Below are 125,201 nucleotides of genomic sequence, written 5' to 3'. Positions count from 1 at the left end.
GGCTGTGCCAGTGCGCACACACATGCAACACCGGGACAGTGTCCAAGATCAAAGTTCCCCTTTAAGGTGGCGAGGGAGCTCTGTGTACAAGTTACCGTTAAAAACTCCGATTTAGTTTCACATATCAGCTGCTTCGAACTAGGATTTGTCTTGCTTCACTACAAACGTCAGGCAGGTCGAGTCTTTAACCCCTGCCATGTGGTTGATTTCTTTAGGGACCACTAGTAATGCATGATTTGACAGCTTTCTCATACTCTACAGCAGAAATGTGGCCCTAGGGTGTTTGCATATGATGTAAAAAAGCCCAGTTTCAGTGCACAAAAACACAAGGACTTGACTTCTAAGGGAGGTCAACAGCTATCCGCTGACAGTCACTGATTTTATTCAGAATATGTAAAAATACACCTTTGAGTTATTTTAGTTCTTGCTTATTCTAGATGGAGCAGTGATATACAGTAATTCCTGCTGAATTTGTTTTCTATACTGCGTGCTTTCAACATTTTTCCCACAAGTTTCTTTTTATCCTACAGACGGCAAGTTCAGCAGTGCATAGTCGCAGCGTTTTGCCAAAAACAACCATGTATTTAAGTGTGTACAGTAGCTCCATTTGTACGTGTTCCCCTCCTCTTGTTACTGACAGCAGTTTCAGAAATCCCCTTCGCAAGGTGTGGTCTGGACCTGCGGCTCGCTCAGGAAACGCCTGACGGACCCTCTTCTGACCTGGACAGTGGGACAAAGGGAGGAGGGAAGAAGGGATGCGAAGAGGAAAGGAGGTGTGGACACAGGGAAACATGGAGGAGAAGGACAGTCAGGAGGTGGCAAATAAAATATTGAAGGAGGGGTGGAAGGAGGTAGATGGAAGAGGGGTGAAGGGCATGAAAGTGAGAGAGTAAAAACAAAAAAGAAGCAGGAGTTACAAGGGGAAAAAAAGGGAAAAGTGAGATCCAGAATGACTTGAAAGCAGACAGACGGACAGACAGAGTGGGGTCTCCAAGGTTGTTCAGTGGCTGGCGGTGAGGCCCCGGGGCTCGTGGCAGGCCCGTCTCCATGCGACTTGCAGGAAGCAGGGGGTCATCGTTTGACACGGCACCGCCACAGGAAACGGGCTCTGGCACAGGAAAGAAATACAATACAGGGCTTTGACAAAGCTACAGCCCGCCTGGGAGACGGGCGCGCTAAAATACTCAAACAACCTGGCTTGTTCATAACACATGACTGTCAATATTCCCATTGTTCACTGTCAGCTTCGACATAATAAAGTGAATGTTTGATGTGGAGATGAGCGGCAGCAGTCATAGCTGGAAGATGTTTATTTATTTTTTTCTTCTTTTCCATCATTTCAGCTGTGTTTGAGAGGGAAGGTGTTCAATGAGACATTTACATGAAATTAAATGAACATATTCTGGCATACTAACCAGTGTTTTACTGTTGTATCAGTAACACTGAAGTGCACTTCTTTCCATGAGACGTCTGCTGCTCCCATGCCATCAAGAGCCCCGGACATGTGGGTGCACTTGATTTGACAAACTCTTAAAAACGTAGGTGTGTTTGATTTGTTTATGTTGGTGCGTCTTCCTTGACATTTCACTCTGTGATCTTAAGACTGTACATGTCGCTGAGTGCTGCTTTCATGTCTCCTCTCATCCCCTCGTACTGCACAGGGCGGCTTTGAACTGCCATGCAGGTTGCTCTATGTATAAAACACACACCCACAGGCCACAGGTACCATTACTACATCCACGACCACCACTCATGGAGATTAATAATCTGAGAGCCTCAAAAATACACTCATACACATGCTCATAGGCTCACTTACACAGCAGACGTTGTTGTTTTTAATCTTTGTTTTTTTCTGAGAGGAGAAATGCGGGCGCATTTACACGAGACAGAACATCTCAGCAGAGGAAGAGTTCATGTAGACCTGTTGGGTTTACTTCCACAACCTTCAAGTCTATGTAGTCGAGATTACAAAATATAAGTGACTCAATCAACCCAGATTATAATTGAAATAATGTGTAATTAGATTGTAGTTTCATTGTCGAGGATTTCTTCATTTTATTTTTGATTTTGTCCATAAAATTTTTTTTTTTTTAAAACACCATCCCACATGTTGAAGAACACACTCACTACACCTGTACATTGTGCCAGCTGTGCCAGATTTGACCAAATATCAATGCAGAATATGTGGTGAACAATTAGATACGAAAGAAACACTTTATAACGAGGGTACAAATCATATACTTAAGTAATAATTAATTATGCATGAGTCATGATGATTTAATGCACAAATTAATGCAGATTCATTCCCGTTGCTCACCATTAACAGGTGATGAAGTTGCTCTGACTTCATGTGATTGGTTCAAACTTCATACATAAGAAGTTGAGAAATGTTATTCACAGTAAATTGATGTGTGACGAAACTAGCAGGATTCCAGTTACATTGAAAGTGCCTCTCTGAAAGCAGAACAGTACCTGCTCTCATAGAAATATGTATGTCAGATGCAAACTTTAACATATGACACAAAAACACACACAAATGCAGTGACATGAATAAACTTTTATGGAACTGAAATCCAGCTAACTTGATGTTAATGTACAAAGTAACTGAATAAACATTACCTAATCATTTGTTGATGGTAAGCAACATGAATTATTGATAGATCCTGCATTTTAGAGCTGTTTGCTGCATTGCTGATGATCTTTTTACTCAAACTGGAGTTGAGCTGTTTTGATAATGATGATGCAAAATAGACTTGGTAGGAGAGGGTCAAGGCTGTGCACCAATTTTGAGTTAGTTAAAGTAAAGGGGGAATATTTCTGGAATATTTCAATTTTTTTTTATCTCTTGCCACTTGGAGACAGTGTGACAGAAGTCCTGTTTAAATCCATCCAAAAAGTGTTTTCCTTTTGGCTCAGTTTTCAGTCTCCACCAGCTTCAGACGGATATATCTGACTCGTTTGCTGCTAAATGCTCCACTATGTTTTCTAGCACACTGCTAACTTTATCTGTCTGTCGTTTAGGGCTGGTCATTTAGAGTAAAGTCTTCTTTTGGAGCTTTTTCTCTGCAAACAGCTGCCTGCTGCGGCTGGAAACAATGTCAATGAGAGCGCTGAGAGTGAACCAAAACAGTAAAGTTGCACACACATGCACACGCACACACACACACACAAACGTTAGGTCCTCAAAGCCTAAATCTGCACGGTGACAGAGTGATGACCATGACTTGTGTTTTGCATTCCAGCCAGCCACGCTTCACAGCCACTCTTTCATGCTGCAGTTTTGCCAAACGCCTCTGAATGCCGCGCTTAAGAAAACATTTAGCAAATTTTTAAGGTTTCACTCGAGGTGTTAGTTGGTCAAAGACAAGACAGAGCAGGAGAGCTCTCGCTTCACAGCACGATAATGAAGCTCAGTCACACTCTCACGGTCAAACGATGACACACACTGACACATGTGCATGCAAACACGCACACTGACACATTTTTGTCTGTGAGAATTTGCAATAACTACAAAGTAAAAGTGTTTTCTCATTGTGGTATTTTAAATGACTCCACAGGAGGGATTTTCAGAGGGCTCGGCTAACTCTTGATTCTGTTTATTCCACATGTTTAACATTGAAACTGCGGCCAACTCCACTCGTTTCACTGTGTGTTTATTCTGTGGTATCTGAGCAAATGGACTAATGTGAAGTATGTGATGAAATGAGATGTCTAAATGACAGCTCAGGCTGTTGTCACACAGCTTAACACTCAAGAAGTTGTGGTCTGGGAGCCATACAGTACACTGTTTATTTGTCTGCAGGTGTGTGTGTGCAGGAGTCTGTGTGTCTGTTTGGTGTGGGTGCATGATGAATATAAAGCGCCTGCAGCCTTAAGTGTTTGTATGTTTGTGCGTTTGTACATGTATGTATGGGTAAAGTTCATACGCGTGTGTAAATGTGTGTATGTGTGTGTGTGTGTGTGTGTGTGTGTGTCTGTGTGTGTGTATGTGTGTGTGCGTGGTGCTGCAGCTCCTTCTGGGCTGACTTGTGTTTATCTTGGCCTGATCCCAGACCTTCATCACTTCTCTGCTGATAGCTCCATTCCTCCATCCCTCTGTCCCTCCGGCTATTTACAAGTCTACCGCAGACGGCCTTTCCCTGCGTGCCAACATCCAATCCTTTTTCCTCTCCTCTCCTCTCTTCTCCTCTCCTCTTCTCTCCTCTCCTCTCCTCTCCTCTCCTCTCCTCTCCTCTTTCACACTGTCGTCATTTGCTTTATCTCAGCTAAAAGAAAAACCTGTGTCACTCTTCTTTCTCTCAGCCAAACAGACCGAACCTCGCCAAGTTGGAACATAAACGCACATCCACCCTTTACTCATTCTCTCCTTTGACTTGTTTATGCAGAACAGTGTGTGCATTTGACCTGCTGTGCTCACCAAGAGACAAAATGTATGTAACTGAACGAATATCATTCTTCTGTGTGAACAATGAGGTATATGCAACAACACAGACACGACCCAGAAGGGTTTAAAAAAAGACATTTTAAGTTGTTTTGCTGTACTAAAAGAGTGTCAGCTCAAAGTGTGGGTGTAAGCCTTTTTCACAGCAGTGAAAGTTTGTCTTGTCATAGCAGGAAAAGTTCAGGTGTTTCTAATGACATTAACAATGACTCTTCAGCAAATAAGACAGTAAGACATTGTTAATTTCCTTTTTTTTTTTTTTTTTTTACACCTTTTCCTAGTGATACATGTCAAAATGCCCTCCATGAAAAAGACCTGTTGGAAGAGTGATGTTATTTGGTGTTTTTGTGTTTGTATAATAAAAATAGATGACATAAAGTACATATTGTGTTATCCGCAAACTTTAATTATGGTGAAAAATAAACTGTAATTGCAGTAGTTGTAGGGCCCCTCATGTATTTTGACCTCCCAGGCAAGTTCAAATCCAGTCTCTACAAGCAAAATACAATATGCTATGTTCGTCGATGTTCATATTAAAATATGCACAAAATGTTCCAATATGTTCTACTGTTCCTGGTATTATGGTGTTCTGCGTACGGTTTGTCCAAGCGCTGTTGCTGTAACACAACAGAAGTTGTTGCTCGATTACTGTCAATTTCAGTGTCTCCGTTTTATAAAGTCCCTGTCTACTTCAGCTGTTTAGGAGAATGCTGCAACTCTGTTTTGCTGTGAGGCTTGAAAACTTCACCTGACTTTCCATCGGCATGGGGGTGAGTAGATGATAACTGAATTTTAAGTTTTTGGTGAAGTGTTCCTTTAATATCCTGTCATGACCACTAACATGACCCAAACCACCTCAAATTCACTTTACCCTTCAACTCTTATCTTTCTGACAGCATCACAGCATCAAAGGGACTTTTACTGTAGTATATTTCCATACACACTGTCTACACACTCAGTACACAGAGCAGTTGACATGCATTCACACACACACACACACACACACACACACACACACTGAACTGCAGCCCAGCAGTTACAACCCTGCCAGTAGCCAGAGTTGACTTATTCCCATACGCTGGGAAGCTGATGTCGCTCTAATGCTGTTGTGCTTGTGGTTTCTGCAAGGTATACTGAAGCATTCCTCCGCCGTGCGCTCATCTAAACAAAGCTAGTTAAAACGGACGCACGGGGGCTCGGGCTACACAGTTGTGGCGAGGCTCCTCTGGGTGGCTCCTATCTGACAGAGGGCTCGGAGAGTTTTGGGTTTCCTACGCATGTCAAGGTAGGTTAGCTGTTCCCAGCGTCGGTCCGCTCGGAGGCCCTGGTGGGCTATCACTCACAGCCGGGCCCTCCCCTGGAAGCCTCGCTCCCTCGCTCCACGCCCCCCTCCCACCCACCGCCTCGCCCACACTGACGTCTTCTGGCTGTCGTCCCCGGTTTACTTGTCAGGTTTTGCCCTTTTTCCATGTCTGTGTCTCTCAGACCTTACATCCCCTCTGTCTTGCTCTTTTCTTTCCAATCAGATCATGGTGTGTCAGAGTACGGTCCTCACTTGTCAGCTTTAATTTTTCTCCCAACCCTATCATGCGTTTCAGCAAACTCTTGCCGTTCTCGAATTGTCTGCAGTAAGCCACAGGGAGAGCTAGATTTCATTGCCGTAGGTGTTGAGGCCATATTGAATCGTGTTTTGTTTTTTCCTGGAAACATGTTGCTGCTGTCATTTCAGACAATTAAAGGGCACTACGTAGTTTTGGAGAAGAAATTCAAACTCAGAATTTTAATATTTACAATATTAATGAGGTACTAATGTAAACGCAGAGATGTTTATTTTTTCCATAACAAGCTGTTCTCAGAGGAAAATAAGAACAGAACACTGTTTGAAGCTAGAAAGGTGGCAGGGTCCGCCACATATAAACAAAGTATAACAGTGTGAAATTGTTTGTTTGTTTAGGAATAAAAAAATCAGTCAGTTTCTCTTCTGATTAAAATTTCTTCCCCACATCTACACCATGCACCTTTAATCACAATGTATTTTATATATATGTGTGTTGTTCTACATTTTTAGTTGTTTGCCATGCTGAGGCAGAAAAAGCAGCTAAATTTAAACAAAACACTCTTTTTTCCAACCTCTCCATCCTCTCTGCAGTGTTGTGTTGTCCATGCGGTGAGAAAGAGACAGTCCAGTCCTCCCATCTCACACGTCCCCTCCTCGACACATAAATAATCACACCGCTTCCAGGTTTACCGAGCGCGTTAGCGTCCGGCGCTAACACAAGCCGCGTTACAACCCTGTTGCTTAATTGTGAATGCAGGCAGTTTGTGAGTCAAAACTAAAATAACTTTTTGCAGAAGAAAAATAAACTGACAGGGATTTTTCCTGAGAGGAAACCTTTAGTTTACTATATGACATGTTTCTTAATAGTGCTAAAGTGTTCAGTGTTCTTTAAATAAACAATGTGGAGTTTTGCATAGCGGGGCATGAAAGAATGCAGGAGTCTCGCTGCCCCTCTCACACATGTCAGCAATTTGGCTGCCTTGTGTATTTTGGATGTTGAAAAAAAGGAACATTTCAAAGTAAACGAAAGAAGGAAAGTCTTATCCGCCTGGCAGCTGTGCTCCGGACCAAATTGCTTTCAGCTGATGCGCTGCAGCTCAAACTTGCTTGGGTAATGTCAAGTGATGCATTGCAATACTGAGAAAACAACACAGACAAAAAATAAATAAGAAGGAACAGAAATGCTGGAAAGTTCCAGTGCTTATTCAGGCAAAGCCCACAAACCCCCCAACAAGCACACAAGCTCATGAACATTTTCTTTAAATTTTTGCAGTTCTAATTTAATCTTCATTTAGTTGTGTCGGGATATGCTGCATCCATGTAAACAGAACATTTTTGTTTGACCTTTTAAGCATCTAAGTGACTTGCAGAGTGATATATAATTGCGAGGATGAATGGGATACATTTCAATATTTGGATCGCCAACAAACAGTTGAGCAAGAGTGAGCAACATCTTTCTTTTTCAATAAAGCAAAATCTGTTTGTGTAGAGGACGTTTTTAATGATAAGGGCAAATTTAGGAACAGGATGCAGATGTGAAACACATTCAAAATAAATACATAAAAGCCACTACAATGCCCCCAAAAGTATGCTGTTTAAACAAAGCTGAGAAAATGCTTCATCAACCTCACACACACACACGTTATTGTCCTGAATGTGATGATGATGATAATTTAATTCATTTCATACATCACATTGTGTAACTACATGCTGGCATCATCCAGCTACTTGACAAACATAAACGTAATGCCAGTGCAAACAAAGTTGAGGGCAAACAAATGAAGGCGCAAATCAAGCTTTATGCAAGATAAGTTTCTCTTTCAGCGTGCAGGCCCGCTCGCGTAAATACACAGAAATATTAAATCTTCCAGTGCATCAATAAAACCCACAAATCACAAATACGCTGAAGATACACAGACATTTAGATATTTTCCACACAAACACATGGAATGAATTAAAGTATATTTAACAGGCTGGTTTTTTTTGGGTTTTTTTAAAAAGATAATTGAATGTTCCATGTTGAGGACAGTCTTTAATGTGTGTTACATGTGTTAGTTGAGATTTTACACACTCAGGATTTTATATTTACACCCTGAGGTCATGACTTTTCCTCCTGTCATCAAACTCATTTTTACATTTCATTTTAATTCTTTTTACACATACACATTTTTCACACTTGATAAAATGCTATACACATTTATTTTTCTGCCTTATAATGGTTTCTCTGTTAGGTCGAGGTGTTTCTCTACATTTCCCTCGCCAACAGTCCAGAGGTCCATCATACTATTACATAAGTAGTTCGGCGCACCCTTCAAGAGCTGTGGGGAGCAATCATTTATAATAACTTTAATATGCTCTGACAGGCAATTTGGATATTGGAGGCTATACACCAGAAATCAACACCTCAGTGTTGTTTCCTATGATCCTAGCATATATTCAGCATGTAGAGTGCATGTTAGGATCATACAATATATTGTGTGTTTATACAGACTGTGTGTTCTGTTTTATTTTACCTGTACAGCACCTTGTAACCATGATGATTAATCAGAGCATTCAAATTCGACCACTATATCCTTTGGGCACCTGTAAGTGGCTTTATGAATGACAATATAGAAAATAATAATAACATTATCTTTGCTTTAAGAATATAATTTGGAATGTGTCTGGATTAAAATGTCTAAAACCAATAAGACCTTTGTTGTATATTTTTTTGAGTTGTGTACTTTTCCTTGATGTTTTCAACAATGTCTATATAGAGAAATGTGTCATTTTAATCAAGGTAATGGTGGGTTTCACGTGGCCGCTTGTCACAATGTCTTCCAGGAAAAACAACTCAGAGTGAGGAAGGAAGAATCAACGTGTCTAAACATAACGTGAATAAAACTTTAAAACATTACCTTGTCCGTAAACATTTATGTGTAATATAGATAGGTTTCCAATGGCAAAAGTTGTTTGACAATGAAGACAACAACTCCCATGATGCCACACTGCTTATGACTTTTGATTTGTTTTGATTGTGAGCAGAAGGAATCATAGAGGCTGCAATTGCTGACAATAACTGCTAATTAAAGGGGCAATATGTAAGAATTTTAGTTGGAGACGTTCAAAAATAAACTAAAATTATCAATGAATGTGAATGAGTGCGAGGTTTGACAGCATGTCTATGTATTATGTTGCAGCGGTATCTAATGAAGTCAGTATGCTAACGAGCTAGCGCCAGCCCATCCTGGTCCAAAGCATTACCACTAGCTTCACGGCTAACTGAGCTAACTAGCCATGGGTAGCTACGATTAGCAGCAGTTGGCGGTCGATCTGGTGATATGCTGCCCCCTAATTGTTTTGAGTATGAATTTGACAGATGGCCAATTCTTCCATATTGCACCTTTAATTAACACTTGTAAATATATTAAATGTAGTAAATATATTGCTTAGAAATGCTAAATAGGGAGAGTGGAATCGAAATTAAAATCTTACACAGATGCATTATCTCAGAAACAGATGCCTGGCCACAGCTGCCACAAAGATTATCTTTACCGCTCAGTTTATATGAAGTGGAAAAGTTGATTTGTGTGTGGTTTCACAGAGGTAGTGGGGAACCTTATTAGATGGACATGTAGTAGAGAGCAGGCAGGGAATGAGGGGAGAGAGATTGGATTTGACATTGAAATTACATGGTCAGCATCTTCTACACCAGACTAAGCAGCTTTTATATAATACAGAGAAAAATACAACGTTGTCTTTCTCACTGTTGTTAATTTTGGACATGAAGAAACAACTCTGCTTACATCTGGTTCATCTCAGTGTTCTAGCTCTGACAAAATATTTCCCCATCAAGAGCCACCACCTGCACACCCCTGACATTTTGAGCAGAAACCACACGCTACTTTTAACTTGGTCCCGGCCAACCAAACCAACCAGACCTGCTCCGAGCACAACAGGTTCACTCTCTCGCCCTCTGTCTCCCAGTCCCTGGCTCTGTTTACATTCTGCTGGCAGGGCGATCTGGAAGTGTTTGGCTCGGCTCTGCGCTCACTGGGAACTATCAGACGATTCACATTTTAAACTATTTTGATATCAGCTCTGTGGAGAGTTGCTGTTTCCCTGAGAACATGACTTGCCTCTGGGCTCTGGGGCCTGTTGCACCGCCAGAAGAATAAACAGAGGGAGGGGGAGAGAGGCGGGGAGAGACAAGAGTGGGTGATGGGAAGAGAGAGAGAGAGAGTGTTCCTCAACTTCTGCAGTAACACAAATAAGTTGAAAAAGTTTAATTATGCTCTGCTGCTGTGAAAAATCTCACGAGTCAGAGAATAAACCCAGTGTAACCCCCCCAAAAAATGCATATATATGTAAATAAGGGTTAAACACGAGTAATTAAATTCCATTTTCTGGACTGACAAAAACATATACTATAAATAGAAAAGTACAAATTGCATATTTGAGCGCATGAAAATGGCCGTACTGTATTTGTTGCATTGAGCCCTGAGGTCGCAGCATTTCTGGCAAGCACCCAGTTCTTATGTTGAGGTTAAAGGTGCTGGAATTAGATGGGGAGACCTTCAGCCTGTGTTAATTAGGGGAGTAGTTAAGTTTCACCCTGCTCACGCACTGCCTGAAGCTGTGTGTGTGAGTGTGTGTACACACAGGGTGGTAAAACAATAACAGCCCAAATATAGTCAAACAACACTGATCCAGCTTAAGGTCGTGATGTTTAGCTTTTGTTGATAAATTATAATTAATCTCACTAAAAACTCAAATGTTATAACAAACATATATTAGTACACAAGTATATAAACGTGTGTTTACATATGTGGAGATTTCATGACTCAGGTGCTGGATTGAATTGAGATATGTATGTAAGCAGTTCAACAAAGTATGGTTTTACTCGAATATTTCCTTTTGTGCTAGTACAGTAAATATTTCCTTTAACAGCAACTTGTGACATTAACTACCAGTGGTAACTAGTTACTTTTTAGATTAAGATATACTGTATATTAAACCACATACTGTATAAATATATAAAGCAATCATGGCTCTACCTCAACATTTCTTCACTTTTACTTAAACTTTCAATGTTTTTTATTTATTTATTTTTTCAGTATTTGATAACAAATGCACTTGAGTTTCAAAAGTACAAGTAAAAGTAAATTATACAGATATATATTCAGCATCTTTTTGCAGCGTTTTTTTTTTATTTTTTTATTTAAATTCTTTTTTCAACTGCAAATAAAATAAATGAACTGAAAATTTTAAAAAGTTTTAAATAAATGTAGTAGTTTTACCTCCAAAATGTAGTGGAGTGGAAATACAAAGTAGCAGAAAATGAAAATACTTAAATAGAAATAAATAAATACACTTAGTTACATTCATCACTGGTCTTACTTTTAGCACCTTGCATTTGCAACATTTTTTATACTTTTACTTGTATTGCTACTTTTACTTAAACAAAAGGTATGAACACTTCTTCTACCACTGGTGTATGTGTGTTTGTTTTTAATGTAGTATGTGTTCTCTATGATGCATGTATGCAATTTTGATGTTCGCGGTCTCGCGTTGCTCTGAAAGCTCCGTCAAAGCTGACACACACACACACTACGAATTGCAAGTCAGCTGCATGGCTCGCTCGTGTAACTTGTTTCCTTCTAAACTGTGATTTACAGAAGTCGCTATAACCAGCCGTGACAGTCTTGACAAAAACAAACACCGTCAGCTGTTGTATTATAACGTTTTTGTGTTGTTTCGTCCACTCCTGCTCATGCCTTCATGAACACATTGCTAACGCTAACATGCAACAACCCTCTGGCCAATCAACAGGCCAACCTTCTCCACTTCAGGTTCGAATGACCTATTAGCCAAATGTGTTTATTCAGTGTTTAGTCACTATTACCCTCAGTATGATCCCTGCACTAAAGGGCTAATGGCTGAAAATTCCCCCCCCAGCCCGACTTCACCGTAAAATAATTGCTCGCATGTGAGAGCAACTGGCACGCGTTTCCTCTTGTTTTCCTAAAGAGGTGATATCATGCGGTCACGCCGCTTGTTCGTCACCGAGATAGCGTGATTGCTTCCGGTACTGAAGGAAGAATAAGAAAGAAAACGAGAAGGAGAGATGGATCAGAGGGCGACGTGGTTCTCAGTGAGGCACTGCGGCATTAAATCACACATCAGATCAGGTAGTGTTATCGCTCACAGCCCCCAACCAAGGAAAGAACAGATTTGTTTTACAAGCTGTTTCAAGCGCTCTGTCATTACATCGGCAGGAAATTGTCGGTTATCAAAAAATAAACTAAGCAGCTTAAGTTTTACCTCTCTAACATATCTTATGGAAATAAAATCTCAGCTGCAGGAACGTATTTCTTTCTTTCCTGAAACACATGAATTGGATGAAGGGTAAGCTTTTATGTTCTAACACTAACTTTTTTAAATGGTCAGCTCAAATAAATATGTCATTTCTAACTGTTGTTATGTCTTTAAAATCTGGTCTGGAGCACTGGTTCCTCTAGTGGACAATGTTATTTACCTTAAATGGCAAAGAAAGATACAGTAGTTGATCAAAGATAGTTAAAGGGTCATTATGTAGTTTTGGAGAAGAAATTCAAACTCAGAATTTTTATATTAACAAGATTAATGAGGTAATAATACAAACTCAGAAATATGTGTTTATTCCATAACTGAGTAAACAAGCTGTTCTCAGAGGAAAATAAGGTCCCCAGAACACTGTTTGAAGCTAGAAAGGCGGCAGGGTCCGCCACATATAAACAAAGTAAAACAGTATAAAACAGTGTTGTCCTTTAAGGTCGGTTTGTTTATTCAGTTTATTCAGTCATGAAAAAAAAATCAGTCAATAAAGATCTTTCTCTTCTGATTACAATTTCGACAGAATGCACCTTTAGGTCTCATCCCCAGATCATCAAACACTGATGCATCAATATTTAAGAGATGAGACTCAACAATCAATTATCTTTTTCCAGAAAGTTGCATTTTATTACTTTAAACACAAATCATCAATAGATCAGTTCAGCATCGCTCAGCTCTCTCAGTTTTGGACACACTTGATATGAAAAAGTTTTGTGTACGTGTAACATTTCTCTCTCTTTTTGATGCTGTGTGTGTTTTTGTAATCGTTCATTGTGTGCATCCCATGTAATACTACCCTAAGCTGTGTGTGTGTCCAGTACCTGAAGGGTCATGTGTGTGAGTGTGTGTGTGTGTGTGTGTGTGTGTGTGTGTATGTGTGTGTGTGTGTGTGCATGTGTGTGTGTGTCTGCATGGAAGTTTGAGTGTATATGTGTGTCCCCTATATGTTACATTTACCTAAACTGCCGCTCTCTCTTTTTCCTGCTTCATTTTGACAAATTTGCGTTTCCAGGAAGCCTCTGAGGTCAGCGCAGCATCTGTTGCTACTTAGGGCCAAGATGCAGTCATGAGCACACACACACACACACACACACACACACACACACACACACACACACACACACACTCACATGCATGGTGCAGGAGCTGCTTTGTATAAGTTACTGAAGAACCGAGACCCAATCAGACATGAAGGCGTGTTTAAAGTTCCCAAAGTGACTTTAAAGAGGAGTCCAGGTCTAGACCTGCAGATTTAACAGGGGAGGTTAAGAGGGTGTGTGTGAAGGAAATGGGTCATTATTTTAAGGGGTCAAAATAAGAGTTATAAAATAATTTCATCATTATAGCCTTAAGAAACAATGAACCAGTTTAATACAATAAAATAACACCATAAGAATTTTGAGACGTTCAGACTTTCAGATGTTTCCTGAAGCAGATGTCTCCATGACTTCATGCTGTCTTCTTCTTCTTGCTCTTCTTTGCGTGTGTGTATCTTCAGATTACTGACAGTTAATTTCTCAGAGCTGCTTCCAAAGTGAACAGTACACCTGGATAGCTACGTCTGGCCAAAGCCGTCCACTGCATCTGCCCTGCACCCTCAAGTGTTTTACTCTGTCAGATTTCATTCCCCTTCATTCACGTCTCTTCGCCCAAAACCACATTCATGACCAAACATGGCCTGATCCCATCAAAGTGATGCCTGGGAATACCTCAGTGAAACCCTCAGCGATACCACAGCGATGGAGGCAGAGAAGAAGAAGAAGAAGCCCACTTTGCTCTCATGGTCTCTGAAACAACATCGAGGAGACACAGAGCGATGAGAGAAGCCAGACATCGTGAAAGATCTGCGAGGAAAGGAGTTTCTGTTCTTGGTTTGGTCTGAAGCCACAGGAACTGGGCTTCACAGCCAAGTCCCTGAGCAGAACCGACGTAACCTCAGCGGGTTAAATAGAACCCAGAACCGCAGATCGCAGACCTCTGTCTCGGTATGCAGAGGGGTCTGGATTCCAGTTAAACCTCATGTTTGTTTTTGCAGCTTTATTCCTTGAAATGAAGCAAAGATTATAACGTATGTACTGAAATTAAGTGATTTTACGTGATAATTCAAACGTAGTACAGAATGCACAATTTATCACCTGTGGATAAAGAAACAAAATTTCTTAGTCTTTATCAATAAAGCAGTGTTGTGTTATCTTGTTTATAGTTTAATTTCTCATCTAACAGTCTGGAAAAGGGAAATTAAAGCACTGTCATCAATAAATGTCTATGAAAACAACAAAAGCAACAAAAAATTGAGTCTTCTAACTAATAGAAACCTGACCGAGCTTGTTTCAGAGCTGAGTTTGTTATCTCAAAGCCTCAACGTTGCACTGGGTGACATGTCTGCAGTTCATTCTGGGTCAAACCCACATTCGCTGCTGTAAATACTCACAGCACACTGATGCCACGGCTTTAAAAAGTCACCTATAAATGCACTATTTACTCCTGTTTGAGTACCAGAGGTTTTATCTGGCGCTTGCCTGTATTTTATGTGGCAACATGCAAAACAAAAAATAAATTCAGACTTCTGTGTTTACGAGTTGTGTTAATTTAATGTTGAACATTAATATATTCATCCTTTGTGGCATGACTTAAATCTCTGAACAATAAAAAAGAAAAAAAATGGCTGTATTATGGTGTTAAATACATGGTGGGTGATTATAGTTTGCCTTTAGTGGTGATGGTTTGTGATGGGCTTCAACAAATATTTGTGATGGTTCTTGTTGGGCTCTGGAAGCTCAGCTGAAGGGGAGCCAGTGGGGGTCCTTGTGGGCCGGCAGTTGCATAACGTCACCGCAACATCACTGGTTTGCTTCCAGTGTGGACTGTCTACGTTATTTTCACATTTTGCTCTCCTCTTTATATCACTCATGTCTCCTGACAGGATCTACTGTTAATTATCTAATAAAAGTGGAGGGCCAGGACACTCTGGTTAGCTTATTTGGTTCTCCTGTACCATCTATTACCTAATACATCAACAGTAGATGTACGTGAGCGCACTCTTTGGTTAATTGGGAGCGCTGCTGTTAGAATACAGGCCTACCGTTCAGTTAAACAGAGCACCACACTCTCAGAGCAGCAGATCACCGAGGACGGTTAGTGTTACATGAGCAGCTGAAATGGAAGTCCTAGCTAAGTGTAGCATCTGTGGACCGATGGACCGATGGGTGAATTACCAAAAGTAATTCACCACATGCTTGGATATGAATCAAAGAGGTATGTTTGTTTCCCTGAAATTAGCTGGGAGGTATAGGTCTTTGTTGACGTGTTTAAATTGAATGTTATTTAGCTATTTTACATCAGACAAGCAGACATGTTTAGCTAACATGCTTGTGTCGAGTTGTAGGTTAACGTTACCGATCAGGCAGTACAATTTTGTTAACGTTGTTGATGTTAGCTGGTAAACACTGACTTACACAGCAAAGTGGGACACAAGCAATGGCTAACATTACCAATAAAAATAGCTGGATGACATAGCTGCTTACACTTAAGCCCATTTCCTGTGTGTTTTCTTCTCATTGTCATTTGATGTCTGTTTATTCGTATTGGAAAAAAGCATGCTCTACTTGAAGAGCCACAATTCCAATGAAGAGCATCATATCTTTTTTATTGGTTTTGTGGAGGATTATGAGTCAGACTATTTTAAGAACGGGCTCAAATTGTTGCTTTTACACAACAGTTTTTGTTCAGATTGAACAAATAAGATGACTTTTCAGATGCTGGTTGTTTTTTTAATCTTCTGTTGAGCCAGGCCAGTTGTTGGCTGCTGGGGGTAGTCATATATTTAGTCAGACATGAGAGTGGTATTGATCTTTTCATCTAACTGAAAAGAGTGAAAGAGTGCATTTCCCAAAATGTCAAACTATTTCTTTCAATCATGATCTTTGTTTTCTTAATGTTTAACAGAAAAGGCAACACAATGTCTTTTCTGTCCACCAGCCGCCATGTTCTGATTGAACCTTCTGGCCGTCTGCTCGGCTGCACTGAGCTTTGCAGTGTGGCTGAACTGTGCAGAGAGGAGATGTTAAGATGTTAAGATGCTGCGCCGCAGGGTGACGGCCTGCCGTGTTAACAGGACCGACCTGTTAGTGGAGCGAAGACCACCCCATCGCAGCTTCCCTCAACAAAACTCAACCAGATGTGTAATGAAGGCCGGTGTATGGGTGAGGATGGTGTGCGTATGTGTGAGTGTAATCACTCTCACCTGTGCTGCTGTGTGCTGATACAACCTCCCGTGTGGAGGCGAACAGTTGCAACCCAGTGATACCCTGTTTGACCAAGCAGTTTCTCCCCTTTTCTCTCTCCCCCTTTCCTCTCCGTCGCAATTGTGCAGATGTTACATCACCTCGCCCTCCGCTTTTCTTTTAGTCGTGTCCAACATTTTCTTCTTCTACGTGCGGTGTTTAAGGTTCTCTTCCCCCCTCGGGGCTTTCATGCGGAATTCATTTTCATATTCCCTTTCCATAATTCCCTTTCTCCCAAAAACCTTCCTCAACTGACAGCCCCCCCGCTTTCCCCCTTCACCTCCCGTACCTCCCCTCCACCTCCTCCCCCACTTCATCCCCTCATCCCTACCTTACAGCTGTTGTTTTGGATTAGTCAAATAGCTCCTGTCAGATCCAGTGATCCCTCTCCTTTGCCACCCACAGAGCTGCACCGCACACTCCACTCGCTCCCTTTCTGTCTCCCCCCTCGGTTTCTCTCTCGAGCACGTGCACACAAACCGTACTGACGTCTCTGACAGGTGCGTGTCAAGGTGCCTCCTTGGGCAGGGCCGCGAGGTTGGCGGTTTCTTTCTTTTCAGGTCCAGGAAGGCGCGACGGCGGTGGCGTACCGCTCACACCTCTCACAGATGAAAAAAAGGGTTTGTTGATCTAAACCGGACAAGGAGAGAACCCAAATTCCCAGCGTTTTACTACCCTGGAATTCACCTTACCTTTCAACTGCCCCCCTCGTCTTCTTGTGTCTCGAGGAGTCTTTATTATTTGTCTTTCTTGTGGAATTTTGACAGCTGCAGGTCTGGTCATCCACGCTGGGCGAGACGGACTGACACTGAAAAGGGTTTTGACACGATGATGGCAAGAGTAATAGTGTTATTTCAGTCATTTGGAGGAAGGGAGTTTCTGTGTGCGTGTGTGCGATAGAAAGAGAGAGAGAGTCCAGTTGCAATAGCACGGCAAAGATATGCATCGTCGCGGAATATGGAGAGGACGTGCTACATAATAATTTGACAGAGACGCGTCAAATCAATGCTGTTGTTTCAGTGATTACAGTTTGAGTTTCGGTGATACAGAATAGGGGCGCGGTGCAAAAATAACAAAGGAGTATCTGTTACTGTTGTGAATGAGTGGAAAAAGTCTTATGAAGATATGTACAGGTTTGGGTTGAGATCAAGCATGCCGTAGCAATCAAAAATTCAATTTGAAATCCGACTTGGGTCATTTCACAGTCACAGGTTGCCAGGTGTTAAACAGGCACATACAGGGCTTGAATAGGCGTATATAAAAAAAAAAGATCTCATTCATTTACAGGAAAATGAGCTCAAACAAAGACTGCAAATGTGTCATAAACGAATGTGAGTCAAGCTTTGGTGATATTTAAAAGAGAATAATAAAAGTGCTTCAAAATGAAAACTTGTAATGTGTCAGTTACCGTCCTCCACAGTGTGTTGGACTGTGTGACAGAAGCTGGTTTAATGGTCCAGACAAGGTAATGGTTAGGGATTAAGTACAAAAATGTCAAATATAAATCCAACAGCTCTGCTTTCTGTTGTTATGCTAAGCTAATATATTTAATGGACAGACATGAGAGTGGTACCTAACTGTCGGCAAGGAAGCAAATAAGTACATTTCCTAAAACGTCAAACTTTTAACCGTGATCTTTGTTTTCTTTATTTTTGAGGGGGGAAAAGACAAAGCAGCATTTTACCACTAGCCGCCATGTTTGTAGTCCAACCCTGTGTAGCCTACACAAACAGGTTTAATGGTCCAGACAAGGTAATGGTGAGTGGTTGAGTACAATTATATAAATGTTATATAATGTTATATAAATGGTTTAAAAGCATTCTAGCAGCTTCATGGAACACACATGCTAACATGCTAATTACATGACTTAACCTGGAACTTTATTACATTTCACATGAGTACCTGTATGTATAGTTTTATTTAGTTTTTATTTTATTCTGCTCTAGTTTAAATTTTTGTATATATGTTCCATACATGTGTATCAACAACTCTGTGCTTTACCACATTCATCATCTTAGGTTAGCGTGTTAGCATGGTGTTATTTGCTAATTGTCAATAAATAAAGTACAGCTGAGGCTGATAGGAAAATTCGATTTGCAGGTATGATGGCGCTACATGAGAGGGATCATCAACATCCGTACAATAAACCTCGGAGGAAATGAGATTGCATTAAAAACTTCAACAACAAAAAAAATCTGATATTCTTTTAATTAGACTACTGTCTGCTTTTGTAGCTGGTAGCTGTCAGCTCTTTCAGACCATGTAAATGATGCATCATTCACACACACACTTAAGATTGATGTGGTGGCTTTAATCATTTAACCGCATCGTGCCAGTGAAAAGTATTTCTGTCCAGTTAGCAGACACTATTATAAAGCCATCAGAGTCTTACACGCTCGGTGAGTCAGTGTGTGTCTGTGTGTGGTAGAGAGACTCTACTGAGCTATGTTAAGTATAGATTGACAGAGAAGGTTTGATTTAAATTATTTCCTTCCTAATGAACTTGAAATACATTTTAGACACTATTTTATGGCTTGATATGTTCTTAAAATTAACAGTGAAATATTTATTTTTTAACGTCAGTCGTCATGGGATCCTCTCCTTGTTCAAACTCCCTGTCAGAAACAATCTGAATTTTTAGAAATGACATCTCGCCGCCTCCTCTCTTTTCCTCTTCCTATTCCTCCTTCGCCTACTCTCGGCCGTGTCTTTTCCATCCTGCTGTTTTCTCTCCATCGACCCCCTCTGCCCTGCACTCTCCTTCAGCTGAGGACAAGATCCGACCTCCTCCTCCTCCACTCGTGGGTTTCCTCTGTAAGACAATGGCAGGGCAAAGGAGCTGTGTGTGCAGAGGTGTGTGTGCCTGTTTATTTGCAACTGTGTGTCGGCATTAGTTAGCATCCGTATATATATCATTCCTTTATTTTTATATCTGTGCATGATTGTTGGTTTTGTGGATAATTAAGTGGTTTTTTTTTATAAATGACATGAATTACTCTGTACTGATGCATGCAGATTTATGATGCAGGAAACAGTGACCATGTCTCTGTAAAACAATAGAAGATTCACAGCACTACTGCAAACACACACACATACGTATACACACAAACACACACACACACGTGCACTCTTTTGGCACTCACTTCTTCTGAGACCCCTCAACTTCTACCACAAGGAACTCCCTTCCTGCTGTAGTGCCGACACACACACACACACACACACACACACACACACACACACACACACACACACACACTGAGTGACACATCCCCTGGGTTCACAAGTCATCAGGATAAAGCTTCCAACAGTCGTGCATCCTCTTTTTAAAAGTTAAAAAAAATAAGACATAAAGCACACAGCTAAGGCAGGATACAGAAAATAAAAGTGAGAAGTCTTGTGTGTCAACGTATTTATTTATAAGATTATAGAAAAGTGTCGTGTGTGTGTGTGTCGCCTGATTAACTGTGTCACATGCAGCCATACGCTGGCACCAGCCTGGAAATCACTGCATTATTGTTGCACAGAAAATGATAGATTCCCAGCGTTAGCCTATAGCCTGCCCACTGTGTGTAATCTTCATGGGACAATAGCCTTGAGTGCCAGTTTTCACTTATAGAGGTATAATAAGCTTTCTTTCATGTAACCCTTCCCCCCTCTGTTTCGATGGAAGCGCTGAAGGCCCACTTCAGACGGGCAAAGACGTCGTAGTGCTCTCCCCCTGTGAATGCAGACAGTCACCCCGAGATAAAGGTGATATAAAATACATGAGATTATGGTCCTTCCATTGAGCTTTTCCCCCAATTCTCTTTCACAATGCAGTAACAGTCAATCACCTGCATAACACAGCCTAAATATAGGGTTTGAGACTTGTTACACCACTACCCACAGGCTTGTAATTGAAACTTTTCCATTCTGTTTTTTCCAAATGCTTTGGCTGCCGAGGGGAGATTGGCAGCTTTGAGTGGCCAGCAGATGAAGCGGCTGGTGCGCTAATGAATAGAACGCTGATTGCAGGATCCCCGAGATGCAAATTACCGTGCCTGCCACCCCTGACGACCGGCAATTACCGGGCCGCCGCGGCGGACGCCTCGTGCATATTCATCGCACCCGCTGGGCATATTGATCAACAACTTACTTCAAGCAAGAAGCTCTGAAATGTATCATGTCTCTCAGTCAGTGGTATAAAAATATACTCTTTTTATCACAGTAACATGCAGTAGGGCGAGGTGCAGGTATAAGCTCATTGCTAATGTGTTACATTCAAGATGAAGAAAACATGAGATTCATTAGAAAATAGTTCAAATAGGAATTTCTGTTTGTATTTTACCCAAATAATTGCACTTAAAGGGGCACTATGTAGTTTTGGAGAAGAAGTTCAAACTCAGAATTTGAATATTTACAATATTAATGAGGTAATAATACAAACTCAGAAATATTTTTTTCATAACTGAATAAACAAGCTGTCCTCAGGGGAAAATAAGGTCCCCAGAACACTGTTTGAAGCTAGAAAGGTGTAAGTAAAGTAAAACAGTATGACATTGTGTTGTCCTTTAAGATCCGTTTGTTTATTTAATTTCTTCACTAAACTACACAGTGCACCTTTAAAGTCCACTGCCCCCAATAATGACCTGTAGCTTTAAGTTTTTGTCTTAACGTATCTGTATAAATACTCTTAACTGATTTACTCTCTTAAAAATGAGGAATATTAGCATTTTTTCCTAATTTAAATAACCACATATGCTTGTTTAAGATCGGTTTCGTTTCATTTAGTTTAGACATGAATCACCAGTCTTTCTAAGTCAGAATTATGTCATTATACTAATAGCTATCCATTAGGGACCGTGTTAAAATGACAAGCATTTTTCCTGTTTTCATGCTGCTAATAAGCACCTACACTCACCCGATCTGTATTTAACCCTCAGCGCCGACAACTGAAGTTTTTCCTCTTTTAGTTCATGTTTTGTGCATTTAACTCATATTTTGGAGGGCACACTTTTTATGGAATCATTCCTGAAAACACACACACACACACACACGCACACACCTATACACACAAGCGCACACACACGCAGTGCAGACTTCAGAACATGGAATATGAATATGAAAGGGCTTCTTTCAACTACAACGGAAAAACAAGAGTGCTGCCAGCGGTTAATGGGACCAAATGAAGGAAAGCTGAGCAACATCAGATTTTTGAGCTCTCTCCCTCAAAACAAACATCCAATGATCACATTAGCGATGGATCACAGAGCTGTGTCATTACTGTCTTGTGTGTCTTGTCTGGTTTAGAGCCTCAGCCTCTATTATTTTCACATTGGGATTTTAAATGACAGAAACTTACTTTCTGGAGAGTCAAATTTTCAAAATGATTTTCATTTTTTATCCCATCCCCAGCTTTTAGTCTACTGGGTAGAACATAGTGATCCAAAAGGGCATGAACGCCCACGATATACATGTATATATGATACTTAGCATTCTTTACACTGAAAATCCATCCATTTTGTTGTTTTGTTTTTCATTCTTGTACACAAATTTCACATGCCAAACACACAGTGAGCAGCTGTGGCCTCAGTTACAGTGCACACTGCAGACTATGAACGGCAGCTTCCTTATATGACCACAGACCTAGAGACCACAGCAGCTTAGCTAAATGCTAAGTCTGGTACACTTAATGCCAGTTATATTAAAAAATCTATAATGTGAAGATAACATAAACCATAATAATAAAAGTCTTAGAGCCCCCGAAACCGTTGTGCCTCTATAGCATTACATTTTTCTGATTAAGTAGTTAACACATACAGTTAACACCTGGGGGAAAACACCCTAATTATCACAAGTGTAATGGTCAAAAACTCATCGTGAATGTGTGGGGATGAAAAACTACGGATATGATGAAACTTTACATTACTTAATGTTGCAACTTTATGTTTCTTTATGTCCAATTTTAAATATATGTTGTAACAACGCTGTGCTTAAAATCAGTTGGTTAGGGTAAGGAAAAAGTCACGGCTTGAAATTGTCCGGTCATCTCATTATCTGGTTTTGATTCCACTTACACACGACTGGAAAATGTCCCCACGTCACGTTAAAAATATCCAGTGGGTTTGCACCCTCCATCTCGAACAGTGGTCTCTTGCTTGACAGCCATCTTCCCTTGCTGTCACGGACCCACCATTCCCTTGTCAAAGTCAGCTCATATACATGGCACGTTTTATTGCTATGATCCGTATGAAACCTACAAATTTAGTATCGTTGGTCACTGAGACCTGCAGTGCCAACATTTTACTATGGCACCTGGGCTGGTGCAGTAGCCAGGTGAAGTAAGTAAGTTTGACACTGAGCCCTCTGCAGTTTAAACCCAGTGAGGAGGCTGTGAGAAACTGACCTCTACAAACACTACCAATGTACCACTGGGCAAGGCACCAAACTCAACATAACTGTTACAGTGGCTCAGTTGTCAACAGTAGGCTGTAGTTGCACCGCTGAGCAGCTCCCAGGGGTACTGCCCTCCGTCCTGCTGCTGCTACTTCCCCGTGAACAGGATAAGAGCGTGTTCTCCTTAGCAAAGTTTCCCCTTTAAACAGGGTTGAACACACACACACACACACACACACACACACACACACACAGACCTCTTTCCCTTTCAACTTTTCATACACTCACCAGCTATGCATATAGATGCATATCTTAAATATTACCAACCCTTCTGCCCCTCTGATACTGATCTCCACACATACTGAGCGGTCTGACGTGTTTCCGACACACAAAAGCAACCTGCACTCAGGCGGGTGGTGGTGGGTGGGGGGAGGAAAACCCAAATGGAGAAGGGAAAAAACCTGATAGTTGAAGCAAAAGAAAAGAAAGAGCGAGTGCAGGTGCTGACCTCCAGAGTTGCTCACATATGTTGTTATCTGTGTGTAATTACTCCGCTGCAGATTCTTATCTTCTTATCAGAGAGTGGCTGGTGCACCGAAGTCCGCCCATCAAACAAGGGCTCGGGGCCCAAATTGCACCAATCAGGGTCTGGAGTGGAGCGGTGCTTTGAGTTCCTCAAATTGGTTGAATAACAAATTTACTTCCATCCTTTACCTTAGATTTCAACTTTTGATTGTAAACTGTGAGAATCGAAGCCGAAGCGGTAGAAAAACAGCAGAAATACCGAAAAGAAAAACAACCTGCAGCTGAGAAAAATGGCTTGTGTGCATTTGCAACTTGTCGCTACCTCAAAGAATTTAAGATTTTCTCAATAATATACAGTAAGTGAACGTAAACAACAGTTTGCTTTATGCATAATTCGATCCGCCTCGTAAGTCAAATTGATCTCTATCACAGAAATGTCTGACCTCCCTCTTATTCAGCATCATTCAAAGGCTCAAACCGATCTGAAAGGATCATATTAAAGAACAAAGTCGGACTCCTAGGTCAGCCAATAGACCAGTTTTATGATATGATATCATAATTCTATGATCTGCTACGTTCTGAATCAGATTTTCTTAATAAAATGTAAATGATTGCATACATGCATCTATTAGAGTGGAGTAGATAGAAGGTTTAATGTACCTGAGTGCCAATTTCACTTACAGACAGCGGTCAGTAAGTAAGATAATACAGAATAGAGAAAGGCATAGCAATGACTAAAAACAGTGCTTTTCCTTCAGTGACCTGTCAAAATGTCACTCTGCTCTAATGTAGTGAATAATTCTGTTAAAGCAACAGAAAAGATGTAGATCAAATCTTCTATCTGTGGATGATTTGGACTTTTATACAATTGATTTCTACAATAATGTGTTGCTTTATCAACACAGCCAATAGTGCCAACATCAATTGTTATCCATCGTCACCATCCAGTGAAAACCACGTGTATCGAAAATCTGTGGTTTTGATATTTTTTCCCTTTTGTAATAGCGATTTAACAGCAAAAACTACACAAGCCATTTACAAATGTACATAAACCCAGAAAACCGGGGACATAAGAAAATGGCTGCAGTACACTTCCTACAATGAATGCTTACCCATTAACGTGCATGTACATATATTTACATACAGTTTATACACATACACATATCCAGACATTTGATATCTAAACAAAAAATAACATTCACCTTCCCCTCTGCAGTTCTCTAGACAGAGTTGCTTGCAATCCCTTCATGTTTCTGAGTAAACAACATCTCACCGTAGAAGTTACAAATGTCTTTGAGAAAACACGAGAGGGCTCTTCCAGCAAACAGGACGCATTTCTTTGGTGCACCTGTTATTGTAACCATCATGAACACTGGAAAACAAGGAAAATCCTTACCTTGATGATATTACAATCTAATCTATGATATTCTCTGTGAAGTATATTAATTGGACCAACTGATGATTTGCATTTCTCAAAGAAGAAAACGTTTGTGTATTAAAAGCTACAATATCCTTATATCCAAACCTTTCTAAGTGTTGATTGTTGTGATTTTGATATGTGAAGTGAAGTTTTCCTTTGGTTTCAGAAAACTCACGTTCTTCTTAATTAACTAAAACACCATTTGATTATCGTTCACAGGACAGCGACACTTCGTTTTTACTGTGTCACATCATTAAGATCGGCTCTTAATCTTCTTAATCTGTGCTTGAACTCTGTGTATTAAAGCTTTTTTTGTCTGTATTTTTGACCAACTCTGAACCAAACTAGTTGTTTCTGGTTAGGGCTCTGCAGAGCTCACAATAACACATTTTTCATCCAGAACCTTCATGACCAGGATAGTTATGCTGCTGCTGCTGATGGTGAAGACTAAACACACAGGTTGTGGTGTCATCCTTGGCTCAGTCTCTGTCTGCCTGTCTGTCTGTCTGTCTGTCTGTCAGACAGCCACCATGAATGCAGGTAAGTACAGCCAGCAGCAGAACTGCAACAGGAAGTAATCACTTCAGGATCAAAATGACTACTACTACTGAGATGTCAGTCATGGTCTTGGCCAGAGTAGCGAGGACGTTGCACAGCTTGATGCTGGCATCATTTGAAGTTCTCCAAAAACTCCTTTTTTTAGGACTTCACTTCATCCAACTAACAAACCCTTTTATAATTACAGTTTCCACTGCAGTTTTGGTGTTGTGTCATCAAAATACACAGCAGTTTTCATCTCCGAACTGACTGCTTACTTATAAAATGAGAATCTCAAATGGATTTTGTGGTCGTGTCCTCAACTGTCATACTGATTTATTATCAACACTCGCTTTTCATCATCAAAATAAACCCATAAAATGTTATGTCTGTGTGGTTTCATATCCTCCAGTATTGTGAAAGTGATGACCTGCCCCTGGATGCCGTCAGTACCTCAGTGTTTATGCTCTTCTGTGCCGGTGTGGTCACATGATCACTTGTGACAGGGGTCATGATGGGTCAAGTGGGGTCATGAGTAGTATCCTGACATCCTGCCAGTCTAATCACCTGTTTATTTTTTTAACAAGCAAACTCGGACAGAGAAAGAGAGAGAGAAGAAAAGTGAGAGTGAGAAAGTGAAAGTAAGAGGAGAGGTTGATTAAAGTTCAGATTGATGAGCTCTGTGGGGGTACATCTCATATTCAGTTGTATTTTTGCTACAAAGTGCTAACACACCTTGAGACTACATGTCATTTACAACTTGTGCCGAGCAGCCAGATTTACAGAACTGTCTTTAAAAGTCTGGTCCAGATCCAGAGGTTTCCAAATATACCAAACGTGTCAGGAACTGAATACGGATTAGGGATTTTGCAGACATTCAGAAACATGGAGTCATGAATATTTCACTGTGTGTAAACATAATTTAGCTTCAGCGAAGAGCTGGAACAAGCAGATACGTAAATACTACATGTGTTATACTGTCAGAAAATGTAGATTCAAGATCAATTTCCAACCTTAAATCAACTTAAAGTAAAAAGTTAAAGACAATGCTATATATTACAGGGTTAAAAGAATCATTTGATTTTCTTTATCCCATTAATTTCCTTTGCAAAACTCAAACCCATTTGAAATCACATTTGAATTTAATTTAAACAATCCATAAAAGTCCATTAAGACAGTCTGTTTGAGATGACAAGACATTAGTACAGCTTGTTGCTGCCCTCTTTTGGGAAGTGCCGGTATCTACTTTGTTGTGCACTTCACTTGTATTTACCAGCCTTCACCACACAGTGGAGGTAGATTACAGCTGTTAAACTGGTGAATGATGCCAGGTCTGATGGGAGAATGCATCTGTGGCACTGGCAACATTTTAACCAGTGAATTTGCATTAATGAAACACAGATCTTTGTTTATGTTTGATCTGCCTCTCTCCCATGTTGTCATGTAACCCACTTATACTACTTCATAAGATCATATCGTCCTTTAAATAATTACTTTTTAAGTTACCTGGAGCAGGGGTGCACAAACTTTTTCCGTTGGAGGGCAAAAACTGAAACTGTTTTGCATTCTACGGAAGCCTTGAGAGGCAAATGAGAGAGGGCCTCAGTATTACTGAGATTCCAAGTTCCCTTAATTGGCTGCTATATTGGCTATAATCTTACATATTTATGAGACGTGCTCTACAAATTGATGATCATTCTTTATTATAAAAAAGTAAGAGATTCACTGTTTAAGTCACAACAATATATCTGTTAGGACATCAGCAGTCCAAACATATACACTATAGTCTCATCTTACTATTTCTTTGTGGCACACAAGTCTACATTAGAGCACCAAAGTAGTGGTTTCATTATTTTGATGATATTTTAGCTGATTTGTTAGAAATGCTGCAGCCAGCAGCAGGTTCACAAGTGATTCTGGAGTATATAAGACACATAAATGTCATAAACTAATATCATAATGACACAGATATTCACTTTTTGCTAAAATACAACTCACAGGAACTGCAGGAATGCAAATAGAGACATTTGCAATGCTGGAAGACACAAAGGAATATTTTAATCTCATATGAATTTGAATATGATAATACCGTATGTGGGAAACACATGCTTCACCCACACAGTCCCTCTATGTTTCTATGAGACTTTGCATGGACAAAGTTCACAAGAAATGAAGTCAGGGGAGAAATGAGAGGAACTACAGTATTAGTCCTATTGTGTATGTCCTGTGTTTGCATGTAGAAGTAAATATCGACCACAGCAATGTCTTTTAGTTACACTTCCTGTAGCTCAAATACAGCAACACCATCCCACAGTCACAATTTTATTTTCAGAGTGCTTCGGGTTGCACAATTTAAGCTTAAGTGTAGTGTTTCAGCATATAAACTGTCATGGGTAAAATACAGTCAGTAGCGATATCCAGCCTGACCTGTTTGAATCGAGCCTTTACACCCCACACCGTTTGTTTCACAGCTGGTTTTCTTCCTCTGAGGGACTAAATATTTTATCTTCAGCAGGTAGAAGGAGGGTCAGGTTACAGCAGGATGACTGACTGCAGGACAGGAGGAATCCAGGGGACTGCAGCGGGGCTCCACCCACACAAACAGTAAAGGGATGATAATGATAATGAGATATTTAATAGCACGGACACATGAGAGAACATGCTTTATTGAAGCTGAGTGCTGTCAGCATCACTGACAGACTGTCTGGTGAGAGATTGTCATAAAGAATGATAATGATGCTCAGCTGGATGTGTAAATAGGAAGATCTTTGCCAACATGTTCACCACATTAACTCTGTCGACAGCTTGTTGCTCTGCCCTCATTGTTTAAAGTCCGCTCAAAAACATGTTTTGCTTATTGTGACTTTGCTTGCTTGTTTGACCTTCACGGTATAGAGAGATGCATATGCAATGTGGAAACTTAAAGGGACAGTTCAGCCCAAAATCAAAGATACATATTTTCCCTCTTGTCTGCAGGGCTATGTATTCATCTACTTTGTCTCGCTGATTTGCTGAGTGTTGGATACATAGGTATCTGCTCCCTTCTTCTCTTGAATGTAATGAAACTAGATGGCACCCAGCTTGTGGTGCTCAAAGCAAAAAAAATAAAAATAAATAAATACATTTTTAAAACTCAACAACCATGTCTGTTTCCATAACTCATGACCCTGTCACTCAAGATTATCCACAGATATCGTTGTGAGCAGTTTCATGTGGGAACTATTTCCTTCTACTGAACTACACACACCAACCATATCACTGTACAGAAGGAAGCGGGTGTTTACTCACTGACGAGAGGCTATCTAAGCTAGGGAAAGTTACAGCTAAGCTGAGGATGACAGCATTAATGTGTACACCCCATGCTGTCATGAACTGCCCCTTTAAAACAAATCACTATTCTGAGCAGAGTATTTTATGTTTTTAAAAAAAGAAAGATAGAAAGAAGTTCAAGCCAGATGAATAAATGAATGCTCTGTTGTTTCTGTTGTCTTAAAAATGAATCTCATCCTAAATGACTGGCCAGGAGTCAAGACTGTACACAGCACAGGTTACATGAGTTTCTGCTTACTAATCAATCATTTTTAATGCTTTAGTTATACCCATGAAAACTAGATCACAAAGAAGAGAGTGAAAGGCTCTTCTGACCTATCTGACATGAACAACAGAATCACATCAGAACCAGTTACCCAAAACCAGAACATCTTAAGAAATGAACATATCCAAAGGTTTGGTGATCTTTCAAATCCACATCTACAGTACTTTTCTCAAGCACTACTGTACAGGTGCAGTTAACACTCCTCGTGTTCAGAGCGACAGTAGCTCCTCCCTCTTCCTGCACACCTGCATATAAGCTCACCTGTAGCATCAGCAGCACAGAGCCTGCTGCACTCCTCTGGATCCCACTGTGCTCCTATCTGAAGAAAAAAAGCCTGGTGAGTAGGATGGGTTTGTTTTTTTCAAAGAAATTGTTATTTTTCTGCAATTACATTGATTAAAATTGATGATATGAATAATTTCCAACTGTTCTACTTTATTTTTTTATTAAGTGTAATAGTTGAAATGATGAAAAGAATACATACTTATCTAAATTATGATTATAAATGGAAGAAAAGGCTTCTACCACCTGCCTCAAGCTAATTAATCTCATTTTCTTGTTCACTCTCATTCAAAGTTGTCATCGCGAGTATTTGTCAGTTAATGGCAAGATGATTACCAAAGAGAAAAAAAGGAAATGAAAGTTGATTTCCTGCTGAACAAAGTGTCTCCTTGTGTCACTGGAATTCGCTCTGAATATTTTGCCGATCATTTTCCCAAGCTCTATCTTTCATCTGAACAAGGAGCGCCTGTTTCCTGCTGGCTCCTTTGTAGTGTTGTGGGAACGGTGTTGCAAGGATCAAGTGACAGGGAGACAGAGAGGTTCCCTTGGCCGCTAATCTACAGGCGCACACAAAAGCAAGCTTGCGCGAAAAACCTCAAACACATGAACACACACACACACGACACACAGACAAAGATACACTGTCCTGTGCGTGTGACATCCATACACCAACTTGAGTCTAGGTGAGCACCTGTTAAACCTAATATCAAAAAGGTTTAAAATGTAGGAAAGAAAGAAAAAAGTTCATTTGAGAAACATAGCTTTAACAATTATTTGATAACACTGAACCACATCTTAAGCAGTCCAAACCTTTAGGAAGGCTTCTATTTTTTTAAACCACTTCTCAGTTTTGTCCTCTACTTGAATATAAAATGCATCTTATTATCATAGTAATAGACTACATGAGAGAGTCTTCAGTCCTGGTGAGAGGCTCTTCTGTGACCCTGAGTTGAGCTATTCTCATTTACATATTGATTTTACACTGACTTATGTTGAAGTTGTATTTGGATGGGGCCGAGATGGACGGACTGAAGTGGCTCAGACCATAAAGTCAGTCATCTCTTGGATGCAGAAAGCCGCCATCCAGCTGTGCTACACTCATTTAAAGGCTATTTTAAACATTCTCAGTGGGTGTCCAGTGATCTTGAATATAAGCTCCTACTTGTGCATAAGTCTTGCCAAATGCTGGAATAAAACACATTTGCTCGAGGGCCACAAAAGAGCCAGATCTCATGTAACACTTGCTTTAAATGACTGAAACAGGTCGCACAGTCTGGCATTTGAAGTAGTGTATTGCCTTATGACAATTTGAACATCAATCCGCTCTCTCTTCAGTGGAATGAACCCTTAGGAGGTGAGATAGAAGTAGCATGTGTGATTGTTCTGTTTGTCTCTTCACATCTTGCCTCCATTTTATCTTTACAGAATTTGCAAAAACAGTAGCCGGTAATTGGAATATACAATATTAATGAATAATAGGTAATGATTAGTTCATAAATATCTGTGAATCTAAATCCAGAAAATTTTCTGAGTTGTTCCTTATTAACTATTAACGCACCAACTACTGAGGCACAAACTAGTAACAACTCATTAATTACTGATTACTTACTAATCATTAGTTACTACTTTTGGGTACCTTTAAGTAAAGTGAAACATAACATTGAGTAGTTACCAAGTAGACTCATTAAATACTAATTACTTAATCATACTAATGACTCAACCATTAGTTACTCGGCATAGTTACTTGGTAACTACTCTGTAATGTGTTTCACTTTACTTAAATGTACAAGATTTATTAATAAAGTATATCCCAGTCTGTTGGTTAGTTACTCATAATCTACTATAAAGTCCCCGAATCACAGTTATTCAAGAATTACTTATTAACGATTCATTAACGATTAACGATTCATTAACGATTAACGATTCATTAACGATTAATGATTCATTAACGATCGAGTTGTTCCTGATTCATTCCTTACTTGCTCCTTAGTACCTACTCACATTTCTATATGCTTTATTGTAAAGTGCTGCTCAATTGTCTAATTTCCAGTTTTGTGTCTCTTACAGCCACCCTTCATCATGGCCTCCAGCATATCGGTGAGGAGTTTCTCCATGAACCGCCAGCCCTCCTTTTCCAGTCGTTCTCTGATGGACACGGGCCGCGCTCGCTCCCGCGCTTCGGTGTCTTTTGCCGCCGCCATCCCGCTCAGTCGCTCAGCCTCTATCAGCCAGGATCTCAACGGGCCAATAAGCCTGCAACTTAATGGAGTGCACGGCAACAGCACCAACGACAAGGAAGCCATGCAGAATCTCAATAACCGTCTGGCCAACTACCTGGACAAGGTACATAAAACAGTAACAGCACTGTTGAGCTGTTGGTCAGCAGCCAAATGGGTAATGGTGTATCTCCATTTGGCTCCATGCAGACAAGTAAATGATACTATTAGTAGCAAACTGAAGCACTTTGAAAATTAAACTCTTTTTTTCTACCTCCAGGTGCGTACGCTGGAACGCTCCAACGCTGACCTGGAGATGAAGATTAAGCAGGTGATGATCGACCGAATTCCTAAAGGTCACGACCTCGACTCCATGATGGCTCAAGCTCATGCTGTTGAGCAAGAGGTAGGCGTGACGACACATACATTATTCAGACAGTTCTAGATTAACAGCCAGACTGCATGTGGGGAGTTTTGTACTGTATGTGTCAATCAACAGAGCTCAAGGTTATGAGGACTCTGGTTATTTTACATAGACAAAACATTCATGCAAATGTCGACATGTCGTGTCTTGTAGCAGGCGCTGCATCAGTAGATTCATCAGAGGCAGAATTTGACTCATGTTTCATCTTTGAGTTAACTTGTACCAAACCGAGCCTGAGTGAAGTTAATGATTATTTTGACTATCGTAACTAAAGAGGAAAAGTTACAGTTTAATGAGGTCGGTATGTGTTTCCTTATTGCGCAAGGATTCAAGTTGTTCATGTGTCTTTTGTAACCATTAATAATTCCACTGTAAAGTAAAAAATACTACATAGAAGAATGTGTTAGACTACAGGGTGAAGACTGACTTTAATGAAGGACCTGATGTCTTTTTCAATATTGTTACCTCTTGTTCATATTTGTCAGGTGAGGAAGAGGACCTTGGAAAATGCTCGTCTCATGCTCGAGATTGATAATGCTAAACTGGCTGCTGATGACTTCAGAATCAAGTGAGTGGTAAATGATTACAGTGAAAATTTTAAAAATGAAATGGGTGTCTGTTGTCTATCTTTTTTTTATTTGAATCATCATTTTAGATTTTAATTCACGTCCTTGATTAAAGTTTTACCACATCAGCTAAATGGCAGTACATTGTGGCAGAATTAATTTAATAATTACATTAGATTTACATTTAAATTTTGTCACATTTTAGTGCAATATTGGATCAAGTGAGTCCTAACTGTTGAGATCAAGACAAACTATTTCTTATTTCATATATAAAGGTTTGCTTTCGATCTGCAGACATATCTGGTCTTGTAAATTTATGATGCACCTTCTAATGTAATTAAAAAACAAGTAAATAAACATCAAGTATTCTGTTTTTCTGCTTTTCTCTACCATTTTATTCTTTGGACTTTACCAGGTGGGAGACAGAGCTGGTGATGTGTCAGTCTGTGGAGCGTGACTGTGTCGCTCTGAAAAAGGCCAAAACCGACCACGAGCAGATCATTGCCTCTCTGAGGGGAGATCTGGACAGCCTGAAGGAAGAGCTTTACTTCCTCAAGAAAAACCATGAGGAGGTCTGTTTGCACTTCTTTTCTCCTAGTGTTGGTATGCAGGCCTTTTAACACTCCGTCTTTATCACATTTACTTTGCCTTCTCCATTACTTGACATTTGCATGGTCTCGCTTTCATTCTGGCCCCTCCAGTTATTCTCCAACCTGCCCTCACAAACAGCAAGTTGTTTGATATCGTGCTGACCCAGTTTGGTCGACTCAAGAGGTCTAAGCCGTATAGGGAGGGGGGGAGGTAGGTAGAGGTGGTCCTCTGGTTACTACACACAAAAGGAGTAGGTAGATCTGGTTTCCCAAACCTGCTCTTTCTGTCCAATCAGCTGATACGAGGCGTCCGGACCTCTGTCCTCTGGGGCGGATGAGAAATAAGATAAACTCCAAACTCACCAAAGGAAGGATTGATCTCTTATACTTACAAAATGTGAATTAGGCTGCACAGATCCAATTCATGAACGATATTTGAGGCCACTGACAGAACTCAACAATGATGTGGTGCAAAGAACTGACCTTGCATGCATAACACCCATGTAAACTTATTCTTATTTTTCTTATGATTTGCTTATTTGGAAGATTTTCCTTGGAAAGTGGTGTGATGGTGGTTTGCTCTTTTAAACTGACTCACTAAACACTGTAAAGACTTCTCTGTCTGCTCTCATCTACAGTATGTAATCTATGTCAGTCCTTTATGTTGAAAACGGGGACTTTCCCCCGTTACAATGGAAAAGTAGCACCTGTCAGGGTCAGCTGGGAAACTAGTTCACACTGTTTTCTCTCCTTTTTTCCACCTCATGATCAAGATTACAACCAGTGGGCGTAAAATAAAGAATATAATTGAACTTTTTTGTCCAACAAAGGCTGGGAAATTGTGTTAATATATATCAAGATCAGAAAATTACGTTAAAGCGCACTGCAGAGAAATGAGAGTGAAAGAGATCCAGCGAGCTCGTATGAATCGAGAGCAGAAGCGTAACGTGTGTGTGTGTCTGTGTGTGTGTAACGTGAGCTCGGCCCCATCAACTATTGATGGAGAACATTTAAATTATAAAGATGCCCTCACATCCTCTCTGCCACCCTGGGGTGTAGGATGTCTCTTGTACACACAAGTATATTCTCACAAATGGAATGACTTAAAGCTACTACAGGGAACTTTCATTTTTGCGGTTGCTTCTGGCAAAAGACGACAGTGGTGAAACAAAGTAAACTTGGTTTTGCTGCCGCACCACCAGACTACAGAGCAGCTTCTGACATCAGGCTGTGCGACTCTTCAGTTCATCCTCAGCACTCTGCCACGATAATAATATTTATCTCTTCCGCTCTGTAGGAACTGGAGCAGATGAAGTCTCGTATTGCCAGAGATGAGGTGAACGTGGAGGTGGACTCTGGTGTGAGCGGGCCGGAGCTGGGCACCATTCTGTCGGACCTACGTTCCCAGTATGAGGGGATTGTCAAGAAGAACAAGGACCAGGCCGAACAGTGGTACCGCAAGAAGGTGTGGGAAGGAACTACAGTGCTTTTCTAATGACCAGAGAATTTATCTTAATCTACCAATTCATTGAAATAAGACTGCCACTGATAATATTTTCATTAGCGATTAATCTGCTGATTATTTTTTCAATTAACTGTTAAGTTGTTTAGTGTTTGATATATCCAAAAATATATGCTCATCCTGACTTTTAAAAAGGCCAAAATCTTGAAATGTCCAAAACCCAAAGGTATTCAGGAAATATTGCAAATCCTCACACAGGAGAAGCTTTAACCGGAGAATGTTTTGCAATTTTTTTTCATGTTTTTTGCTTGAAAACTGACTGAAATTATTAATATATTATCTAAATGTATGGTGACAGTCTAATCCTACTGAATCAAAGTTGAGGGGTGAGGGGAAACACACTGTCAGTACATGTTCGTGCATTTATTTAATTTAATAATTAATGTCTTTTCCTCCAGCTGGAGACTGTGCAAAACGAGGTGAAGGAGAGCAACGAGGCTCTGAGGGGATCTCAGAATGAGCTGATGGAGAGGCAGCGCTTCCTGCAGACCCTGGAGGTGGAGCTGGAGAGTCTGCACAAACAGGTGAGCAACTTCACCTGAGGAGCAAAATAATAACACGGACACACCAAGAAACAGAAGAGCATACATCATCATCAGTGTGACAAGTGTTTACTTGTCAGCATACAATGAAAATGGTGCCAGAGGGGACTTGCTTAATTGCATGTCTAAGCTAAAAATAACCGTGCAAGTGGTATTTCTGCATTTAGATCTGTGCAAACAAGATCTAATGCACATAGAGGCGTGCAAACACTACAAGAATGATTTTAAAATATTGTTATGGGTATTACCTTTTGACAAAGCCGAGATGAGTTACGGTTTTGTGCCAAAGAAAGGGCAGTTTTATGAGGGATTTGTCAAGTAACAACACAGAAAATCCTCACAGAGGTTCGGATTCAGTCTCAGTTTGATCAGTTTTTTAATTTGTGCATATGCATGTAACTGTATCATCTGTCTGGGGAAAATCTGGGAAAGGTCTATTTGTTTTTCTCTCTTACAATCCTGTGATGACAGTCAACATGTTTTCATGTTAAGTCAGGCAAGGACATTCTGGATTCAGTTGCAAAATTGAATGGGGGTGAGTTTCGGTGGTTAGGTGGCGGTGGCTAATCCTGTTTGAGCCGCCAGTATTTGTTTTGGATGTCAAAGCCTTGTCAGTTCACAGGTATTCGCTGATAATGATTTAGGAAGTAATTCAGGAGAAGCTGAGGTTTGATTTCTGCTGCCAAACACCTTGTGAGGTAATGTGAGGAGGTTGAAAAGCCAGAACCTTTGATACAGGCCAACCTGAAGCATCACATTACTGTACACAGACAGTACAGACACTGAGATGATGGGTAAATGTTTGGAATTACAGAATTATGAATAATTTAGGGACATTTCTTGAATTGGACAAAGATTATTCAAGTGTTCCAGGTCAGCAATCCTTCAGCTGATAAAGTGATAGGATTACATGCAACATTAAAGGCACACAATGGTAATATCAGATCCAGGTATGTGGCATAGGCAGATCACCTCTCATAATTTTTATCTTTTCTCTCCTCAGATAGCCGGGCTGGAAGGTAACCTGGGTGAGACGGGTCAGAAATACTCTAGTGAGATGGAGCGGCTGCAGGCCAAGCTGAGCCAGCTGGAGGATGACCTCTCCCAGCTCAGGCTGGACATGCAGCGCACCAAGACCGACTACGAGCAGCTGCTCCGCATCAAGCAGAACCTGGAGATGGAGATCGCCACCTACAGGCGCCTGCTGGAGGGAGAGGAAACGTGAGTTTTCACTGGTCTGAGGAAGAAATTAGATGATTAAAAAGGGATTAATGCAGAGGTTAAAGGAACATTCTAGTTAGTAACAATATGAGTCTTATTTTCATAGTTTTGACCATTATTCCGATCAGTAATAATAACATTGTTACATTTGCTAAATGTTAAAATATGTACAGACCAACACCCTGGTTCAACTTTGAGCCACCACAGTTATCAAAGTTGTGCACACCCAGTTTTCCTGTGAAATAAGGCATTAATACAAACAGGTGCACTCTCAACTGTTGGTTTGTTTTAAACCTGTCTGACTGCCCATGAGTCGTAAGGTGTATTGACATTATCGGGGGGAAAACAGCCTCAGCAGCACTGACCTTTGTTGACCACTGCTTCAACCAAAAGATGGACAAGAAACAAATTACTTGTTTTTCTGAATTTCCAGAACTGTATAATAACAGACTGGAAATGTAGCGATCTACAGTTAGCAACATTAGCATTGTAGCTAAGGAGGTACCAGCGAGTGTGGTAAATACTGTCAACCAATGTCTCAGCTAAAGGCCCTTGTTTTTCTGCTTACATGTGAATACACCATTACCACATTAAACTTTGTTGTAGGCTTTTCATTGTGTTCCCGAATGTCAGCTATTATTTTTGTGAGAATGTTAAAATCTTAACAAACGGGGGTGACACTTCATAAAGATGTCATAAACCATAACTTTCCCTCCGGTTTAAAACTTGTAAAGCATCAATCAAGACACCTTTCATCATCTAAACTGGACTCAGATGAGAGTTAGATGAGAAAATCAGTAACTAGCAACTAGCAACTATCAGGTCAATGCAGCTGATTGTAACATGTTTCCATTCTGCTCCTCAGAGTCAAGGAAGTTCCTCCTCCACCAAAAAGTGAGTGCCTGGCTTTTCATTTTCAACTGATAAAAGAAAGCAAAGTCACTACTGCACATTGAAGCACGGTATTATGTAACAGTGCATTAGTAAGGAGTGAAGCACTGCTCGCTCATTCGTGTTAAATGCATCTTATCACAATCCCGAAGGACACATCAGGGAGGTAAAGAGTGACTAAAGCTGTAATGATGAAGGAGATAAGTTGAGCAAACTGTTCACTAATGTTTACTCAACATCCGCCGCATAATAGCCAGACCTTATATGGATTCAGATGTGGATTAAGGACTGCATCGTAGTGAGGCTGACAGACATATGTTCTTTCACAAACACACCCATGAGGCCCAAGACTAACGATTGTTTTATGAACGTCAAAACAATGCAAACAGGGCTAACAGCTCCTATAGCAACAAAGTTGGGTGTGAAAACATTTATCCCGATGTTGTAACTGTGTGTTAATCCCACTGAGTCACGCTGCAGGATTAGCACACTGCACTGTGTTTTGAAAATGTACATTGAGGTCCTGCGTGAGACAGGAAAGTTAAGCAGTTGCAGCTGTTTGTACAAACCACTGACTGTAGAAATCTGGACGGGGCTTCTGGGTCTGAGAAGAGGAGGGCCTCACTATACTGGCTCCAAAGAGAAGTCCACTCGCATGACAGTTTATGAGAAAACGACCTTACTTATGACTTGATTCATCACCTCAATAAATGGTTTCCTAATGAGTTTATGGTCTTAATCACTAGTTTCAAGTCTTATTCAATATGATATGATGTTCATTTTGTTAATTATGACCCCGTTTTAGGGTAAAAAGTCGCTACCACTGTGTATGCTGGAGCTCTCAGTCAGATCCATTTAGAATATCCTCCTTAGCTCCACCTCACAAATGACACAAATGTCAATAAATAGATATTAGATTGAAAATACTAATTTTATCTCACTGATTCTAATATTTTCCCTCATCCCTCTCCTCTCAAATCATCTCTTCCACACCATCGCATCTCATCTCTTATAAAAACCATTTTAATTTTTTCCCATCTTTCCTTTCTCTTCCATCTCATCTTCCATCATCTGTTTTCCATCGCAGCTTACTATCTCACCAGTGTAAATCTCAAATTATCCAAATCAAACTCATCTCATCTCCTCTAAACTCATATTACTGTTTCTCTGATCTCATCCCAAATAATTTCAATTTTCCTCTCTCCTCATCCCTTCTCATCCCATTTCATTTCATCTCTCTCCGTGCAGAGGAGCCTGACGTTCGCACCCGGAAGATTGTGAAGGTGGTGACTCAGACGATGGTCAACGGCAAAGTGGTGGACGAATCCAGCGAGGTGGAGCAGATCGAGGAGACCAAGAAATAAAAAGGGGACTGGGGAGGGGGAAGATAGATGGTAGGATGAAAGACGTGAGGATGTGCAGAGAGAGAGGGAGAGGAAATTAAAAGATTGGTGTCAGAATATTACACGAGGTGTGGTGCATCATTTATTCTTACAACTGAGAAAATATTACTTTGAATTGGACATTTTGGGGATTTTGCTCAACTATGAATGTTTTGTGATTTCAGAGAAACGTTGACCTGTCAGTGACACTTTAATTCATTTCTGGAGAAAATGCCACAAACAGCTGTAGCTACGCATGCTTATACCAGTAATGAATAAAGAAATGTCTGTGTTTGTGTGAGAGCAACCGATTAACCACCTTATATTGTTATACTTATGCTGTTTTACTTATAACATTCTGTGTAGTTTAACAAGATATTTATTTCTTAGTGTGGAAAACTTTACTTCAGTAAATGTAATACGTACTTTTACAACGATATCATTTAATCGTATTTGCTGTTTTTGTGTTTGTATTCTGTCGAAAATAAAGTTTCTTTACTCCATCTTACTACCTCTACGTCTCAAATCTCTCGGATAAATCATTTTACGGCTTTAATACTGAAATCAGCAAATGTAAATGTACAGTTTCCTCAGTGTTGGGATGAAAACAAACCTGATAGTGTCAAAATTGGGGGTTTGTACCATAGGTCAGGGGATCACCAATGTCAGTAGGATTCATCATCAGGGGATCATGAATATCTTTCCATTATATTTGAGATATTTTGGTTTGGACGGTCTGACAGACTAACGTTGCCACCCCTAGAGATGCACTGTAACTGTGGCAAAAATTCACAGGAATAACATCACTACCAAGAGCCTTAAAACAATAAAAACATGAAAAGTTTGGCCTCATTAAGATCGATTTTGCGATCAGTTTATTGCAGCGATTAGCGCATGGGTCGGCAATGGTGCTGAAGGACGCAACTGGGGGAATATCATTGTTTAATCTGTTATCTCTGCCGGCATAGCGCCAGGTTTCTTGCTCCCAGCTTGGGATCAACAACTCTTTCAGACATGTTTTCTCCATCTGCGACAAGTATGCAGAACGCTTCTCCTCTGCTGCTGGGGCAGTCGCCTGGCAGCACGATGTTGTTTGAGGCACCAAGCAACATAAAAGAAACAGACCTCTCAACGTCTGTGCATGTGTCTTTTTATGGCCTACATGACAGTATGTGTAACTGTAAACCCTGACACCAAAGAGTCATGTCAACCAGCCATAAGAACACATAATATTGAATCTCCCGTAATGAACCATGTAAACTTTGAATAGTTTGAAGTTGAGTTTTTATAAACTTTGGCTGCAGTGGCTACAGTCACTTTTTTATACAAATAATCTGTGTCCATTAAATTGTTTGTCAGGAAGATAAAAGTATCTACTGTGGGTGAACCATTTGCTTTATAGTCAGTGCTGGTAATAACACATGAAGCCTCCCCACAGTTATTACGAGTGAGCGCACATCTGTTGTCATTGAAGTTATAGGTATGAGGTAATGTCTCTTATCAGACAGGAGATTCGCTGCATGTCTTTCATCACGGACGCTTCAGACGACAACTCTTGTAGTTACATGTAATGAGACTGGGTTGTAAAATAAAATCGTTCAGAGGCACACAATATGTGTGTAAGTGTTGGGACATGCAACGGAGATTTGTGAGACAAATGATGAAGGATGACTGCCATGCTGTTGTCAATATGTTTGTTTTGTATACAAGGGCTTATCTGTGAGTTCTAAAGCTAGAAGACACACAAATAAAGTGACGTAACTCCATTGTGAGTAATTTTAGGGGAGGGAGTTTCCCCCTTGTTACACTTCAGAGGAAAAAATGTGACTGTATTGTATCACCTGATCCCTTAATAACCAAGTCCTGCCTGAGCACATATAACAACCCCACTGTGACTTCCATCAACCCTATAATTTAAGGTCATGACCTTTTGACCTTACTGTGTGATGCTGACTCCACCGTATCTGTGGCTAACTCCACATTTTACAATCGTGCCAACATTTTCAGGTGGTTTACAATTTCCAAAATTGTTGTTTTCAGAACGAACACGATGAGCGGAGTGGACGAGCAGAACACACAACAATAAATCAAACTCCAGCCTCAGGTTGTCCTCATGAGCCTCTTGTTGTCCTGACCCTGAAATTGTAACGGCACATCCTGTTTACAGAGCATGCAGACAGATTTGTCAAGGCCCCTCCGGCAGATTCCCAGTCGGACGACTCAAAGAGTCATAAAACCTGAGAAAGAAAATCAGGTGTGTCAGAAGGAGCAAAAACAGAGAGACAGCAGGTCAACACATACAGTGAGCATGTCAACAGGTAGACATTTGGCAAAACAGATAACAGAAAGTCTGATAAATGTCTCACACTGTTCCTGTGATCATAATAACAGTAATTCACCCCGTTCACCCCCCATCAACAGCATTTAATTATTTCATTATTTTAATGCCTCGCACATTAACCCCTCTAACCAGCTGACTGCTGATAAGTAATGGGAAGGTGTCTGTTTTAGACAAAGAAAATGCCCTCTGTAACCCCACGAGGACACAATTCCCCTCAAGTGGAAAGTATTTCTATAACGTAAGTGAATGAGAGTGAACCCATGATATAAAATGTGTCTTTGTTCTGTAGGATTAACAGCATTCAAGACCTTTTAAAACCTGGGCCAGTTTTTAGACAGCTACTGTAGCAGCACTGCAAAAACACATTTTAACTCCTAAAACTTCATTCAAACATTTGAAAAAACAACAAGTTTTTCTTTTCCATCTCAACTTGTTTCAGGAATTTTTCATTGTGATTTTCTTGATATTCGCACATCAATCCACTATTATAGCAAGAGATGCACACACCCTTTTCCTGAAACAAGGAAAACTGCACTAGGAGCAATTCTCTTGGTATTAGAAATATGTCTTGAAGGCTGATACTTCATATAAGATCACTCATTTGTACATACACACCTATTAAATTTAGATGCCTTGTTACACATTGAAACAGCAATAACAAACGTTGCTGGCAATTATGAGCCACAATCGTTTGGTCCAACATGTATTACTGTTGACATTTTAAAGGTACTACAAAAATCCCACAAAATGTATACTCACGCACAACCGATCATGACAAATACAAATAATAAATGGAAAAATAGGATCTGCACACTAGATAATGCTCCCAAGAACATTTATAACCATCATGTGACATTTCAGGTCCTTTAGACATGAAACTAAAAACACACCTTACAAGAACCTGAACCGTAGAAATCACCTGGCAGGTCATTTGACCTTAAACCACAAAGAAAAAGAAATACACAAAGAAGAAGACCTTGTAAGTACAATGCATTTGTCCATTGTATTCTAAACCACCCAAATACAGCACAACAGGATCATCAGGCAAGAAAACTGTCACAGGCTATACGACAAAAATCCCTTCAGTCAGATCAAATCTCATCCCCACCCTGAGCCCACAATTACACACACAATAGCACCAGTTATCTTTCAGTGCCACAGAAGTCAAGCTTCTATTATGACTGACTGGACACTTGATGAATCAGTCCCTTTGTTTGGCTGCCGTGGTGTCAATTTAGCAACTTTTCCAAACCTGTCGCCCAGAAATAAGGTTCATTTACTTATTAATTTGTAATCTAAATTTCTTGGAGATAAAGTTCAGCTAAATAACAGAAACTGGAAGCATTTTTGACATCTTGCCTTACGCTCTGTGAAGACATCCACCTTTTATATGTATCGTTTATTGTTAGTGATGTGATCACTCTGTCTCTGGTGGATTGAATCTCAGACTGCTGAAGAAGAAGCAAAGCAAGTATTGATACGGTGTTATTGCCCTCTAGTGGACAGATCTTGTAAGTCATATCCAATGTACAATTTTTATATAAGATAGATAGTTTTGAACAGTAAAGTCCATTCTGCCACAGAGCTGGTTATTTCTGGCTGGATGCAGCGACATGATGCAGTGAGTTCAAACTGCTGATCCAATCAGAGCTTAGCTAGTTTACGGGCAGCGTGACTGAAGCTTTGGCCTCCTGCACTGTCCCGCCAACCAGTGTCATCATCGCAGAGATTACCCACAATCCCCTGTCTGGCATTCCCAATTTACGACTGGGATCCAAATAAAACTGAGCAAAGGAGAGCAAAGTTATTTTTATATTTTTTATTTTAAGACTTTTAACCATGGTGCTGAACATAGAATAAGAAGGGAGTTTTATAACGTACTTACTAACTAACTCCGTCCTTAGTAAACTATGAATAGTGAGATGTTTAAAAATAAAAGAAAATAACAGAACGTGGTGTGACACTGCTGATTTTTAGGGCAAATCAATCAATCTAGCACGCTTCTGTGTTATAAAACACTGGCACTGGAGACTCTTGCATTGTACTATTCCAGTATGGGTTTAAAAGTTTTTCATCATTTTACATCTTGAAAAATAAGTCTACTAGAATGGCACTGACTAGCACGTATACCTCCACCAAGGCCCAACAGTCCCCTTTAATTCAATCAAGTCTAATCCAATGTCAGATCAAACATAATTAAATTGCTGGATGCAAATATTTGCATATCAAATTGTACTCACTCATAGATACCAGCCACCTAAATACACCTGTTTTCCCATAAAGATCCATGTGTTATTCCCTGAGGAATCAACAAAAATGTTGAGAAAAAAAAGCATTTCTGGATCCTTCTTTTTTATCTGTATCCACACCAAAAGTTAATGGGGCCTATTCTGGGCTGAGACCCATCCTCCATCCAAGTTTCATGGAAATCTGTTTTGTAGTTTTTGTGTAATCCTGCTCACAAACCAACCAACCAACAAATGACACAAGCAAACACATAACCTCCGTGACGGAGGTGATAAACACTGCAAAGAGTAACTTGATTCAATGCGTTTCCAATGCTTCCGTATTGTTTTTGTACTGTATAATAATGTACCCAGACAGAACAAAGCTTCTAAAAGCAGCATTCAAATAATCTGAGTTTAGGAAAATTGTAGAAAAAGTTGATTTCTTGAGTCACAATGAAGTGTAATGATCGAAGTTCAACGGTCACATTGAAAAGGAAAAAGAAAAGTATATGAGACAATAAATTGCTTATTGGAAATGTGGATTTCTAGATTGATTAAAAAAAGAGAGAGAGAATTTAAAAATAGGCTGGATTGCTGACTGTCCTCCATGAAGTAATCCAGGACATCAGGTGTTTTGTATTGATTAAGTGTGTTGTGCCACCATTATTGGCTTTAGCACCATTATCTTCCAGCTTGTTGCATAACATGAGCAGGATTACACCCCAGCAATAGAAACAAACAGCCTCCATCTGTCCTTCTGCCTCTCTGTCAGTCAGCATTTCCTTGAAGTTGACTGCATTTTACCTATTTAGGGATGTAACATAAAAAAATGAAACACAACCAGGACCACTTGGGCATCAGAGTGGTTTTTTTTCTAACCTCGCCAGTCAACTTTGAAATCCAAGCAACGCGTGGCTTCAGGGAGCTCCTGATGTGATCCTTGACCCCTGGAGCTTGCTAATTGAGTTAGTATAATAGGACTACAGTCTCTGAACATCAGACCACCAGTAAGCCCATTACTGCTCAGTGCGTATTGTGTTGGGTTTGGCTGCATTCTCCTGAGCTCAGCGGGGATCACAGCGACTTACATGGCCAAAGTGCAACATGTTTTCAAGCCTGAGCTGCTTGAGTTTTTGTGTTTTCATGCTTCAAACAGCTTTATCCTTCATTTTCTGACTACTAAGTGATTTGTGTAAATGAGCAAATACACGTGGCACAAAAGGGACAACATTCCAGTGATATTTGTTTAGAAAAATATGTTTTATTTTTATTTTTCATTCACTTAAAACACCACAGGAACAGGGACATTTTCATTGGACAAACAATGGATGGACACAGAGTGATAAATGGAGGAAAGGTTTCACTGTCATCTAATGTTTTTCCTCTTCTCAATCTTTTTTTTTTACTCTTTGTATCTGTCCATTTACTGCACATTATCACTCTCACATGCACACCTTCTGTCTTCTCACTCTTCTGCACCCCTCAGACTCTCTCAGCTCTCTTTACTCCCTCTTTCTCTTTAGCAGGCTCCAGACTGCAGGACGGGCTGAAACTCTCCGGCCATGCAGATGTCCTCCTGCTTCTGACGGACGACGCGCTGGATGGCTGGGGGCAGGCCACGGGGGTTCCTGGAGAAGATGAGAGCGTAGCCGTCCTCGCAGCTGCCATCTTCCTTCAGGGTGCGGCAGGCGTAGGTGATGGCGTAGTTGTCATAGTCGGTGTCGATCACCCAGTAGTTGTCGCCTGGTTAGAGAGAAATGAAGATGTTAGTCTGTGTGAGGAGGAAGGAGGTGATATGTGTGAGGTGGGTACAGTATGTGTGCACAACTGACCTCCACTGGACAGGTAGCTGGCCAGTCCCTGGTAGTTCATGAACATCTTGCCGGGGGTGGTGGGGTCAGGGACGGAGTACTGGGCGGCCATGTCAGCACACACAACCCAGAAGCTGCAACAACATGTGAGCATCAAAGTGAAAAATGAGAAACAAATCGTGAATCTCTTGGTTAATATTGTTGTCCATTTCTCGCAATTGCAGGAACTTTTAATATGTTTGTAAAAGTGCATTCAAGCCCACATTCCTGGGTTAAAAAACACCTCTTCCTAATCCTCCATAATCCAGGGAAAACCCGGCTTGTAGCTAATGCTGTTCAGAATGTGCTTACACCTGTTTCTGTCTTAAATCTGCAGGTGGACCACGAGCAGAGCCTGAGCAGCTTTTTCAACTGCCGACCCTGAATAACAGAATATTTGAGCTGCCCTCGGGAGTGAGGAAGGTCTTTGTGACCAAACTGACCCTTTGAAAATCAAGTCTATCATCCCAGAGAGTACAAAAAGTCCCTTGTTGGCCTTCTGATTTACCCGAACAGAGTGACACGACCCTTGGAGGAGGCGGTCATGGAGCCGTCATCATCGATGGTGTACTCAGCTGAGATGTTGTCCTGCAGGAACAGGCCCTCTGGGTCTTTCTTCTGCAGTGCGTACCACTTTCCTGAATACTGCAATAAAAGCATAAAGTCGGAAGTTATTTTACTTTCTTTTTTTTCTTACTTTTTCACAACATGCTTGTTTGTGTGTTTCAATTCACTCACCCTCTTGGGGTCAAAGTCCTCTTTGACTGTGAAGCTGTCGACGACACAGGAGGCGGACAGACAACGTTCTACACAGGCCACAAAGACCAGCAGCAGGGCCAGCTTACAGGATCCCATTCTGAAATGAACATACATATAAGTTATATTAGGGCTAGAACATTTAAATATAATAGTATCATTACTTGACACAGCACAAAATAATCCAACAACTCCTGATCTCTTGTATATGCTATCAACACTATATAATACCTGTGCTGGAGCAACACAGCGCAGTCTAAAAAATCTATTTGTGTGTCAAAATATCTATAAAAAGTACATCTTTAAACTGTAACATCACATTATACAGTTACATGATTCGCAAGTCCTTATTTCAGCAGTTACAGCCGACAGAGCAGACAACTGACAAGTTTCCATCCTTCACAGAACATAATCTCAAAAGATTTTGCTGATTGTTTCAGCATTAATTCAAAGTATTCTCCAAACATGAATCTAGATTGTAAATTATCTTAAAATCAGTCAAATTTCAGCCTCTCTTACCTGTTTTGGTTCACAGAAGCAACAGTGATTAAGATTCTACAACCGTCTGTGGTGATCGACCAGATTGGCTTCTGAGTGTGAGGCGGCCTTTATATACACACTCAGCAGACGAGCTTATGGCTAATTTTCATTGCTTGGAACTAAATAAGGTGCTTAAATCTAGAGGTAATCCTGTTGGGTAGAAATCCTTACCGTAATCTGGCTTCAATGTTCAAACCTGCCCAAGAGTTACTAACAAACAATAAGACCTTTATGTAACTGACTGGAAGCACAATAATACAGGCTCATGGATATGTGAGCGGACGCAGGTGCAAACACATAAACAGACCAAACAGGAAATGATTTTGAGTTTACTCAACTGGCTTTTTTAAGTACTAATAATTGAAAAAACATGGCCAAAACACATGGCCATTAGTAAGTCTCATGCCACCAGTGTTGCTAAGTGAATCTTTAGTGACTTAGAGGAAAATGCCGTCTGAGACAACAGAGAATTAATCTGCAAAGACAGCAAAACATTTCTCAAAAGGAAAAAAAAAAAGATTGCTTATGTTCTTTCAGCTGACAGCCCCTATTAGCACAAAGAATAATAATGAGAGCCCAACAAAACCCTTGGCAACGCTTTATATAAAGGTCCTACTAATTAGCGTTAGTTAATTGGTAATAAGGTCTTTAGAGTAAAAGCTCACCTGCTAGTCAGCATTTCACATGTACCAAAGCTAAATCCTTGTGGCACAGGTTTGATTCCAGGCTGGAGCACGTGCTGCATTTCTTGTAATATTTAAAAAAAATTAATAAAATGTAATAAGTGCATAATGAAGAATTTATTAAGCTTAATAAGTAATTGTTGTTGCATTAGACCCAGAAGCTGCTAAAAGCATATAGTTAACTACTTATAAATGCATAATAAAGTATGTATTAATCTTAATAAAGCATCAAAAGGGGTTTAACATAAAAGGTAAGTTGGCTTTTATTCACGCTCTTTGGCATCTAAACTATTAATAAGTGCTAACTAACATCTCTTTAATCTTACAATAAACATGGCTATTATGCTATCATTAACATTTCACAATTAACACTTCTTATCCATGTTAATATGCATTCTATAAGGGCCTAATTAATTTTTACCTAACACTTATAACAAGGACCCTAATATAAATCATTACCTTACTATGCCATAGGACACATGTTCTATCAATGGCCTATAGGGTGAACACAGCCACTTTTGATCTTTGTGCTCTGATGTCTGGCTGATGAACAAAAGCATTTTGTATGCCCTAAAAAGCAACTTGTAAACACAAAGTTTCCGTTTCACAAATATTATACATGAAAAAAAGCTCTGTTCAGAAAGAGTTTTTGATTAAAGTCACTGCCCGTTAGAATTTTAAGGAAAAGATGCAACTTGTCCATTTAACTTCTTTAATTGGAAAAGCTTTGATGAAAAAATAAACAAATAAATGTAAAAAAATAAAATAAAATAAAATAAGTATTCCCATTGATCTTTGATCTTTAAATGTAGTACTCACTTTGGATTTGCACTACAGTTTATACTAAGTTATATAATGACCTATACATACACTGAGCGAGATATTAATCCCCTCAGATCCTTGCATACTTCGGAGAGTTCCCCAATACAAGGACTGGGAGTAGTGCAGTACACAGACAATTATTTGAATTATTTCATAAGCAGGCAGAATTACAGTTCCAGTTGGCATCACATGCACAAGACATTGAAACGTTTCTATAACATGGTCTACAACATCTATAACATCTATTACAGATGTCATCTTACATACAGCTGTTAGTTCACTACATCTACAAGAGCCACAATGAATAAATAAATACTACCTTACATGACTAGTTAAAACCTTGTTTTATTATTGTAAATGCAAATGTATTAAATTATATGTACACACACATATGTACAAAAACACACATGCTAAAGTTGATAGATTGAAGAGAACTGGACTCCCTCGAGGTTATGTCTTCTTTTGATTGAGCAATCAGTGTGTAATCCTTTAAGAAGTAGCCTGTAATCATGTCCAAAATGTCCAAATAACGGGATGATCCACTTATAATAACATCAACACTGATAATACGGTTAGATAAGGGCTTATATACACTCCTAATTCAGTTTGAGAAGGCTTTTGCCGAACAAAAGATCGAATCGGCAACTTATTGTAATGTGAAAGGGAGAAATGAGAAGTATATGAACTTTGCATGCATGAGTGTTGTTATGTACCTGCACACAAACACTCTCTCACATGGTCTGCAGTGAACTAATGAACTTTCATTTCCTGGATTAACCCCGGTCACCTGAGATTACTGCTAGCATAATATATCATGTAATAACATCAAAGTCCTCTTTGCTCTTCTATTATGCATTTATCTTTGCTCAATTTCAGTTGCTCAACTTATTTTATTTGTTGCTTTGATGTACAAAATAAAAGATGATGATTGCAGACTCATCCCACACTGACAATAATAGTAAACTGTCTTCTCTGTGACGATACAGACGGATCAGCCAACTAAGCCAGACAGATCTATTCTTTCCACTGACTGTGCTGCTCAGTACTATAATCCTGCTTGTATGTCCTGAAATAGATCATCGACAAAAATAGACTTACTATACACCTTTTTATATCTAGAGTTCTTAATGTAATTATATTCATTTAAATGTGGAGGTTAATATGGGAACATACAAAACTGCCGATATGTGACTTGGTGAGTCGTTCTTTTTATGGTGATGTATGAAAAGTTTTTATTTTATTTTATTTTGCATTTATTTGAACATATCTATAACCTTGTGTGCTATATTTTAAATATTTACATAGATTCTTAACATTATACATCTATCATGTCAAAATGTTTCTTTGACAGGGGGCCCTGGTGATTTAAGACACCAACAATGCGCCATTGTTGCAGTGCAGTTCTTTATTCAGTCAAAATAAAAGCCAAACATAATAAACTACCAGATCATGTATTCTGTGAACACCAACACAGTCCTGAGAATCGATCAATCAATCTAATCAAGCATAATATTACAGAACACCTGCATTGGTGGAGCAGCAGTGTGAGTGCCTCAACGAGGGCTGGTGCCAAAATAAGGGTCTGCTGCCATCTTGTGTTGAATGTCAGCACTGCAAGTAGAAACAGTTACTGGTCAGTGTACTTATTTCTACAATGGCCCTGATTAAATCCCTGAATGTTATTCCATTGTAAGTAAAGCGTTGACAAAAATCAAGGTTTAGCCAATGGTGAATGGAGTTTCAGCAGTTAGTGTTAGTGAGCTATTTAAGTGGATTTTAAACATTTGCAAACATAACGGGGAGATTATGGTATACAAATATTGGATAAGAAAAAAAATTTTGGACTGTGATACAGTTAATAATAAAAATAATGGAGGTTAATATGCCTACTTAAGTTCAAATATTTTTCATCTAGAATCTGTCAACCTTTATTTCAAAATAGTCAGCGCAAGTGTCCAAAGTAGTGTCTAAAGGAAATGAGGCTCGTGGAGGCAAAGCTGAGATAAATCTTCCTCTGTCACTGTTGTGTTTGTGTGTCTGGCTCCTGGATCCCTTCTGATGAGGCACAACAGCTCAGCTCATAAGCTTGGCAGTATATTAACCTCAGTATACGCCCACTTGTGGCCAGATCATTGTGGTAGTCATAGTTTCAGGACATCCTAGTTTTTGCTTTAGTGATTTAATCCTTTGTGTCAGGATCAGCACCCATCTGCCAGTCTCCCTGCTCACCCGTCTGTCTGTCCACAACTTTCCAGCCTTCACACTTTCTCCTCATTCCCTCTGCCAATGCAGTTCCCTGCCTCTCCATTTCCATTTCCAGTTTCCCTTAAATAATCTTCCTTAACTCATCTGACGCCGGTGTCTGTGTCCTGTGCTTGGGTCCATCCTAGTGACGGTGTGATAAATATCTGTAGATAGTTTTCAGAATGTTTTTTTCAGATTATGGCACTTGTTTGCAATTGCAAAATATGCACAGTAAATGATTGAATAACATTAATAAGTTGGTCCTTTTCAAGTATGGCAATGTCTTCTCTGTCTGTCGTCCAGTCTTAACAACTTTTTAACATGGATTGCCATGAAATTTGGTACAGACATTCATGGTTCCCAGAGTGTAATTCCCTCTGACTTTGGTCACATTTGACTTTTCATCTCCTGCCATCAGCTGTTTAATGTTTTTTTTATCTGCCTAGTGAAATATCTCAACATCTACTGGATGATTGAACACAAACTTTTGTAGACATTTATGATTCACAGAGGATGAATCCCAATGACTTTGGTGACCACTTGGCTTTTCCTCCAACTTTTTGAGTTTGATCTGCTTTTAGGGTAATTGTCTTAACACTATTGGATGGGAAGCCACACAATAATTTCCACCCCAGGATGAATTCTAATAACGTTGGTGATCCTCCGTCTCTTCTTCTGGTGCCATGACCAGGTGAAATGTTCATTTGTCCAATACTTTGTGTTATGAACAAATACCTAAATGACCTCAGCTGTGCATAGTGCTAGCAAATGTTAGCATGCTAACACGGTAAAATAAGATGGTAATACTTGTAAACATTGCCTAGTATTAGCCTGTTAGCATTGTGATTGTGAGCATGTTAGCACACTACTGTGTGTAAGGCCTCACTGAGCCTGGCTGACATTTTATATTGATATATGAAACTGTTGAAGATTTAAACCTCTGAGTTAAGCTATGGTAAAAATAACAATTGCAAAAATAGATCAACTTTAGCCTGCTGTGTCTAAACCTGAACTAATCCTAATGATTTAAAAGAACACAACAGGCCCATACGTAAATGTAATATATGACATATAACCCCTATATCAAATGGTAAATTATATATATATATATATATATATATATATATATATTGTTATCCTGAAGAGTGATGCTGTCATAAATGCTTCCTATAATGCAATATATGATTGTTACATACATAAATCCTTGGATATATGGAGATATAGGTGTATAACATATATGACATGCCAAGAGTAAGTATGTTTGTACATATACCAAAAAACATCTATATGTTAAATATTTATATGGTATTATATGTTGTGGCTATACATGTTAACAGTATATATATATATATATGTAAAGCATGTACGTGAAGATAATAGGATAAGATAGTAAAAATGTTCTTTTACATCAAAAGAATACATATCATGATTCTTCATATATGCACGTAATATTCTACACACACTGTATGTATAGTTTGTGTTAAACATTTATACAAATACTTTTTTGTTAAATATATCAAACATTATATACTATATTTCTATATGTATGCCTGTGCTAATCTAATCAAACTGTCCAACCACAATCACCACTACACTCTTTGTTGTACACACACACACACACACTTTGGACCTGCTGTAATCTATCATAGTAGAAGCAGATTATCTATTTGACCTTTTGTTTAAGGTGTTTATGAAACCTTATTATAGACAGGTCCTCTCTGTTCTGAATGACAGGATTAACTTTCTGTCTCTTTTTCCACTTTGCATCTGTGTGTGCTTGTTGCTCACAGTCTCATGAATGTTAAATTAGTGTCTGTGCTGTAGCTGGCTTTACTCAATCAGCGCTCTCAGTCTTTTAAATATGATAATGACAGCGGTTGCTGTGGAAAACTCAAAAAGGAGCTGCGGGGAGACTGTGTTAAAGGTTGCATGAGGAGAAAGACGGAGAGTTGGGGTGCTGAGATAATCAGCTAGTGTCCTAACTAAATAGGGCTTATGCCAGAGGAGGCCTTGTTTAATAAGGACTTAAAGAGCTTGTACAGGTAGACCTGCACAGAAACAGTGTTCTGTAGACAACACATACCAACCTTACAGATAACATGAAAGAGAAATGTTGACCTAAAAAATACAGGGCATATCATATCTCATAAATGTCTGTATTTTTTTTTATATATCTAACAGGAAATGTATCAAAATACAAGGAGTTTACTACATGTTGATGTTTTACACAAAACCTCCTATTTTTATTACACATCTAACAAGTGTAATAATTAGATTCTTGATTGTTGTAAGTGTTTCAGTTGCTAGTAACCGAGCCAAGATTGTTTAGATTTATCATATTGTTTTTATTTTGTGATTGATATTTGAAGAATAGATTTATTTATTAACAATTTTTAGTTTTGAGGGGCTCTGCATGCTTTTTATTTAAGACTAAGAAACGTGTATAAGTATAAAATTACTTAATTCTAAGGAAGCATATCAAATATATGTAGAAGAAACCATACGCGCTGTTCTACAGGTGTTGCAGCCTGGATCATTTGGCCCACATATCAGTAACTAGATGATCAGCTGACAAGTTTAGCATAGGCAGATCCCTGCTAACCTTCAGCACTATCTGCTGATGACAGAAGGATTGTTTGGATTCAGCCCTCTGCCTTCTCCTCAGGGCTTTCCCTCACTCAGTCCACTCATCCCAGGAGGGATTATTTTTTCACCTACATTTGAATGTGTCCACTTCTGTTTACCCACTTTGTGTGTAACACCTGGGTAAGATTTTCTTTTTTCTTCAGGGGATAAACTGGGAAATTGGCCGCTGTTTTTTGCCGATTCTTTTTCTTTTTCTATTTTGACAAGTTGGGGGCAGCTCGTTATAGAGAGCAGTGTTGGACTGAGTGGGAGCTCCATCACTGAGCTGAAGAGGGAGACGACAGGAGCATTTGGGAGCACAGGAGGAAGAAGGAACCATGGGTGTGCAAAAGGAAGACGTGGAAAAGTTCCTCAAAGGGAACCCTGCATTTGCTAAACAGTACTTTGCCAAGAAGATGAACCCAGCCTCCATATCGAAGGTGTCAGGACTCCCAGAGAAACAGCTCGACATCAGCCAGTTCCAGGAGCTCAGTCAGGTAAATGTTATTATTTCACTACCTCTTATTTAGAAAAAAAAGAGCATCTATGTACACTATAACCTTTGGCAAATTTCTGCATTTGTAATGAAGGTCCTCATCTTCTTTACTGAAACCAAACTATCTCTCTTTTTCAAGTTTGAAGAAAGCCAAATCATGTATGAACTAATCAAAGACATGCAGGAGAACATCAACATGGAAAAGGTGGTCTTCAAGATCCTGAAGAGGATCAGTGCGCTCATCCACGCCGACCGTTGCAGCTTGTTCATGTACCGGCAGCGGAACGGCATCGGAGAGCTCGCCACAAGGCTCTTCAATGTCAACACAGAGGCAGAGCTGGACGACTGTGTGGTGCCACCAGACTCTGAGATCGTCTACCCACTGGATTTGGGAATCGTCGGCAATGTGGCCCTGACCAAGAAGCATGTTAATGTGAAAGATGTCACACAGGTAAGCAAGGAGAAACATACACTAAGAGTAATCCCAGGCTTAGAATGATGAAGCTCTATAGCTGGATGCAGATGTTGAGCACATCTGTACGGCTGCCTGTCACAGTGTTGATTAGGATACCACCACCAGATGGTGCTGCAGTCCCTCACATGGTGGTTTTAATGAATAACTCAATGTTTATCTTTTTTACAATTAAATGTTAATCTCATAGAAAGCAAGCCTGTTTCTGAACATCTTTGTAGCTGGTAAGAGTGACGTAAGATTTTCACTCAACCCATTAATTAAATATGACTCAGCCGATGTCAATCCCCTTAAAAACAGTATATCTGGTTCCAACAGACAATTTGGGGCAATTTTGAAATTGGGCAAAAGGGATTTTAACGCCAACTTAAAGACAAATGACAATCAAAAAGATAACTGGCTTCTCCCCTAAAGTAATCCCAGTGAAACAGATGTATGTCAAGGCTGAAAGTAGCATGTTGACAAGTGTTGACAGTTCACATTTGACAAATGCAATAAGGCTAACTGAATTGTTCATTTAATGATTTATTTTTCATAAAATAGAAAGCCAAAAAAGGTTTGACTTTGGACTGAATGTAGTTGAATACAGTAATGCAAACTGAGGAAATGCATCAGACGACCGCCATGATAGAATATTAAACAATAAGTCAGAATACAATTGATGCAATCCAGAAATTAAGTTAAATGCTTCTCTCAAAAAACAGTTTGCAGAGAATAGTGACTTTAAGTGTTTTTAATTCCATGTAAATTCTCCATCTAATTCTATTACAAGTTCAATATAAAGTGTCACATTTAATGCAAAGTCTTTGTATCATGTTGAGTCAATGTGTATAAACTGATTTATTACAGCAGACAGAATAACCTCTTTTTTTGTAAATGGTTTTTCCATATTCTAATTAAAGCAGTGCAGATTGTAAAGCCCACTGAGGCAATGGGATTTGTGATTTTGACACATAAGGTTTATTACAGTCTGCATTCATTTAATTAAATCAAACAGAGTCATTTTATTTAATTTTTTATACATTGACTCAACTTGATAGAAAAAACTTTGCATTAAATGCGACACTTTACATTCAATTCAGAGAAATACATGTAATTAAAGTACTTAAAGGCAACATTTCAAGAAAATTCATATTTTTTTAATGTAAGCAGCTTTAATATATGAGGTGGCTATCATTAACACACCAGTGTCAAAGCACTGTATTGGACAGCCAAGGTTTGAAACATAGTTTGTGTCACTGACTCCTGTTTATGGAGTTAAAAACTATACAATATTTTGCCTTATTTTTATATCCATCTCAACAGCGAACAAGTCTGGAAGATACTTGATGTATTAACTGAACCTGTATGTTTTAAAAAATTACATAATGCCTAAACGCTGCGGTGGTTGTAGACAAGTGAAAGAAGAGTTGATAGCACATATCTATACGTGACCAAGTGAGGGTGTAAAGCTCCTTGTCAGACATAATCCATTTATTTCCAGATCCCATCAGCCTCTGCTCGAGCTGTGGATTAGACGCCCCTGGCATTTAGTCAGCAGTCAGCAGGAATCTAAAACAGATCAAAACTAGTTTACTTCACACACCTCTATACAATGTGTTCAGAGGAGTTCAAGTTTTCAAGTTAAGTTTTTCAACTAAATATATATTGTGCCCATTTTAGTGCAAGTTCTGTAGTTTCATGATGAAAACGCAAATAATCAAGCAGTGGAAAACAGCTGGCTGATCCAGTGATTAACAAACATTTTGCTTTTGTAAATCATGTAAAAAACTAAATTCCTCCGTGTGTCTGATTCTTTTTCCTTGCAAAATTGGGTATAGTGATAACAAGTATTTTTCTAAAGACAATTGTTGTCAGAAGCCCACAACCACGAGGCGATATTTCATGAAAACATCAAGATTAGGAACACCACTGACCTCTTGTAAATAAATTAAATCATTACTGTTCTACTAAAATGAAAAATGTCTTCAAATGTACTCAGTTATAGTATATAGATTGCTGATCTGTGTGCAAGGGTGTGTTCGCAAGTACTATTTTCTGTCTTTTAGAGCCAGCACTTCAGCCCCTTCGTCGATGAACTCACAGACTTCCAGACCCGAAATGTTCTGGCGGCGCCCATCCTCAACGGCAAAGACATGGTGGCTGTGATCATGGCTCTGAACAAGACCACAGGACCACATTTCACTGCTGAGGATGAAGATGTGAGTCCACACAGGCACTGATGCACAAAGCAAACACAATCATCATTCATCGTTTCTTTAACTACTGAACAGAATCTTTGTCAGTTTTTGACTTTTTTGATTTTGGCTCTTTATGGATCAAATTGTGATGATATCTCTAAGATACATCTGACATAAGTCTTTCACTATAGTTGTGGGGTATTCCCTTTGAGTTGAGTGGTAGATTATTACGGTCCATACGAGTGGGACCAGTGTGTGTGTTCACTATACGTCAGCTCATTAATCCGTCTCGTATAAGGACGTGATCCCACTTAGGAATAAACTAAGCTTCAAATGGAAATAAGCTTGAGGTGGTCGGGTCAGCTGTGGACTTCATCCACAGCAGGTTAATGACTTAATTAACAGCACGTAACTATCAGACAATGTATGTCACTGTCATAAGTACAGTAAGCCATTCCCTATACTATACCCTATAGTATATAAACAGTTATTTAGGTAATAAACATTACCTTTAGATTAACCCAATAAAAACATTCAACAGGGCTAGAATGATAGCCTTTTATCAGACATGAAAAAGTGAACTCTGGTTTTAAACAGTCTAATTCATCTAAGATCACTCTTGCTTAATTTTTAAAAGCCCAGCCATGAAAAGAATCTAATACAAACAGATAACAGTAGAAACCAAGGGGAAGAGAAAAGAGAAAGTGGAGTGGAGACAGAAGAATTTAGAAAAAGGTTTAATGTATGAGGAAGGTCTGTTCTGAAGTTAAGTTTTGAGTCATGTAGCTGATTTGCACACTTTTGAGAGTGCTTTGCCTTGATTTACTTCGTATAGTTGGTCGATTAGTCTGTTAACACAGATTGTTTTGACTTTACTCCCAACATGCACATTATTCTTCACTATCATATCATGTTTTTATATTGCTTTCTCCTCTCTTGTTTGTCCATTTAGCTTTTTTTAAAGTATCTGAAAATTGCCACTCTGAACTTGAAGATCTTCCACCTGAGTTACCTGCACAACTGTGAGACTCGCAAAGGACAGGTGAGGGACATTAACCTGCACGTTTTGACAGACCTTTGGCTTTTCATTGTACATATTTGATCAAACAACTGAATGCTTGACATGACTGCTGTATGTGTGTTTCGTCTCCCAGCTGCTGCTGTGGTCTGCCAACAAGGTATTTGAAGAGCTGACAGACATTGAGCGACAGTTTCACAAAGCCTTGTACACAGTCCGAGCCTACCTTAACTGTGACCGCTACTCCGTGGGTTTACTAGACATGACAAAGGAGAAGGTACTGTGTCTTTCTGTGTCTTCGCCTGCAGTATCACCATCTCTTGTTTGAATGCATTTATCTCCATGTGCTGACATGTTTGTGTCTCTCTTCTTCAAGGAGTTCTTTGATATCTGGCCGGTGTTGATGGGAGAGCAGGCACCTTACTCTGGCCCTGTCACTCCTGATGGCAGGGTACGCCACCTTATTTCACTGATCTAATGTGATTGTCAACAATCTGCTTGGTAGTAGATATATACATATTTGATGTTGCCCTTGCTCATCTTTCTAAAAATGTTTTAAATCCAATCTCTCTCCAGGAGGTAATTTTCTACAAAGTGATTGATTATATATTGCACGGAAAAGAAGACATCAAAGTAATACCGTGAGTAAATGTTTTTCATTTGACGGCTTGCCTCAGTCTGAATTTTTATTCAAAATGTGGTCATGTGGTCAAAAATAAGACCTATTTCAAGTAATTTACAGAGCAGGGAAGTAAGATTGGAATATTCATGTGCTATGTTACTTTAAAGGGTTGCAGTGGTATTATCATATCATATAATTTATTAAATTTGTGTTATCAAAAACATTGAATTGTATGTATAGATGTAATTAAAAATAGGACTTTCTATCACATTAGTTATTATTAGTTATTTCTACCATATTCGTATTATAAGCGATACTAAAAAATTAGGGACTAGGGAATATTTTGTGAAAATATAATATTTTGTTCAACCAATAAAAAACCCTTTTGTCATCATCCCTTTAAGGGTCCATGTAACTGATGATAATAATGATAATAATAATAATAATAATAATAATAATAATAATAATAATAATAATAATAATATTTTCTGAGACAGTTGTCGTTCCGTGAAAAATCTCATTCTGTTGCAACCCTAATTGTGAGTGTAATATGTTATGAGTGATGATAAAGGTCAATTTAAAAACATGAATAACACTTCAGAGAGCAGAGGGTCAGTAGCCCAATACCAGTTTGGACACAATCTGTGCTCATGTCTTTAACTTTTCTGTCACACAGCAATCCAACTCCAGATCATTGGGCCTTGAGTAGCGGCCTGCCTACTTATGTTGCAGAGACCGGTTTAGTATGTTTCTTTTCACTATATTCACTCTACAAACTGTTGAATCAGTTAGGACCAGATTATTGGACTTGCACGTTTTCCACCCTAATGATTCTGTTTTTATTTCTGCTCCTCAGATTTGTAACATTATGAATGCAGCTGCTGATGAGACGTTTCAGTTTCAGGTGAGAAAGTGAAACTCAGCTGAAAGGAAAAACCAGCCCAGGGATATCCGCAAGAGAGATGTTCATACAGTATCACATGTTTCTACTTGTTTGTTCTGATGCTGCAGACTGAGCCGCTCGACAACAGTGGGTGGACCATTAAAAATATTCTGTCGCTGCCAATCGTCAACAAAAAAGAAGAGATAGTCGGTGTGGCCACTTTTTACAACAGAAAAGATGGAAAGCCTTTTGATGATCAGGACGAGCAGCTCATGGAGGTATAGTATGTTCTACAATATAGACTATATGCTCAATGACACCCACAGCTTTTGAAATCAGAAGCTATGATGCAATTCATGTTGGTATGACGTGGTTAAGAGAAGTCTACCAAGCATTTCACTTCTCATCCTGATTCCTGTTTCTCAGGCTTTGACTCAGTTCCTGGGCTGGTCAGTTTTGAACACGGACACTTACGACAAGATGAACAAGCTGGAGAATCGGAAAGACATTGCTCAAGACATGGTGCTCTACCACGTCAAGTGTCGTGATGATGAGATTCAGAATGTCCTGGTCAGTACTGTGTCCTCGTTGTTTGAAATAAAGATTTTTCCAACTCAAACTAGGCTATCCATCGGCCCACCACAGGGCAACGGAAATGGCACAGAATCCATGTTTCACACTTTGTTTTCAAATGTATGAAGTTTCACTATGTGGGAGGTTTATCTACCTATAACTACCTCAGTACTTGTACATGTAATTTGGTGAATTCATACTTTTTTTTCTTTCTGGTTTTCTCATCTTTCCCAGAACACCAGAGAGGTCTATGGCTGTGAACCAAGAGAGTGTGAAGAAGAGGAGCTCCTAGAAATTCTGGTAATTTAGTGTCCACACATTAAAATGGCCCCTTTAGTTGCATCTAATCTTTAAATAAGAAAATATCAAGTAATTCCAATATTTGGGAGTATAGAAATTTTAGCTACGAGACAAACAATTTGTCAGATTTTCTTAGATCCAAGCAGAGCTGTCCGTCTGCCAGCTCCAAGAATACGTGCTCCATGAATACGCATTTTGTTTAATCTTATTTTGCTTTTGTTCTGTTCATTGCCCTCCTAGAAAAAAGACCTACCTCCGCTGATTAAGAAGTTTGAGATCTACGAGTTTCGCTTCTCAGACTTTAACTGCACAGAGATGGAACTGGTGAGGTGCGGGATCCAGATGTACTACGAGGTCGGGGTGGTAAAGAAGTTCCAGGTCCCTCAAGAGGTGATCTAGACACCCAAAACAAACACAACAGTATTCTACATTATTGTCTCCGTGTATATCTATTAATCAGTTCTCTGCTGTCAGGTGCTGGTTCGGTTCATGTACTCGGTCAGTAAAGGCTACAGAAGAATCACCTATCACAACTGGCGCCACGGCTTCAACGTGGGACAGACCATGTTTACACTCTTAACGGTATTTCGCTCTTATAGTGTTGTGTATGCTTTTTGCAACAGAAGCTATTCAAATTTCCGGTGGCACTATTATGTTACCCTTCTTTTGCCTTGTTTTGACCACTTTGTGCGCGTCTCTGTGTGCTCAGACGGGAATGCTGAAGCGATACTACACTGATTTGGAGGTCATGGCCATGATAACTGCTGGCTTCCTCCATGATATTGATCACAGAGGGACCAACAACTTGTATCAAGTCAAGTAAGTGATAAAAAACATCTTGAAAGTTAGAAAAGGTCAAAGTCAGCACCAACAGAAGCTCCTCTCTCCCACAGAAAACACTGCTCCTGAAATGCCTTGTCAGTTGTCCAGCCTTTAATTCCATGACTTCATGACATCACACTGTGTCACCATGTCACACATTTGCATAATTAATGCAAAGCAGCACGTTCGGCACATGCTCTGTTGTTGTTAGTAGTGCTGGCTCAGGTCTGTGCAAGCTGACCAATCAGAGCAGACTGGGTATTCAGAAGGGGGCACCTTAAAGAGACAGGAGCTAAAACAGAGCGTTTCAGACAGAGGGGGGGAATACAGTGCTGCAGTACTGGATGGTATGAGAAAACTGATGTGTTTTTGAGCATTAAAGCATGTAAAGATATTCTAGTAGTAACCCAAAATAAAATTGTGAACCTGAAAATGAGCATAATATGTCTACTTTAATGTTGCAGTGGGATGTAGTGCATTGTACTCGCCTCATAAGTGTTTTCTATCTCTGAGTTTTATATATCTGAGTTTGGTTTTCATACCCAACAAGGTACTATTGGCTTCCATTGATTTTTTTAACGCAACAGGATGAGATTTCTTTGACAGTGCACGTCAGTGAATGTCTGCTTTTATTTTACGCAGCGTTACATTTTTTCCTCATGAAATTTCTTTTTTATATGAATGTAAGTCAAACTAAATGTGAACGCTTTTCAAAAGATCTACTTGTTCACTGTGGTGAATTAGCGATTTCACGCAAGTTTCAAGTTCCTTTTATTCTGCGGATACCTGTAAGAAAACAGGTTACCAATCTTGAAAGCCATATGAAAGAGTTTTGAATGTGAGGGACAATATGTAGTAAATTGGTCGGAACATGCTAACACTTTCGTATCATAGTCATACTCTTGTCAATGCTGAAGCCTTATACTTGAAAATAATGGTTGTTCTTACCTCCTGGTTAATTCTGCTCACATCTGAGGAATTTTATTTACGCCCAACAGGTCTGGCAACCCTCTGGCCAAGCTACATGGCTCCTCCATCTTGGAACGACACCATCTGGAGTTTGGAAAGTTCCTCTTGGCTGACGAGGTGAGAAAGAGGAGGTGAAATGGAGAAATGACTGAAATCTCGTATTAATCCTCAAGTTACTAACTCTGACTGACGCCCGTCTCTCTCCTCTCATCTCACCCGTAGTCACTGAACATCTACCAGAACCTTCACAGGCGACAGGTCGACCATGTGATTCATCTCATGGACATCGCCATCATCGCCACTGACCTGGCTCTTTATTTCAAGTCAGCACAGTCTCTTGTTGACTCACTCTACTTGTTTATGCTCTTTCTCTGCAGTGTAACAAGACAGAATGAAAAACAGTCAAATTATTATTCTTGTTGTGCCTTGTTAGGAAGAGAACCATGTTCCAGAAGATCGTGGACCTTTCACACACCTATGAGGATGAGAAGAAGTGGGTCGACTTCATGTCTCTAGAAACAACCAGAAAAGAAATCCTCATGTGAGTACAACAAGCACGTATGTAGTTCTTTGTTCTGTTGCACTTCTCTGATCCTCTAAATCTTTTTGACTTCAGGGCTATGATGATGACCGCATGTGACTTGTCAGCTATCACCAAGCCTTGGGAGGTGCAGAGCAAGGTGAGAAGCAAATCTCTCAATTGTAATAAATTAGTGACTAACTGAGTGTTGACTGCTTTTCTACAAGTGACCGTGTGTGTTTGTGTGTTTGTGTGTTTGTGTGTGCATCTTTCAGGTTGCTTTGTCCGTAGCAGCAGAGTTTTGGGAGCAGGGTGACCTGGAGAGGACAGTACTGGAGCAGCAGCCTATTGTGAGTGCACAAATTGCTGTAGTTAATACTTCTTAAAAAGAAGGAAGGGTCTTTACCTCACTGAATCTTGTTTTGGAGCTAGGCTGTTTTGTTTTCTGTATTGAAGTCAATTTGAGATGCATGGAGAAACAAACTAAAACCCAACATACCTACGTCATATGAGCTCCATCTTGTACTTTGCTGCCTTTTGCTGGTCGATTACTGTGTTTTTTGGCATGTTACTGCCACCTGTGGAAGAGCGTGAAACAATTGTCGGGAATGTTCTGCATTCACTGAAACGATAGATCAGTTATTAGCATTGTCAATATATACAGCAACAAAGGGCGTAGACACTGATAAAACAATCAGCCGTTAAATTTGACTTGCTTTGACCGACCTGCAGCTACTGGTTGAACTGTCATTACAGGTGTTGTCCTCAGTCATTGGGCTCTCTTCGAGTAACAGAAACATGATTGTGCAGATGACTTCAGAGTCAGTGTGTCAGTGCCCAGTCTCTACTGGAAACCCTGTTTGTTCTATGCAAGTGTGAAAATGCGGCCCTACGATGCAAGTGGTCTATGCACATGTGTAGAACAAATCGGATTTCCATTACAGCTGATTTCCTGGATGTTTATATGATGTTTTTGAGTGGCTAAAATACTTCTTGTCCCTCCCCCCAGCCCATGATGGACAGGAAAAAGGCAGCAGATCTTCCAAAGCTACAGTGTGGTTTCATCGACTTTGTCTGCACGTTTGTCTACAAGGTAATGTTTAATTTAATATTGCATTGTGACTGATGAACTCAGTTCTTGACAGTTTACATACATCAACCTTTGTACATAAAGTACATCCACTCAATTATTTTCTTTGGAGCACCAACAAATCTGAACAAACCCCCGAACCTAAACTGCTGTTTTCATCTTTGCAATCTTTTTCTTAAACGTAATTTGTCTTTGACTCTTTTCTTCCCAGGAGTTTTCTCGCTTCCACCCACAAATCACACCCATGCTGGATGGCATCCTAAATAACAGGAAGGAGTGGAATGCTAAAAAAGAAGAGTACGAGGCTACACTGAAAGTCCTCGAGGAAGAGAAGGCTGCTAAAGAGGCAGCCACAGCTGCAAAAGGTACAGTGATTCTTATCACACAAGAGCTGTAATGATGTTTGCTAGGTTTTAGAGCCATTTGTGCCATTGCATGCCATTTTGTGACTCCCAAGAAAGAATCATCAACCACATGATCTACAAGTATGTTGACTCATTTCTTTGATGTGTCTTTGTCCTTCAGCTACTACAAACAACACAGGCGGTGGAGGCTCAGGCTCCAAGACCTGCTCTGTGTGCTAATAGGTCAAAAAGCTGTGCACATGATGGGAGTGCGCATGTACGGCTCATGACAGACTGAATTCAGAGTTACCTGAGCTCCACAGACAGACAGTCAGTATCACCGCCAAGATAAAAAAAAACATTGCAATAAGGTCAGGAGGACAGATACATGAGTGAATGCACAGACCTGTAGTATTCCTTCAGAAAAACTGGTTCAGATCAGAAAACACCTGAACAAGAAGAGAATCCTTTCTAAGAAGAGCTTTGATTTATGATTTTTGAATCTCAGGTTTTTACTCAACCTCATACAGGACTAGTTTCCTAATATTTTGAGGATAAATAGTAGTTCAGATGGAAATATGGTGTGTGTGTCTTTGTTGTGGGACAAACTTTTTTATTTCTTTTTGTCAGTTCAGTTTCTTTGAGAAGATAAAACTTACATACATACTGTAGTCACTGTAGTCTGTATATCTTGTTTGGAGCTGTTTTGAAACATGCTGTATATTATGCATTAATATAACATTCATTTAAGGTTTCAAAATGTAAATACAGACAATCGGTATTAAACTAGTGTACATATATTGCAATATTTTAAAAACAATTTCATGTTTACTCCTTCCAGTCACTTACCATTTACAACTGAGAGTCTGTTTACCTTGATTGCAGAGAGCCTAGGGTAGATGACTGCTATAGCTCAAGGCTGCTGTTATAAAAGATGCATATTATAAAGTCATAAGTTAATTTAAATAGATATAAAGGCGATTGCATAGAAATTTCACTTTGCTGTCTGCAGACAAGCCTGTAGTTGCTTCCTCATGATGCCTTCACACTGTACATACGTCTGAGAGAGTAGCTGAGAAAGTTCTCATATTTTATGAATATACAATTACAACTCGTACTACCTTGGAAAATTAGTTGGTTCCAGATAACATTAACTTTATTATGAACTGAATGACTGGATCTCAATGGTAATGTCAATATTTTTGAAGCACGGAAGCAGGAGTAACCACCTCTCTTCAACTGCTGCAAAAAGCAATCAGTCATTAATCTCTGATGGGGAATTTATCCTCTGATATCATGTGTAACCATCCTATATAAGAGCAGGGGTGAGCCCTAGTGCACCACCCGAGAACTGACCCTAGTTCTGAGGCCAGTGAAAACAGTGGTTTGATGTGAAATAAAACACACATACTAACACAAATTTGAATGTGGAAACAGGAAAACTCCATAAACCAGAACTGTTGTTACAGTTTATGGACTACTAGTCTGCAATAACAACTTGTGCAGACACACAATGAAGCTGTTTGAGACAGCGCGAAAGAACAACTCCTTGTAATGACTTGTACATATTTACTTCCTATCTGTAAATATAAAAAAAATATTTTTATAGTTGAAATATAGATGCTTATTTTTTAAAGTAGTGAAATTAGTGATTTGTAAGCACTTGCAAATGAGTCGTCAAGTTATTTCTTATGCCCTTAAATAATTGAGAAATGGTTTATCATGCTTGCCTCAATGTAATGATGTACAAGTACTTCACACATGGGAATGAGTGGGTTAATCAGCGATGACCATGTAACATTAAGCAATACATGTACTTAAATATGCTCTGGATGTACCATTAACATTTTCAAATAGACTTTTTATTTTAATTTATGTTCAGTTTGTTAAAGCTTGCCTCTTCATGTGTACAATGACAACCCAAATAAAGCAAATGTATTTTTATGAGGTAACTGAGTGAATTACTGAAACTTCCTTACAACGTAAAATGTCTAACTTCATACCACTTGGGTATATTTACTATTAAAGACATATCACTATTAAATTATTAAAATTAAAGACACATTTTGTGTGAGTGAGTCACATGTTGCAACATGAAATGTATTAAAATTTCCTGCAGTCACTTACCAATCACAATTATAATGCAATAGCATGTACCACATAATGCTATAATGGAGAGTTTCATAATCAAGGTGATAATATTATACAACACAAGAGTATTGAGGTAACACTTCTGTCCACACTGCACTTTCTACTACTGGTCCCTGACCCCAATCCTGGGATTGCAGCTAAACTAGGCCAGGATTACAACCATGCTCTTCCCCCAGGCTCATCTCCTACTGAAGGACAGATACACAACACACACCTGTTCTCACAAAATATGTGTCTCTGCAGTTATCGCTTGCGTTGTTCTTAAGACATTCTTGATTAGATATTAATCGGTTTGATGTTCTTTAAGATTGTAGGATTAAGTTTAAACACAAATAAAAAAAATTTAAAAAACACAAATGACACAAGAACACTGATTACATGAAAAATATTTTCCTGTTTATTAAGTTTGGAACATAATGACTCAGATCCGGAGATGCTTCATTTGAGGATGGTGTCAGAATTTGCTGTAGAGAGGACAGAGAACAAGAAGGAACAACATGTAAGTAAGTAACTTGGATATAATTCTGAAATGTGTGGTGCCTCATGAGAATAAACAGCAACAAAAGCAGTGTTTGTGTGACAAGCAGCTAGAGAGACAGGGACAAAGAGTTACCTTCTGACAGCTGTTTGTAGATGCGCTCCTGCTCCTCTCTGGCTGCCTTCTCTGCTTCCTCAACCTTCCTCTCCTCCTCAGCAATGGGCTTTAGGTAATCTAGACAAGAATAACAACCAGTCAATATTTCAGAACAAATACTAAACATTGCAAAAGTATCTTGCACCCACCTTACAGATAGAAATAATAAGATTTATAGTAGACTTATATACATTGATGTACAGTTTATTGATCAGACCGGTCCTCTAAACGGTTTAATCGAGTTGCAAATCATTTGTCTGAATTGGGCTTATGTTTATTGGACTTGAAAACCTATATGAGGCTTTTCAAGCATGTGGCAGAGTAGCAGAACAGAGGTCAAATATATATAAATAAGCCTCCATCTATAGATGCGCAAATAAAAACTGGTGTCATTCTATCTATCCATTCATGCCAGCAAGAGTGGGACCAGGAAGTTGCTTGTTTCCCGTCAGTCACATTCAGCGCATTTCCTTACCGTTCAACATGCAAATAAACTTAATCTTGATAAATACCATATTACATGCTAAATGTATTGACCCTGAACAAAGGTGACCCCAACATCCCCTGTATTTCACTCACTGGTTTTAAGGTCAAGGTGAACTTGTTTTGAGAGGTAACCTTAATATTTAATTTACTAAACTAACGCTGAAATAATAAGAAAAGGATTTTGTATCAACCGCTTATCCTCTGTAGGTTTTAAAAAGATGGTTCCCTACTTGTCACATAGCTTAAATTGGTAAAATAACATATCTGTAATATAAAAGAAGGGTCTCACTGTAGTGTGAGTTGAATTACAGCACTGCAACTTCATAATAGCCTTTGTCATGACTCATTGGAGACATTTTGACTTGCTTTTGAAGGAAAAGCACAGGTGTTACTTACAACATTAACAATGGTTAGTAAGTCAGAAAAGTAGGAATGAAACAGAAGCAGCTAAATGGCATCAAGCCTTCATCAATCTAATAATTCACTGCCTGCTGTACTATAAAGTAACTTGACTAGGGTGGGTACATCTAAAAGCCCTTGAAAGGTGGATACTGACAGACACACTCTGTGGCGCATGCGTAGACTTACCAAACCTCTGTTTGCCATAGAAGACGCCGAGCAGGAGGGCAGACCACCTGGCCGTCTGAAATAAAAGTGATTTAAGTGTGTTAACTATTGAAACAACTCAACAACACATGTCAGCAAGGTCCCACTTCATTGATGTGTCTGTCACTTTTAAAACACTAGCCTGCTCACTTTAGCTAACAGACAACCACCATTTTGACCTTTATGATTTTTGTGTACGGTTCTGTCTGTATCAAACCCAGAGTGAAGTCACTGTTTAACAAAATTAACGCTGGACACGAGCACACTCACTTACGTTAGCCACATTAGCCGTGACAGGGACAGGGGCGAAGTTCACGTTTCCTCTGACCCTTAACGCTAACTAACCTATTTAGCTGTTGACTAAAATGACATACTGGAGTCATTGCAGCTCCCCATCTACTAATGTTGAACACCGACTTTGAATGAGGTATGTAAGGAAGATGCTTCAGATTTTACAGCAGTCTTTCAGAGTAAGGTTCACCTGTGCAGCCTTTCAATGTCACTGCAGTGCTAGCAAACATTAGCTAGCTAACATGCTAACGTAACTAGAACGACTGCCAGACGGCATTTTCGCCAAGAGAAAGGCTGGCATTTTATAATTGATTGCTTTCATTCAATTTAATTAAGTCATTACCAAGATTTATATTTAGAGACAATAAATATGTGTTATTACCTTGATGAGCGGCGATACTGCGACTGGAGGAACCATCGTGAAGCGAGGAAGTGACTTCCGGTCCAGAGCGGAAGTCGTTTTTTGTATTTTTTTTTTATTGATATGAGAAGAAAGTTAGTCTGGTTAAAGAAACGTTAGCAACATTTTACAGTCAGACAAACGCAGTTTCCTGAATCATTTCTTTGTCATTTTTATTCCTTTATGTCGTGTTCACTGTTAACAATGGACTAAAGCAACAGACATGACAGAATTTAAGGACTCACCAGCCTCACAAGGTAATGAAGCCTGAACATAGTTAGCAAATAAATGTACAGTTAGCCAAACGAATACGTAAAATGTATATGTACGTATATATGTATAAATTGTTGGTAACTGTTGATACGTATACAATAACTGAGTGTAGCCAGATAAAATAATTGGTATTGATATATATATATCAATATCCAGTATCATATTACTCAAATATGGGTAATATTGCTATATATTTAAGCAAGAGGGTCAATAATACTCCATCCAAAATTCATGTTCATACTTGGCATTAAAATGCATCCAATTCCTCATCACACACTTTTTTATAGAGTTATATCAAAACTGTGCAGGTGCACTGCTAGACAGTTTGACTGGCCTTTAAACTGCTCAAACACAATAAATAAGTATAATCATAGCATTTTTCAGGGCCCCTTATGCATTTACCATTTTCCTCACTCAATGGCACTCCTGAATTCATTCATGTAATGTTTATTTGGTAATAATTTCCCACCTTCAACCTGCACTGTGGCACCGCCTCAAGTGGATACAAGCAGAGCTGCATCTAACGACAGTAAAGAGGAAGAAAATGTCCATCGCAGTGTCCCAACTCAAGTTATTTTGTCCATCTGGCAATCCAAAACCAAAAAGATATTCACATGGAAAAGCCACAGAAAACACAATATACTTGCATTAAAGAAACTGGTATTTGGAAAATGTTTTTAATTTTCAAAAGATTATTGATTATCAAAATAGTTTCTGATAAATGTAGTGCTGACCAACCAATCGAATAGTACAAGTAGATGTTACATTTGGTAACAGTTGGGTGGATGTAAGGTTTTATTCCAATCTCTATAGTAGCCTATTGTATCAATAACCTGACAATGACATAGCCTCATCTAACTGACAGCAAAAACGGAACTTGAAATCCAAATCCAGTGGTGAAAGGTTGCAGTTTCTGATGGCTGCCACTAGATGTTACTGTTGATGTTACTGCTTCCCTTCTTGCTCTTACTGTATAGTGCACTGAGAAGCTCATGATTTTGCTGCTGATTCCTTCACTTGAAAAGCCAATTGAAATTAAAGAGGTTAATGATTAATTGATTAATTACCTTTAAGAGTTTAAACGATTAAAAATATATTAACCAACAGTCAAGTGGTAATCAATGATGAAGTCAGTAACTTGGTGTTTACTATATCTGTTCTTTTAACTCTTGATGTAACCGTCTCTGATTTTATATCAAACACAGACCATGTCAGTGGTTCAAACTGTTTTCTAATGGAAAAGGGTCCAATTTAATTCATATATCATTGATGATTAACAGATAATTGATTGATAAGGCAGTCGATTATCAATGAGGAAAACTGCTTAACATTTGCATCCCTAGTTGATTTTGATCTCACCTGCACTCGTTGTCATTCAAGTTTACAAGCAAAACCCAACAAAGTATTGTGCATGTTATTGTGAGATATACTCTTGAAACCGGGGCACTCACACAACAGAACAAAAGATCAAACACATCCTTTTACTCCAAAATTGTATGAATTTATGTCATAAATGTATGTACAGTATTTTAGCGGCACCAGAGTTAGCTCAGGAGGAATTTAGCACATAGCAATGGAGTATACATTATGTATGGTATCATATCATGGACATTAATTAAAAACAGAATAGCCGGTAATGTTTACAACTTTCAATCAAACTTAAGTTTGTCGAGCTAGTCTTATAAAATTGCAAAACATAGTAGAAGCTTACATGTAAATAGAGTGCTTTGAAGTTTCTAAAGGCAGTCAGAAAGAGGCAAACAATGAAGAAAAAACAAAAAAACATAAATATGCAAATACTGTTGTTTAAACAAATGTTTCCCACTTCGAGATATTGCAAGTAAGAGAAGAATCAAAATTTAATAAGATGACATTGTTCAATGGAATTTAAACTAGCCTGATGAAATCATCGCCCACATGTCCAATTTATTTAGCAATTCTAATTTTGATTGATAAATAATGAAGTGAAAATGAAATGAGAATTGAGTCTAAATATTAGGTCAACCATAAGAAACTCCCAATGTACGGTGTATCATCAGTAAACAAAATAAATAACATGAACAATATCAGTGTAAAAATTTACTCAGTGCAGGATGTTTCTCAATCGTTGTCATAGATGCAATCTGAAAGAAAATATAACATTAATTAAAAAGATCATTTCTATTATGAATCGTGATTTAGGTCCAACATGTCGATATTTACAAATGATATATTTACATTACGAAAGATTACGAAAGATTAACTGGAATAACATACCATCGCCAATATCATCGTAGATATCACCATCACTGTGAACAAGAACAAAATGATCAGTACTGACAGCATATTGTTAAATCTCTCTTTATAGTCTGTGTGAGTGTGCATATAAATGTGTAAATGCTTGTGGAACTTACTCCGTAGCAATGTGGCTGGTCGAAACATAACCAACTGTAAAATACGGACAGATGTTAGATGGATGGACGGTCCAATGTTGTGGTGCAATGAATACAAAAACGTGTTGATTAATTGTCTTAATATCAAGCAGCAGATACTCACACTTGCCCTCCTCGTTTCGACAGACCAGTTTGTTATCCACGGCTTTAACAATGACGTCAAGGGTTTCTCCTGCTTTGACTGGAAGCTCTTTCCCACTCCACTTCTTATTAGTAAGTGTCGGGATGATGGTCACCTGATACAACGCCTGTATCTCCCCGTCATACTGAGAGAGAGTGAAAATTACATCATGTGAATATGGAAAAATAGTGATTTCACTTTCCTGACTGCACAAAAAAAGTCATTTTAAGAAAGTGTAGCTTTATACATAATATTTTAATGAATTTCGAAAAAAAAATATTATTGATATTGTTTCATTTAAATAAGGGAGCAACAGGGTTTTAGCACTATAGAGCTGTTAAACATGCTAAAAGACATAATGGAGAGACAAACTTTAAACTTTTTCCTGAATTCCTTCTCCTCTTTCTCAAGCTTCTTCTGCTTTTTTGGGTCCATCTCCTCTGTCTTGTTTTTGCCTTTGAAAGTTGGAAGGCTGGAGAGCAAAATACAACAACAAAAAGCAAAAACATAACCAACACAAACTGAAACAAAAACTGTGTGACATATTTAATGGTTCTTTAGTTACTGCAAATTGTGGATCTGAATGGTGGAGAATTATTGTCAGGTTATCATGTTTTAAGGTTGATGTAATTGTACCTGCTGAGGGGAGGAAGAGGAGGCACATTTTGGGAATCAACATCATCGTAGATTTCCTCATCAATTGCTGGATGATCTGGGGTAGTACATGGGAGAAGTCAGTGATGTGAAATTGAAACTTTGACACCTGACATAAACATGCATTCACAAAAATAGACTTCAACATTCATTTATAAAAGAGTATGTTTTCCAATAGTTAGTATGGATATTCAAAGCAAGGAAGGACAAATATTCAGAATAAAGTATCTTTTTTCATTAACATCCATTCAAAACATGGTCGTATTATCACAGTAAGTGGTACCTGAATTCCCGTCTGCATTAAACTGGCTGGGTGGAGGCACTCTGGCACAACAGAAGAAAAATTATTTTAAAATGTAACATAACTTATATTATCAATCAAAAGAATACTATTCAAGCCAATGATTCAGCCCAATTAATAATCACATTCATGAATTACAACACAATATTTTAATTAGTATACTTGTTAAAACTTGCTTTTGACAGTGTTAGCAGCGGATGCCTTGATTTTCTGATTAAGTCAACAGCCATACAGTTACAGACATGCAAATGACTGGATTAGATTAAAGATTAGAGATTAAAAAACACAGTTAATCAGCCGCACTGATTGCAACCACAGGAAACAACACTTAGATTTCAAATTGCGAATTAACATCCCTCAGTGTGATTCAGTAAGACGTGACGTGGTTGATTTGATGTGAGGCAAGGACGGCTAAAGGTTAGGGATTAAAAACAGTGGACAGTAGATCTGTGGTCAGTCTTACTACTGAGTGTATTTTACACTTTAGTGCTGGCAGAACGTCTGGTCCGGTCAAACATCCGCATGAAGCCACGAGGCTTCGTAGGAGAAGGGTCCAAGGGACTAAAGAGCCAACCAAGGATGAAAATATCTGCATTTCTTTTGTGTTTCATTTTGGAATATTTCCTTTGTATTTGACTTTCAAATTTGTTTTTTTTTAAAAGAGTTCAAGCATGTTGTACTGAAACTTTTAATTCCCCATCTACCCATGTTGTAAATAAATGAATCACTTCCCACCTGACTTCAAGGTTTGGATCAACAACATCATCATATATTTCTCCTCCCTCTCCTGGTAGCGGAGGTAATACAACTGCAGGACAAAAGCAAATGCTTTATGTAATTGGTCACATTTTATCGCAGTAAAACTATCTTGACATTGACTGAATCCAAGATTGTAACTGAATATAATGAAATTAATTATAATTTTTAAAAACTTTTAAGCATACCTCCTTGTCCTTTGATCCCACTGTAGAGAGAGAAGAGTTGGATATGGACATTAAAACATTTAGTAAACTTTAATTTGTCATAGACTGGAGAAGTGTGACATGAGTTAAACAGTGCTTTTTCACCACATATAGAAGATATAACCTGTAAATTATTGAGCATCAGGGCTGCTTTTTTTCCCTACCTTTTGACAGAGGAAAGCTAGCTGTTTCCCTTTGTTTCCATTCCTTGTGCTAAGCTAAGCTAACCAGCATCTGACTGTAGGTTTTTATTGAACAAATGGGTATCAATCTGTTTATCCAACTATTGCCAAGAAAGGTAATGAACAGATTGTATAATTAGAGATTTTTGGTACCTGTTATCGGAGGAGGCCACATCGATGTCATCGTATACCTCAGGGTCGTACGCCTGCTGAGCTTTACGATTCTTCAGTGTGTTGAAGTCAATTTCCACTGAAGTTGTCTTCACATAACCAACTGTTAGAAACAAACATCAAAGAAAAATAAAATCTAATAAATGAAACAAAAAATGAGGTTGAAAGGTGTAATTTAAGTCTTATCATGCATTTACAGATGTAAGCAAGGTGAAGGAGGACAAGTAAAAGCCAATCAAATGGGGGCTAAAGATGTGAGCTTACTGGATCCATCCTGCGTCCGTCCCAGCCATTTCCCCTCTGGGTTGCCTTGGACACGGATGATGTCCAGGCTGTCTCCCTGCTTCAGAGCAAGGTCAGTCTTACTGCCGCGGCAATCCACACGAGCCTTCCCTTGGTGGATGGTCTCCAGGGGGCCAACCAACTAACACAGACATGAAAACACACACATACAAAAAATAATATTTATGACATAATTTTAACAGAACAAGATATTTGTCACTTTTTTCTAGAGCTACAAAAATATGTAGATGTAGATTAAGTCTATTCATATGTGCAAATGCGCTGTATATAACGATGTATTGGATGTAAGAGGCTTCTGACAATACTGTTATACATGTAGTTGTCAAAAAGTCTGGGATATTCACCTGTTCCTGAGTCATTTATTAAGCATTACTCATGTGCCAGGAGATGTTTAGCTTAGTTTAGCTTAGCTAAGCTTAGCATTAAGACTGGAAAAACACACTTCCGGGACACCAAAATCTTAAAAAAGATTAAACAAATAGGCTATAACATGCTAATTAATGAGCTTTACATATTTATTTTTACATTTACACAAAGCTAAAAAACAAAGAGTGGTATTGATTGTCTCATCTTCGTGTTCCCAAATTTCAATCTACTCCTTCGAGGTGTCGTAGCTGGTTAAGCTGAGAGTTTCAGTCTTCTTCACTCACTTTGAATTTCTTTCTGGCATCTTGTTCCTTCTTCTCACGTTCCTTCTGCTCCTTCTTCTCAGCCTCCAGTCGCTTTTTCTCCTCCTTGTCGTCTTTAATTTTGTCCTTTTGTTCAGCCGCTTCCCTTTTGAAAGCGAGACAGAGAGAGAGCACCAGAAATTTTGAATTATGAGAGTATAAATTGTAAGTTGTGAGAGGTAGCAGTATACCAGACACTTTTTACTATTTGACTATTAGGCAATAAGAGTATTTATTTATTTTGATTTTTAATAATGGTAAATATCACAGTATCTTAGCCTAAACCAATTTGCAGCACATCACGATACAGGACTTCTAAAAAAAAAAAGTGATCTCAGTTGTTCTTCTGCTTCTCTATTTTTATCAATTGAAAGTACATCCAAGTGAGAATGACCTCTTGTAGTGTTGCAAAACAACCAGCAGAGAGTAGTATTGGTATTGTAAACAGAGAATTGAGATTCAAACAAATACTAGAGTCTTACTTTAGTCTCTGTGCAGATATATATGTATTAATTGTATATTAAATCAAATAATCCATTAAAAAATTAAATTGTATTTTGAAATTATTGAAGAATACACTGTAAAGACACAACATTAAACATAGATATAAATACATATAGAGCAAAACACTCGTCACACTAGTCCATACATACACAAACATACACAAACGTACACAAACAATTTGGTATCTAAATCAGACTTGAAGACAGGGCAGAATCAGTGAATAGTGGGATAAACATGTAAAAGTTTAACAAAGAGCAATCTCTCACCATCGTTCATCAAGATCCTCGTACGTCTCTCCGTCATCATCGTCACTTTCCTCCTGGGCCAAAGGAGACATGAATGAAAGGAGTGTACTGAACACCTCTAGTGTCTCGATGAGCACACATGTACTTATCTGAGTGTGTGCCTGCATGTGCACATGTAAATCTGTATTAATGTAAGCGATTCAGCATGTCTCACCTTTGCCCTCTGACTCGGGTGACCTAAGGAGAAAAACAATAAATCAACATTACAAGAGAATTTTGTCCTTTTGGAAAAGCTATGATCGTGATCTGACTCACACTTCAGATTGGACTATTTGTAGTGTTTTACTAACATCGCAGAGAGCTCAAAAGTGTTATCTCTTGGTTTTTTTTTGGATTATGTAGAACAACATGTACATGTATCAAACTAGACTGTCTATAGACAGCTATCGATATACTTAGCAAACAACAAACAGACCATACACTGCCAAGATATACAGAGTCATTTTAAGATATACAGAGTTATTTGTGTTGTCTTATTTGTAAATATGGTACAAAGTTCAGCATCACACGGTCCTCTTCTCTCTTCCTGTGGTGCTAAAACTCTTGCAACATGCAGTCATGACTCATCACGTTTAATCAAAAAGTGACCGTTAGTAAACCTGCGGATGGTGGTAGAGGTGGAGGAGCACTGCTGAATTCGTCAACATCATCGTAGAAGTCTTCTTGCGGGATCCTGAAAAGCAAATTGAGGATTTTACGTTATCCATAAAACATACGGTATAAATCATTTGTACAGCGAGTGTGTTTGTGACTCACATGGTTCCAGGGTGTCTCGGGGGCAGACTAGGAAGAGCAGGCTGAGGGGGTTGACTCGGGGGCATGTGGTTGCTATGGTTACTGGGGTGAGAGGCCAGAGGAGTTGGGACGATGGGTTTCTTAAAGGTGCTAGGACCTGAAACAAAAACACATGGTGTTAAAGAGTGAAAAGTTTTACCTATAAAGTCTTAGAAAAATGTCGACATTCTGACATTAAAGATGCAATATGTAAGAATTGGCCACCTGTCAAATACAATTAGCGTTAGTGTTTACACCACTACTACAGTAGCTTTGGACCAGACAGGCCTGGGCTAGCTGGTTAGCATGCTAACTTGAGTAGATATCTCTTCAACACAACACACAGATGTCATAACATCATAAATATTATTTATTCACACAAAAAATCTTACAAATTGCACCTTTGATGTCAGAATTCAAATACATTTTTCATATGTGGCCCTAATCGGCTTCTATAGGATAGTTACCAGTGGAGAAAAAAGTAGAATATGTGCCTCAGAAATAATGTAGAGTAGAGGTATAAAGTAGCCAAAATGGAAATACCCTAGTACAAGTACGTGAGTAAATGTACTTACATTCCACCACTGCTCAGGAGCCCAACTAACCATAACAATTTACCCCTCTAAAAGACCAATCACAAGTGATTCACTGAGAAAACAAAACCTAATCATGTATTAAAGGAAATCCTAAATCCTTAAATGAAGCATGGTGCATAATAATGAGAAAAAATATGCAGTATATTCAAGGCTTGAATAGGTAACAGTAAGGCTCCTGAGAAAGCCACAGGCTGTGGTAGAAGTTTGCAGAAACCAAAGAAGTATCAGCAACATCAGAGCTGTTATTTTCAGTCTTCTGTCTTCCAGTGTTTGCTCATATAGCCAACAGTCAGTCTTCACTCCTGACTGGAAATCAATTCAGGTATGTGTCCAAAGGCTTCTCACTCGAAACTATCCCTGTTTGCTGGAACTTACTTCCCCATGTGGTGAAACAAACTCAGCTGTCAGAGCGGAGAGCGAAGGGGGAGGGAAAGAGGGAAACTGGACAGGGAACTTGGCAGGGGTAAATAGAGGAACTAAATGTGTTTCTGTGACTTTGGTCTCTTATCGTAAGCTCTGAGCGACTATACAGTTCTGTTTAACTCGCACTAAATTTGTACAGAATGTAACAAATGCAAATAAATCTGCAGCATAAACGCATCTTAAAATAATTGGAATGAACAAAAGCTGTTTGCGCTGGTCAGATAACCAAAGTAAACTGGATGGCACACATTGCTGCCTTCACACTGAAACTACACCAACTTGTGGAGCAAGTCTTTTCACACCTCTGAGCGGCTTTCACAAAGTCTGTCCAAAGTACGCAGCTAGTGATAGAGAGGAAATGCGCTTTATAAAACAGAATAAGAGGAACCCCTTCTTTATCAGACTGCCAACTGTTTGCTGCCCTCTGTCATTTAATCATCTTGACAGCAAGGGCCTGGTTTAGCTTAAAGATAGTGTGATTATCTCCAAATGTTGCTGCTTGTTTACTTGGAAGGACATATTTTGCAGTGCTCAATTTGCTTTGTTTGTTGCATACTTATTGGGCACTGTTGCTTATTGAAAACAAATGACGTACATGCAGCCAAATATAGCTGAAGTATTGTGGTCTGTGGGGCCACGTGTGTCCCAGAAGTACCCTAAACCCCCCTTCTCTGTCTCACCCACCATTTCCCATCTGTTCACAGCAATTAAAGTCATTTGTTTGACTTGTTGGTTACTAAAACAGCAATAAAATGTATGCTTTTTTTAAATAAACATTTACCTGAGTTTCCCCCACTGTATTTAATTAGTTACGTTGGTTAAGTCAATATCCCTTTTGCACTAGAGACAATGATTCAACAATGATTCAAAAGATCACAGATTAGTCCGTAACCCACACCGTAGCCATGAATTTAAACTAACTTAGAGTTAGACAGAAAAGACTAAGATTTTCTGAATATTTTATTAAAACTGTACCTGACTCTGCCGCAAAGTTTATAATCTGAATTAGCCTTTTTAGGTTGTTAAAACCCCCAAATTCCCTTAAACAAAAAGGCGGACATGGAGGACATGTCTTTAATGTAGTCATCACAAATTACATAGACACCATCACTGGAAGAGGATTTAGTGTCTCTAACGTCAAATGTGTTGCAGTTGTACTGTAACTTCTGAAGTTCAGTTAATTAATCAATTTAATTTTTTTTAGATTCAAGTCATTTCAATTTCAAGGCCCAAACTTCATTGTTCATGAAGCAACGTGTTCCTCCCTCTGTGACTGTTCACAAGATTCAATCCAGCAATATTAATATAGGAACCTCCAAAAAAACACAACACAACGCGGACAAAAAAGCTTTAACAGAGCTCTTTACAGCCTGCACATGTAAAATTGGGAAGTTGCTGTCACATGTAAATGAAGAAGGCTTGCTTGAGTTTATTTAGGACCCTACAAGCGTGATCACACATCTTTGAGAGTGTTACAGTAAACTGTTATTACTTTGGTGGTGCAAAGCAACTCTATAATGCATCGCTCCATACTGACAACGGATTTCATCTGTGTAAATACTGATGTATATTCACTCACTGGATTGTTGGTTGCATCTTCCCACAATCACTAGTGTTTGTTAGTTTATTGTGTCAGTATAAAGCAAACCTGGTAATCCAGGTCCAACTTACCATCAGAGCCCTCAGCACCTCTTTTAAAGTTCTCCAGGATGACTTTAGGGGGTCTGTTGGGCTTGGCAGGAGCAGGGCCCAAAGCTAAAATGTTGGGGAGGGGGTTACGTTTGGGGCCCGAAGTGGCATCACCGTTCACGCTGCTGGCCTGAGGAGAAGGCTTCAGCGGCTTCTTCAAGCTAGGCTTTTTACTGGCTAGTGGTTTGGGAGGAGGGACGGAGTTTGTCGCAGTGAGGGGCGGTCTGTTGGCTTCGTCTGCTTTCACGCCACTATCTGACTGCTCAGACTTGTCCTTCTCCATGTTGAACATATTGTGAGCATTCTTGAAGTTGGGGGTGGGCTTAAAAGCTGAGCTCACCGGAACTGAAGGTTTGTTAGCTGTGTCCATGTTGGCTCCTGGCATATCTTCATTTTGTAGACGTAACTTCAAAATGCTGCTGCTCGGTTTTTGTTGTAAAGGAGGTAATTTGGGTGGTGTGGAGCCAGTTGGACCCCCGCTGCTGTCTTCTTTCACCCAGCTGGGTTTGGAGGTGACAGCTGGAGAGGGTTTAGGAAAGGTGGGTTTGGAGTCTGACAGGGTGGAGCTAAGGGAGGGTTTGTTGAAAGGGGGCTTTTGTCCAGGGCCAGGAGCATGTGAAAACGGTGGCTTTTGTGCAGGGCTAGGAGCATGTGAAAACGGTGGCTTTTGTCCAGGGCTAGGAGCATGTGAAATCGGTGGCTTTTGTCCAGGGCTAGGAGCATGTGAAATCGGTGGCTTCAAGGGTGTTTGAAGTTTATTACCAATGAATGGTTTGCTGTTGGTGTTTGTGTCCTCCTGGGTGTTTGCAAACCTGTTGGCCATAGCCTTGGTTTTGTTCGGTTCATGGGCCTCTGTGTCACTTTTAGCCGATACTGTATTTTTCAGGAAATTTGGTTTAGGAGGAACATTTATTGCACTGCCTGATAGGCTCTCCAAAACAGGTTTCTTTGACTGTATGGCCGGGCCAGAGGAGAGGGTAGGGTGCAAGGTTTGTTTGATGCGTCCAACCGACGGTGTGGAAGAAGACTCGTCAGTGCTAGCCCCACCCGCCTGGAAGCGAGCCAGCATGGCCCTCACGTCAGCTTTGTTGTCCTGGAAAGAACAGAAGACAACCGGAAGGAGAGTTAATCACCAGAATTCAAAAACGCAATTGAAAATAAAATAAGGATGTGCATGCAGGATTATAAAATGATTTCTAGTCCTAAAACAGAAACAGAAACTACTGGATAAAAGAAAAAAGAGGAATTAAAGGAAAAAAGATGCAACCCTCACTAGACAGACTTAAAAGTTCACGAAGGAACAGAAAGTTGCCAGTTCTGTGTGTGTTTGTTATTTACAGCAAAATGTTTGAACCTCAATTAGCCGCGATCATAAAATAACAAAATACATCAATTTTCTTTTGTGTTTGTCTTTGGTTTTGACAGGAGGTAAATACTCTCATCACCCACAAGACTGCACAAAACAGGACCCTCCCATAATACTAATATATGACAGAAATGATTTCATCACTTAAAGTTCCTGTGTGGAGGATTTAGTGGCATCTAGCATTGATGTTGCAAATTGCAACCAACTAGGTACCACTCCCCTCATCCTCCTTTACAGTGGCTGCGAAAAAAAAAATGCAGGGAAGAAAACATAAATGACCCCCACCAGATGACACAATAAAGTGGTGTGCCCCCTCAGAGTTGCAGTGACTACAGTGGTATGCTATTTCCTGCATTAGGGTAACTCGAAGGGGAGTCACTGTCTCAGATTCAGAAACACAAGAGTTTTTAAAGCACCATAAGCAAGCAAAAGTCCTGTATTCTGGCTAACAGAGTTCCCTTCATTTATCGAATGAAAAGCTCTTTTCTATTATATTGAAACTATGGCAGTTATTTGGGTAATGTTGCCTCCGGAGATGAGAACTGGGAACCAAATTCATGAGTACAGGAGTGAGAACATTTACTACTGAGCAATCAGCTAACAGTCATTGCAGATAGCGAGTATGTGAAGAGCTCAGACCACATTTGTATTGACTTTGTATTAGCTTATCTTTTTTTATAGACACACAGGTTAATTATAAACTGTATGCATATTCACCAGTGTAGGTAAACAAAAGGTACTTTTGTGAAGTGTTTTTTGTTGAAGAACTGAGTTTACAGTAGGCCTGTTTTGAGGTTGAATTATTACACTGACAACAAGTCTATAGAAATAACTCTGCAGTGATGCTTCTGCCATGAATGAATAACCCATTCAAACATCTGGATTCTGAAAGTCTGTCCTATGAGCACCAAATGTTGGGAGAGCTGCATCAGTTTCTCCAAGTTACATCCATAATGTGTCCAAAATAGCCGATAGGATCCAGTATCATGCAGCTGTGTCACAATGGAGTGGCCAAGTAGCAGCCACACCTATTTTAATGAGGCTGTTTTAACTGGAGTCAGTGGCACTATACTGTACCAGGAAGTGGAGATAAGAACAGGTAAGGGAAACCTGTACAACGAAAAGTACAAATGTATAAAGCTAAATGGGAAGTACAGTGAATATCAGATCTAATTTGTATTTCGCACAGTAACACCCAGTTAATTATTGTATAAACACCAAGCCATGCAGTCGCCAGTACAGAAAAGATGTGACTGCGTGTGACTAGAATGATCTCAGTATGATGTTTGTGATAGTGAAAAAGCCGAGTCAAGCGTATTTGTATAGCCTGATATCACACGTAGTATGGTCTCTCAGTGAGCTTTTGAATCTGTACAAATAAGTTGAATAGAGATTCCAGATTCTTGTCTTCTTTTGACACCTGTCTCTTAAAAAAAAGTATGTTTATACACTGCTAATTGTTTATGGTCTATAATGTAGTATTTAAGATGAAAGTTCTGGGGTACTGCAAGGAAGTTGTGGGAAAGATTATGGTTTTGGTTAGATATTGAAAAAGATGATCAAACAATGATCTTTTGAAGCCTTAAAGGGGCTCTGAGGAACTTCTGTGTTGTGCTGCAAGCCAGCTGTTTATGTTAGCAGACTCCGTACTGTTGCTCTCTGTCAGCGGAGCGGGGAGCAGCACTTAGACAAAGCACTCCAGAGTGTGCATAAAGTCACATCCTTTAGACTGTCGACCTTCACAAAAAAATCCACAGCAAGATTAAACAACTCAATCTAATCATCCACAGACTTTTCCAGTCATCTCCCAATACATCCATCATCCAATATATGTCTAAAACTGCTTTAGTTTGAGCTTCTGAGATTTATAGGGGCATTAATGTAACCCAGAGGCAACTTATTCAGTCATAGTTTAGCTAAATAGCATACTTAGAAATGAATAATGTTGGCGGATTGGGTTTGTAAGTTTTTATACTTTTTAACCCACTGCGTCACCAGTTGAATCATCAAACATCATGTGTTGAGTAAATACTCTAGCCCAGTTTGTCAAGTTAGCAGCAGTTAAGTCAGCTGCTCTCTTTATCGAAAAAAGAAACTGGCAACTTTTACTTTTTACCAACTACCTCTCAAGCCATCTGAGGTTCCGTATTTGATGTTCAAAAGTAGTGTTTTGGGCGGAGTGTCACTTTATTCGTGCGAGTAACATCTTGCAGTGGGGGCATAACGAAGCGTGTTAACACGAAGCGTCTGAATATGAAATCAGGGGTAAAGAAACTGAGGAAAGTTCCCCCATCACGCTTCTGTTTCTCAACCGCAGCAAACTAAAAATTACCCAATATGTTCTGCACCAGACAGTTGCAAGTACTACTTCTGTAAATGTTTTTGCAATTTTGTAAAAACCTACAAATTCTGTCGAATCCTGAAAACTGCTCTCAGAATAACACGACACAGCTGAACAGGACCAACTAAGGCCATTCAGACAGCCAAAATGACAATAAAGTTCACTTAACACAGTTTCAAACATTATAACCTTCATGAAGGTAGGATTTATTGCAGGGTTGTTGTATAAGCTGCATGTGTTTCAGCCAGTTGTACCCAATAAACTCGCCACTGCCACATTCTGGGTAGACTTAGATGAGTTTAGTGTTGTTTTAGTACAGTGTCACTTTTAATGTGGAAATTCATGGGGAGAAGTCAGAACCACAGCATTGCTATGTGGACCACAAACACATCAACTGCTGGAGGTTTGGTTTTACCTAGCTAGTTTCCCTGTTGCTGCATATAAATAAAAAAGCTGATGTCTAGAGTTAAATGACCTGAAAGAAAGAGATCTGCTGGTAAAGAGGAACCATGATTTCTATTTCCAGTGTGATGAAAAGTGGACGGCAACGTTGTTGCACAATCTAGTTGACATAAAACCTAAAAAAAAGTGGTGACTTTTTTGACACAATTTATGTGAAGAAATGTGACACAGAATGGCTCAAAAATGCATTCATTATCCGCGGGGACGGGCGGTGTGGTTTACCCAGGACGGGTCACCAGGTCATCACATGGCACAGATACAAACACAATTTACACTCACATTCACCCCTACTGATATTTAAGAGTCACAAGTTAACCTGGAAGGAAGCAGGAGCACCCAAAGGAAACCCACACTGACAAAGGGAGAACATGCAAATGTTTAAAAAAGAAAGAAAGGAAACTGGAGAAGGAGCAAAGAGCAGAATGACACGGAGTGTGAGGCACAGTTTCTTTTTTCTTCTCTAAAATATATTTTGTATTATTTTAAGTCCCTGCCACCTGGCAGGTTCAAACCCAGAACCTTCTTGCTGTGAGCAACAGTGGTTACAACACCTGTTTTTACGTAATTCATGTGAAGAAATGTTGCATAAAATGCCTTGAATATCAATCATAGAATTAAATAATAACAATCTCATGGGTCTAAAACATTATAAATAATAACTAGAGCCCATTAATCACAAATGTCACTTTGTAGTCCACTTTCTGTTCAATGCAAGGGTTCATTCAAAGTTTTACAGCTTTTCCTCTCTATTCATGCATGCAGTTACTTGCTCAAACCATGTCAAATTCGTGTGTACAAGAATGAATCTTCACAGAAATTATGTAAAAACAATCATGTGTACTTGATGGTGTTGTTACAAAGAACTACTCACAATATCCATTCAAAGCCTTATGCTCATAAGTATAAAACGGCAATAACAAAGATTTACAATAGCAGCATTCTTTCATTCCTCCTGCGTAATTTTTTTTTATCAGTTTTAGTTGCCAGTTAAGTAATACTCACCATATTGAAGACAACACCCCCGGCTGCTTCTGCTATGTCCGAGCGGTTGTTGTATAAAGTGGCGTTTGTTCAGTGTATCTGCGTGAGTTCCTGTTGTCGCCGGAGAGAGAAAGGTCCCGAGAGATAGTGAAAGAGTGTGACAAAGCATTGGGTGCGTGAGTCTGTGTTTTTAAGTGGGGGGATGTATTCTCCAGTTCAGTCTGTGACATAAGCAGACTACTTCCTCTCTTAGTAGTATGGGTGTTTTGTGTGAGTGTGAGTCTCACAGCCTCTGTTATCTGTGTGTTTTCATCTCATGGATTTGCCTATCCCTGGCAAACTCCCTGCACTTTCCTGTGCGCAACAATTGATGCTCACTCACATGGATCGACAGAGGAACTATGTTGAGACTTTGCACCCTTAGCAACCATAATAACTACTGCAAATATGAGAAGGTGATTGAAAAGAAGGCGAAGAAAAAAAGTGTGACATGGCTGAAAGTAACAGCAATATCAAGAAGGAACCACAACAGACACTTCAGTGAAGAATCAGCTTATGTGTACTGCAGAACAGTCTACAGTCTACAGCCATGCTAGCAGCTCTGTGAGGCTCTGCTTTAGCATAGCGGTTCTATAAGATGCTAATGCTAATACAGGCATAGCAGCATGTTCACAATGACAGCGTGCATATATTAAGCAGGTGAAATGTTTACAACGTTCATCATCTTAGTTTTGAGTGTTAGCATGCTAACACTTGCTAATTAGTGCTGACCCGAAGTGCAGCTGTGGCTCTTTGGGGAATATTGGGTCATAAGGTGTTTAACAAATTAAAATCGAGGATGATGTCATTTAACAGAGAGTCAGAGGTCACCAAAGTCATTAAGATCCTTCCTGATGGGTACATTAATGTCTGTCACAAATTTCATGGCAGTCAGTACATTCATTGAGATGTTTTGCAGAGAGACAAAAGTGTCAACCGTTTGGCAGTGCAAGGAATAAGCAAGGTCAGCAGCATTCATCCTGTGGTTTGCCTGATTTGGCAAGCTTTGCTTCAGTGTCAGCATCCAGAATTGGAAAAGAAAGAATTCGTAAAAGGTCATTAATAGAAGTTAAATGTGACATTTACGTTACGTTCACTAGCTACAGACTTTTGCATCTGGTTTTGTGTTATCGTTGCTGGCTAGCTAACAAGCTAGGGATGTTTAGTGGGGAAGTTTAATGACAAATGGCTGGAGGAAATTATGTTTCTGTGGTGGTTGCCGCTGGCGGGAAATAAACCAAGGTAAAATGTATGATGAAAGAGTGTCACATTTGGGGCCGTTGGGGGGAAATGCATTGAATCCCACCTGAAATCTTTTTCAGTTCATTTTGCTAGAACTGCCTATCTTTTCTATCATGTAAATTGTTTCAACATTCTTGTGGTCTTAAATCATATATGTTGAGGTCTGAAATAAAGCACTGAATTTGACTAGAAACTGTGCAGGACCTCAGTTGTTCCGTCCTCATTATAAAATTAGATTTTCGTGGCATTTCCATGTGTTCTAATGGCAACTGTAGAAAACCAAGCCTTTCCTGGTTGTGAGATTAAAGTGACTACAGAAGATCTAGTACAGTTGTTTGGTACACAGATGTTATGTGTTCTTTTTTTCAACAACTATAAAAAGCCTTTGCAGATGCAATTTCCTGAGGTATGCAACAAGTCCAGCATCATTCGACTATCTGTTTTACTGACCCTGAGGTGTCTGGAGACTGTAGCTCATTGACATTTGATCCCCCAATTCAATTTCCGCATCACAACATTTCCGTTTGCGTACTTGACACACTGAATGTGTTTGAAAAGGACTCGACAGAAGTGTTGCCAAAAAGTGCAATCTGCTCAGCCTTGGGTGGTCTCTCTTCCTCTTTCACCGAAATTGTAATCAGCAAATAATAACGGAGCACGGACTTTTCTGAAAAGCAAACAATTGAATGGTGCACATTTGCTCTGATTTAGACTTTTATTATTACTTGCAAACATAAAATATTCAGCTTATTATCGTGGTGTCCAACAGATGTAACATCTTTTTAGATTTTATAAATTGAATCCTGTGAGTCCTGAAGAGTTTATGAGGTCTTTGTTAAGTCGTAATAATCCATGTGTTCATGTATCTGCTGTGTCATCTCGAGGATTTTCCTTCTTCCTCCTTCTTTCTCATCATTCCTCCGATCGGTGATACAAGTACGTCTCCTCGGCCCCCCCATCATCATAGCCTCCATAATGCCCCCCCTCGCCGCCTCCTCTCCCCCTGTCCTCAGGGCAGTGGATCCCCAGTCTCTTCTGCAGCTTCTCCTCCTGGAAGCGGAGCTCCATGGAGTCCACCAGGTCGTAGATGCTATCCAGGGACCACATGGGTGACGGGAACCACGCCTTCACGTCACCGTCTTTCCCCACAACAAGCATGCTGAAATAGTCCTTACTGATCTTCAGCTGTTCTCTCAGGTTGTTGACCATCTCGCGTGATAACGGCTCGACCTCACTCTGACTACGACCTGGAAGAAGAATAGCAGGAAAACTAAGTGCAGAAAACAGAATAGGATTTAAAAAGACAAGTTGGACTCCTGACAAACACAGTTAAAACTAGGGTTCTAAAGTTTTGGACATGTTTCCATATATTTATAATGATATGCACAAATTGTAAAAAAAAAAGAAAAAAAAAAAAAAGAAAAAAACCCAAGTTCCTGTATCTACAACCGTCCCATGCACCTACACTGCCTGACATGAGTGTGACTCACCATTTAGTGGAAATAGCTCAACAGTTCCTGATGCTTTGTGTCCAACTCCAATCAGCTTCAACATGGCAAAGTGGCGAATACCTGAGGAGAAACCCAAAAAATGCTTACAGGCTAAATGTGAGTAACAAAGACCTGTATCGGATGTGAATATAATCATATGAATACAAATATATTATAGTACAAATCAGTCAGTGACAGTGTTGGCTTGGAGCTTTCCTAAGCCTGAAGGTCAGGATGGAAACCTGCCCGTTATATTTCCATATTGTATCAAAGAGAGCAGACAGATGTGGTATTGTTCAGTAGACGAGCGTGTAGTGTGTTACTGACCCAGGTGACACTCCTGTCCATTGAGAGCAGAGAGCTGCTGTTGGAAGGAGTAGTCATCCTCAGAGGGAGCAGAGATGAGCAGCAGTCTCCTCTTAGACATGAATCTGAACAGCAATAAAAACAGTGAAGTAAGTTTGAAGGTATGAGTGGTATGAGTCAGTCAAGCTCATGCCTTTTATTCAGACCTAATGTGTTAAGGCACATGTTGTGTAATATCTATGAAGAAATAAAACACAAAGTTACTGTTACAACTATTATCAGTCAAGACAGAGAGCATTAACTCCAGAAGACTGGGCAAACTGTACCAGTCATAAGATTCCCAGTGAGAAAAAGAAAATAATGTATATTTCTAAAGAGGCTCCTGATGCTGCTTGTCTTTATGTAGTATAAGTAAACTAGGTGAGCACTGGATTATAATAGCCGACTCTACCTGAGCAGTGAATTCTCAGCTTCAGGCTGTTGATTGTTTTTGGAGCAGACTGGAGGACTCTTCCTTTCTTTTTCTTTTTCTGAGCGCCTTGAGGGAAAGTTGTCAATGTACTCGAACAGAGCAGGACTTGATGGAGGAGCTTCAAAGACTCTCTGGGAGAAAGATAAAAGCTAATTAGGCAATAAAATGCACAGGGTAACAAGTCGAGTCATATCAAAGGTATTTCTGTTCCTATATTACATGGCATTACATTTAAATGGTCTTTAAATTATAAGCCCACATCAGCAACAGTTCCTTACAAAGCTTGTGAAAACAAAAAACACATGTAAATCTCTTATAAAATAATGTAAAATTCTTTAAGACAAATAAGTGAGCTTATCATAAAAGTCTGACAGAAATATCGGTTATTTGACTCCTTCACTGGCTTAAAATCTGGGGTAAACATGGTTCCCATCACTCTTAGCAGCTGTTAACTGGAGTGTTTCCAGGTGTGAACGTGAGTAAGAGCAAAAACAAGTGTCTTACATTGGGCTTGATGTCGTAGTCCGTGACGGTCATGGAAAAGAGGTCAGAGGACGACAGGCTGAGCTCTGATCTCAAGAGAGAGATCAGGCCTGAGTCTGAGAGATGTTCTGATTGGTCTCTGAGAGGAGGCTCTGACTCTGAAACACACATGATATAAAGCCAAGTCACCTCTGAACAATTTTTAAACCTGTAAGGACATTATTTTTGAGTTCATGACTTGACCGTACCATCAGCTACAGCAGTAGTTTGCGTGTTTGCTGCTAATTAACAAATGTGCTCACGTGCTCAAATGACCACTGTGGTTTTAGTTAAATACAGCCTCCGGCATGGCTGTAGTCTCTTAGTGTTTTATTCCCATTAAAACAGCTGCTGTTCAGCTGCTGCCTGAGGACAGAAGTATCTACAGCATGTACACTCAACACAACACAGTTACAGACTGTTGTATGTTACAGTGCAGCAAATGTTTGCTGATGCTACAAAGATGGAAGCAGCACATTTGCCTTTTGTCACGCTTCGGTAAAAAAATACAACGTGTTACTCTTGTAGCTTCGGAATATTCCGACAGCGTATCTATAAATAAATCAATAATACCTGCAAGAGATTATCCAGTTACTGTGTTCCACCCTTGGAGGGAACCTAACCAAATGTTTAAGATGCAAATATTCAAACATACAACATCATACACACAAACAAAAATGTACAAACACTTCCTACCAAGCTGGTGGTGTTGCAACATGAGCACAGCGTCACGTCCCGCACCCACAATGGTCGCAACGGTGATCTTCCTGATAGCAAGGTCACAGTGTTGCTTCTTGTTCTCCTCTGTCTGCTGCATGTACAGGGTTGCATCTTTGCTGGGCGTCGAAATCAACTAGTACAACACAAACAGATACACCACTCCTAATAGATGATAGGATACTGATAAGGTGCAGAGTTTTCTTAGAAGTCCAGTGTTTTTGCATTAGTAATGTGGATGCCACTGTGAAAGAAAGACAAAGACAAAAGAGAAACTTCTCACCATTAACCTTCTTGAGCCCTTGAAACTGTCCAGAAACGCCTTCAGGGCTGTTTTATCCTTCTCGCTGGCCTCTCTGTTGGACTTCTTCCCTCTTCCTTTCCCTTTCTTCCCTTTCTTCCCTTTCCCCTTTCTCTTAGAGCTCTGTTTTTCTTGTGTATCCTCCTTTACATTCATCCCTTTTCCAACTTCCCTGTTTTTCCCTCCGTGTCTTTTCTTTCCTTCTTCCACAGTGGAGTCAGCCCTGCAGCAGAACAGAAAAAAATGACTTTGATCTTGGTCCAGCACTAAAAAAAGTGCATCTTCCTCTGGTGTAAGGGGATGAGGAGGCATGATATGCCAGATGGGAACACAGAATCTAAGCAAGCTTTCAGTGAAATCAATCAAACATCAACGTTCCACACATCTACGTAATTTACAATAATATGAAGACTGCACCTGTCTTTCTTTACTTCTTCGTTGTTCTTTGACACAGATGGAGCTGTGTGCACCTTTTCACGTCTGTTTGAAGTGGCCCGACCACCACTGTTCGACTCCCTTCCCCTTGTGGACCCAACTGCAGGCTCCTTACGGATAACAAACCTCGACCGTCCACTCAAGATATCCTGGATCTTACTCTTGAGGGCAGCTTTTTTGTCCGCGGGAGGTTTTCTTTGCAAGGCCACAACAGAAGTCACATTCCCTCGTCTCTGAGGGCTCAGCACCATCTTCTTCTTCATCTTTTTCCTTGTCACCACAACCTTCTTTTTAGTAGTTTTACACCTGGATACAGAACATCAAACAGCATTAAATATTACTTGATTTCCTGGTTTTGCACAACTCATGGGTGCAAGAGCAAGCTTTTCTAGAAGACTACAATGAAATGTGATGCCAGAGCAAGACTGGAGCCCATAATCTCTGATACTGGACCATATTTTCCAAATTAGATTTGGATTACGAAGCCCTTTGTGGCAATTTTAACCACGCTAGCTGCCCTGTGAGGCTGCAACAGCGATGCTATGAGCTAAATGCTACAACACTTACAATGACAATGCTAACATGCTGGTGCTAAGAAGGTGTATTTCAGTCTGGATCAGAGTGGTGGACTGACAGACCCACGGACCAACAATTGATTGATTGCTGGGTCGAGCTTTTTGATTGTAAGGATTTGCTGCTTTTCTTTGTCATTTATGACAGTAAATGAAGAGTCTTTGGGTTTTGGACTGTTGGTTGAACTAAAGAAGGAATATGAGATTAGACAGCTAGAGATTGAGAAGATTATTTTAGATTAAATAAGTAAAATAATGGGCAGGTTAAATTGCAGCCCTAGCTGCTAGCATGGCTAAAAATAGCTTGCCTTGACATGTAATTTTATACCTGTATTATACCTGATAATGCACACATAGCAATGCAGAATACAGCTAATTGTTTATAGTTTTATTTTCATATTCTTTGATATTTTGATCGGTCTTCCTATGAAAAACACCACTTTGAATTGAAAGTGGACTGAATGAACTTGGTGGTACAATATAACCTCAGCTGAGATCCTTTTCTGGTCATCTTCTCCAGCTTCCTCATGGGGAACTGATCAATGACCTCCAAAATCGCCTCAACACGGACCGGAAACGGGAAGCGCTCACTGACGCGAAGGTTCTTCTTCATGACCAGCGTGGTGAAACCTTGCTCCTGAAACAACAGGTGCAGTAAGACAACTACAAGTGAAGCAGAGGTACCCGCAGAGGAAAAACTGACATTTCTAGAAAAATTTAAATTGAGAGTAATAAAAATAGGCTAACTTGTTTATATCTTCCCGGGATATTACCTACCTGGCTGGTAAGCTCCAGATAGTGCAGCAGTTTGGTAACTGTGTCAGGGTCAAGGCTCTCTACTATAGCATCTCCTTGAAAAGTTGTTTTCTGGATTCGACCTTCCATCATGGCGTTCTGGATGATGGTGATGATGAATGTGTCTCTTTCTGCTAGACGGCAGTTCAGTCCTTTCTGAGAGAGACACCAGAAAAGATGGAAAGAGAGTGAAATTAAATAAAACAAATCTGATAAAATCTCCTTCTTAATCAATATGGTGTATATATCTGTATACACAGTACCTGCTCCATGTCTTCCAGCTGTTTCTCCATCATACGCAGGTAGTGGTCATTGTGTGATGGCGCTGTTATCACCCACAGTCGCTTTTTACCTGTAAAGGAGAAGGGTTGTTTACTGTCAGTAAGCAGACAGACAAATAGACACATCAGCTGATCAGCTCATTTGTCTTGCCTGCAAAGTCTGCCAGGAAATCCAGCTCCGGAGCCAGGCTTGATGAGGGCTCTTCGACTCCTCTGTTGCCTCCATGTTCTCCGTCTACGTCCAACCCCAACCCTTGCTCAATTCCTGGAGGGAGGTCTGAATAGTCTCCCCAGTCCCTCACGTTAGGGTCCAGCTGATCTTTGGGCTTGCTATAGCCGATGCCCGGCCAGGCGGTGAGCAAACTCGGGTAGCTGAGGCTCCACAGGGCGGCGAACAACAGCAGAGGCCAGCGTGAGTTACAGATGTGAAACATCCTCACTGACACGGTGGAGTGGTTGGTTTGTTGATCAGTGGAAAGTTAGAAGCTCACAGATCCTCCTCTGCATTTGTGTTCATCACTCTTAGGCAGCCCTGTTGCATCCGAAGCAGACAAGATGGATTCAGCAGCTGTTCAAAAGTGATTCAAGAGTTTAAAAGCTCTCAAAAAACTCCCAGCTGAGAAACATCCATACTTTTAATCCACATTCAAAACCCCATTTAAGGCTGATGGGTTCTGTATCCTTAAGAACAGGTGGACCAAATCTGACATGAATCTTTAAAGGACAGCAAAGCCTGCAGTGATGTTAACCTCTCTTGCCAGCAGAGAGAGACTGACTGGAGAGACCTCCCTCTCCCTGTACACACACACTCCACACACACTCCTGGTTCACATTATAGCCCAGGCTCGTTAACAGGAAACTCCTGGAATTTTCTGTGACTTCAAAGCATTTTCTGGCTGAAAAATCTCTTTGTTTCTCTCTCTCTCTCTCTCTCTCTCTCTCTCTCTCTCTCTCTCTGACACACACACACTCTCTCTCTCTCTATCTGTCTCTCTCTTTGTGTACGTGTGTGTTGCTGCTTTGTCTCACAGCTGACTGTTTTGATGTCCTCTCCTAATACAGAGTTTTATATGCACATGGAGGCCAATGCACCCGCGTGCATGAATTCACGGACGCATGCAAAAACACACTCATTGTTTCATTACATAACATTATCAGGTCAGTAGGGTGGTGTCCTATTGTGCTTTTGGTCGAGAGACTAAATCCCTACCTGCTGATGCTGACCTCTGATGTCCTTTAGAGCTGTGCAAGTGAAGAGACAATATCCCTATCCAGGATCAGTAAAATGTCAAATTACTTACAGATTGCATTTGACAGTTTTGATTTTAACATCTGTCACCATCCATCGTTAAGACATTGATCACAAACTATTGCAGGCTGCTTCACACATGCAGAAAAAAACCCCAAACAAGGCCGTTAAAAAAAAATTCAGCGTTGACTGAATGACAGATTGGAAGTGGTAGGATAGTGGTACAGCATTTCAACTAAAAGCCATTTGTTCAACGGGAGTTCAAGCTTTTGATTGAAGGCAAATGGCAGCAGCCATAAATAACGCAGACAGGCTAACAGACGCTGCAAGCTAGAAAAGTTCACACTGGTTCAAAGTTGTGAATCTGAGACAAATGTGCCCACAGGCGAGTTGACCCTAAACATGTTCTTCCAAGGAAAAAGTATTTAATCCCCCCATAAATGCTCCACAAGTTAAAACACAACCACACTTCTTTGATGAACAGTTCCCATCAGGAATCCAAAGACCACAAGCCTTCAAAAACAAGGCCAAATATAACTATAAATCTGACCACAGCCTCATCCATCCAGATTTACAAAGGTTAATAATAGCAGTAATGGAAATCATTCCAGTTGAACATTTAAATGTCCAAAGCTCTGGGTTCTAGCACAGCAAAAGATGATATTATTATTGACTTTTAAGGGATATTACAATCAGAAATGTATGTCCACCTGTTTCTGACCTGACCTAGAAATAACACGTGTTGGTTTTAATATCACTGAGGAAGAAGACATGAAGACAGAATATATAAGAAAGATGTACAAACAAAGCCAATTAGATGAGCTATTTTTATGGTGAAACGCTGAAATGAGATCCAGGCGTAGCAACAATGCATTCCTCTCTCTGAGCCTGATAAAGAGAACCAGATGATCAGTATATGGGACAAGGAGAAAGCGCAGTATATACACTATATGCAATGTAAATGTAGGTCAATGAGGCACTGGTCCTGAGAGAATAAATGACAGACAAAGACGCTATTGCTCCAACACAGGCTGTAACTTACTGCTAGTTTTTCATTAACAAAGATTTACAAGGAAGCCGAACCAGCACTGTTAGCACATTAACACTGGAGGAACAAGACAAATACATGTGCTGTTGTAGAGAGATCAACAACCATATCCTAGCGTAACAGTGTTGGAGAGAAGAGAATAAGCTCCATGACAGTGACCTAATACTTTACTAGTATTTTGACTCATAAACCTGAATGATAATTCTGCTGTGATGATAATTTACTGAGTTCATCAGACCAGATTAGCAGTTTCTCATTTTCAGGAGCAATGAAAGTAAAATGAAAGGAAATTGGATGAAAGTGAAGTCATGACACAATGTGAAATAGTGAGTCATGCATCACATGTTTGAACAGCTGTCATTGCTAGAAGGTTGCTAGATGACAATTACCTTCAGGGTACCTACAGCAACAAAACAGATCATGGGTACATTATAGTAGAATAATCTAACAAGAAGGAAATAAATTAAATAGTGCACTCGAACGCAACAAATTCTATAATGCTTTGGTCCACAATGAATAGAGTACTGCTGTTATTACAAAATGGAGAGATTGTGTGTACCATTATGAGGCTAAAACAATGCTGAAAAGTGAATAGAATAAATAAATATAGCAAAAATATATATTATATTTTATATAGGGTCAATCATGCTCTTTAGATACTTTTATATTAAAAATGTAATGTTTACTACAGTTATTATTGGTCTCTGGTATATCGCCAAGAAATAATGTAGCTAGTTGTTATGTTATGTAGCTATGTTATAGCCTTGTATTTATCTTTTAACAAAACATCTATTGCGATGACCCCTCCCACTCTGTTCGTGATTACTTGTGTTTTTACCGGTTACTGAGTGGCGGGGTGTCGGGAGAGTGAGCCGCACCTGAAGTAACTTCCTCTTATTGCTGCACCTGCTATGAGAGGGCTGGATATCTCCCTCTTGTGCTCTCTGTCTCCTGTGCTCCAGCAGTGTTTTAGTTTTGTTGTGTTCATTTAGATTTGCTTTAGATTTGGTTGAATTCGATTAAACAAAATATTATTTAACATGTCTGCCTTTCTGTGGTCTCTCATTTCTAACGCCCTTTTAACCTGTTCAGGGCCTTTGCTATAGAACTGGTATAGACTCCAGTTCCCTGTAACTACTACAGATAATAGATGGATGGATGGATGCTGCATATTTTGACATCAACTTGTGTAAAAACTTGGGCCCTGGTAGTATCTCACATTGAGGGAGGAATCACAGGATTAATAGGGGCCCACCAACCAATTTTTGCCACATGCTGCCAGAACAGGACTGTATTCAGCCATACATGACATATAATCCATGTATAAAACAGTTTTTGTTTTTGTTTTGGTTTTTTTCTGCAATGAATCCTGAATAAACAGATAAAAGATACACATTTTAAACCCCCAGTGCAGTGCTAACTATAAAATGGTGAAAGAGCGCCCCTCAGTGGCAGCTTACAGAGCTGCAAGTTAAGTTTTGGGACGCCATTTGTGAAATTGTAGATGACACGTAAATGTGCTCATTTATTCATATCTTTATAACTATATATATATGTATTTGTGTTTTGTCTGTCAAGAAGTGAAGCATGCGTATGCTTCCAACAAAACGTTTTTAACAAAACCTGTCCCTAAATTAAGCTGCTAAAACCAGATCATAATACAAAACATGGACATTAACGTTACTGTCATTTATGAAAAAACGTTGAGGTAACTGTTGCTGAGACAGAAACGTGTGCACTTTTTATGGTTTCGTCCTGCCTCTTCAGTGACAACACACCAAAAGTCATAAGTCGGATATGATGCGTCTCATATGATCCAATAATATTCCTGCCGGCCGCTGTTCCGGACATCTTCCGGGTTATCAGAGTTCGCCTGTGCAGCACAGAGCCCGGACTATTTACAAAGGTCAGTCGAGTTATGTTCCGCTAACTTTTCCACTCTCACTTTTCAGCATGCATGTGTTTCGGTTTGCATTTCTGTGCGTGTGTGTGTGTGGTGTTTTTGAGTCATACGTCGCCTTCATGCACGAAACAGATGTGCGTTAGCCGCCTGCTAGCGCGCTAGCTTTAGCTCACGTTAGCATTGAGCCCCCGCAATGTTTTTGCAGGGAGCGGAGACAAAAAGAGAGAAGAGCTGCCCGCCTGGATTAACACTGTCGAGGTCTGACTCATAGTGAAAGTGCACTGAGCGGTGGCCTCACAAAAACACATTTAGCTTTAGCTTCTTGTGGATGACACACAGTTGTGAGACAGTTCACGCCATTGATTTAAACGCTGTTTTTATTGGTGACTTATTGGGTCATAAACGATGCCGTTAGCTCTGAGGTTTACGAGAGCCGTCCTGACCCGGGTTTAACCTGGGACATCCAGGACAAAGCAACACACGTCCGCAGTTTAACGTCTTGTTCATCCATAACGTGTTTTTTATGAGCTAACGTTAAGTTTTAATATCAGAACAAATGTTAACAGAGTGTGTGTGTGATTCAACAGTTTTTTTTTTGGTGACGTGGTAGTTTGAGTTTTTTGATATGAAAGAAGAGTCCCTGAACACAACACGCTGTCTGTCTACAGACAGCTTGTTAAGTGAAAATAGGTCATCAATAGTCTGTCAAATAGTGCCGAAAGTCATATAATGGTTGATTAGTTTCCAGTTTCTCAGATGTAAAGATTTGATTTGTTTCCATGTTTTCTTTGATGGTAAACTGGACTTAGGGAAATTTAAATGGAAGTGTTGTATTATTTGATATCTATCTGATAAATGATTAATTGACCAATTAAAAAAATCAGACATTACTGATAACCTTCCTTCAAACACACTGCTTACAGACTTAACCTAATGTATGTTTTGATATGCTTGCATTTGTTAATGCTTTGTGCTTTGTTTGTGTGAAATTGATTAGATTTATTGATTCTTTGTCTGAACTATGTTAAAGTCTCCCTAATGGGTCAGTTGTCCTTTAGTGATGTAACAGGGACACGGTTATTTTCATATTATATAGTTAAGTTTATCGTTTTTACCTTTTATTTATTACCCTGATATGTCTTTTTTATTTGGGCTTTTGGGCACAGGTGTATAGTGGGAAATCCCCTCCAATTATTTTCTGTCTGTAAAAGGAAGTCCATTAATTGTTAAATCTACGGTCCAAAACCCAAGAATAGTCCATTTACAATGATATAAATACATTTTCTGGTGATTAACAAATTAATGCATTTTTTAATTAAAATTTTAATTCCAGTTTGACTTTCAAAACAAAATGTGGTTTTGATCTTGACTAAAACAGTGTCCTTACTGTGCACACAGTGTGGCAGATAGGAGTTAAATGCCAGTCAATTCTAGTTTAAACCCTACTACACCAGCCCAGCTGTCCCAGTCTATCCCAGTTCATTATCTCCCTTTTAAAGTAAACATGCTGCCCCTCTTTCTGTTTACTGCCTCAGAGTCACTCAGAGGGCTGCAATTTAAAGACATGTCCATGCTTTTATTAACAGAGATTTTTAAATGACATTTTTCTTTCTCTCCGAAATTATCCTTGCAGAAAATGAAAAAAAAAGTTTGTATATCAACAAAGATCAAGGACAGATTCGTAATGGGGCTCGGACAGTCATAATATGTGTTGGTACATATAGGAAAGTGTTGTCTCAATGACTGTGACCTGTTGTATAAGCGTCAACAAGGTCACAAGTGTGTGTTTGATCTACAAAAGAGCAGGGTAGGACATACTTCTGTGGAACTTGTGGGCACGACTTCAAATGTGTGTATATTTCCCTCTCACTCACTTTCACCTGTTATCCTTCTTTACCCATAATCCCCCTCCCGTCTCTTCCCAGGAGGGGTGCTGTCTGTCCTACTGAGCTCCTCCTGGTGTGTGAGTGTTGGGTGTGTGTGCACCATGGCGAGCCTCCTTCGTGTTGTGGCGGCCAGCTGCTCAGCCCCTGTGTTCAGCGGGGTTTCCTGTATGAAGCTGCAGAGCAGCCATGCTCTCAAATCGACATGCATTCGCTTTTTCAGGACCAATCAAGCTCTTGGACGATGTGCCAGTCCAGGTAAGACACAATACACATAATGTGATATCTTGGGTAAACTTAATAGAACGATATACAGAAAACAATGAATGCAACAGTTGGTGCAAATGATCATTTAATATTCTGTTTACAAATGGTCAGGATATTAATGTCATTACAATTTAGACAATGCATGATAACTGAGATTTTCTCGTTTCTGGAAACAGGGTTCCCATGGTTTCCTGAAAGTGCTCAAAATATTCTAATTGTTGTAACAGTAATGAATCTTGACCCGTGTCTGAAACTATACTGTGTTAAGGTCCTTGATTTTAAGGGAATAGGGCCTGTGAAGTCATTGTAAGGTCCACAAATTTGGTGTTAAAGGAAATGTGGGAACCTGGCTGCAAAGACCAGACTTTCAGAAGAAGCAACACACTGTTGTTGCAATGAAGTTTGACCAAGAGGTTTCAGTAGTAATGAAGGATGTCCACTGTGACAAAAGGCTGTGATGGTAGCACTCCTCTCAGCGACGTGTCTCAGCGACTTTGAAATCTTGTTCAGCCATCTTTCTGCAAATAAAGTTGCTCCGAACATAAATATTTTGATAGTGTGTCAGGTTTTGGACATTGGATCTTTTGACAGTGTGCCCGCATTGGTTGGCAAGCTATTGGCTAATGAAATTAGCAACTGCTACTACCTTGTACAGCTACCATTTGTAGGGATGATTTGTTGTTCTTTTTAAATTGCCCATCTTGCTGACAGTTACCACTTAGGAACAACTACTATTGAGACTGCACATTAGACAACTCATTCACTTTTAGGATGTCACTGTATGTTCAACCATGCAAACAGAGCTGCAAATGGACCTTTTACTACTGATAGCAACATGAAAGCAATGCCACCTGTAGCTTCTGTGTGCATTCTCATGTACTTGTGCGTCAGGTATAGTATGGCAGGTGCAAAGTTACTCATAAACAACACTGATGGAGGTTATGCTTTCAGCAAAGTCTTACTAACCAGCATTAGAATGTACAGACAAGTATGCTATTTATACCCTTGTCCTTCAGAGCGCAACCCATTCATTCATTCTTGGGTTTTTTTTGCATGCCTATTCCTTTTTAAAAGTCATTGGTATTTTTATGAAGAAGATAATCCCTTATTTTGGCAAAACAGAGATACATCAAATCAAACGGAGGATATCCTTTAACCCCTTGCTGTAGCTTTTCCTTTAACTCTTCTTAAAGGTGTATTCTAGAGGTCAGTGCAGCTACCTGCAGTTGCTTTCAGTCCCAAGGTCACATGTAGGATGTATTCTCCATTTTCATGCCTGGTCTCTGTATCAGTAACCAGAAGGTGTGTGTACTGTGAAAGCCGGTACCAGCTGGTTGGAGGTGCTTCATGTCCGACCGTGCAGGATTCATGGTTCATGATTGGGGGTGCTTTTGACCTGGTTCACGGTGACATCCGTGCAGTTCAGCTAGCTCCAGCAACAGCTGGCTGAGTCTATTCTGGAGACACAAGTGTCAGATGACAGGGTCGCAGACAAGTAGAGGAGCACATCACACATAGTTCATATAGATGTGGTCATGCTCGATATAGATGTACAGTATAGGCCAAGGCAGTATGTTCATATAAGACTGGATTCATGACTGACATGGACAGAATGACTCTGTGCTTTATGAAGAGACTGTTATTGGGATTCTCACAGTTAGTACCAACTTGGATGTACTGGACATGTCATGTTGTATGTTTGCATACAGAGAAATTATACCAACAGTTATAGGAAATAAGGTTGAAAACAGAAAATACAGTACAGTATAAAAAAAAGTTACTGCACAATAAATTAGTTAAAGACAATACAGTGTCATTTGAGCACAGAAGTGTCCTCTATCTGTCTGTTCTCACACTGTGTCAAAAAGGGCTGACACAGCACCATCACTGGGTATTTGAACTGAAAATAGGGAACCATGAGTGTGTTGCTGGGGGTGTGTTTCTTCAGGCGTTGGTGAGACAAAAATACAATCCAGGAAGGCAGAGCTGAGTCACACATCCAGGAGTCTGAAAGGTTATCAGACTCAAAAACACTGCACTCTGGTTTATAATACTGTTAGGAAAGATTTTACAACTCTGTAAAGCTACCACGGTGAGAATGCTTTGTACCACTCTGTTTCAACACAGTACAGTACCCTCATTGAAATGAATTACGTGGAGACGTGTGTTATCTCAAATAATAGTGTTCAAAGCTGAACTTTAAAGATATTTTAATTCCTGCATTGTTTGCAACTATTGCTTGTGATTTTGGGCTATATAAGTACAACTGACTCAACTTAACATATGGATCTTAAACTGTTATGTAAACTGAAGCTCACACTCTTTAATCTTTTTAATCTTTAATCTAAGTATTGAGGTTTATAGGTTATCATGCTATAATCTCTCCTGTGAGATTCTAGACTCAAAACACAAGATATAATGCTTGTTTGCTGCTGCTGCATTTAATACTATTTTTAGTGATATGGTGGATCTATCCGCTGGTGTCTGCCCAATCTGAACTTAATCTAAACCTTTTTTGCCCAGTAACATGATCGCCGTGGGATAGACTGCCCAGCTGTCTGACTCTAATCTCTTTATTGGTACCTGACTGCTAAATGTGTTGGCAGAATGGGACCTACAGCACATACAGTGGCATGTGGTGCCTCTTGCTTTATTAAAATTCAATTTAATCAAATAGCTGGCAGCCAGTATATTGGCTGTGGAGCTTTTGGTAAAACAAAAGTTGTTGGAGGACAGCACAGCACAGCAGGGTGAGAGGAAAGTTAGCCCTTGTGATCTTGTGTTTATGTATAGAGAGAGAAAGAGCTGCAGTGGAATTTTCCATAGGAGCAACATGTGACCTGCCTGTTGCTTGGACACTTAAGAGCAACAGAAAGACACACAATAATAAGTCAGTGTCTTTGTCTTTGTCTTTGCAAAGCAACAATCATGGACAACAAAGCAAAGCTTACTGCTTTTAGATTGGAGTCAATGTTTTGTCTGTATCTTACTATCTAACTTTAAATAAAGACGAGATTGGCAATGAATTGGAGTATTTTCTTGCTGCCTGTCGGTTAGTTAAACTTTGGTCAAGACTGTAATATCTTGATAATTATAGGGTGGATTGCCATTAAACTTTGGACAGAATTTTATGGTCCTCAAATGATAAATCCCTAATGACTTTTGTGAACTCATTAAGTTTCTTCTTGTGCCAAGGGCAGTATCAAAGTATTAAAGTTTAAAATTATCCAGTGATATCTATTCATATCTACCTTGTGAGTTGTCACAAGGTGTCGTGAAATGTCCCTTTTGGCTATTACTTTGGTTGAGGACAAAATAGCTGGAAAACGAAAGACATTCCCATCAGCCTCAGCTGTTTTTTGTTTCTAGTACAGCCTCATAGAGCCAATAGCATGACTATAGACTCATAGTGTTGTTACAAGATACTGTCCTTAACCTTCTCCCGAAAAGGCTATTGCATAACATACAGTACAGTATTTATGGTAAACACAGTGTTATTTCTCCTTGAAGCTGCAGAGAAAAGATCTGCGTGCCATAGTATAGTGTTGGGTTTTGTGCTATTGTGGTCTTTTATAATGAACCATTTCCTCAAATTATCTCCTGTGTCCTTAATCATGAAAAAGTCAAAAGCTGCAATAGTTGCAATGTTCCACTCGATCAGCAAAATAACTGTTAAGTATCCTTTCTATTGTTTTGGCCCTCCTAATGTGAAACATTAAACATAAAGACTTAATCTTACAGTTGTCACTCATCTCCCGTGTTGTTTCTCTTAGCCTCTGCAGGTATTCCATACAAACAGCTCACAGTCGGTGTACCCAAAGAAATTTTCCAGAATGAACGTCGTGTGGCGCTTTCTCCCGCTGGTGTCCAGGCGCTCATCAAGCAGGGCTTCAATGTCATCGTGGAGTCAGGAGCCGGAGAGCCTTCCAAGTTCCCAGATGAGCAGTACGCCCAGGCTGGAGCAACAATCAAAGATGTTAAAGATGTCTTGGCATCTGATGTGGTGGTCAAGGTAAGATTTAAGTAGAGTGTGGAAGGGGGAATGAGAAGTGGATTGTTTAATAGTTCATCAAGGCCAGACAGTGGGAGGTGGAGGTAAATAAAGTGGTTGAATGAATCAAAAAAACTAATGTCTTCTTTTCTGAAAGGCTGGTTAAGGTACAAGAAGTAATGACAAATGGATGGCAGAGAGAAAACAAAGACATTTACATGATGTGCCATCAGTGTTTTTGAAGACATAAGCAGCTTTTGTCACTTGATCTGTGTTTTGCATTGTTAAATGCAAGAAAAAGAGGGAGAATTATTGTAGCTTTGAAAATGTGGGAAAGAACTTGCGTTCCCTGACCAAATGACAATTAACTGTCAAATATGTCTCCATTTAGGACATGGTCTTAAAGATGACAAATGAAGAGGAATGAGAATTGAGTAAAATGAAAAGCAGGATGAATAAAACAACCTTTACACGTGCAGCTTTTAGTTGCATATTTTGATTTCCCCCCTGTCCTTACCGTTTTCAAAACAATTTCTCTGCTTCCAGGTCCGCGCTCCCGTTTTCAACCCTGATTTGGGCGTCCACGAGGTGGACTTAATGAAGGACGCAGCCACTTTAATCAGCTTCATCTACCCAGCTCAGAATCCAGAGCTGATGGACTTGCTGTCCCAGAAGAAGGCAACCGTCCTGGCAATGGATCAGGTGCCCCGAGTCACCATCGCCCAGGGTTTTGATGCATTGAGCTCCATGGCAAACATTGCAGGGTATGTACAAGGGTGTTTGTAAAATGCCTTTTGCAATGTAGAAAACACAACAATGCAGCTGTAGTTGGGTGAACTTTTTATCTTAAAATATGTCCAACTGTAGCTAGTTAGCAAGCCTGGAAACTTGGTTGCTAGCTTTTGCTTTTGTTCTCACACAGTAATATCAGCTGTTATTTTTAGAAAAAGATGTTTCTCAGGTTTGTTCGTCAACATGACTATGTCTTCAAGTCAACGTAGCATTGGCAATGTAAATACAACTTGTATTTGCTGTGAATGCTGGAAGCTAGGGCTGTACTCTTTTATTTTCCAACTCCAACATACTCCTTTTTTTCTTCATACAAATTCAAGCGAGCAGGGCAATTTAGCTCCCAGCCATTATCAAAGCAATGTAGTCTAGCTCTCAGACATTCATCCCTTCCTTTGTCCCTTTTCCATATTTTTCCAGCTGTTCATGATCTTTTCAACTACAATCTACACATTCATATTTTAAGCCAGGAACTCCATTCACATAATGGTTCTGAATCTTCTACATCATTCATCAGTATTATATCAAAATTGACTGACTGTTCAGTTTCTATATCATTTCTTGTGTTATTTTCCTCTCCACCATTCCAGGTACAAGGCAGTTGTGCTGGCAGCGAACAGCTTTGGTCGGTTTTTCACTGGACAGATCACAGCAGCTGGGAAAGTGCCACCTGCAAAGGTGTGTAGTATGAGTGTGTGTGATTCTGTGGTTAGCGCTTCTTTTTTGTAAAAGTATATATGTATAATCACAAGTGTTAATGCCAGTTTTAACATGCTTAATCTCTGTTTCATGTGTATGTGAATAGGTTTTGATCATTGGAGGTGGTGTGGCTGGATTGGCAGCAGCTGGTTCTGCCAGGGCCATGGGAGCCATTGTCAGAGGATTCGATACCAGGTTTGTTTTTGATATTATACTGTGCATCTGAATTGTGAATGAAATGAATCCTGGCTTTGAAAGATTGTATTTGAGCAGAAGTTCAGAAAAAAGGACTTGTTTTGTTGCTGATGCTTTAAATATGAAGAAGCAGCAGCTGTAGGAAATGTTCATTTCTGTTTGCATTAGCGGTAACTCAATATGGTGTGAAGAGAGTGCCCAGTAAACATGGAGACTAATGAAGCATTAAAAAGTTCTCATGTTCTGTCAGAGATATTTTCCCTCTGCCTGACTGAGAAATCACCTCTCCCTCCTCTCCCAGAGCTGCAGCTTTGGAGCAGTTTAAATCTTTGGGCGCAGAGCCTCTGGAGGTGAACCTTAAGGAGTCAGGAGAGGGCCAGGGTGGCTACGCCAAGGAAATGTCAAAGGAGTTCATAGAGGAGGAGATGAAGCTGTTTGCCAAACAGTGTCAGGACGTGGACATTGTCATCAGCACTGCTCTTATCCCTGGTATGCACAGAAACACAGACCTGTGCACCATGTACACACAGACTGTATATGTGGAATATCACAACTTGAGACAAGCTTTCTGGGCATGTAGACAGCAAACTTAGAAATGAAAAGGACACGTTACGTAATATTGAACATTAAAAATAACTTTACCAGAACATGTTTTACAACAGCTTCAGATTTTATCCATTGCTCTGTTAGTTTCTTAGCTTTTGTACATTGTATGTCCATGCACAGCAGCTGTCATGTTTATGTTTTAGTTTAAAGGTCTGTCACTGTCACTGTCACATTGTAGGCAGGCGGGCACCCATCCTGATCACCAAGCCAATGATAGAGAGCATGAAAGACGGGTCAGTGGTTGTGGACTTGGCTGCAGAGGCTGGAGGAAACATTGAGACCACAGTACCTGGAGAGCTGTCAGTATACAGGGTCAGTGCACATACTGTTCATACACACCATACCCAAAAGTTACTTCCTTTCCAAATTATTGTAATATCACAAAACTTATCTGCCTTTTCTTCTTTAGGGAGTGACCCACATTGGCTTCACAGACCTTCCCAGCCGTTTGCCGACACAGTCCAGCACTCTGTACTCAAACAACATCACTAAGTTGGTGCGGGCCATCAGCCCTGACAAGGAGAACTTTTACCTCGACGTTAAGGACGCGTTTGACTACGGAACCATGGACCATGTTGTGAGAGGATCTGTTGTGATGCAGGTATGAGGTCTCAGGTGGCCAGCAGCCAATAAACATGCATATACTGTACAGTATGTGTACAGCTGAGGATCCAGGCAGTCATGTAGAATGACATTCAAAGTGGCTGCAGGTCCCTTTCACAGTCACTAGATGTCACCCTAAGGACACACTATCTTCTTACTCTGTCTATTTAGAGCATCTGTACTGTAGGCCAATGGAGTGACACCCCTGCAATAAACAAAAACCTCTAACGCTACCCCAAAATAAAAATGTCATGTATTTTTGGGACGCACAATATAAACTCGGACAGATAAATTACTGGCCTTGATATTGTGCAAATCATATTATCTTGTATTTATTGGTAACATTCTAGCTACTAAATAGAACAATGATACGAGGCCAATTTGCTTTACTGTCCTTAACACAATATTTACAAAAATTCAGATAAAGTAGCTGATAGCAGATAAACTCATTTTTGAAAAAGAAAAATGTGAAATTATCGTTATCAGCTAAAAAGAAATCCGTATCATACAACCAAAGTATTTGTGTTATAGAATTTATATATGTATATAGAATTTAGGTTAACCCCTCAAGTGTCACTAATTTAATCATCTGGGACTTTAATTTAACAGATATAAATATCTATCTGTGGTTTTCCTCATTCTCTTCTAATATCACAGTCTAAAATGTGCATATTTATGATTATTGAATATGAGCCTGTTGAAAATATTGGCCTGCCAATATTATTGGATACTTTTAGGTTGTCACAAATTAACTGGTATTGATGTATGTTGGCTGATATCTGATAAGAAAGCATTTGATGCTGCCTGAGAAAGAAAGACGAGCTTGAAACGCATAGAAATCCTAAACAATCAATTTCTTTTTTGTGTTCTTGTTCCTTGAGCTGTGATCACATTTTCTGCATTGAGATTTCTTTACTTGTGCATTAATTTAAATACATTGCAGAAGTTGATTTTTCAACTGTCAAATATTCTGCTCAGATCAGATTTTGGTCACAGTAATGCAAGAACAAAATTTAAAGGGATTCTCATCAAAAAACTGAATATGGATATTAGTTCTGTAGTATTGGTCAGACTTTGTTGTCAATTATAGAAGCAAAGCATCATTAGTGAGTGTGCAAGGAAGTAATGGGAGTTATTAATATCTAGGAGAAGATCAGTATCCTTGTTTTTATTCAATAAGGTGTAGCTACACCATGAAGTCATGAGTAATAGATCCCTGTCATGTTCTGGGGTGATTACTTTTACAGTAATCAGTCTCAGTCAAGCTGTGTTCATTTGTTGAAGTAAACAAATAGTAATTGGACTGATATCTGATCGCAGGAATGGTCAGACATCTCATAAATGACGCTGAAATGAGAGATCTTACTTACTATACCTTCTGATCATTAGTTTACTTACTTTGATCTTGACAGCATGGTCTAATGTTTCACAGCAGAGGTCACTGTACACCGTCAGGCAATGAGATCAGGGAATAAAGTCAGAGATCAAATCAGCTCCTAATAAGTGTCATTTGATATTCTTGATCTAACTGACAATTACTCTCATTTCCACCACTTTTTGCAGCCGTTCCTCTCTTCTCTGTGAGGTGTAGATAACCACAAGCTCAGCAGTTCAAATGATGGTTAGGAAAGATTGATTTAAAGAGTTTGTTCTTTTTTTTCCATCCTTCTCCCCTTTCACATCATACCATTCTCTGTCCCCTCCAGAATGGAAAGAACCTTTTCCCTGCTCCTCAGCCCAACAATGTGCCCGTTGCAGCTCCTCCTAAACCAAAGTCTGTCCAGGAACTGGCGAAGGAGAAGGCTTCCCAGATCTCCCCCTTCAAGGCTACACTCACCACTGCTAGCTTGTACACCGGAGGTTAGTTGTTGAAGTTAAAACTAAAAGTGCCATTTCAAATTTGAAATCAGATTTACTGGTTATGTAGAGAAACCAGGAAGCTGCTTTATATGAGAAATGTGCCCTTTATTGGCATTCATTTTCCACATTAGGTATGAAGGGTGGTTGAGGTCTGCCATAAGGTGAAGGACAGGTTAATAATCAGCTTTTCGGGTCACAGGAATGTGCGCAGGAGGCGAGAAGTGACACACACACAGACACCCTGTTAGTGTCAGGAAGTGTGCATTGTAAAGACAGAGTCACGCTGAGTTGGGTGTTTGAAGTAGTGCTGGAGCGAGTGGTTCCCATGGTGCGACACAGCGCTGTGTGTGAGTGCACCACACGCAGTTAATGTGGTTCACACATTGTTTAGGTGCTCCAGTAGTTTCCTACTTAACACTACCACACAGCGAGATGTTGCTTTGACCTGGTTACATGCTTATTAGCGTGGCATGTAATGTAGTTTTTTAAATAATTTTAGATGGACTGTTATTGAAATAGATAACTTTTTTGCGCTGGCAGTTTGTCTGGAAAAGAAAGTTTGATACATGCCACCAGTCTTGCAAATGTAACCAGACAAATTGCTCTTTGACTGCTAACTATGCCTACAACAGGAAATAAGGACAACATGGGTGGCCGAGTGCCTACCACATCTTGCAGTCAACCAAGTGAACGGAGACTTGGGGAAATCTACTATATCCAAACTCATTTTTACTAAAGAAAACAGGGTAGAAAAGAGAAGAAAACAAATTTCGTAGGCTTTGTTTCTTTAAAGCTGACTTTTCTCAGTGAAATATTTAGTTTAATGTCTGCTCTTCAGCTTAAATGCTCACAATTCATTGGCATGTTCAAACTGGGCCAAGAGGTTACAAGCAGATGTTCCCTTCTGTGTTATGAGGTCATAAGCTAAAAAGGTTGGAGACCTATGTATTGAAATAACAAATACTGGTACTAAATGTACTCTACTCTAATTATTGATTATCTCAAATACAGATTATTTAAACAGTATTGCTAAAGCTCTCTCTAGTTGTAGCAGTAGCTCGGTTTATTTCTGTAACTGTATTTCTCTCTCTGTTTCAGGCGCTGCCACCCTGCTGGGTCTGGGCCTTAGCGCTCCTAACGCCGCCTTCACCCAGATCGTCACCACCTTTGGTCTGGCTGGCATCGTTGGATACCACACAGTGTGGGGAGTCACTCCTGCTCTGCACTCTCCACTCATGTCTGTCACCAACGCCATCTCAGGTTAGTTGTGTTGAGTGCGTCTTCTGTGGTGAGCAAGTTCATAATTTTTCTCAACGATTGCACATGAATGCATCATTCTGAGGAGGGGGCACAATTTTACAGACACCTTTCAGTATAATGCAATGCCCTTTTTTTTATATAGAGCCCTACCATTGCACTATTTTTGGGGCCAATACCAAAATGAAGGAGTAAAAAACTGCGATATTGATATTTGAGGGATCATAACTCTTGTGACAAAGATATGTAATGAAGGCAGGATATTTTATACTTAACAATAAACTTTGTTGTCCAAAATGTCACTGAAACGGTATACATCATGGGGAATCTAATAATCATAAATTACACCGCACATCTTTTCTGCATTATGTTCTGCCATATATGTCGGTCGGGATCAAATTAGACCATCATATCACATCATCACGTCAAGGACACAACACAATATTATAACAAAACAGCATTAAATTCATAGTTCATTCATAGAGCATCTAAATAAAATATGAAAGTGAGACGTAAAATAAAGACCTAGCTAAAGGATCAAACACATCACACATCAGTCCTGCAGGTCTGAGTCCAAATAAAAACTTTGAAGATTGTGTCCTTATTGTCGACTGCAGCTTAACACAGAGGGGTTAAGAGGTTAGAGAGGTAAGTGCATGTGTGTGTTCTGACTGCTTTGATCCCTCTGGGGTAGGAAGTAACACACCGTCGGTGATCTTTGAGGGTCAGGGAAGTCCGTTGCTCATTTACCCTTGCACACAGCGGAGCCCAGCAGTGTAACAACTGAGAGAGTTTTTACTTCCTTTAAAAACTTTATTACTAACACCTAGGCCCTATTTTCACATTCCCATCTTCACACCATCTTTGTTGGTCCGCTCGCTCTGTGCCTCTCAATTTTCTGCCTTCTTTTCTGTCTTCTTGAATTTCACTGTCTGCAAACTCAAATTATACAAATTCCATTAATAAATCCAATTTAAAAAAAGTTTTTCATATTTATTTAACAGGATCAGTCTAAAAGGCACAAGTTCAGGAAATCGCATCGAGATCAGTAGAATTTGAGACCACAAATTAAAAAGAAAGAAAATTAATACACGTTTAAGTTCACTTGAAGGTTTTCCTTTCTTCTCTCCATCAGTCGCCCTCTCCTTTGCTGTTCCTGTCCAGGTATTTTCCCTTCATATTTGGCCTTTATTAGCTTTTTTTTTTTATTTCTGCCACTGACTGCGGTTATGGAAACAGTGAGACCGACAGAATTCTGTTGTTGTTGTGCCAGGCGTCGTAAAGTCACACAATCACTCAGACATTAGGGAATCATATTGGAATTTAGGGTTTGAGTGAGGGACACAGATTATAATGTTACAAGCAGTGGTGACTCTGACTGGTGGGTCATCCAGTGGCTTTATACCTGCTGTCTGATAGAAATGCTTTAATCTACTTGAGAGCACTGATTCACTGTCACAGTCCGCCTGTAGCCTGGTGGCTGATATTTGTTACAGAGACACACCAACAGGACATTGGCCCACCTAGTAAATATGTATGTGTCATAGTCTGTGTGTGCGTGTGTCCACTGATGCCTGCTGGCTTTCTTTCTGGCTAATCTCTCAGCTGTGGTGGCCTGGCTTTGCCTTTGATCATCTTAATGGTGTAACTATACCTTCTTTGGATCGAGTGGCTCGTAAAAAATTAAGTGTGCCATATTAAGGAGGATACACCAATTATTTAAAAGTGTCAGATCCATACTAATTTAATTAATGTTTAGGTAAATGTAAGTGTCAGACTTGGTATGGGAGACATCCAAAAATAAAGGACTCTTTAATTGAAGAATTTGCATTTTTTTTTTTGTCCTTTCCAGTAAATTTAAACTATTTATTACTTCGCAAAAAGAAAGATTTGTTTGAAAGTGTATGCAGATAAATATACACTGAAACGCTTGATATTTATTTCTTAAGCCAGCTCCATATTGACGCACACAGAGGCCAAATACAAAAGGAACATGAAAGTCTTTTACAAAAAAGGCATTTACAAACAGGTTGTTGGTTACTAAATAAAGAAAACGAAAATTGGGGGTGAGACAATAAACAATGAATTTATTTGAAAGCGTCAACTTGGTAATAAGAGCAAAGCATGCTTCATAGTCAGTGGAAGAAAATAGCTGATAAGTGCCATCCTGACACAATTTCAGGTGTTTTCATGCTACAAACTAAACTACAAATGTTTGGAAAGCTTGATATCCCAGTGAATTCCTTCCTTTGTATATGCTCATGAGAATAATTACCCGTGATTCCTGCTGGTTTTGCCTTATTAGTCACAGTGGAAATTTTAAATTAGCTTCTATTTACATAGTCGAAGTTGTGAAATGATTTTTGGCAGCGTTCTGAAACTTGCTTTGTTTATGAGCTGTCCTGGAGCTGTTATACACACATGACTATAAAGCTGACTTTGTTGGGGGGGAAGGGATTAGTGAGAGAAGGTCAAACTTGTTTACCTCATTTGAAAATTCAGTGCAACACTATTGATTTTAAGCATTAAATGCATTCACGCTTTTCTACCTGGTAGTATTGTGTGACTGCAGGCTCCCAGGGTGTTGTGTATTGCATGTTAGAAGGAATTCAGACCTGGTATTAACATCTGTCCTGAGTGATACGATTACAAGTCTGTCAGTTCACACTTTTCAAAATGTGTTTATCGTAAATCAGATACATAAATATAATGTAAATTATGAAATCAGTTCAAACAACTGTTAAATTTTGGGAGGTTAGACGTCCTTTGGACTCAGAAGCAGAGAGGCTGGTACCGTGCTGTTACGACAAACTGATACATTATACAAGGAAAGAAATAACTTGATGATTTGCATTTAATGCAGAATTTACAAGAAGCCATGAGTAATTTTGAATTTGTTGTAGCTGTTTCGAAAAGGTTATGAAGTTTCCACATCACTCAGCAACTCTTAAAATCAGGCGATTTGTTAAGGGAGTCTGGGGATATTGCAGTTACTAGTTTGATGGTTAGTTGAAACAGACGGTGTGTTGTGAACATTGGCAGAGAGGTGATCGGATCTCAAATGCATCCTCTATGTATCTTGGGGACGTCCCCAACTGTATTTAGAGCAGTCCACTTATTCAGGACGCATGTTGATACCAAGTGTGAACAGCCTCTTACTGCCTGTAAGTCATTATAGGGCTGATGTTATCAAGGTTTCCTGAGCCTCTTTTGGTAAACACACACTCCCTCTGTTTCTCTCTCCTCTTTTTTATTTATTTATCTCCAGATCTTTCTATTTCTGACTTTTTTCCAATTTTGGAAGCAAACTGAGTATTCTGAGTTAAAGAACACAACTACAAAATGTGCATTCTGTTGTCAAGTTTTCAATGTATGATGAATTATGAAAGTGGAGGTACTGAGATATCCCTGTCGTGCAGGTCTGACGGCTGTGGGTGGTCTGTCCCTGATGGGAGGTGGCTATACCCCAAACAATACTGCTGAGACACTGGCTCTGCTGGCTGCCTTCATCTCCTCGGTCAACATCGCTGGTGAGTCACCTGCACATAGACACCTCACAGTGATCCCTGCCAGTTACAGCAACCTTTAGCCAGTAAAATATCAACTCAGGCTGAAGATTGAAGTGTTTTACATTGATTGTACAATAACAATCTTTCGAAGCCCAAGTTTTGCAGCTGCCCTGTCTAACCCACCTGCTCACACCACAGACCACACACATTCACTGCTGCTATTAGCCTAAATAATTCCCATTAAAATGACAAAGTGTTCCCAGAGCCATTACAATACTCATCACTCTGTAATAGTCCTGGGAAACAGAGTGTTCCTCCAGCGCCGGGCCATGAATTTGTTCTAATTTCTCCTATTAGCTCACAGCTACACACCAGGGGAGACTTTGATGCAAGCAAAATAACAGTTCACTTGCACATTGGAGCAGTTCAGCCTGTTTGTTAAAAATGCACCAAAAGCTTCTTTGATTTTTATGTGCGAGTGATGTAGGACACCACAAGGTTTTGAAGTTCAAGACGAGACTGTGAATCCTGCCACAAATCCTTGGCCCTCTAGGCTCTGTGGCGTTACAAACCCCCTATTAGTCTTTCAGATTTCCCTAAACGAAAGCATGCTAAAATACCACAGCCCTTTATAGACCTACCTAGTTCCTTACCGGTTGTTTAATTTCATTTTTGATGTTCTCCATGGGTTCGGTTCCACACGCACATTTTTAAGCGGTTTACCACATTACCCATAAACCCCTGGGAAGAGAAATATTCATTCCATGGAAAGGGTCAAAACACAATAGTGAAATTTAGCTCCAATAAAGCAGACCCTGGCATTTTTCAGCTTGTGTGTCTGTTTGGAGGAACAGGTCCCTAGGCGTAGCTTCTTGTTTCCTCCTTGTCTTCACGCTCTGTTGAATATCTCGAGCTTAATATGTTCAGTTTCTCACAATCCGAATCTTAGTGTGCAACCAGGTCTCATCAGAGTCCATATTTTTCTGTTATTGCAAGTTTTTTTTTGTTTTTTTGTCTGCTCCAGCATGTAAATCACATGTCATGTGCTCTACTTTGGGAAAAAAAGCAAAGCAGCAATCATTTCATTTAAAATGTTTAAACTGCTACCAATCAAACATTGGCTGGTTACATTGCTAGTCAGTCTGCAGGCCACACAGCTAATCAGCTAGTCAGCAGTAGCACATTAAATAGCTTCAGCGCTTTTTCTCTGCGTTTTGGCCTTTCATACACATGTAAACAGTGTGTTCCCTGTAGCTAAGCAACCAACCAGAGAATACAGTCTCATTCCTGTTTACTACGGCACACCCATGCCCTATGTATGCAAATGGCCATATTAGATAGATATTCGTTTTCAGGTGTTTTACTATGTACAGAGAATTTTACCAAAAATACCTGCCTAACCCATCTCACACCTCATGTCTGTACCTATCCAACCCAAACAATGAAGGCAATAAGTAACAGCCAATCAGAGACAGTAGTACAGGTCATGACTTTAGCGTCAGTGTCACAGACGAGCCCCCAGGAAGAACGGCAGGCCTCGAAGCCAGTTTTCGTAGTGGACAAACCGTGTAATTACAACATCACGTGATGAACAGTGGCCCAAAAATACTTTTTCCCATAAGCTTACATTGTGAAAGCAGCGTCTGTTAAACGGTGGATAAATTTTTTTGAGCGTCACAACCACTGCAAAACTACTCGTTTCACTATCAGAATTTGAGTCATTTGGTCCAATAAAATTTAGAAGAGCTTCATGATTAAATTATTTTATCTCCTTTCAAGTTATCCAGGTGCTAAACTGGAAGTTAGCCGGCTCATGTGGCGGAAGTCTCCAGCGCCTACGCTCTATGGGCCACATAACACGGAAGATCCGGGTATTTTCATACCCAAGAAGTCGAGCTGTTTCATAGGAATGAATGGGGATCTGCCTCCTACACTGTGTCCATGATTTTGCCAGTTTTGCTGATAGGCTGCTGTTTTTGCAAGCTTTAAAATAAAGTGTTAACATATTCATTAAGGGTAACAAAAAAAGAGACAAAAACATGAGTGGATACTGGCGTGTAAATATGAGAACATTCTTCCATATTAATATATTGACTCAGATTGTTCTGCAATAATATTAGACACATTAGTATTATTATTATATGTTTTAACAGTCTGCGACTAAAATTACATGATCTGGAAAGAAACAGGTGCTAGCCTCTGATTCACCCTCGTATGTATGGTTGTGCACGTGTGTGCACGTGGCTACAATCATGCCAGAGGGGAAAAAGGGAGACACACACTCAGTAATGTGATCTCCTCCTGTAAAGCAGTGAGACACCGTCTGGTCCTGCTTTGACACTTTTGAGGTTTTCTACTTGAAATATTTACACTGACATGAAGTAGACCTATTAAATTCCTAACATTGGTTATTGGGTTTGGCAACTGTTTTTAGCTGTTGGCCTAAAAAAACACCTGTCGTCTAAATATAGATATTTTTCATGTATTTCAGGTGCCTCAACATCCTACTTTTTACTTTCTTTTCTGCTCTCTGGCACCTTTTTATCATGAGGGTTTCTTGTATACTAATAAAGAAACTTTTAACCCTAACTTTGTGCCACTGTCAGTACAGGTGCACTCACTTTCTCTGTCTCACCCAGGTGGTTTCCTTGTGACGAAGAAGATGTTGGACATGTTCAAGCGTCCCACAGATCCTCCAGAGTATAAATACCTTTACCTGCTTCCTAGTGGGGTCTTTGTGGGAGGCTACGCTGCTGCTCTGCAGGCTGGATACAACATTGAACAGGTGTGAGAGGATGTTTATAAAGTGCACACAGTTCAAGATTATATTTGTGGTTTCCTACCAAAACTTTCCCTCAGAAATGGTGCAGAACAGCCCACGACTTCATAAAAGTCAGCTAATCATCCTCTAAATGTATTCTTTGTTTGCCCAGATGTTGTGGAGGAGCTTCCAAGTAAATCATTTGGTCTTATTTCTCATCCTGTGGTCCCTCAATCCTTGTCCATAACCCCATTTTTTCCGTTCTGTCTCTTTCTCTCACCAGATTATGTACTTGGGCTCTGGCCTGTTCTGTGTCGGTGCCCTGGCCGGCCTTTCCAACCAGAAAACAGCCCGTCTGGGTAACACTTTGGGTATGATAGGAGTCGCCGGGGGCATTGCTGCCACTCTGGGTGCCCTGAAGCCGAGTCCTGAGCTTCTGGCACAGATGAGCGCCGCCATGGCTGTAGGTGGCACTGCCGGTAAGTCGGTGAAAAATACTTGCAGCAATGTGTTGCAGCCGGTGTAAATTAATAGACATGGTTTTTGCATTATTTGTGTGTGTGTGTGTGCATGTATTCCAAGCTTGGCCAGATTTAGCAGCAGGTGTGCAGAACGCAGAGACTCTCTGTGATGTTTTCATCAAACGCAGCATGACTAATTCCCCGCCAGACCCAGGAGGTCTGTTGAAATGGTCAGCATCATGTATTACTCATCTTCTCTCGCTCGTGCGGGACAGTTTGATCATTTTAAATGCTAATTGTTCCAGTAACAAAGCCGAAGCACAGACTAAACTACCCACACAGATAATGGCGCACTTTTCCAGATACAGTAACGTTGCAAAACTTCCTGCAGTGCACACACACACAAAGTTTAGACACACTCACAAACATGGAATTTCCCCAAACAGGCCTCATCAGCAGCACCTGTATCCTCAGAAGACCTACTTCCCAGCAGTGCGTGTGCACATGCTTGTAATTTGCATGTTATTTGTGTACGGGTCCTTCAGGGCCATTGCACTTTATTTATTTGTTATCTCCTAACTCTTTTCTTTAGGCCTGGCCATCGCTAAGAAAATCCAGATCACTGACTTGCCCCAGCTGGTGGCTGCCTTCCACAGCTTGGTGGGTCTTGCTGCTGTGCTCACCTGCGTGGCCGAATACATGATCGAGTACCCCCACTTCGCCACCGACCCTGCGGCCAACCTCACCAAGATTGTCGCATACATCGGCACCTACATCGGTGGAATCACTTTCAGCGGCTCTTTGGTGGCATATGGCAAACTGCAAGGTGAAGCAGAGTCGTATATGCTTAGTATACCTCCCAGTATGCTGATGTACAGACAGAACTTGAATTAATGCTGTCATGGTATTATGAAGGACATTCACCCTGATGACAGGTAGAGAAACAGATAGTAGAAAACTGCAAACAGCAACAACAATCTATAATTATTATTATATAATTATAATTCTATAGCCTGCTGTGTCTTTGATATTTGAGTCTTTATAGATGTTATTTTACGTGATCAGTTATGGAATGTAATGTAAGTATACTTACTCAAGTACAGTTTTGAGGTACTTGTACTTAACTTGAGAATTTCCATTTTCTGCTACATTTTGTTTTCATTAGCCAGGCCGATAATCGGTCGCCGCATAGTAATTGGTATATATGTACATGTAAATATATGTTTTATGTTTTTATTTGTACTTTTGATACATGAAATATTAGATACTCTAAGACTTTTACTCGCATTAGCATTAAAGCATTATTAGCGTTGAAAATGGAAGCAGGATCAAACGGCAAGACTTGCTTTTACATTTTGTTCTGTACAGATCAAACAAAAGAAATACAATATTAGTAAAAACAGAAAGATAATCTTTTTGTGGATGTGGATCTTGAAAACAGGATTAAACATATCATTTTTAAGATTTCTGCAGACAGATGTGTCAGTTTGGCAGCTCTCTAGTTATCAACAAGAGAAGGTCTGATGCTTCATACCCACTTCTGCCTGCTGTGAAGGGGGAAAAGACGGGGGGGGAGAAGGGTTCATCAGGTTCATGTGCTGGCACCGGTCCTGGCAGCCTCACTGTACTTTCCATATAGGCTGCAAGTGTTTCACAAGGGCAAATTATGCATGAACGTGACATTCAGTTAATGACAAATCTCAAGCGGTGACTGCTGAATAAATGATAGATGCTACATTTAATAGTTAAACAAGCTATTTTGTGCTGTTTTGATTTGTATCTTAGACAAGTTCACAGCTGAGTGATAAATTAATACAAGTGTTTATTTGAAGTTTCTCTCTCTCTAACTCTTCTCTCCGTCCAGGTGTTCTGAACAGCGCTCCCCTGATGCTCCCTGGTCGTCATGCTCTGAACGCCAGTCTTATGGCAGCTAGTGTTGGTGGGATGATTCCCTACATGCTGGATCCCAGTTACCTCACAGGCATCACCTGTCTCGGATCTGTCTCTGCTCTGTCCGCTGTCATGGTACGGCTGTGTGTGTTTCTGGGGTCTGCTTTTGCACTTCTCTACTGATTTTAAGAAAAAATAAAAAAACCTTTACAGCTTCTGAAAACAGGTTAGAATCAGGTGAATCCAGGCAGAGGGCACACTAATGTAATTACTTTAAAAAGAAGAAATATTTTTACAGTGACATGTTACAACTTCAGCATTTTCGCTCTTTTTGCATATTTCCATGTGTTGCTGGGAAAATCAGCAGGTGGACTCAGTCCAAGAGAGAACATTTCCAGTGCATCCCTAGAGAAGTGAGATGGATATCATTTCATTTTCAGTTATAAATGAATTGGTCTGTAATCAGTCTCTAGAGTACAGTATAATGTATCATCTACTGTGCATGTGTGTGTATGTTCAGTCACACACGATCTTAGAAATGAAACTTCAGTATTTCAGCGAGTGCAACCTGATGATGTGCACCTGTGCGCCTTGAAATAAAGTCAACACACACCCCTGGACCTTGCTGCTGCTTTGATAACTACAGTTGGCCCTTGTTAAACAGAAAGTGTACAGATGATGGAGGGACAGAGAACGAGTTGATTTGATTGTGAAAAATGTGAGTGAAGCTGGGTGAAGTTTTCTCTTTAGTTAGGTTCAACAAGTGCATCAAGAAGCGTGCTAGTTCCAGTTATGGAGGGAGAATGTGTTAATACTTTATAACCTTTTTGAAATTTTCTTTACCTATACTTTACTTTCCTCTTCCTCTTCTGCTGCTTCTTGTTCTTCGTCTGCTTCTTCTGCTGCTTCCTCTTCTTCTCTTGCCTCTTCTGCCTTTACTTCTTCTGCTTCTTCATCTTCCTGTATTAAGCCACTTAATTAACTCTTAACTCTTCTTCTAACCTTTCAGGGTGTAACCTTGACAGCAGCCATCGGAGGCGCTGACATGCCGGTTGTTATCACCGTGCTGAACAGTTACTCAGGCTGGGCGCTCTGTGCTGAGGGCTTCCTGCTCAACAACAACCTGCTGACCATCGTTGGAGCTCTCATCGGGTCATCTGGAGCAATCCTGTCATATATCATGTGTGTGGTGAGTCTCCGTTTAAAGAATTCAAATTCTAAATAAATCCTGAAGTGAAGCATTTGATGTTTTATGTTGTTGTTCCTCTCCTGACCACCAGGAGGGACTCTAACTTTACCATAGCAGAGCAACTGTTCTGACAAAAATTTGAGGATATATCCCTTTCAAATTTCATCTCATTCAATTCAAGACAATGAGGTGAAAGCAGAAGGTAAAGCAACAGTAAAAAGGGAAATACAAAATCTCTCTCTCACCCTGTCAGGCCATGAATCGTTCCCTGGCTAACGTGATCTTGGGAGGCTACGGCACGTCCTCCACCGGCACAGGAAAGCCCATGGAGATCACGGGCACACACACAGAGGTCAACGTGGATCAGACCGTCGACATGATTAAAGAGGCCCACAATATAATCATCACTCCAGGTAAAACACACACAGCCCTACACACACTTCAGAGGTCTTGTATGTGAGTGGAAAAACATGGTACTTTGACTTTGCCAGTCTTTTTTTTTTCCAGCATTAGCAAAGTCTGTGTTCTGTTTATTTAACCTTCTCTTGACCCATGTTACATCACCATTTTGCTAGGCTAATTGACAAGTCATGGTAGAGTGGCCACACACGCACACACATACACACAGTCTTGGGTTTCTGTGTGGTCGTCAGTCCCTGGTAAATAGACATTCTACAGTGCAGCGTATATATGCAAGGTCAAGGGAAAATTAGATGGAATGAGGGTATGCTGGCTTTTTGTTGACAATTCAAGTACTACGTTCAAAATTGGCTTCTAGTTCCTTTTTCGGGGTTAGAGCGTGGGGTCCAACCTTTGTTCCAGCTTCATGCTTTTCTTCTTTTCACATGTTTTCAGTATGAGTCTTTAAATACAAGTCTGAACCTCCCACTTGGACCATGACGAAGGTCCTCGCTGCCTTTGCCCTAAAATCATCGTCACTGTGTGGCCCAGTGACTTTTCTGTCCTCTCGCCAGTCTGTGGTGAACTAGTCACAGTTCCACTAAGTTGTTTTACTCACGTGGGTACAGGTAAACACAGACTAAAGGCACCCAGCCTGCAAATTGGTGATTCCAGTCACAGTGCTGAGTGCCTATATACAAAAACCAACTCTTCAGAGGAAAACCTCTGCAATTTACAAGAATTGCAAACTTAAAGTGGTCACATGATTGGGAAGAAGTGAAAAATAAGCAATCCATGGAGTAACATCCAATGTAGGTCAAATTTTTTTTCTTGCTTTTGTAAGACTTACACAAAAGCTGCAAAACAGGCCAAAGAAATGTTGAGTTGGAAGGAGTGGGAAAAATGAACGGAAATGAAAAATTATTATTTTTCTTTTTAGCCGTTTTCTCAAAATGGTCTACAAACAATACCACACCAAGACAAGACCAATAATAAAATGCCAGACATTTTTTGAAGATTCATAGGAAAACATAAACCAGTGAAATATGAGGAGCCGAATAAGTAGAAACACATTAAAATAGAACTTGTCAAAGTCATCTTATGAATATCCCAGGCATGGCATCAGAAAGCCTCTAAACCAGGACATTAAAGATACAAACTCGGTCTCAATGTTATACAGGTAATCTTTTCCTAATTACATCAGTTTCAGAACACGTAATACCTAAATGTATAATTCGTTACTCTAACCAGAGTAGTCATTAGTCAGACTGGTATTGTTACCCAGCTTCGGCTCTCAGTTGGTCCCCTTGTTTCCATTTTGGCCATTTTCCTTAATTGGAGCCGTCACAGTCACTTTGCCTGATTGACATCTGTGGAAACGGTTAAGACTCTGCCTGATAAACATAAGTGTTTTCCTGGCTTTGTCTGGCCCATCTGCACATAGTCTGGGTCCACTTGTTTTTCTTATAGGAGAAACTCCAGAGAGAATAGTGGAAGCACGAGGAATGAAGGAATTGTGATGACGGAGAGGGGAAAAAACAGCGAAAACCATTAAATCGTTGAGCTTCAAACCTTGTTTTTTGAGTGTTTTTTTTTTTTTTTTTTGTCTGAGTTGAGTTGAAACCATGTCATTTTGATTGGTGTGTTGTAACAAGACAGTTTCTGACTGCTTGTTGTGACAAGGCTCGTAAACACCACTGGACCGTTTGACATGTGTTTGTGTGTGATGTGTGATAAAAATCAAGTGCCACACACCAGCATTATTAAACATGAAAGAGGTCCAAGGCTTGGAGGAAGGAAAACATACTGTCCCAGCTTTCTACTAAAAGCCAAGTAACATAATTTAATATTTATGTGTTACCAAAATGTTTCATATTGAATTAATGAATACAGGATTAAAAGCAACTATTTAGAGACATGAAGGCAGACATGAACAAGATGACGCAATTAAAGTTACAGACAATCATTAATTTCTTCTTTTATACATTTTTACAAACAAATTCTATTCTTACCTGTTGTTGTTTTAAAATGTCTTCCAGGTTATGGACTCTGTGCTGCAAAGGCCCAGTACCCCATCGCTGAGCTGGTGAAAATGCTCCAAGAGGCTGGAAAATCAGTCAGGTAACGGGACAATAAAACAAACTCATTTACATTAAGTTACATTAATTGAACTCTGAAAATGACTGAGAGTTTAAAAAAGTAGTACAACACATTCATCAATAGTTATGATTAATACTTAGGGATGGATATAGATATAGGGTTATGCATTCATGTAGCTAGATATAGACAGAGTAGATGGTTGTTCGTGTAGTTTAAGGAGGGAAGGAAAGGAAACGATACAAGATGCAGAAAAGAGTTTTGGCTTTGATGACAAGAAGATGGGATAGGACGGGTAGGAAGTGACTTGTATGCAAGGAATGAATGAGAAAAGGGAAATGTGAAAGAGGAGAGGAAGGACAAGGTACAGCGGAAGCTTGTGTGTAATTGTCCCGCCTCAGTCGTTTGATCCTGGCTGTTGCAGCTGCTGCTACTTAGAGCATTTGTGCTTGATTAGAGGAAAGTGGGTGGTCAGAAAAAAAAACTCCTTCACCCTGATGTCTTTCTCTCATATTTTCTCTTTTTCTTTGTTTCATTATTCAAATGCATACTCCTTATTTGTCATTTGTCTTCATGCAACTTATATCTGCCTGGGTAGACTGTATAGGATCATGTGAAGGGCAGAAACTGACTTTTTCAATCGGCAGCCACAGTCACTAATAGATCCCAGAACAGACAGGCCGTCTGCACTCTGTATCCTTCCAACCTTGCCAAACAAATAGGAAATAAATCTATAAATGGTGGTCGGGCACATGGCAAAGTAATGGAGAGAGAGTGAGACAGCCACCAGGATTCAGTGGCTGCTGTTAATTTTCTCCTCTGACTACATGACATGGCTAATTCATTTTGAGAGCTATGTACACACATGCACACACTGGACAGATAATACATGGTGAATGATTGCAGTAGGAAGTGTTTGTGTAGCCAGACTATAATCATAAACGTCTATCAACTACATTTGTTCAAATTAGCCATTGTTACGACCCCAGAGGTCGTCTTGTTTTCCATTTATTTTGACCCTCTTTCCCTTTTTCACATCTTTCTCTCTCAGTTAATAAAGTAAGGTAGTTGTTAATGGTGGTCAATAACCAGGTCTATAGAGGAGGGACTGTTCTAAAGGACTCATTAAATTTTGTTCCCACAGGTTTGGTATTCACCCGGTGGCTGGCCGTATGCCTGGTCAGCTCAATGTGCTGTTGGCTGAAGCTGGTGTCCCGTATGATATTGTCCTGGAAATGGAAGAGATTAATGATGACTTCCCTGGTAAGATCCAGTCCTTTCTGCCTTGTATACACTGTACCAGTCAGGAAACTGATTCTTCCAGAATTATTGTGACCCAATATGTTTGATTTAGCTGCTGTTTTTTAGAGGAATTTAGGAGTTAGAATTATTTACTTTCTTGTAGAGAGTCAGAGAAAAAGATTGTTCACTCTCATGTTTGTACGCTAAATATTACTATAGCCAGTAGAATGTTAGCTTAGCATAAACCTGTCATTTTAACACTTTTTGTACAGATTTTACAAACAAGGTGTTACATGTTAAGTAGTGAACTTTAGAGGAGCTGGTAGGGAGACTTTAAAAAAAAAAAAACTGAAGTCAAGCTAACTTTTTCCATATAGTTCCGTCCTCTCTCAACATGTTGAAATTTCTGCCACCCATATTTTTCTCAAAAACCTATTTTTTAAAACTTTCCCCACAATACTGCTGCCATCGTCTCCAATTGTGTCATGCACAATCTCCGACAAATGAGCCTTAACTTGTATGCCATATCTCTGATCCTCAAAAGCAGTATAAACATAATGATAAATATGATTTGGCATGTTGTTGAAGTACTCAAATGATTGGTGGCACTGTTGTTTTCAGGCTTGATGTGTGTGTGACAAAAAAGGCTGCGAGTTGATAGACAAAAGATTGGATAAGGTACAATGTCATTGAGACAAAGGCTGAAACTTATTAACCCTAAAAAAAACAAGAGTTAAAATGACCTGGACATGTTTTCTTATTTTCAATTTGTGGTGTGTCCAATCAGAGACGGACCTGACCCTGGTGATCGGTGCCAATGACACGGTGAACTCAGCCGCCCAGGAAGATCCTAACTCTATCATTGCTGGCATGCCCGTGCTGGAGGTCTGGAAGTCTAAGCAGGTGAGACATCTGGTGCATGTATGTGTAATAATGAGGTTGTCCTGAAGCCCAAAAAGATAAAGAGGACTGGAAGATTTTACAACAACTGGAGCACTTTTTATCGCTGAAAGTCCACACCCGTAGAAGGGCCTCCTCACACATAAAGAAATGCATAATGGCATTCATGGACACACACATGCACTTCAGGCTTGCATACACAGACAGAGTTCCAGGTGCAGTCCCATCCTGATCCCATTAGCGGGGACTGTGTCGCTGGTGGAATGACGACATTCAGAGCATCCCACTGGCACAGCTCCGAAATCTGGGATTTATACAGCGCTCCCACTAGATTCCCCCCCGGGAAATCAAAGAAGACATTCTACTTAACCACACACTTATACAGACACATACAGGTGCACAGATACAAAATACACGAAGAAAAGATTGCATAAATGCTTTTACAGTAAGTGGTCATTTATAAGTATCCAATAATGCATGCATGGGTCATGTGAGAACACACACAAACATATGCTGATTCTACATACACTACTTTTAGAGTTTTGCTCAAGTCAAACCTATGTAAAATACATCATTATTGAACTAATTGTTATTATTTCTGGTTATTTTTTCTCGATCAGCATTAAGTTTCAGTTTTTTCTGTAGTTTACATTTCTCCAAAATTCTTTAAAAAGCCTTTTATGAAGTATTGTCATCTGTAATCATCCAATTGGAGGTTTTATGTGCACATAAATGTGACTGTATCTCCTCCCTTTCTAGGTGGTTGTGATGAAACGTTCCCTGGGTGTGGGCTACGCAGCTGTCGACAACCCCATCTTCTACAAGCCCAACACTGCTATGTTGCTAGGCGACGCCAAGAAGACCTGCGACGCCCTGCAAGCAAAGGTCCGCGAGAGCGAGAGCCAGTAAGACTTGAGGCTCTGAGGCCAGCAGAGACCTCCACTAAGAGCACACATGGAGGTAGAAGATAAAGAGTCAAAGATATTTCAGCATTAAGATCCTCTTTGTCCAATTGTGACACAGCCAATTGAGCAAAGATGATCACTTTTTGGTACACCCTTCCTGACATCTATAGATAAAAGAAATGGTATGTAAAATTACACGTGTGCAGTAAGAGCCAAGCAGTGCAGATACTGTAGTTTTCTAATAGTGCTCCCACCCCGATGTAATTAAGCACAGATTTGTTTTCTCTTTGACACGTCTTGTATTTCTAGATGTGAAAGGAAGGGTAAGTCAGCCACGCGCATATGTGGTCTGTAATTTGGAGAGCATCTGACAGAATGTCGTCTTCATTGTAGACACTTATATTAATGTAAAAAAGCAACAATCAGAAGTATAGATGCATTAAGATGTTAGATATTTTAAATCTCACTGTTACAACAATTTAGGAAATAGTCAATAGTTGAAAGAAAACGACAGATGAATTGGAATTAGAAAGGAACAAAAGCAGAGATATATGAAGGTAAACCCGCCAGAGAAAGAGGTATGAGAGCACTAATGTTATTCCCAAACTGTAAAGACTGTTGCCTCCCCCTTTTTTCTCCAGAGTTTGCTTTTATTATAGTAAGATAAATTGATGTTCCCTTTGATGGATCTATTTCCTCTAAATGCTAATGTCACACCTTTATATTTCTGTACAAGTTAAAAGAGGAAAACAAGCAGGATAGTACAACATTTTTGTAAAGTTCTTTCAGTTCCAGTTTTCTACTGAATTGAGAGATTTTTGTATTGGGTCCAGTCATTATGAGAATCCTAGAAAATGTCAACGTGATTACATTTTAGAAGCCATAGCCTGTTATTGAAATCTAGTCATGCTATTTGCTTTTTTTTCTCTTTTAACTTGAGTGTGTCTTGTGACCTCCGCCTTTGCCTCTAGTGCAGCAATCACACACTGATCCAAAAACAGATACAAATCCATTCAGACCTCGTCTATCAAGCCTTTAATGCAATAAACCAAATGTCTCTGAGCTTTTAAGTACAGGACCACAGCTGTCCTGTAATGCTAGTACTCCTCCTCCATAAAAACACTCTTGTTGCTCTGATAGCTGAATGGATTTTATGATGTTTTTGCACCAGGTGCGTCCCATCATCCTGTGTGGTTCTGATATTACAGTACATGTGATGCTAGCCGCCGGCCTTTATGGTAAAGAAGGGTATTTTTGTAAGTGAACGTGGCTCATCCACTCCAGTATGTGTGTCCTCATTATTGCTCTGGAGGGAAATGAAGGCTCACTGTTTGTAAAGTAGGGCCAGATGTAAAACTGATTTTTGTGTAAAGAATCTAAAGCAACGATGCAGTTAATTCATTTGTTGCCACATTTCAGAAAACATGAATTTTTCAACTTTATTACCAAGTGTGCATTTCTAAATTGATATTGTCTTTTCTTAAAGCCCAGCATCTGCCATAAACCTTAACTTGTGCCAAACCGTCCCCTTTTGCACTCAATCTGGATAGATTTAACGGCACAAATATAGATTTGAGTGGTTGTTGTATAACCACATGAGTAATTCTTGAAAGATCATTGACATTACAGCAGTAGCTCTGACTCTACACCTGTCTTCACACAGCTGACCCAACCAAAACTTTAAACACCAGAACGTCATGTCATCAACTTTGAATTGCTTTGGCTAAGGTTGGGTTGCTGCCATCGTTTTATTTCTTTACTTCCTCTGAGTGTTTATGGTCATGATACATTAAATGAATTGGTAATGAGTGTTGGTACACGGTGTGAGGAACAATACTTCATGAGGTGACAGGTCACCTTTGATATTTTAATAACTAAGTCAGTGATATAAGACGTAAGTTATTGTTGTTTCATCCTGGGACCTGATTCGTTGACCATGACAACTATCCTACCTCTCCATAAAACGACCAATAACTTTCCATATGACCTTCATCTGACCAATCACCTGTAACAGACCAGTCATTTTCCACCCAACACACATAAATTCAACCAGTCAGCGCTCATGTGTCTCATGCTGCCTCATGTTTTGTGTTCATTGTGTTTTAACTATCAGACCTCAGTTAGCTGCTGGCTAGTTTACTGTATGTTATGCAAGTGAAGAGCTGCAGATGTCATTACTGCTCATGACGGGTTATTATTCATACATGTCAAACAACCGCAGTCTTTCGGGACTATAAGAATGAGATGCCTGCTTAATATTGGTAGATTCTTGCCATTTTTTCTATTGTATAGGTATTGATCAAACTAAGAAAGATGGAAAATCTAATTTTACAATGGCCAATATGCCCCCCTGTGCCCTTAACTTTTTTCTGTAAAGAAGCTATTTGTGCAGAGCAACAATGGGGGTTTGAAGTTGTACAGTGTTTCAATGCACCGTGTAGGGAGATGAAATGTACTGTGAATGTCCCCCCCCCCCCCCCCCCCCCCCCCCCTTTTGTTTATCATGGAACATTTTCATCCCTAATAAACCTGTATTTACACTAGATGTTTGCCTGAGGCTGTCATTCCTTCCCTGAAACACTCTTAAAGGTGCAACTGGATTCCCTACATGATGTATTTTTCTGAACTTACCAGATACTTGCCTTTACTGACTTAATCATAATATCCACATTACTGATGATTGTTTATTAAAAAATCCTATTGCGTGTATATTTTGTTAAAATACTAATACTCATCACAACAGTATTGTTGCAATCTTGATATTCAGGTATTTGGTAAAAAATATCGTGATATTGATTTTACTGCCTCGTCCTAGCATTTATGAAGTGCATTTGAGGTAATTGAAAAATAAAGAAACGTATCGTTTAACGTGAGATAGCCTAAAAATGTTGCAATATCATTTTAAGGCCATATTGCCCAGCATTAGTAAGCACTTTGAGCAAAAGTGAGCTATATCAGTCTTCGATAGGTGAGCTGTCGAAGCAAGATGATGCAAAGATGAGGTTTAAAAGATGCCAGTATATCAGGTGCATCAACCAGGAAAATATTACTTTTTTCCACTGTAGAGAGACTTAAATTACTGCCTCACAGTCGTATCCCTCTGCGTACCAGTCTAGTGCAGTTTACATCCATGTATGTCCAGACTCGT

At 39.8% G+C, this 125,201-nt stretch overlaps 7 protein-coding genes and 1 long non-coding RNA gene across 13 annotated transcripts; 4 read left to right on the top strand and 4 right to left on the bottom strand.

Moving 5' to 3' along the window:
- Positions 1-29,350: 29,350 nt before the first annotated feature.
- Positions 29,351-39,204, top strand: LOC311275021 (keratin, type I cytoskeletal 18). Of its 2 annotated transcripts, XM_084383154.1 has the most exons (11): positions 29,351-29,425; positions 31,438-31,713; positions 31,867-31,992; positions 32,496-32,578; positions 32,992-33,148; positions 34,464-34,631; positions 35,087-35,212; positions 36,234-36,451; positions 37,317-37,345; positions 38,430-38,446; positions 38,591-38,706. In XM_084383154.1, the coding sequence occupies exons 2-11, from the start codon at positions 31,450-31,452 to the stop codon at positions 38,621-38,623; spliced, it is 1,221 nt and encodes a 406-aa protein (XP_084239280.1). In that variant the 5' UTR covers positions 29,351-29,425; positions 31,438-31,449; the 3' UTR covers positions 38,624-38,706. The 2 variants fall into 2 exon arrangements, with proteins under 2 accessions (XP_084239280.1, XP_084239279.1); XM_084383153.1 differs by lacking the exon at positions 38,430-38,446 and having other exon boundaries at positions 38,591-39,204.
- A 5,412-nt stretch (positions 39,205-44,616) lies between these two features.
- rbp4l (retinol binding protein 4, like) lies at positions 44,617-46,460 on the bottom strand. Its single transcript, XM_084383125.1, has 5 exons — positions 46,419-46,460; positions 45,882-45,999; positions 45,652-45,788; positions 45,126-45,238; positions 44,617-45,036 (listed from the first exon to the last, which is right to left on the bottom strand). Exons 2-5 carry the CDS (start codon positions 45,996-45,998, stop codon positions 44,813-44,815), a joined length of 591 nt encoding a protein of 196 aa, XP_084239251.1. The 5' UTR covers position 45,999; positions 46,419-46,460; the 3' UTR covers positions 44,617-44,812.
- A 6,691-nt stretch (positions 46,461-53,151) lies between these two features.
- pde6b (phosphodiesterase 6B, cGMP-specific, rod, beta) lies at positions 53,152-63,342 on the top strand (the record flags this gene model as incomplete). The annotated part of the gene is made up of 23 exons (XM_084382888.1): positions 53,152-53,310; positions 53,449-53,760; positions 55,830-55,982; positions 56,914-57,003; positions 57,116-57,256; positions 57,356-57,430; positions 57,556-57,620; positions 58,278-58,344; positions 58,458-58,505; positions 58,613-58,762; positions 58,911-59,054; positions 59,292-59,357; positions 59,598-59,747; positions 59,832-59,939; positions 60,067-60,176; positions 61,178-61,265; positions 61,371-61,471; positions 61,582-61,689; positions 61,765-61,828; positions 61,944-62,018; positions 62,678-62,761; positions 62,970-63,123; positions 63,284-63,342. 23 exons carry the CDS (start codon positions 53,152-53,154, stop codon positions 63,340-63,342), a joined length of 2,571 nt encoding a protein of 856 aa, XP_084239014.1.
- A 2,285-nt stretch (positions 63,343-65,627) lies between these two features.
- Positions 65,628-67,740, bottom strand: atp5mea (ATP synthase membrane subunit ea). Its single transcript, XM_084339663.1, has 4 exons — positions 67,653-67,740; positions 66,962-67,016; positions 65,867-65,965; positions 65,628-65,717 (listed from the first exon to the last, which is right to left on the bottom strand). The coding sequence occupies exons 1-4, from the start codon at positions 67,686-67,688 to the stop codon at positions 65,692-65,694; spliced, it is 216 nt and encodes a 71-aa protein (XP_084195789.1). The 5' UTR covers positions 67,689-67,740; the 3' UTR covers positions 65,628-65,691.
- Positions 67,741-69,435: 1,695 nt separating this feature from the next.
- Positions 69,436-83,316, bottom strand: fyb1b (FYN binding protein 1 b). 4 transcript variants are annotated; one of them, XM_084339659.1, is made up of 19 exons: positions 83,200-83,316; positions 78,011-79,121; positions 75,303-75,438; positions 75,146-75,219; positions 74,701-74,723; positions 74,508-74,560; positions 73,720-73,843; positions 73,031-73,190; positions 72,749-72,869; positions 72,396-72,415; positions 72,187-72,259; positions 71,932-72,012; positions 71,434-71,474; positions 71,133-71,208; positions 70,869-70,968; positions 70,479-70,641; positions 70,337-70,370; positions 70,200-70,231; positions 69,436-70,066 (listed from the first exon to the last, which is right to left on the bottom strand). In XM_084339659.1, exons 1-19 carry the CDS (start codon positions 83,200-83,202, stop codon positions 70,044-70,046), a joined length of 2,448 nt encoding a protein of 815 aa, XP_084195785.1. In that variant the 5' UTR covers positions 83,203-83,316; the 3' UTR covers positions 69,436-70,043. The 4 variants fall into 4 exon arrangements, 3 of the variants coding, with proteins under 3 accessions (XP_084195785.1, XP_084195786.1, XP_084195787.1); XM_084339660.1 differs by having other exon boundaries at positions 74,508-74,557; XM_084339661.1 differs by lacking the exon at positions 71,932-72,012.
- Positions 73,043-90,598, top strand: LOC311249009. The gene is made up of 3 exons (XR_014621108.1): positions 73,043-73,121; positions 89,795-89,923; positions 90,510-90,598. It is a non-coding gene; the product is annotated as an uncharacterized lncRNA (long non-coding RNA).
- ccdc80l2 (coiled-coil domain containing 80 like 2) lies at positions 85,168-91,229 on the bottom strand. Its single transcript, XM_084339662.1, has 12 exons — positions 90,502-91,229; positions 90,333-90,421; positions 90,052-90,225; positions 89,760-89,911; positions 88,685-89,008; positions 88,250-88,490; positions 87,946-88,102; positions 87,232-87,368; positions 86,707-86,858; positions 86,277-86,380; positions 85,950-86,030; positions 85,168-85,706 (listed from the first exon to the last, which is right to left on the bottom strand). Exons 1-12 carry the CDS (start codon positions 90,782-90,784, stop codon positions 85,372-85,374), a joined length of 2,229 nt encoding a protein of 742 aa, XP_084195788.1. The 5' UTR covers positions 90,785-91,229; the 3' UTR covers positions 85,168-85,371.
- A 3,260-nt stretch (positions 91,230-94,489) lies between these two features.
- nnt (nicotinamide nucleotide transhydrogenase) lies at positions 94,490-124,598 on the top strand. 2 transcript variants are annotated; one of them, XM_084339657.1, is made up of 22 exons: positions 94,490-94,553; positions 96,476-96,691; positions 100,474-100,712; positions 101,238-101,455; positions 102,071-102,158; positions 102,286-102,374; positions 102,676-102,863; positions 103,159-103,292; positions 103,390-103,581; positions 105,290-105,443; positions 106,542-106,703; positions 110,120-110,230; positions 112,849-112,994; positions 113,254-113,449; positions 114,024-114,257; positions 115,296-115,456; positions 116,331-116,510; positions 116,764-116,923; positions 118,949-119,030; positions 120,151-120,269; positions 121,036-121,151; positions 121,908-124,598. In XM_084339657.1, the coding sequence occupies exons 2-22, from the start codon at positions 96,538-96,540 to the stop codon at positions 122,055-122,057; spliced, it is 3,273 nt and encodes a 1,090-aa protein (XP_084195783.1). In that variant the 5' UTR covers positions 94,490-94,553; positions 96,476-96,537; the 3' UTR covers positions 122,058-124,598. The 2 variants fall into 2 exon arrangements, with proteins under 2 accessions (XP_084195783.1, XP_084195784.1); XM_084339658.1 differs by lacking the exon at positions 94,490-94,553 and adding an exon at positions 94,790-94,808.
- Positions 124,599-125,201: the final 603 nt, after the last annotated feature.

This window comes from Pagrus pagrus (assembly GCF_965226575.1).
Source record: "Pagrus pagrus genome assembly, chromosome: 19".
In the NCBI taxonomy this organism is placed as follows: Eukaryota; Metazoa; Chordata; class Actinopteri; order Spariformes; family Sparidae; genus Pagrus; species Pagrus pagrus.
This window is presented reverse-complemented; position numbering and strand designations above follow the sequence as displayed.

Excerpts from the sequence above, each read along its gene's own strand:
- LOC311275021 (XM_084383153.1), top strand. The coding sequence starts at position 31,450 with ATGGCCTCCAGCATATCGGTGAGGAGTTTCTCCATGAACCGCCAGCCC. Across the intron at positions 36,452-37,316 it reads CTGCTGGAGGGAGAGGAAAC|AGTCAAGGAAGTTCCTCCTC; the intron begins GTGAGTTTTCAC and ends TCTGCTCCTCAG. Across the intron at positions 37,346-38,590 it reads AGTTCCTCCTCCACCAAAAA|AGGAGCCTGACGTTCGCACC; the intron begins GTGAGTGCCTGG and ends CTCTCCGTGCAG.
- rbp4l (XM_084383125.1), bottom strand. The coding sequence starts at position 45,998 with ATGGGATCCTGTAAGCTGGCCCTGCTGCTGGTCTTTGTGGCCTGTGTA. Across the intron at positions 45,789-45,881 it reads AGGACTTTGACCCCAAGAGG|TATTCAGGAAAGTGGTACGC; the intron begins GTGAGTGAATTG and ends CTTTTATTGCAG. Across the intron at positions 45,037-45,125 it reads CAGCTACCTGTCCAGTGGAG|GCGACAACTACTGGGTGATC; the intron begins GTCAGTTGTGCA and ends CTCTCTAACCAG.
- atp5mea (XM_084339663.1), bottom strand. The coding sequence starts at position 67,688 with ATGGTTCCTCCAGTCGCAGTATCGCCGCTCATCAAG. Across the intron at positions 67,017-67,652 it reads CAGTATCGCCGCTCATCAAG|ACGGCCAGGTGGTCTGCCCT; the intron begins GTAATAACACAT and ends CTTTTATTTCAG. Across the intron at positions 65,718-65,866 it reads CTACAAACAGCTGTCAGAAG|CAAATTCTGACACCATCCTC; the intron begins GTAACTCTTTGT and ends TCCTCTCTACAG.
- fyb1b (XM_084339659.1), bottom strand. Across the intron at positions 72,013-72,186 it reads GATCCAAACCTTGAAGTCAG|TCCCTTGGACCCTTCTCCTA; the intron begins GTGGGAAGTGAT and ends TTGGCTCTTTAG. Across the intron at positions 71,475-71,931 it reads CGTTCTGCCAGCACTAAAGT|AGTGCCTCCACCCAGCCAGT; the intron begins GTAAAATACACT and ends CTGTTGTGCCAG.
- ccdc80l2 (XM_084339662.1), bottom strand. The coding sequence starts at position 90,784 with ATGTTTCACATCTGTAACTCACGCTGGCCTCTGCTGTTGTTCGCCGCC. Across the intron at positions 88,491-88,684 it reads GAAGAAGTAAAGAAAGACAG|GGCTGACTCCACTGTGGAAG; the intron begins GTGCAGTCTTCA and ends GTTCTGCTGCAG. Across the intron at positions 87,369-87,945 it reads GTTGCAACACCACCAGCTTG|AGTCAGAGCCTCCTCTCAGA; the intron begins GTAGGAAGTGTT and ends TGTGTGTTTCAG.
- nnt (XM_084339657.1), top strand. The coding sequence starts at position 96,538 with ATGGCGAGCCTCCTTCGTGTTGTGGCGGCCAGCTGCTCAGCCCCTGTG. Across the intron at positions 102,864-103,158 it reads CAGCACTGCTCTTATCCCTG|GCAGGCGGGCACCCATCCTG; the intron begins GTATGCACAGAA and ends GTCACATTGTAG. Across the intron at positions 116,511-116,763 it reads TGTCATATATCATGTGTGTG|GCCATGAATCGTTCCCTGGC; the intron begins GTGAGTCTCCGT and ends TCACCCTGTCAG.